Source organism: Chelmon rostratus, chromosome 4 (genome assembly GCF_017976325.1).
Source record: "Chelmon rostratus isolate fCheRos1 chromosome 4, fCheRos1.pri, whole genome shotgun sequence".
In the NCBI taxonomy this organism is placed as follows: domain Eukaryota; kingdom Metazoa; phylum Chordata; class Actinopteri; order Chaetodontiformes; family Chaetodontidae; genus Chelmon; species Chelmon rostratus.
The window spans coordinates 953670-1097848 of NC_055661.1; the positions used below are offsets into that span (position 1 = coordinate 953670).

Genomic DNA, 144179 nt, shown 5'->3' on the forward strand with positions numbered 1-144179 from the left:
TAGCATAAACCATATGTCAAAAATCCCAAACACATTTTTTTTTTGACCTGCACACCAGCACATTGACACAAGTCAGTGGATCATGGTGTGCTATTGTCTTGTCTCCCAACATAGATCTTTGTCATCTCCACTGAAAAGCAGCAACATTATCACATTAAACACTGGCTACTGTATCTCGACTAGTTCTCCTGTCTGTGCAGTGCATCCGGTGTGTCCTTCAAGTGTCAACTGGCACACATCAACTGATGATGATATTGTACATGATTATATGACGTGACACACATCATTGTAACAGTGTCAAAAACTGAGTATTTCTTTCAAAAACATATAAATCCACCTAAAGGATGATCTTCAGCCTGGGATTCAGGTGAGAGTTTTGTTGTTCTTCAGTGGCCTGAATGATGTGACCCAAACCAGAACCTATATCTTGAAAAGTAAAAGAGCTCAGTCAAAAGTAGGACTGTTATCCAGATCAATTTTGTTTTGTTTGTTCCTGATCTCGCACTTTTTGTTTTTTATTTTTTACCCATTTAAACTCAAGCATACACACTCACTGTCATGCGTGCACCTTGTGTATTCTGTCTGTCTCACACACACACTCTGTACTCTCCACTCTTGTGAAATTGTTCTGTTGGTTTTAGATCTTTAGCTTGGCTGTATCCAGATGCTTTCCTTCTAACATCTAAACATTTTTCAGGGTTTCATACAACTATGAGCTTTGAGCTTCCCTTTATATATACACAATAGGCTCATAAGGGTACATGTGTCTAACAGATAAGAAACACCTGTGGCTAGACAATCAAGTGATCCTCATAGTATGTTTGGACATGCAGCATACGCATATACACAACAAGAGGTCATGAACCAGGTCTCAGTGCACGGCTGGTGAAACATCAAGGAAGACATTCACATCTGACACTGGAGACCATCTTTCAACAAAGACAGGAGTCACTATCTCCGCCCATCAAAATCAGAATCATGTTCAGTCTCAGTTTTATTGTATGAGTGCACATACAAAGAATTATCTCTGGTTTAAACATTGCACTCAATGTAGCAAAAAAGGGACCTACAGCCAAAAAACAACAACAAAAGACTGAACAATAGGTTAAGTAGTGCAAAAATATAAATAAACAACATATACAAAGAATAATGAAACAATAATGTTCATGACTGAGAAATGGCCAGTCAGTGGACGTTTAGGTGTCAGAAGGTTAGTGACAGTTAATTTAAACACAAGATACTTGTGCTCAAAAAGAGGATTCATTCTCAGTGAAGAACCTTGGAGCTCTAATCTGCCTCTATACATGCCAAAGAGCAGTGATTCCTAACACATCTCTGGGGGTCATCAGGTGGAAACCTCCCTTCAACAGTGTTTCGCCTACTTAGTCCCACTACACCTCCAGGAGGTTAGGCAGTGAACTCCGGCGTCCCAGAGTCACCCCCCCTAGTGCCAGTTCACACTGCTCCTACACAATCCAAACAGCACCGCCACGTTCAACTGACCCAGAGATGCTCCAGGTAGTGGCCAGTACCGATGCTACCATTTAACTATTGCTAATGCTAATGCTAACCGCTAAGAAGAACAGAAGAAGACAATACAGTTCCGATGCTACCATTTAGCTAATGTTACATGCTAACCGCTACCTGCTAAGAGGAACAGAAGAAGACAATAAAGCTAGATTCACCTATACTGTTAATGTTAATTGCTAGCTACCAATACTAACTGCTAAGATACTATCATACTCTCACCGCTTTAGCTATTGTTAGCTGCTACAATGCTACCACAGGCCTAGATGCCACATGTAACTGCCGATTGCCACACTACCATCATCTACACCTGCCTCTCACCAACTGCACCAAAAAAAGCGGGGTGGGAATACAAACCCTGGTTCGGGTAGGGGGTAGAAAATAAAGAGGTAGAGTCAAAAGATGAAAGTAGGGATTGGATACAGACCCTTGTTCGGGTAGGGGGTGGAAAATTTAGAGGGTGCTGAAGGTGGAGGCCTAAACCACAGACTAGATTTAACAGCCTCTTCTAACATTTCCTTCAAGAAGCAACAAACCCTACCATTTCCCTCAAAAAGCAAACAAAGCAGGAACACAAACCCTAACATTTCCTTCAAGAAGCAAACAAAACAGGAAAACAACCAAAAAGATCAAAAAACAAGCCAACTCTGTATCTTACAACGCAAACTCACCTGAACAGGCCGCATGGCCCCAAAGAGAGACTCTAGCTGGCCACACCCCCACCTTATCTAAACTTCCTCTTCCTGGTTCTCTTCCTATTGGCAGAGCGAGAAGATGGGGCGGGGAAAGCAGAGCAGAGGAGAGGTGTCTTGTTCAGACTTTAACCTCTTCTCCCGCCGGGTTAGGCATGCATGTCCTCTGCCCCCCCCCCCCCCCCCCCGTCCCTATTTCACCCCCCAACTACTATTATTTCTCCTGATCCATATCCACTGACTAGACCTAGCAGCCTCATCTGACATCTCCCTCACTGTCTTCCTTAAATTTTGCCCATGCACTCCCAGCTCCCTCAACAGTGAAACAGCTGACCCTGCAACAAAACCTCTACACCCCACTTCAACCGGACAGACCCTGGTCTTCCATCCCCACTGCTCAGATTCTGTCTTTAAATCTGCATACTTAGTCTTCTTCCTTTCATAAGCTGCCTCCACTGAATTTTCCCAAGGGACTGTTAACTCAATAAAAAACACAGTCTTTTTACTCATGGACCATAAGACAATGTCCGACCTCAGATTACTATAAACTATTTCCTGGGGCACAACTAGCTTTCCTCCCACGTCGACCTGCATTTGCCAATCATCAGCCCCTACCAGGCAGCCACCTACCTGCCTTCTCCCTGACTTAGCAGCTCTATTTTTCTCCCCCTCTCGAACAAACTGCACATCTAACCTCTCCTTTCTAGAACTTCCAGAATTCACCTGCTTCCTTCTCTCTTCAATGCCTGCGGCTAAGCTTCTCAGCACCTGATTATGCCGCCATGTATACCGGCCTTGTGATAAGCTAATTCTACAACCTGACAAAATGTGCTTTAAACTTGCTGTACCTAAGCAGAGTGGGCACGATTGATCGCCCTGTACCCAGAGACTTAGGTTCTGCGGGGTTGGCAACACATCGTATGTCGCCCCTATCAGAAATTTAATACGGCCTTCCTCCATATTCCACAGGTCCCTCCAACTAAGTTTCCTCTTCTCAACACCTTCCCAATTCAACCATTGTCCCTGTTTGGCTTGACCAACTGCTTTTGCCCCCCTTAACAACTCCTCCTGCCTACGCACCTGTTCCACTACAAGCTTTCTTTTCTCCTTTAGACCTGCTTTATTCCACATTGGTTTGCCTGGGCCAAGCCCCAAGCCTCCCCGGCCAAATTGAACATTTCCTACTATTTCTGCATGCCTAAGAGCTGCCTCTGCCTCCTGCACTGCTGCCCTTGGGTTCCATTTCCTCCCCCCAGAAGGATTCGGAACCACATTGCTAACTAACATGTCCTTACTCCCAGATAATAAAAGTTCTGTCCTAACCTTAGTGCATTTAAACTCCTCTGTTAGACTGGATACTGGCAGCTGAAGCATTCCTTTCCCATACAAAGCTACATTGCTTAAGCACCTGGGAGCACCCAACCATTTTCTAATATAAGAGCTAACTAGCCTTTCCATTCTCTCTAGCTAATTGTTCATCAGGGTGGCTTTTGGAAAGATACGTTTTTGTGTCTGGTTGTTTTGGTGTCCAGTGATCTGTCGTAGCTACCAGAGGGAAGAAGTTGGAACAGGTTGTCTCCCAAGGTGCAGTCATTGATGTAGAAGGAAAAGAGCAGGGGGGGAGAACACACTTTCCTGGGGGGCTCCAGTGCTGGTGTTTTGGGTACTGGATGTGATTTTCCTCAGCCTCACTTGCTGCATCCTGTCTGTCAGGAAGTTTGTGATCCACTGATGGCTGGAGGTTGGTACAGTGAGCTGCGTGAGTTTTGCGCAGAGGATTTCTAGGACAATTATGTTTAATGCCAAGCTGAAGTCCACAAACAGGATCGTTGAATATGTCACTAGGTGGTCAAGGTGTTGCAGGATGTAGTCCCATGTTGACTGCATCCTCAACCAACCTGTTTGACCAGAAGGCAAATTGTAGGGGGTCCAGTAGGGGGCCTGGGATGTCTTTCAGCTGACTCACAGATGACAGAGCAACATAAAGCCTCACCAACTCAGACCTGAGTTAGGATGTAAACACCGACCAGAATAAACAAGGAGAACAACTTAGAAGTATTTACAACTTATGAATATGGTCTGTAGGTGAGCTGCAAGATTTTTGGAACACTGTGACATATGCATACCAACTCTTGTTAACATAGAAGCAGATTCCACCTCCCCTGGCTTTCCCCTAGAGCTGTGTTACACAGTCCACTCAGAAGAGGTGTAAGCCAGGCAGATATACCACAGTTTCTGCTGTGCACTCACTGAGCCAAATCTGCAAAAGTATGTGTTCGTTCTATTTAGGAGTAGCAGTTCGTCCATCTTATTTGTCAGAAAGCAGATATTGACCAGATGTAGATGGGAGCGCTGTACAGAATCCCTACTGTCTCAGTTCAGCTCAGCTCCAGCTTGTTTCCCCTGTCTATGTCTCCTGCAAATCCCATACAAAGCTGCTGTCCCTCCAATGAGAAGTTCAGAAAAAAAATCCAGCTCAATGAAAAGTGGCGACAAATTAACAAAAACAAAGCATGTAAAAGAGAATAAAGCACCGAGTCAGCCATCTTGCAATATGTGGCTCTTCACCTATATACAACCACCTGTTATCATGGGACCAAAGTTCCATACTGAGGTGATGTTATGGTACCTGACCAACTTCGCCAATGAAGACCATAAGACAGGGATGGACCTTGAGTAAAGATTGAAAATTCTTTTTGCATTTCTTTCCCTCAGTGAAGGCCCTAACCAAATAATTCCCCTCTTACTGTATATCTCTCTTGGTACCAGTTTGTACCACAATGGCATTTCTTGGTGGTTATGTTATATAACCCTACAGCTGTTACTCAGTCCACCTTAAGAAACTTAACTGGCATGGCGCAAGGTGAATTTCCAAACTGTATGTGTGTGTCTGAAATACTCACATACACATGCACATGTATGTGGTATAATTATACCATTATATGGAGCCTGACGACAAGAGTGCACAAGACTCCACTTTATGAAAATAAGTAGGTAGTGATAGTATTGAAAGATCTTTCAAAAAGTTGTGACATTTCAGTGTTCCTCAACATTGATCCACTAGACCTGCCTGGATAAATTCACAATACTCCAGGTCAATGTAACCACCATTATTTAAAAATACAACGCTGTTTTTAAAAAATCAGTTACTTTGTGATGGTGTTTGGCTCCAAGCACTACCATTTTCATAAGCTTCATCCACCACTGCCATGCAGAAGAAGCCAGTCAATGTGTAACATCTACAGGGTTTACCTCTACCTAATACTGTCATATTATGTATTAGGCTGCTGCATTTTCTATGTTGCATTTCAACACTGAGCATACCATGAAAAGAATTCACCCAACCATTCATATATCATCATATTATTTGAGATATAAGTAATTTGGCCATTTCAACTTTAATGCCCCATTGACCTAGAACCCCAAACACTCTCACATTGACACACTGAAAGCGACTGAACTTTTTACTTCAGAAGTGAGTGTGTTGTGAGATCCCTGTCAGTTCTGACAGTGGTGTGGTGTCCAAGTAGCAAGTGGTAAAGTCCAGACCCAAACCTAAAGCCACCATTCTGACAGAGATAAAAGTGGCAAGTATTTTCTGAAGTAACATGGCAAAAGCTGAGTGTCGGTCAACTGTTTTTCTGAGAAATAAGCATCCATGGCTGGCTGGCTCTCTGTCTCTCAGTCTGGGACAACCGATATTCCACTACACTGCTTTTTTAAATCAGGAGATTTCTGAAAAAAAAACAGCCATCAGCATTCTAGCCCCTCGTCACCTCCAGTCCCCGAGCTGTCCTCGTTTTCAGTGCCCAAGCTGTCCTAGCCGCCAGTGCCAGAGCCGTCGCTGTTGCCGCCGCTGCTGCCCCCGCCGCCAGAGACCAGGATCACAGTCCTCCTCGCCGCCGGCCTCTTGTCCTGCGGCCCCGTCGCCAGCTTCCAGCCTTGTTGGTCGTCGCCGGCCTCCAGAGGGGTTTCGCCCTCGCCCCTGGCCTCCAGAGGGGTTCCGCCCTCGCCACTGGCCTCCAGAGGGATTTCGCCTTCGCCGGCAGCCTCCAGAGAGTTTCTGCCTTAGTCTTTGGCCACTGGCCAGACCACCAGAGAAACTCACTCCTCCAGATCCCCCTCCACCCACCCTGCTTGATTTGGACTTTTGAACTTTTGAACTTTTCACGTTAGGGACATCTGGGATCTGTCCCTTAAGGGGGAGGTTCTGTCATGACGTTGGTTGCACGTTGGTTTTTTGTTAAGTTTCCCATTGTGTGTTGTCTTTGCCTGGTTTTTGTTACATCCTGTTTTATTTTGAAGGTTCATGTTATGTGTCTTTGTGTTGCTTTACTTCCTGTGTTTTCCCTCCAGTGTGATTGTCTGATGTGTTTCACCTGTGTGTCATTAGTGTTCCTGCCTTGTGTATTTAAGTCCCCCCAGTCTTTGTTGGGTCGTTGTCTGCGTTACGTGGTCTGTAAATTCCCTTGCCGTTAGTCACAGTCATAGTCCTAGCCATAGCCCCCATAGTAAGTGTTTGTCGTGTTTCATGTAAGTGTTTCTTGTTGCGTTACCTTTGTTCATGTCCATGTCTGTGCTACCTTGAGGTCTGTGAATCCTTGTTGTCCATGTTCCTGTGTCATAGTCATAGCCATAGCCCCCTTAGTAAGTGTTTTTCCTTGTGCTGTCTTGTTCATGTCCGTGCCATGTTTCATGTCAGTGTTTTCCATTGGTTTGTCTTTGTTCATCTCCTTACCATGTTCCCGGTGAGTGTTTCCTTGTATTGTCGCTAGTCCTGCCACGTTTTGTGTTAGAGAGAGTTTCTTGTGTCCCCAGCTCCATTGTGTCTTGTGTTCATGTGTGTTCATTCCCTGTGTTGTTTCATTGTTGTGTGACTCCTTTTCCCATAGTGTGTCTTTTCATAGTTCCCCGAGTTTTGGTTGTGTTTAATAAATTTTGCTTATTATTTTGAACCAAGCGCCCCCACGGGTCTGCATCTGGGTTCTACCCATAGATTCCTTAGATTCCCCTTAAATCCCACCTTCCTGACAAGAAGTCTATCACCATCTTCTTAGTCTTGCTGGCATTGATCTGCAGGTGGTTTAGTCCATACCAGTCGACAAAGTTAGTGATGACGTTCAATGACGGCTGTATCATTGGAGAACTTCTGTAGGTGGCAGCTGGTTGTGTTGTGTCTGAAGTCCAATGTGTAGAGGGTGAAGAGGAGAGGTGAGAGCACAGTACCCTGTGGAGCCCCAGTGCTGCAAACTGCCACATCCGACACACAGTCGTGAAGCTTCACAAACTGTGGTCTGTTGGTGAGGTTGTCGATGGTCCATGCAGCCAGGTGACAGTCTACTGTTGAAAGCTCTGGAGAAGTCCTCACTGTGTTACCAGTGCTCTCCAGGTACGAGAGAGAGAGCAATGGAGCAGGTAGATGATAGCAACTTCCACACCAATGCCTGGTCGATATGCGAACTGCAGGGGGTCCAGCATGTTGCTCATCAGGTGACAGAAGTGGTAGTATAATCCTCTCCAGTGTCTTCATCAGGTGGGAAGTTAAGGCTACAGGCCTGAAGTGGTTGGGCTCCCTGCGATGCACAGTCTTTGCCACTGGGACCACACAGGAACTTTTCCACAGGGCAGGAACTCTCTCTAGGCTGAGGCTCATATTGAAGATGTCCTGAACGACCCCACAGAGCTGATCTGCACAGTCCCTGCTCCTTCCTCGCCTGATCTGCTGTTATGGAGAGGAGGGTGACTCCTGTTAAGTGAAGAGGGGGGCTGGGTCCGTAGCCTGTGATGTGGATTGGATGGGGGTGACGTGGTGTGAGGGCAGAGCAGCTGGTGTCAGGGATGCTGGTCTGGGCTCTGGCGTTTGGGGAACGGGGTAGAATCAAACCTGTTGAAAAACAGGTTTAGCTCATTTGCCCATTCCTGGTCTGTCGCTGCTGTGGCCTGAGATGTTTTTCAGGCCCCTCCAAACCTCTCTGCTGTTGTTCCCCTGCAGACGCTCCTCCAGCTCCCTCCTGTAGCTCTCCTTGCTTCTCCTGATCTCCCTTTTCAGATTCCTCTGCCTCCACTTCAACTCAGTTCTGTCCCCAACAAACCATTTTCTTCTCATTCAGTAGGGTTTTCAGTTCAGGAGACACCCAGGGTTTGTTGTTTGGGAAACACTGCACCATCTGGTTGGCACAGTGTTGTCCACACAGAAGTTGATGTAGTCCATGATGCATGCTGTCAAACTGTCAATGCCCTCCCCATGAGGACTGCACAACACTTCCCAGTCGGTGGTGTCAAAACAGTCTCTCAGTGCCATACTGGACTCATCTGACCATGTCTTCACAGGCCTAATGGTTTGCTGTTGTTCACTCATCAGTCAAGTAGGTAGCAGATGAACCAGGTTGTGGTCAGATCGGCCCAGTGGGGGGAGGGGTGAAGAGCTCTAAGCATCCTTGCCCTGTAATGGCAAGATGGCGGCGCGTGCAGACGCACGTTTCCACTTTTACTACTTTACCCCCTAAGCTGGACTTTATTACCCCGAAGCTGCTACGGACCCCAGAGCCCACCACCATCCCCCCGCTGCTCCCAAGGAGATGGAGGAGGGGCAAGAGAGCAGCTTGCGTGCTAGGCTACATGCTAACCCTCACAGACCCGATCTCCCCAGTCTCTTCCTTACTAACGCCAGACTGTGCTGCCATACACCCCACCAACACAGTCGTGAAGTTCACGGACGACACTACAGTCGTGGGTCTCATCTCAGATAACAACGAGATCCACTACAGAGAGGAGATACGCCAGCTCACCCAGTGATGTTCAGCCAACAACCTGGTGCTGAACACAGGGAAGACCAAGGAGGTCATTGTTGACTTCGGGAGGTCAAGAAAGACGGATCACACCCCCCTCCTCATCGATGGAGAAGTGGTGGAGCGTGTGGACAACATCAAGTTCCTGGGCCTCCACATCACATCTGATCTTTCCTGGTCCATGAACACCTCCCGCCTGGTGAAGAAGGCACAACAAAGGCTCTTCCTCCTCAGAAAACTGAAACGGGCTGGACTCTCCTCTCGGTTGCTCGTCAATTTCTACAGGGCCACAACTGAAAGCATCCTCTGCCTCAGTGTGACAGTGTGGTATGGCAGCTGCACGGCACAGTAGAGGAAACAACTGGCACGGGTGGTTAAAACTGCACAGGGCATCGTGGGCTGCCCCCTTCCTGACCTAGACTCTATATATGAAGGCTGGGTCAGGAAGAGGGCGAGATCCATCGCCACGGACTCCAACCATCCGGGCCACAGACTGTTTGTACCTCTTCCATCAGGAAAGCGGTACAGGAACATCCGCACCACCACTAACAGACTGAGGGACAGCTTCTTCCCCAGAGCTGTTAGAGCTATCACCCCCAGCAGCCCCTCACTGGAGTGAGAGACTGTGAGTACTGTGAACCACTGCACACTGCACTTTTACACCTTCACCTCCACCTACACCTTCTGTGTACTTAACATTTAAGTACACACACATACACTTACCTAAATTATATACATTTTAGTATATTGGCACATTTCATTTTCATTGGTATTTCATTTGATTGGTATATTTTATTGTTTACTGTTTATATACATTTTAGTATATTTCAGCTGCTGTCAGTACATTTCACTGGTATATTTTATTCTGTTGGTACATTTCACTGTGTATATTTTATTCTGTTTGTATATTTTATTCTGTTGGCACATTTCACTGGTATATTTTATTGTTTATTGTTTAGTATATTTTCATTCTGGTATATTTTTATTGCATGTTGGTTTATTTTATTGTAGTTATCTTAATTTTATTCTTTCTAATCTTTCTCATCTTTCTTATTATCTTGTTTCTAACATGGGGGTTGCAATGCAAATTTCATTGACATGTCATGCTCAATGACAATAAAGAATCTTGAATCTTGAATCCTTTGTGTTTGCATACAGTAAATCCAGTGTTTTATTGTCTCTGGTGCAGCATTTGACATACAACATACATACAACAAATTAGTTGAGGTTGGCCGTAGTTTATCACTACATCCTAGCATCATAAAATGAAAGCATAGCTGCAGTCGTGAAATGTAGAATGGTTTTAGGTGCCACATGCTGGACATTGCTGTGCTCAAAGCAGCAGTCAGGCATTGTGCTGAAAAGTCACAGCAGCTCATTTGTAATACAGCCTGGCTTTTTCTGGGTTTTGCAGGTGAGAGGTTTAGTCAACCAGAGCATTAACACAATACATCCAGAAAACCAGATTACACACACATGCATGCACACCTACACACATAGACATACCGAACACATTCTTGCTAGTGGGTACAGCTTGTATGCATGCACAATTGAGTAGTGCAGCACGGAGGATGTGGTTTTACTCACTGTGTGCAGAGGAAAACACCTCTGATGTTTGTTATTCACCTCTGAGTGTTTGAATGAAAGCAGCAGCTATGCATTGCAGCTGGTTTCAGTGCTGTCAGGCTGGTTTGCGTCAGTCAAGGTGATAAGTCATTGGTTTGGGGAAAAAAAGGAGACAATCCAACAATTTACAACAAAATTCTGCTGCCTACTCTGACAGTCTAAGTCTGGTGCTCCAAGTGTGGGCCATAATCCAGGGTGGTTTCTGTTTAAAGAAATGTTTTGATTTTATGTCCTGAATAGAAGTTAGTTCAGTGAGTGAATTTCTAAGAGTAGCTTTTCCAAAGCTTAATTTCGTCTCCTCGATCGAGAAACAATCTATATAAATCAAGCAGTGGTACTCAAAGTGTGTGTTGAAATATATATATATATATATATATATATATATATATATATATATATATAAGATGATAATAATAAAATTTCTTTAAGCTCTACTCATCTCTGCAATCACATTGGACGTTGTCAGTTATAAAACAGCTACGAAAATGAGGAAAATCCACAACTTTGGTTATGATGCAAATTACAGCCTCCCAAAAACAAATTATATTTTCCTCTCCAAATATATAGATCAAATCCCGGTCCAACTCTTTCATGTTATGAATCAATGCTGCATCAACTCATCCTGAGACAAATCAGTGTTTCACTGATGTGCACTGGGTTGTGCTTTCAAGCTAGTTCAAGCAAGTATTAGGGGTTCAATTATCTGGAAGAAAAAACAAAGCGGCACAGTGAAACTACTAACCAAACTGTTCATTGTAAATATCCATCACAGTTTACAGACCAACGTCCTCTCACTTTGACCAATGTTACTTAGCATAGTTGTGTGCACCCACTTTCAGTTTGACCTCATTCTTCATTATAACTCATTCAGGCTTCTACAAGCCTCTGAAACTGTTTTTACAGTGTAGTATGTAAATAGGTCGAAGTAGAGGAGACAGTGAATAAATAAAGAAGTTGAAAAAAAGTTGTGTTCAGGTCAGGCCTGTGCTTCACTGCATACACTATGCTTCCTTTAGTTATTTTGTTTTGTTTTTTTTTTTGTTTTTTTCATTTTCTGTGGAGTCAGATAGTGTCACTACCGAACTAGGACTTGAACCCAAATGCACGACTTAGGAGACAAAGTTCAAAACAAACAATCTTTAATGACAAAGTAACAAAATAAAACGCTCTTTACAGAGGAAGACACAAACTATTCTAATAACTAAAGATCGCTCTCAAGGAGGAAAACAAAAATCACTCTTAAGAGGAAAATACTGTGACAGGAAAAGACAAGGCAAAGTATGAAAATAAAGCAAGGCCAGACTATGGGATTTAACTAGACAAAGTAACAAAGAAATACAAAACCTGGTAACAAGACGTGGCATTTGCGTAGGTTCAGACTGCACAAGACAAGACAAACTGGCACGGGACAAAGGGAAACGCAGACAATATATACACATGAGGTAATGGGGAACAGGTGGAAACAGTCAGTGTGGGGTAGACAATCAGACAAGCGGGAAGGACACCAGGAAGTCAAGGGCCTGAAACGAGAGGAGAGTTAGGTTTCACAATAAAACATGAAGTCACAAGACAACATGGACACAGGACAAAAACATAACTTAACATAACTTCTTGGACATGACAGATAGCTTCCTCTTTGTCTCTGCTAATAATTTTAAAGGTTTTACTTCATTTATTTAGTATGCACTTCCATAAAACTGGGGGACTCAGGAGAGACAGAAAAAATATCACATATGAAACAGAAGAGATAACAATGTTTCAGATTTTAGTCCCTAAAATGAATTTAGTACCAGGAACACTGAATCACACAATTTGCCATAATGCAACTAACCATTAGATCTTCCCGGCATGGTAAAAGCCTTTATCTTTCAAATTCCACACCAGTTTGACAGAAAATAAATAGTAGTAATGATAATAAAAATTGTGACAGTACTTTTGACACAAGGTCCACCTACTAGCTTTGTTTGGAGCTTTCAATTGTAGGGTTCATTTGGAATTTGGAACTCAGCTGTCATCATGTGGCCTGAACTATTTTCATGACTACTGAGTAAATTCCATCCACTGAGGAAGACCATATAATGTGGCTGAAAGCATCGAAGAAAAGCTAGTAAGCAGACTTTGACCTGAAAAGTTGTTGTTTTATTAAACTGCTGTTTCCATGGTCAAGACTAAACTTTCATACTCAACCAACAACAATTTGTTGATTTTTTTTCATGTGAAACTTCAAATTCAAATAGAAGTACTTAGTGTGATTAGGAGAAAACTTTGCATTCTAAGCTGCTCATAAAGTTTGTAGTGCATAGTTCACAATGTGGCAGATGAACAGACAGACAAAAACTGCCTCAAGAGTCTGAAGAATCTGTCAGCCTCGTTTCATCTCATGGCTCTTAATTAATATCGCCTAAGAGTAATAGCACATGCACTACTGTTGAGAGTATTAAAGGGAGATTCCAAGAGTTAAACCAGCAAATGCATGTGTTCAGCTTCCTATTCTACATCATTCTTACTGTCAACGAATCCCATGAACAGACCCAAACCAATGAATGTATGCTACTAACAAGGATTTGTGTGTCCAAAGCCTGATTTATGTATCTCATTCCACTGTATCATAGTTTGTTGTCCAAACTATTCAAAACACAACAACAACCCATTCTGTCACACAGGGTGACATGTTCCTTCATTGCCATGAACACACACAGGTTGTAGAAAATTATTGAGCCTGTTGCTAAAAATGCAACTATATTGTTATATCTGTATATTTATTACGTCATCAGTAGGAGCCAATGAGCTTGGGGCTGAGAGCCACAGACCAGGTAGCCACTGAAGCTAGCTAACAATGTACACTGTGTATGAGCAGAGTTAGCCCATGTTTGATCTCAGAACTCACCAAGAACTTCAAATCTTTCTATTATTTTCCTTCAGTTTCTATCTTTTGTCCTAAGTTATAAATTCTTGTGAAACTTTTTTCACTCAAGTTAGAACATTTTCAGCCTATGCAGAGACAAGCTTGGTCAAATTCCTGCTGCTTAGAAATAATTCGGCTCTGTCCTCATCCACTTATTTCTTTCCGTTGGCTTTGTATAAAGACACAAGTAAGCATGGAATGGATGAATCTGAGATAATGTGGTTTAGTAACCCACTGTTAGGTTTCCTCAATCCTCACAAAATAGCTGGCAAGTTCAAAGACTGCCTACATATCCCAACAATAGCAACCAACCAACTAGGAGTGCTGAAGGGGTTGCAGTACCCCCTAAACGTAGACATTATATAAAAATTATCAATTGATAACCCATTATTAGATTCCTTGACTCATGAAGGTCAGAGCTTTTCTATTCAAACACACTGACCTGTTTTAGAAGATTTTTTTGTGTGTCCCCCCATATAACCTCATAACCTATACGGATCATGTTCTGGTCAGATGTGGTGTAAAATGCTCATTTAGCATGACATCATTATACAGACTGACCCCCCAAGTGGTCCCTGGAAATCATATTGACCTGTGGCTTGACCCAATTTCCCCTTGAGAATCAATAAAGTATTCTGATTCTTATTTTAATCAATTTCGTAGACCAATTTCCTTTCAATAAATAGTAACATCATAGTTATGGGAGAAGTAACACTTGTCATCTTTGTTTCCAGACAGTGTGAACACCAGATAGCAGACAGCCAAAGGAAGAAACCAATAATAATGATGATGATGGTTATGGTAGGTAAATAACAGAGCCTCCTGAACATTGTTTGATGTGTGTGTAAGCTTCAAACAGAGTCGGTGATGAGTGGGTTAATATAAGGCTGAGGCTTCTTTCTTCTGTACTCACTGGCTGCTGCTGCGTGCCACCACCCCTGTAGAAAACACGGCCTAATTACAAGCACTATCAAGGCAGACTGTGTGCCCATGTGTGTATGTACATGATGGTCTGTGTGTGTGTGTGTGTGTGTGTGTGTGTGTGTGTGTCAGCACCAGAGAGTCTGTGTGTGTGAGTAATTACCCCCCACCAATAAAACAGGTCGTCTACAGCCTTCATGAAAGGAGAAGGGCAGCCTAATCGAGCGTTGTGAGGAACACCCCTCACTTTCCTCACTGCTGCTGGAGTCTGGGTAGTGTATCTGTCGTTTTGTCTGCGTGTCAGGAAAAGATACTTTAAGTAGTTTTAGTATCTAATCTGTGTCATTTTCTAATGAGTTAGTCATCATAGTTCTTCATCCATATCCACAAAGCTGAAATTGAAAAAATACCATTTCCACACCTAGGTTTTTCATCCAAACATATTTGTGTCATTTGCTAAAGCTTCTCCCTCCTCACAAGAATGGCAAATAAATTGTTAGATGTCCTCTCCACTAAAAAAATTATAAGCTTTGTTTGTGTAGCACTTTTGATACATGTAGTTCAGCTAAAAGTACTCTGCACAAAACTGCAATAAAACACATTTAAAACATATGAAAAAATTAAGTTAATCATTGCAGGTAATTCAAAATAAGCAAACTGTGAAGAAAGAAAATGTTACAAGAAGATTCAATTACATAACAAAACAAAAAAAGCAATCAGACTATTTCAAAGCAGCAGCTACTAACAGCTGTGTCCTTAGACAGCAGATTGATGAGAAAGATGTGGTTCAGTTTACAGTCACTGTCAAATGTAGAAAGTTTTTTATTAGAATGGAGACTTGAGACATGCCAGGTAATAAAGGAAAAACTGTATGTCTGATCAGTATGGAAAGACTCTAGCACAACTTCCACCACACTTCCTGACTTCACTAGCTTGTATTTTTGCCTAAGCGATTTCTTTTACAAGCTTTTTTGAAAAGCTGAGACGTGATAGTGAGGCCTTCTATCTGTAGTGTTAAGTTCTACCAGGATACAGAGTGCCTTTAAATTTGACCTGTTTTTTGAATGCAATTTTGAATGGAAAAATATATCACAGTCTATGCAGGTTTGGTCCATCACACAGTAGTTTTCCAGATATCTTGAGCCCTACAATAATCCCAGAACATTCTGAGAATAAAAACACCTTTTGCCACAAATACATGTCTCAGTATGTATACAGATGGACAGCTACATGGAGCCTCCAAGACACAGAGGCACCAAACACCATGACATTCCCTAACCTTCCTTTTCTCATTTCTCTGGAGATTATACAAACACAGACATACAACCAACTTGTGCCACAAAGACAAAATCATGTGGTGCCTCCAAGACACACAGGCATCACAACCATCCATGCTTTCCTTTTTGTCCCAACTTAGACAAACAAAGACATATCCAACTGGTATTTTCCAGCGTCTGGTGACCAACCATGCAGTAGTACCCTGCTACCCACTATTATGCCCCTCAGCCAGCCTAAATATTCCAGAGCACAAAACCAAAAAAAATACCATACTGTGTAATAGTAAGAGTGAATGTGCGTGTGCGTGTGTGGGGTGGGGGGGTGTAAGAATAAACATATCAGTGTTTATGTACATGTGTCTGCAATGTTGTAGTATATGTGTGTGTGTGTGAGAGAGAGAGAGAGAGAGAGAAAGACAGGAAGGGAGAGACAGAGACAGACAGTGAGACAGAGAGAGAGAGCCGTGGAGCCACCCAGCTGCAGTTGGTAGGTTTTTTACCAATTCTGTCTCCTGTGTTTGGATTGCAGGAGAAAAGACCACCCTGGAAAAAGCCCTGTTTAACCCCCCCACCCACCACCACCACCATCCCACCGCCCCACATCCCCCCAAACCACTATAATATTGAAGGTTTCCTAACCTGTGCCCTTGAGTTACATTTCTGAATCCACCAAACACTCAATTACACTTTAAATATGTGTTAGCGGGACGTCTGCGAGCTCTCAGTGCTATATTTCTTTCAGCATGCTGAACCGCACTGCCAGTGAATTGAGCTCAGCTGAACTTGAACTGGCCTTGGTGTGGCTTTGAGCAGAGCTGCTCCTCAGTCGCCGGAATGCTTCACCCACTGCTGAAAAAATAACAACAAGATATGCCGCAACATATTTTAAATAGTGCCATTTTGGGAAAGTTAGATGACGAGCAAAAATCAAGCCTGCACTGTAACAAACCACCAAATTCTGACAGCAACTCTGTTTCCCATTAAAATGGCGTATCCTTTGGAAAACAATGCATTCTGGGCAATATTAATGGGTAGCTTGTTTCTGATGAAATTAAGCAATAGACAGTGAATACTGTTGCATTTTAGGCGTGATGTTAGAATGAAATGCAGAGAGAAATGTTGAATGCTGCTGTATTTCTGGAGGAGACATGCTGAACAAAAATTCATGGATGGGAGGTGGAATGTCTTCTAGAAGCTCAAGCACTAAGAAGTATCATGACCTGGATAAATAAGAGTCTTCACAGTTATCTTTCAACAAGCTGCAACTGATTAGTAGCACATTTAATCAAGCTTACAGCACTCTCATGCAGTACAGCAGTAATGTTAACTATTTTGTTATTGGTTTGTAGGTGAGGCCAATTTTTGAATAGTTCAAATGAGTTGGTTTCATTTGGATGTTCGCGGCTAGAAGCATTATTGTGCTTATAGGTGTAGGAGTTTGTCCTCTTTTCCATGCATTTTCATCTGGATGGCTATCCTTAGTTCTAGCTAACGTTAGAATACCAACTTGAACTCTTTAATTGTAAGTTTAAGCAGTATGGACAGTGACACCAACATTACAAGAGACAATTTCTCCAGCAAGCGTGGTTAGTGAAGCTCCTCTGCTACTACCTCTACTGCTCTACTACCAGCTGGGTAACATTACAGCTTGTTTGGTGTCCAAGTTAAATTTGTGTTAACGTCCTGCTATCAGCCTACAGACAGAGTTGAGGTAATGACACAAGGCTGCTTGACCTGCTCAGCTCTTTCATTTCACATGTGTAGTGAATGTCCTCATCAACATTAATCAAGCACTGACATTAATGTACAATGATACATACAGCCACGGATGAGTGATGACTTTTATTCAGATTTTTGTCCTATTGTCCTACATTGCAACTGGGCCAAGAGTATTGTTGCTATAACATAACATTATCGTTAGTCAGAGCCAGTCAAGGCAGTAGGAACTGCAAGGGCATGTTTCAGTTAATGCCTGCAAAAGGACCCCCCCGCCAAAAAAAAAATGGATGGATGTACTTTTGTTCAGTACATCCATCCACACCCCAACCTTGAAAACTTTTTGCTTGGCAAAAATTATTGTTTGTTCAGTAAAGTATTTTTGTCTTCTGTGTAACTGCTGGTGAATTATACTTCTGACAACTGTGGTGGTGTGTACACCACACATCCTGCTGCAGATATGTTAATGAAACCTGCACACGGACTCGCGCACAACATGCATACACAGATTCTTTGAAATGTGTGCAGAAATTTGCACTGTAATAGCCGAAGGCGCATGTGCACACTCATAGGGCCTTCCTCTTTTCCTGCTAATGAAAATTATACCACTGAAGTGTGAATACCCACTGTGAAGCCAGCAGCTCACCAATAGTCAGAGGAAAAAACACATGTTTGAAGGTCTGAGGGGAAAAAAAGGCTTTCAAATCTTCTAATTGTCACCAGCAACTGTCATGTCACAGCTAGAAATTAATTCTGGTCAAAAACAAAAGGTTGTTTTTGCTTCTTTTAACATTGTATGCCTGAATGTGCAATGGGGGTTACCACAGAAACCCACTTGATCTTTTATTTGACTTTAACAATTTTGTCTCTGCTGCCTTTGCTATGGTGAAATCACCTGACAGTCAAATGTAGGGACATGTTTTCTCTGGAATTTACAGTTTTGTTTTGTTTTTTCTGTTGATGTAGCTGACATTTATTTCTTTTTTCAGCCATGTAGGCGTCACTGATTCTGGTTACTACCCAGTTCTTCCTACATTTATTCTAAACATCACTGCATGTGCCAGAGGACTTCCCTCAAACTAAGCAGACACCAGCTGTTTAGAACAGCAAATGTGAAAGACCTCATCATTTGGCAATATTCTGTGAAAACATTTGGCCCCATGAAATAACATTTTTGTATTCTTATCCCAAACCTCTCTTCTTATTTTCTGTGTAGCTTCCTCATATGAGTTTCCAAGTTAAATTCACCAGATTGCCTTAACTGTACAACCTTCTCATAAATAATTAATTTCAGCCTGATTAATGCCACCTCTTCATGACGAGGTTCTTGAGATCAGATCATCAGTACAGTAGAACAGTGCAACTGTCTACGATGTTTTGTCAGCGCACACCTTTACTGTTAATACTGTTACAATAATAAATGGCAGAGATAGTAGATGGGATAGTATTGTAGGCAATGGCATATGATGTTATATTGTTTTTATCTTATTTCTGCATCTTATTTCGGCATCTTAAAGTCTAAATTCATTCAGATTAAGGCATTATAATTTCAGTTCAAAAGGGTGTGGTTTCCTACCGGTGGAAGTACACATTCTGTCCATGACTCTGGACCACATGCAAATTTCATTTGCAGCCAGCAGAAAATTTTTGAATGCCACAAATTCTCTTAAATCACCCCACATGAGCATGTTATTGTACTAGTGGTTCTTGCATGAGGCCCATTATGTTTTATCAGTGATAAGCAGTAACCACTAATCAGTGTACGTAAGTGTATACAGTGGTCAAAATGTATGTTAGTGTAAACAGTTAAGTGAGTCAAAGATGACCTGATTTAAACATGTTGCAATTCTTTAACAACTCAAGCCACATTGCTTTTGTATTTTCATCTTTTGCATTTTTAAAATAACAAAAATGGAACTGAGGAAACAACTACATGAAAATGCTTTGCTATCTTCTATAGCCTTCTCCTGCTTTGTGGGAATGTACAAAACTAAAATACTGTATGCAGAATACAATACACAATAATACACTGGAGGTCAGTACTGAACTATTCACATTCAACATAAGCTGGGGGGGTGCCCCCATTTTTACTGAGAAGAGACAGCTTTGACTCATTGAGCATATGTTCAACAAAAGTGTGTGTATAAATGCATTGGTTGCTTTTAAAAGTTGTTTATATGGGAAAAAGAGCACACCTTGTGACTGTCCTGTATGTGTGTGTGGCCTTCAAAACAGTTTTAAAACAGTTTTACATAGGAAAAAAGATCACACCAATGATCCCAATAAGATAAAGGTTACAACAGTCATTCTGAATTTTCCTTTGTGGAAACTCGCCCCGCCATCACACACACACACACACACACACACACACACTCTCATCTGCTTATATACAGTCAGACTTTTTTTTGCATCCAGCAGAGCCACCCCATGCTGGTCATTAGGAAGAAGGCTGATTTAAGGCTCTGCAATGGCTTCAATTTTCAGACCTAAAAGCTCTGTCAACTATTTATACAGTCTATGGTCCGACCATTTCTGTAACCTTCAGAAACCGACTATCTGACAGTCAGACCTACTTCCCACAGTGATTGACAAGGCATGTGGAGATGAGAAAGTAAATTGGATTTTAACTTCTCTCTCCAGGTCTCTTTATTTATTTGTTATGCAACTATTTCGCCATTTTCTTATATGAACTGCATGTGGCACACAGCAGGAGATTGTCGGTGTCAGAAACATTCTCAACTACTGCAAATACTCAAGGGATGGTGCATTGGTAAGGCATGCAGCAGGTGGAGGACTCATTCATCATGATGAGTGCTTTTGCATTGATATCATTACTACATGTATTTGGACTTATCCACAATATCTATGAGAGTGGAAAAGCAATATAAAGGCAAGCCTAAAAGAGTGGAGCAACTACACTCCGTGCAGCATCATCAGCACAGCATGCCCAGTCGCTTGGCGTGAATTCTCAGACAATGACCTGCTCTAGTCACACATGGGAGCTGGGGGGGAAAGTCCAATTAATGTACTCAAGAAATACATTAACTGATAGACAGTTATTGCCTTTCACTCTCTCTTTTACTAACCCAAACAGGCACACATCCACATGCCTTCACAGGCACACACCTGGCTTAAAGGTTGCAGAAAACAGTGGTATAACTGAGTTTTACTTGCCAGCACCTGTTAATTATAAAATGACATTTTAAAAAATTGCATTTTGAGTGAGCAACCCTTTTGTGAGACTGTATCCACAGTTTGGTTATTTGTCCCTGATCTCAGGGTGGTGTCCCGTAATAATTCTTATTAATCATTATATTGATATTAATACTGTTAGTGTTATGAATAATTATCCTTAATATCTGCTAATAACCACATGCACATGCATGAGTCCAATCTTGGCCTCTAGGTGAGTTGTTCATGCAGGTCACTAGCCACGGAACAGCCAATTTTGAAAAATGGTCAATCACTGTCCAATGTGTTTGAGCGGTTTTAGTAAAAACATTTAAAAAACATATTATGATACTTATTTAACTCTTCATTTGGGACTGTAATTTTAATTCAGTAATATTGCCTTGAGTCCAGTAAAGAAAAATATGCTAAATTTCAATGTAATAAACAAGGGCATGAATGACTCTCTGAAAGGATCAGGCTGAAGAATGCTTCAGTAATTTGTGGTTGGGGAACCTTGGTATTCTGGGTCTGAAAATGCTGGAGAGCAGTAAGGGCAGTGTTAGTGCAACAGGGAGTTCAAAGTGGGAGTACAGTGGAGAACCTGTTCTGCAGCCAGGACAGACTATTTGGACAGCTGGCACAGTTTAAGGAGACATGTTAGAGTGTGACTGAGTTTGTGGTTAAGAATTGCGCATGAAAATCCTGTGGGCCTCGCAATCTCTGTCTGTATCTGAGTCTGTTTGATATATCCTTTTTCTGTCTATGATTCCACATGATCTCTTTCTATCTTTCCCTTTTCCTCTTTTCCTTCTTCTCTCTACACTGTCTTTTTTTGCCAGACAGTCAGCACTACATGTAAGCATTCACTCTGCAATTTCTGTCCCTCAGTAAAAAAGGAGACTGGGTTTCTGGCAGTCCATCCTAACAGCAATCCTGTGGCTTTGGCATCTTCAGAAAGAGAGAGGGAAAGAAAGGGTGGGAGAAAAGTAGATAGACATAGAAAGAGGGAGAGAGATTGTCTAGGATGTTGGAGTTTAACCAAATATTTCCAACTACAGTTCAGCTCCAGAAAATTTCAACTCAACCTTATAATCTCCTCTTCTCGAAGCCTCTGGACACTCTGCCCTGCTGCTCTCCAACTCCCCACATCCCCCTAGTACAATTAAAATAAGGCTTAGAAACTGTGTACATACTATATGTGTGTATTCCACCTACTAGCCAGAGAACTCTCTAGTGTTCACCAGAAGCATTATCTTATAGTTAAATTACACACAGAGAATGTATTGTAATTATGGCTTATGAACAGCACTACAACTATAACTTTAATGCATTTGTGTTGCTGGAAACTACAGAACTATATGAAAAGAAGACTCATGACTGTCAGACTCTCAAATTATAGTATAAAACTCTGACAATTCGTTTTGCTGATAATGACTTTTTCCGAGTGGTCTCCAATTAAACAGTAACTCTTTGAAGCCATTTTGACAAGGTGAACTGTATCTGCAAGGTGTTCTGTTTATCAAGAGACACTCAAGATAACACAACACGTGCATGCTGTGATGTAATATTAAACACACAAACAGACAGCCATGTTGCACTTGGAAGTACATTTCCTTGAGTTCCCTCCATAGTGTGGTCCAGCTCTGTTTTAGTTAATCCATTGCTGACAGACTGCTTCAGAAAACAAGAGAGGGTACAAGATCAAGAGTGAAGATAAGGTCCATTTTCATGAAGCCAGAAGAAAGTTGTTACCCTTCACCTTAAGTTGAAGAAAACATTCAATGGCTCTCAGCCGACTTGTGTATGTGTGTTGGGATTTCAAAGAGGGGATGGGTGTGTAATGTTACTGGTGGGGTGTTAACAGCTAATAAATTACTTTTTTTCCTCTCTGGTTTATAACTCAGCCAATAGGATCCACATGTAGTCACTTAAAATAAATGCGTGTATGTGCACACACAAATTTCCAAAGGACTTGTTTATGTATATTTGTGTGTGTGTGTACACGTGTGTGTGTGTGTGTGTGTGTGTGTGTGTGTGTATAAAGAGCTCCTTATTGTGAACATACAGTGGTACAACACACACACAGGCGCACACCAATTATCCACTAACTTAAACAAGTATTTGACGTTTTCTTTGTAAACATCAAATGGTAATGGCTAACACTGGGTTTTTCCAGTGAGGTGCAGTGTTCCATTTCCCACTTTTACACATTTGAAAACTAAGAAAGCCTCTAAGAAGCCAGTGTGGTTTAGGAATAGAACCTTATCAGTAACTTTTGATTAGCTTCTGGAAGGCCCATAAACAATTTTGATGTAAACAAATGCAACACTTCAACACTGCTATGTTCCATTGCTAGGTCCCATGTTTGGCTAAAGGGTACTTTAAAACAGGTCCACAGAGAGAATATAAACTGATGCTATTCGAGTCACAGATCAGCGTGAGATTCAGGATTTTTCGATGATTTTTGTTAAATAAGCCATTTGGTTAAACCAACAAAGCACTCAGGTTTCGACTCCCATCGCGCTGAAAGCCGTCTTGTGAATCTGTGAAACAAGCAGTAACTTTTTTTTTTTTTTGTTAAACTATTCTGCTGTATTCCACAACATCCAGAGAAAGTACAATGTTTGGCTCATCCTGAGGAACACTCCACTCAACAGTCTATAATAATCTAGAAATAAATGACTGGTGACATTCTTTTTGTTTCTCTGTTTCATTTCTGTTTTTTCAAAACAGCATTAAAGAACTTTCATCCCAACATCTAGCCCTGGAAATCTGATTTAAAAAAAAAAAAAAAAGACAGAAACACAACCAGACAAGAATGTCGATTTTGAATGATTCTGCAAAACCCCCAGAGTGACATCCATGTGAAGGATTTAAGATATTTCCTTTCCACAATATCTGTGCATGACAGTTACAGCTGGGTTAAGGTTTGGAGAGACTGAGATTGAGATTGAGTATATGGTAAATAATCTGGTTAAGGTATGGTTAGAATTCATTTGTTACAGATAGGGAAACATTTGGATTAATGAAGCTATGGAAGTTAATTGCAGGTCTGTGAGGGAAGGCAAATGTTTGTCTCTTCAGCCATGATGAAAGTCAAGCATAACAAAGTCATAGTTGTCGTTAATGTTCCACTCAACACTTTCCCAGCTAACCACTGCTCCCTTGTAGTAAATTTAGTGATGAAGAGGAGGTTGAGAAGCATGTTGGCTAGAGGACTTGGAATTAGAAGACAGAAAGGACAACAAACAACAACTTCAAAAATGTAAGCATGAGATGAATAAGACAAAGCCTAACAACAGATCACAGAGGAGTGGCTACAATTAGTTGAGGATGTAATGACAGAATTGTTAAAACCCCAGTTTGAGTTTGAATATCAACTAATGGCTCGAAAGTGTTGATCTGCACAGCATAACATGAGGAGAGACTCAATAACCAAGGGATCAAAGAAGTTGCAGACTTTGCAACAATGAGCTTCCTTATAAATGGACTACTTTTATATAGCGCTTACCTAATGTCACCAACCTCTCAAAGCACAACACAAGCCAGCATTCACACACACTGTCATACATTGCTGGCACAGGCCACCATACAAAATGTTCACTTTCATCAGGAGCAGTAACCATTCTAATGCACACTCACATGGCACAGCCATCGAGGGCAGGCATGAACATGTAGACTGCAAGGGCCAGGGATCAAACCACCGACCCTCTGATTACTAGGTGACCTCTCTGCTTCCTGAACCACAGCCACCCCACATAAGTAGCGCCCACTTGCCACTTGCCCCAACTTTGCCAGATGGAGTGGCTTCAAGGTCTATTGTTGTAAGACTAGAGCTATAGAACAAAAGAGAAGATTCTCAAAGACAGCATGGCTAAGGACAGGCTAGAGTTTGAAGATACAGCAGAGCAGAGTCATGAGGAGTGTGTGCAATAATTCACATTAAACACACCTGCATGTATATTGTGGAAAAAAGCCTGTGTGTATTCGTCATGTCTCTCTGATCAGTCCCACCAGCAATTTGCAATAGCAATAGCGAGAGATCATGTAAATGAATTTCAAATGATTACTGTGTCCTTTATGCATATAAAATGTGTCCATTGTAACATCTTACTATGTAAAGGAATGTTGTTCTCCGTTTTCCTCTCAATTATTTGTTTCCTCGATCAAACCAACCTATCCTTCTACCTCAACTGAACCACCTATAACTCCAAACCTCAAACGAGGAACTATGATTAACAGAGCTAGACAGGAGTGTGAGGAAGGAAGCACTGTCTGACAGGACTTTTCAGAGTAAAATGTTTTATTAAGCTTCTCTCCTTTCCAGCAACACAGGATGTTGAAAATAAAATCAGAAGGGGGCAGATAGTCAGGAAACCAAAACACTACCGCTAGTTAAATGCATTATGTATCAGAGAACCTGTGCAAACCGCATTTACAGAGCAAGCACCTGGCATCCGAGAGAAATGCTGGTCAGAAAATACATCGGCTGAACAAGTTGCTGACTTTTGCAACTGTGATGTTTAGTGACAAGGTCAGCTGAATGAGGTCAGATGACCATGACTAGCTTGATGAGGTGACCGTTTGATGACTGGTTTTTATGTTTCCAGCAGAAAAGAGCACTTCATAATGACACAGGTAGCTAGGAGAAACCCTTCCATAGAGGGACAAACGTGAGATACCTTCTCAACACAAAGCACATGTATTTTACAAATGACATTCCTTTGATATTATGATTATTGGCAAGTTATGGCATAAATAATCACAACAATACCTCACAAGAACCCAGTGAGAGTGACTGGTGTCTACAAAGATTTAATTTTTTAAACTGATGCCTGTTTAGGTTTCTAACTAGCCTGTTGTGTACTCTCCAGATTCCCTTTAAGCTCCAGCTCTCCACTGTATGAGAAGTGCAGCTCAGTCCATCTCGGCCCACAGCTATGCATGGAATCCTCCCCCTCCCTTTCCTACCAAAGTTCCTGTGATTTCTGTTTTCTCCTCCATTCCCATTGCAACTGCAGAGTTCGTGCTCACACATCACTTGACATTTTACTGAATAATGTGTTAGAGCTATCCTCCCTAATGAGTGCACTGTCACCTTCATAAATGTACCATGTTGTAATAGGTGAAAATATGTCAAATGCTCCTGACAGCAATGCCATTGCACATCAGTACCAAAGTTATAGGTCACTATAAAACATGTCATAACACATTGTGTTATTCAGGCCCTCTGCTGACATTATTCAATAATTATGATGTAATGGGATGTAATAGTGAACATACTGTACATAAATAATGACATGGCTGTCTTGCACTATGATAGATTCTGGGTGCACTTGTAATTTTGCCACAAAGGAAATAGTTAGGCAGGCTGTGCAACTGAAGGGTTGGGGTGGGGGGGTTGGGGGTGGGGGTGGCGGTGGGGGGGGTTGATGGTTTACCAGATGCGAAACTGGGGGAGTGGTAATGACTAAAGGCAACTGCTGTCATGCTGCACTTGAGCAAGACACTAACCTCAACTACAGCAGCAGAGGTATCAGTGACCTGCACAGCTGAATTTGGCAGCTTCTCGGTGGATTATGGGCTTGTATGTATATTTAAACAAAAACAGGCAACTCAGTCAACCATTTGATTGGCTACCTGTAACTTAGCTACACTAAAAGAAATGCACCTGAAGCAACTTTTACATTTACTGATTTCTACTCACACAAGGCTAAATGAAGCCAAATAAAGCAAAACGGCCAAGTAACTAAGAAACCTCCAAGTTATCATGACCAATCAACCAGTATCGGTGAGTCCAAACCACAGAGTGCTACTGTACCCGAAGTGTTGGTATTTTGACACTACAGTGGTGTCAGTACTTTATGCCTTTAGTTGAAGTTGAACACCAAGTAGAGTATGCTTTTCTTAAAACTAGTGTGCTGTATTACAATGTTTACAAGTTTTCTTTTACATTTTGTGGATAACATCTTATGAAATATGTGTGATGAACTTGGGACTAAATGAGATTCCTGTTTAACTTAAAGGATAAGACTGGCTTTATTCGATGTTGTTTTTATTTGTTTATGGTAGCGAAGGAACACATCACCCAGTGCAACAGTGTGGCTCATTGCTTTTACTAGTTTGTGGGAAACAATGAAGCATGACACACAGAGATAGGACATGGTCTTTTCATGGAATCTGTTAACAATGAGGAAAAATATAGAATATTATCAGCCTCATGTTAACTTTCTCTTAATATACTGTGATGTTTAAGTTTTAAAAAAGCTGTGACAACATTTAAAATACTGATGTCAGCAAGTTGGTCCAAAATCTGTAAATGTAAAAGGAACAAGTTATTATTTCATCTACAGCACTGCTTCAAATGTCATTCATCATCTCTCAGACCTGACATGTGTCTCCTTGGGTCGATTGCGCTCTCTCTCCCTCTCTTTTGCTTTCTCTTGTTCTCTCTCTCTGTCTCTCTCTGTCTCTCTCTCTCTGTCTCTCTCTCTGTCTCGCTCTCTTTCTGTGTGTCTCTCTCTCTCTCTCTCTGTCTCTCTCTGTCTCTCTCTCGCTCCTTCTATCGTTCTCTCTGAGGTATTCTGGAGGGATACTTTAACAAGGGCTGGAAGAGGCCCAGGCGTTCGCATGTCAGACTCTGAACAAGTGCCAGCTTTCCCCCTCCCCCTTTGTTTCCCTCTCTCCCTGCCTCTCCCTTTCTATGTCTCTCTCCCCCAGTGCCTGACCCTCTCAACGCTATCGCTCTCTTGGTTCCCTCCGAGTCAGCACGCCGTGCCAGCAAGAGACTCGGCCAAGTGGGCTTCCTGAGCGAGCAGGAGAGGAAGTGCAGTAATAGGGAACAAGGAAGGGGGTGTGGGTTTAAAAATAACCCGCCTATATAAGCTGAGACAAGAGCCCACTCTCTGTCTCAAGCTCTCACTCTGCTCCAGCACTACTCTGCCTGAGCCAGAAGCTTGCCTCCATACTCTCTCTCTCTTACAAACACACACACACACACACACACACACACACATACACACACACACACACACACTGAACATCACAGCTTTCCTGCCGTGCAGAGGAAAGTGGAGAAGTCAAAGCAGGTGTTTCCAAGAAGTTGAACAAAGACATATCCTATGTGCGTCGAGGAGAGCCACTTTATCCCCAAACAGACTGCAATAACTTAGGCAGAGGAAAAAAGCCCCGTCTGCTTCCAATAAGAAATGAACCTTCACAGCAGAAACAAATCACTCTGATAAGCTCGGGACAACAGATACTTTTCCTCAGCATACTGTAAGCCATGCTGAAATCATTGCACGCTGATATTACATTGCTATAGTGTTATGTAAAGATGTTTTAGCTAAGCTTCAAGACTCTAGTGTTTTAACAGGGCATCTTGTAACCCTCGCACAAGAGTGGTTCTGCATTCGATGGAGGAACATTTTATTCCAGAATCTACACTACACTTTTGTGAGTTACTTTATGTGTAACACTGCTCAGAAGCCATCTTTAAAGGAGGGTCCAAAACCAAAACAAAGATATTGAATGTGCAACGATGTGCTACAGAAAAGCGGCAAATATTCACATTTGACTAGCTGGAACCACAGAATGGCTGGAATGTTTGCTTAAAAATTAATTACAGTATTAATCGACAGTGGAAATTATTGCTGATGAAAACACTTTTTACAAAGGACTCAGACAGGTCAAGAAACATGAGCAGTGACATCATCAGACAAAGACGAACATCGCAGGGTAGTCCGAGTTTTTTGGAAGAGAAAATATGTTCAAACCCCCTGACACCTACACAAATTTGGAAAGTTGTCCGAGGCAGCCCCCGATCCTGTGGACCAGATGAAAGGGGGTTTCAGATTCTGTAAGATTATCTGACAAACATTTTGTTTGGAGCACACTGAGACTTTTACTTTGATGAGCACAGTATTTCCTTCACTGATCGGAGTGATGGACAAAACTATGAAATTAGACCCAAGTTAGAGTAAACTGAAGCAGACTCATCAGGGTTCAATTTCAGCATCAGTGCCTCCAGCTTTTCACCTTTTCAGAGAATATGACATCATGCCAGCAAATATTAATACAAGCTTCATACTGTTGTCCTGTTGTATCAATCATGATGTTGTGTAATTTGATCACAAACCTGTCAAAGCACAGATCCTGCCAGGGTAGAAGCAGTAAGCTGATCTGTCACTCTTTGCACCTGTTAGCATTACAAAGTCGTTTGTTCTATCATCACCATTAAAAGACAAAACTATGGCCTGCACCTCTGTCTTCCTTTGAACATATAAGATGTTGAAAATTCCCTGAAAACATTCAGCAATGACACCCTTCTGATAAATCATTTGTTGTTCATTTAAACTTTTAATTTAAATGTCTATTAGAACATTGAAGAGTAAAAGCAAGAGTAAAATAATGAAACAAATAATTTGAAGAAATTACTCATGCTTTTCAACAAAATATGGAAAGTAAAACAATCAGTTTCAACTTTTGATTCTATAGAGGCATTTCCAGGCTGTTAAGCCTCAACATAACACAGAATCATTGTTTTTATGCCCCCATTTGGGAAGTGCTTTCTTGGAAAGACAGACATTTCAGGTCACATTGCCAGAACAGGGCAGAGTATTTAACATCATACAGCATAAACTATTATTCTCACAAAATATTTTCATGATAAACACATTGCAAACCTGTAAACTATCAAGGTTTACTTCAGGATCAGTGACATTTTCACTGCAAGCAGTCATGAATTAAAAGGTTTATATACAGTTGATCCCAGAGTGTGGACATCAAGTCACAATTTTTCAGCCAATCTTCCAATCAACGTCTCCCAGTGAACATGAGACGGTCTTAACTCCAGCCTTTGTCTGTATCTGTACGTGCCCATTTTTGAATTAAATGTTTTCATTTGGGAATAAGCTTCAAAATGTTAGTCTAGCAATCTTGTATAATCAAGTGTAACTACATTTACTCCATTTAAAATATTGAAGTAGCTTTGTGCAGTGGCAGTCTCGTAGCCTATGAGGTTTATCAGAGGCGCGATTATTGCCAGTTAAAAAAAAGAAAGAAATATTAAGGTGAAAATTACCTTTTTAGAAAGCTACTTGAGTAAAAGTTAAAAATACATAATAAATCACTCAAAGTACAAGTTGTGTGATCCACTGTTAAATAATGAAAAAACACTGCATGTTGAGAAAACTTCATGAAACTTGAAAAAGTTTCTAAAGTAACGTTAACATTGAAGTTGGCATTCCGTTCGGTTTACTGCTTCTAAAGTACACCAGGTTGATGTAATTATCAGAACATCAAAGATTAACATTTCACATTTACACACACAAACATTAACGTAGCTAACGGTAGGTTAGAAGAGGAGTTTTTAAAAGTGGAGTGGAGGAGTGTTTTTTGGGAGATACAGAGAGCACTTCGTCATGTAACTGCTGTCTTTTTTTTTATTTTGGGATTAAACATGTTGCCAGATGTGGCCATGGATTGTCCTTAGAAGTTGCCTCTTGTTCTGGGTTTTGCTCCATCATCATCAGAACGTGGTCAAAACACAGACGGTTCTTCTTTTTCTCCCAGTCAGCTAGCAACTTGGCACCTGCTGTAGAGGTCAATCACCACATTTAGTGCAGATTAGTTGTAATGAAGGTAGAAATGGCAAATGTAGCAGAGTAAAAAATAAATAACTGGCTCAAAAATAGTAGAGGAACAGTTGAATAAAATATATTTACTTTTTTATTCATGCGCATTACCCCTGGTTGGTGCTTAGGGAGTACGGTTTGGTCTCCTCTAAAGGTCATGTGTATGCAGCCAAGCCCCTCAGCCTTGTTGTGCCATGATGTAAATCTCAGTCTAAACAATGACATGGAGCCAGATGAGCACATATGAGAACCTTTGAGGCTCGCAGAGAAACACCCAGCCAGCCGGCCAGGACTCACTTCCATATGGAAGCCATACACCGCTCCATCAGGGTGTAACAACAGGCCAAACCTACACACTCTCAAACACTAACGTGTGCATACATTTCCATGCAAACTCTAATGCTTTCAGAATGTTGAGTACAGCTTTCACAGCTGGCTGCGAGAGCACGAACAACAAACAATGCAGATTTAGTGTTCGCTGTTCATGTTTCAATTAAAGGATCAGATCACCATGCAGTGTCCAAAAGTAACTGGGGATGGCAGAACAAGTGTGAACAGTGTGATCCTGCTGTGTGGGGAGAACATGTGTTCAGTATGTCTTCAGTTATAGCTACAGCAGGATCAGCATCGACACAGGTGACTCTCAGCACATATGGACAGTTACTGAGCCATGAATCAGTGTGTGTGGAGGAGCAGAAGACAGGAGAGACAAGATGGAGATGAAAGTGGATGAGTCATTGGAGACGTGAGAGGAGTGGGGTGGAGGGAAGAGAGGAAGAAGAGCAACATTCAGCGGACAGCCAGAGCTGGGGGGAGCTGCTGCTTTTCATCTGGTGAACAACTGTTGAAGCATGTAGAAGCATTTTGTCATTCTCACAGTGACAGGCGATGCAGAGCGCTGGCTGTGGCTGTGACTTGTAGATGATAGGAACTGCCATGTTCTGTCAGTGAAAACTGTGAAATACAGATGAGGACTTTCACAAACAGGCAGCATGACAGACACTACTGCTGGGAAGAAAAGAAATACAAAATGGGAAGTCTAATTATGAATTCTCTGCATTTATGGTTACAGATATAAATGTTGAAGATGAGGTCTTGCCTTCTTTGTTTTAAATTGAAAATACAACATCAAGCTCTAGACATGAGACACACTGCTCTGGAGAATGAACTGATGAGTGAACTGAATAGATTGAGGGATGTAAAATGTAGTAAATTTCAGTACTGAAGTTATTGTACAAACCTGCAACATTTCAAGCCACGTTGCTATAGGAACAGTCACATGACAATGAGACAGACAATGAGAGGACTGATATCAAGCATCAAGTTCAGAGACTAGTCTGGGAGAGAATGTGAAATACAGGGCATTAATTTCTGCTATTTTTCAACCAGGGTTTTATCCTCACTGTGGCCATTTTTACTGTGAGTCATGCAAACACCACCTCCAGTGTAGATATTTGGGAAACATGAACTAGCAAACTAGTGATGTAGGAGCAAGCAGCGCGAGCCTCCTCAAGCTCTCTGAATAAACTTCAGTTTTACATAAACTCTGAGTACAACTGACAGTAAATTTGCCTGGAAAGTAGATCTCCTTGCAGTTAGTGACAGTACAACAGCAAATCCTGGGGGCTACTTTCTGTGTTCACCATAGGTAGGAATCTCTATTAAGGAACTGAGTGAAAAGGTAGTGTGACAAATGGCTAGAACGGCTGCAGTTATCAGAATAATATCGAGGTTGAGAAATACCAAAATTTTCCTTTTTTCCATTTTAACATCAAAGAATTGAATTTTAGGAGGTCTACACAGTGTAAACTGTAAATACATTTTTGCATGTTGAACTTTTGAAGGTGAGGAGCAGCACAGTGACTGTGACAGACAGTGGACAGACTGCTAATGCAGATCTTGCTGGTGCCACAGCTGCTGGCATGGATATTGGTGCAGTAATAATTCCATAAATAAAGATTTTGAAAAAATGCAAAGTCTCACTTAAATCTTTAAAGCCCAACAAATATAAACCAACATCAAAACAATTCAAGTCTGACCCATCAAATGATAAAATAAAAAGTCCTTTACAAACAGCCCAAAACAAAGGTAAATAAAAGAAATCGTACACAACCGAACTTAATTACTGACATAGGCCTGTTTCGAGGGTTAAACGCGTGGCACAAGACCCCACGGCTATCCTTCAGACTCGTCCAGGATATATTAAGTCTTGCACAGAGACTGGGAGCACAGAAAGGGTCAGCCTTGATCAATAGTGATACACATGCCCATATGTCTGCACTAGATGTCTCTAGGAACTGTGCAATTCTTCCTACACATCCATTACAAAAGAGTGAGCTGTAAAGGTCATTAGGTTCATTACATTCAAAAGCCACTAGGATATGATCATCATCCATTGTTTCCTATATTCATGGATACACATGATTCTTAGTAAGACAGACCATGAATTTTCCAAAGTGTTGGAGGATTATGAGAACATATAACAGCGGTTTCTCCAGTCTGATAAGAGCAGATCACCACAGGGACGTCAGCCCTCTGCTGTTGTTGCTGAAATGTTTGACTGTACAGCTGCTTGTGACAGTAAGGCAGGCTGAATATATCACTGGGTCAAAAAGTGATGTCTGAATCATCCTGTGCAGCGCCGTCAAGACAATACTGGCAATGCATGCTGGGATCACCCAGAGGCCTCAGCTGTCAGTCTCACTGTGGGTACAACCTCACGAATCAGTGCGCACTCTATTGGCTCTGTGCCCATATAGTAAATGATGGCATACAGCATGGTCAAAGACATTTGGTGCTACATGTCACCTGAATTTGGAAGTAAGAATCTCAGAACAAGGAGCTCACACATCCAGCAGGACAATCAGTCATACTGATTACCACACATCAGAAGTATTCACTCACACAAACAAACAGTATCATCGTGGAAAACAGCACTGCTAATTGCCTCACTGAGCATAAGGAGGTCGGGTCACCAGATTCAGTGTTTTCATTACATCCATGTTTTTAAAGTCTACATAACAGCTAGCAGGTAGCCAGTTTTGGCCAAGCTTCATATTCTAGCCCTAGTGTTATCTGTTCATGAAGATAGTTTTGGGATTGTTTGTTCAGAGTTGGAGAGTTATTTATAATTTATTTCATTTATTCATTTATCAGGAAAACACACATAAATCCGCCCGTTTTAGCCTGCTCACTAGCTTTCAACTGCAGTTGTTTGGCAAGATATTTTGAAGCCAATGTGGTGATGATACTTAAAATTTACAGACAGAAGACAATACAATGCCACAACATGCTCCACAGCCACAGCAGAAAAATAAGCTTTGTGAAGACAATGCAGAAGCCATGCAGAGCAACAGGAAGCAGCAAAACTTTAACACAGGGATACAGCAACAGTGTCAACTACTCAGTGAGTCTGTCTCTAAGGGTCCTTCTTCTATCCCCAAACTCTCAATCAAACACATGTCATGTCTATAGACTTAACATGAAATACCTGAAAGTCAAGTGTGTCAAACGCTTCAGGAGTTTTGAAATCAGGTTGCATCATGCACATGTGAAGAATTATCACAGATGTTCTTCTCTCTAATGTCAAACATTCACACACTACAAAAAAAGTCTAATACAGAAAGAATAAGCGTTTGTCATAACAAAGTTGATTGGTTGGTTGAAGCTGATGGCCGCCCACCCAGAGCCTGGTTCTGCTCAAGGTTTCTGCCTGCTAAAGGGAAGTTTTTCCTCACCACTGTCACCAAGTGCTTGCTCATGAGGGAATTGTTGGGTCTCTGTAGAAAAAGAGTCTGGTCTGTAGCTGCTCTATATGTAAAGTGTCCTGAGACAACTTCAGTTGTGTTTTGGCGCTATATAAATAAAATTGAATTGAATTGAATTGCATGCTGCACATCTTCACGTGCTGCACTCACTTTTACTAACTACAGTGGAATGCCGTCAAATATTCAATGGCTGCCGGGCCTCCATAATGAATTGGACAACCCAGCCTTTAATTAGCATTGCAAATCTGTGTTCACCAGAGGGCAAAATGAAATGAAATACAGTACGTTATACAACACACTTCTGTCCTTTCTCAGTGTCTGCCAACTAGCTGTGCATCTGCCACTATTATTGAAGGAGAAGCTCCAACACAGGCAAACAGCTGGTGCAGAATGCTGTTAGAAATGTTGTGTTTTCTTCATGGGTCATTAAAGGAATTAGGTTAACTTTATGTTAGGTTAGGATTCAGATCTGTAGGTCAGATGAGGTGTTTCCATGGTATGTGAACTGGAACGATGATTGTTGAGTCAGTAACACCCCCTATCAGAAATGTGTGTATGTGATACAACACAGAGATGTGATTTGCATGGCAGTAGTGATCCTCCCTTTGCACAACCTGCAGCAGAGGAGCAGGCAGAGCAGGCTTACCAACTGAGCAAAGTGGACAACCCCAGATCTTCAGGGGTGCCCTAATCCGTTTGGGATTATCTATCATTAAAGCACATTATCACATGAACTAGCACGTTTTAAGGTTTGTCCTGAAGTATTACAACACAGTAGTGTAAGCAAAAAGGCAAAAAACAATATAAAGGAAAAAGACACCCACACACTGAATAGATGCTCCCAAAAAGATCTGAGTAGCTACAAGGTTTCCACGTTATGTCTTCCTCCGGTAATATTCAGCATTGGACCAAGAAGGTCCATTAACATACAGTAGGTGGGAATCGAACGTCAAGGCGTACCATCACTTACGCAAATCTGTAACGCTTGAAATGATGATGATTACAATATTTACAACACAAAACTCAACATTTCAACATATAAAGCAAGAAAACTTAGAGATCCTCTGCATATTGGAATAAATGAATGTAATAATACATCTATTCCACAAAGAGGATTTGGATATAAAATTGTATGTTACAATAGTGTTAACCTGTTTACACAAAGAAAGAAATCAGTCTAAATTCAACAATCACTCAGTCTCAAACAATATTTGTTTCTGAAACTTCAAGTATTTTTTCTTGCTTATGGAACATTTTCAGTGTAGCTGTTGTACTTGTAATGCAGTATCTTTACTTTGTGGTTTTATAACTTTTCTTGCAAATACTTAGTCCATCACTGGGAAGACACACAAAGCACACACAGTTTGATATCTTGGTCTCCGGATGAGGCTTCGTGTGACGCTGAGAGAGAAAAGCCGTGATTTAGATGGCCCTGACAGCCGAGGAGGAACGATGAGTGAGGAGTTTCAGTGAAGAAACGGTCCGCTCCGAGTCATTCATGTTAGGAAGCACGTACAGGAGCTGTTTCATATGCAGAGCGACAAGAAATGAAAACTAATAAATGAATGAAACAAACATTTCAGAAGGCTTTCATTATCGGGAAAATGCGAAATACATCGAGCCCAAAGACGCAACAGGGGCCACCTGCAGCATCTCTTCCTCTGTGCGCAGACCTGTGCGCCGTTAGTATCGCTTTGATGCTGCTGTTTCAGCGGGGTAACTGCTTATTATGTCTGTTAGTAGCGCTGATCTGGAGACGGTCTCTCTCTCTCTCTCTCTCTCTCTCTCTGCCCCCCTCTCTCTCTCTCTCCCCCTCTCTCCCCCTCTTTCTCTCTCCCTCCCCCCCTCTCTCTCTGCCCCCCCTCTCTCCGTCTCTCTCTCTCTCTCTCTCCCCCTCTCTCTCTGCCCCCCTCCCTCTCTCTCTCTCTCTCTCTCTCTCTCTCTCTGCCCCCCCTCTCTCTCTCCCTCCCTCTCTCCCCCTCTCTTTCTCTCTCCCTCTCTCTCTCTCTCTGCCCCCCCCCTCTCTCTCTCTCTCTCTGCCCCCCCTCTCTCTCTCCCCCTCTCTCTCTCTCTCTCTGCCCCCCCCCCTGTCTCGTATTGGACGGATGGGCGGGTTCTTCCCTGAGCAGGTTAAGTAGCTCCCCGCAGCGGAGTGAGGACAGCATTCCGCAGCGGTCCGTACGTGACTCTCTCGCCCCCTCTCTGTCTCTGCCTCGCAGGAGAACTCGTACTTTTATACCGGGGCTAAATTTAGGGGGCTGGCCGGCGCGCAGCGTCCTCATCCTGGACGCGCTTCCTGATTTGCGCTGCGAATCAATATTTAGAAGAAAAGCAGCTCTTCCAGACTCACAGCTGCACATGAGAGGAGAGGCAGAACAAGCGACACACACCGGACTGTGCTGACTGCCCTGAACACAAAGAAAGTGTCTTCTGTCAGTATTTAAGGAAGTATTTTTCTATTTTTAAAGAACGCGTGAAATGGCCTTGAGTGGGACCATTTTACCATCAATCTCTACGTTTGCCAACCAAAAGGAGAAATGTTGGGGAGATGTAAGTGGCGCTGCTTTCTACATTTGTTCTGAGCGCAGAGCTTCACTGAATCACAGAACTTCATTCAGTGGTTCTGCTGCTGTTGATCTGTCACACACACACACACACACACACACACACACACACACACACACACACACACACTCACACATACGCACACAGACACACACTGTGTTTGCTGGTCACTGAAAAGTTTTTCAAACTTTGGCTCTGCGATTGTAAAACTGTGTTTGAACACAGAAGTCATCTCTGTCTGCTGTTGTGTCGAAGTTATCTGAAATGTCGTGAAAAATATCCGGTTGTACATTCTGGAACAAACTAATTGTGCTCTCTCATCGTCGCTCCAGAGGTGGAAGGGTGACACAAGCGGTGTTGCTCCCAACACTGACAGCAGCTGCCTGGGCAGAAAAGACGAAGAGGACCTGGATAAGTTCTTGGATCTTGAGTTTATTCTCGCTAACACCGCCGTGTCCGACAGTGCGCCAGCCGCTGGAGCAGAATCCTACCGGCTCCAGGAGTCCGTGTTCCCCCAGCAGCAGCAACATCACACCGGGATGCCCCAGCAGCCGGTCGATTACACCTCTGTCCCGGACATGAGCAGCCCACCGCCGCCCTACAACAGCCTGATGGCGGAGCTCCTTCGCTCCGACGTGGACACCAGCTTCCTCCCTGGAAACAACCCCAGCATCCAGGGCAGATTCCTGGTCAGCTCCGCGCCTTTCCAGACCACTGAGGATTTATTCCCCGAGCTTCCGAGCATTAAAGTGGAGCCAGCCTCCATGGACACGTACGGACCCGTCATGGGTCTGGTGCCTCAGAGCTGCACCAAAATCAAGCACGAGGGGAACGTCGCTTGCATGATGGCATACGAGCAACAGCCTCGGCTGGCAAACTCCCCGCAGGCCGCGGTGGGCAGTATGACGCCGCCACTCAGCCCGGACGACCTCCGGAGCTCCGAGTGCCACCAGCCCCCGATGGCGTTCCCGCAGAGCTTCCACCGACACCGCTGCCCGCCCGGGGGGTTCCCTCACCCGCACGCCGGGATGCAGCTCTCCTTCCCTGGCGCGCACCACCATCACCAGTTCCCCGGCATGTTCGGGGAGGACGCCGCCATGGGCCTGCCGCTGCAGCCGGCGGCCGGCCAGCGGGTCCTGCTCACCCCGCCGTCCTCCCCGCTGGAAATGATGGACACCAAGCCGAAGAGGGGCCGTCGGTCCTGGCCGAGGAAGCGGACTGCAACGCACACCTGCACTTTCACCGGCTGTGGGAAGACCTACACCAAGAGCTCCCACTTGAAGGCGCATCTCAGGACACACACAGGTGAGATCCGCGTGTTGGATGTGGTGACGCTTTATTTAGCTTCATTACCTGCCCTCAAACTGTGACGTCACTCACGGCTGTTGTTTCTGTGTTACAGGAGAGAAACCTTACCACTGCAGCTGGGAGGGCTGCGGTTGGAAGTTCGCTCGTTCCGATGAGCTCACACGTCACTTCCGGAAGCACACCGGACACCGGCCGTTCCAGTGTCACCTGTGTGAGCGGGCCTTCTCCAGGTCCGACCACCTCGCCCTGCACATGAAGAGGCACATGTGAAGACAGTCTGATCGACCAAAATGAAGCTGGCGAGGACTACTATGCACCCTAAAACTGAAAAAATCCTATGATCAGCTATACTATGCAAATATATAGACACGAGTGGCTATAGGAATATTAACTGTAGTGGTACCATGACAGCATAACTGCCATACAGTATGATGAGGCCACTGTTGACTACACTGTAATACCTATAGGTATATTATAGGACTATTATAGTGACTTTTCATTCTGGCAAAGGGAGCATCCAGGTGAGATGCCCTCAGATTATATTTTCTATCTATTTAAATGTTATTTTTGAAAGAAACAAACCACGAAACAAGTAGGAAATACAGTCAGATACAACAGAAACAGATGACTTCTGTTTGGACTAAAGTTTTCTTTTTGTTTTTCACTCGATGTAGCTGGTACTACTTCTTTGTATGGAATGTTGTTTATATAGACAGCAAATTAAAGGAGCATTCCACTCAACATGTCAGGCACATGCCACTGAAGCAACTGGAAGCAGACAATCCTTTGAAGAGCAATGATTTTTTTTTTTTTTTTTTTTTTTGTATTTGCACCATTAGTGCCTTGTTTAACACATTATACATTATGCCATACTCTCCACTGGCTAAAACACAATCAAAGTTTTATTCTCTGTGTTATTTTATAAGTGTTAACAGCACGTGAAATAAGCTTTGAGACAATGTTTTGTTCTAAAACTGCCTTTCATTCCGTCCTCCTTGAAGGCTTGAATAGAATGTGTCTGTGAGTCTGTCTGTTATCTACTAGTGTTTGAAGTCAGGGTCTTACAGAAGTCTCACAGAAGTGCATGCCATCTCAGCACCACCTGAATGACAAAGGGCTACACAGTCTTTGGCATAAAGCCTTGTTCGTTTGTGTCTTGAAGAAATGTACTGCCTTGTAAATAGAATCTTTTTTATATAATGTAAATAGTTTATTTTAATGTACATATTAAACTAAATGAACAACATTATTTCTGAGTTCTGAGTGTGGTTGTCAAACATTTGGATAGAGGGTTAACAATTCCATGAAACCTGGTTTGATGTGAATGTACACATACACACACAAGTTCACCGTTTAAAAACACTAGAAAAAGGTCTAAAAAAAAAGCAGCAAAAAAATGTTTTTTTTTCCCCACTTTTCTAGCCTGGTTCTGAGGTTTAGGGATTTTAAATCAGTTAAATCTTTGGGCAATGTGTGTAAATGATGCATATGACATGTAGAATATTTCAGTGTTAATCCTGATGGTGATGGTTTGGAGGTTTAGCGTCAGGTGAGCTTTCTTTACAAACTGGTTCGATCCAGGCCAGATTCCATAGTGGCCTGCCTGGAGCATCGGACAGATGCTTCCCAGCTGGGACAGAGCGGCTGCCAGAGTGCTGTGGCAGCGGCCTATAAATACAAACATTACATTGACATAATTATAGAGGCTCAATATAGATGGAGGCTGCATCGGGGTATAGGGGCAAACCACAATGAGTGGTGGGGGGGTGGAGGGGTGAAAAGAAAGAGAAACCCTCTCTCAAATAAACTGAGGAGCCACAGGGATGCATGAAAGTTCAACAAAAATCAAGAGAAAACTCAGCTTGAAATGTGTTTTTGGGTTGAATGTAGGGATGAATGGGGCGGGGTGGCTGTGGATCAGGAAGTAGAGCGGTCACCCACCCATCAGAAGGTCAGCGGATCGATCCCTGGCAGTCTACATGTCGAAGTATCCTTGGCCAAGTTTGGTGTGCGAGTGTGTTTGAATGGTTAATGTTCCGCTCAAAGCGCTCTGAGTGGTCGCCAGACTAGAAAACACTATGCAAATACAGTCTGTTGGGAAAAAGACGTTTTTGTCTGTTAGGAGGATTTTGTATCCTGTTTTTTTTTTGTTTTGTTTTGTTTTTTTTGAACAGTCACAGTCAATATTTCACATGCAATCTTTTTACTCGAAAGAAAATACATATAACATACTGATAATGGGAGATTCTACTTAAAAGCAGGTGTTTAGTTGACCAACATAACATCGGGACTGTGGGTCCTCACCATGCTTCAGATGAAGTGTTTGTTTGGATCATCTATCAACATCTGAAACTCCCTTTTCAAAGGTGTCTGATGATTTTTGTAGCTTCCTGAAACTTTCGGACAGCAATGCCTGCTTTACAAAATTGGTCAGATGTGTGCAGGTGGGAAAGTCAGCAGGGTTTCAACTTTTCGCTCAAGCTCTTTTTTCATTCTTCTTCTGTCACTATTAATGTGAACAACAGAGTGAAAACTATGAATGCTTTCAAGGAGAGACTGTTATTCTCATTTGTACAATTATTTACAGATTCGTGACAGCAGGCGTTTCACCTCACCTTGAAGTGAAGCTGTACAGGTAGAAATTCTTTTGCCTTTGGACATGTGTAAGTGACACGTTATATGTCTTGGTTCATTTCATCAGTCAGGTTGGAAACAAGCGGAAGAGAAACCGAAGAACAGTAAAATTGTTATATTGCAAACATCAGTCACATGACCCATCTGTCATAACTGCTGTAAATGATGGTCAAAATCAGGATAATAAGAGATATCATAAACTCAAATTACCCTTTAACTGTAAATATACTGTATAAGTAGATATATAAAAATATATCCTTTTCCAAGTAGCATGCAAATATACCAAGCTTATTTGTGCTGACTAACAAAGACTGAGATGATAGCTGCTTATGAAACTCTTCACCACCTCTCCATTTCACACTTACACTGGTGCAGCAGTGAGAAGGCCTGTGTCTATTTTTGGGTGTGAAAGGCCACACATCTCAGTGTCATCCCCAGGATGGCCCCATGCCAGCCCTGAGAAAAGAGGAACCCCCGCCGCTATCATTAGTACATTTACTCAAGTGAAAAATCAAACATTTTCATTTCACTTTTTCAGGAGGGTGGCTGCCACTTCACAGCGTGGGAAGCTTCACCCTGAGGGGGTCGTATCGTTTACATTGTTGGTTTCTGTCTTCTCTCAGATATGCAGCCGTGTGTGTATGAAACACCTCTGTATGAAAGACTCCTGTGCACTCTGATGGAATGGCCTCCTGTCATCTGCCCAACATTTGTTTTAAATTCTAGCGGTGACCCCAAACTTTCTGACCATACCAGTTTCTACATGTCAGGCTGAATTTGTATGGAAAGTGTATGAAAAAATACACATCACATCTAGAACATTTCCATTTGCTGGAAATGTGCAGCTTGTGGTCAGTGGAGTATTTAAACAAACATATGTGATACTGTCATATTATTAATACATCTTCTGACTTTAAAGGAACATTTCATCTAAACTACAAAAAAAACACAGTATTTTCTCATTTACCTCTAATAGTATTATATAGAGTATATAGAGTTATAGAGAGTTGACAGGTTTTCACATATCTGTCTCTGATATTTCACTCCAATACAATGGAACTGGCTAGAATTTATTTTCTGGTGCTGACAGGCCAGGCCCATAGCCAGGATTTAATATAGAGATCATCAGTCCTAATTTCCTCCATCACAACCTCACCCACCTGACAAAACAAAATTCTGTCCGTCTATAGTACAATGCTGTGTCAAACCCTTCTTTGCACAGAGAGGTGATTTCCACTGAAAGATACTTAAACATTCGTATTGGAATTGAATGAATTATTTGTTTACTTTATGTCTTACTTGTGTAATGTGTGAGCAAGTGGAGAATGTAAACTTTTCTTTATTTCATTACACCCTCACTTTCCCAGAGATATTATCAAATGTAACCTCGGTGTCCTCAATAATAGCTCTGGCCCTGCTTGCAGCACTGAATAGTTCCATTTTCTGTGTCAGGGACTATTTCTTTGGCACAAATAGTTCAAATGAAAAGAGTTGACAGTGAGGTCTATGCTAAAATAAACAGTCACAGCTGTTTCTGGAGGGAGACATTGCTGAATTTTGTAAATGTCATTTGTTCGGTGTTGGTGAGTTGGTGAGCTTTGTATTCTTGATGACACTGCACACATGACATAAAGCTCCACACTGAAGCTGTCATCACTTCACCACAGTGAGTGAAGCTGAACGCAGTTAAAAGAAATCCTCCAACCTCACCTCTGTCTCAATCAGACCATCTACCATAGTCTTTGTCACTGTTTGTTGCTGCTTTACATTTGCAGAACATTCATGCAGCAGATGGCTCCTCTCTCTCTCTAGTCCACTCCCTACTGTTTAACATCTCAGTTCACTTGATTGAGACACAAAAACAGGTACAGGGGCTTTTATTTGGTTCTCAGATCGCACATGAACCATTTCACATACAGTTCCAGTGAGGCCTGCAACACTGCTCAGCTCAGCAACCCCCCTGCCTCCTGTCTATAAACCTGAGGAATACAGTTCAAACCTGGCATTCCAGCAGTGAAGCATTTTTCCCTATTCCAATGCAAGAAGTGACTTTTTCACTGATTCTCCCACCTATCTTGCTATCCAAGACTAATATTTTCAGTTAACAAGAGGCTGTAAACACGCTCACAAGCTCTTGTGCAACAGCTTGTCTCAGAGGAATTCCCCTCTAGAGTGTTTAACAGCATATTCTTCTCCAACACTAACATAACACACTCATAAAACCATATGTGTGTGTGTGGCGAAAACTGATACCAGAGGTGGGGATTAGCAGTGTTTTTCCTAAGAGTGTCCCTGTCAGTGGGGTCAAAAGGCCATTGAGGATTAGTACTCCAAAATTTGCATATGAAATCAACACTGAAACTTAAGGCTCTGTCTGATGAAGCAATGAACTTAATCAGCTGTTTGGGAAAAATAAGACAATACAAGCATTACTGAAACACAACCCTTAACCAGAAAACTCCAATCTGACTGGATTTACAGAGTCACACGTACATAGCACAGTGTGGGGAAAAGAGGGAGCTCTATCCATGGGAAGAGGATGCCATCTACTGGGACAGGACAACCAGTGTGAACAGCAGGAAACACCTGTTGGAATCCTGTGCCTGACTGTCCCATCACACTTCTACTGACACAGCAGGGAGTCGAGTTGGGAGGGAATTAGTGTGAGGAAGGGGTGAAAGGAGGAGGAGGGAACACAGGGAAGGGAGATGATGAAGGAGGGGAGATATGGCTTCTTTCCCAGCTAAACAAGTTAATTATCCTCCCAGTGACACACTGGAACATGGAAGAGATTTTTCTCATTAATGAATAGCATACTGTAAACATTAGTAAATATTTTGGAATCCAAAAACATCTGTAAAGAAACTTGATTGCCAAACATTTGTTCACTTGCTGTGAGACCATATCAGAACATATATTTTACACACATTTCTACATTTTCTACATCTATCGACAATCCATCCATCCTCCTCTGACTCTATGTGATCCCTCCCTACAGATCCCGACAGTTCCAGTCAGGAAAGATTTCTTCCCTCTGCGTGTGTGTGTGCGTGTGTGCATGTCCATAGATTTAGGTGAATACATAGCATCCAGTCTGGTTTAGGCTCAGGAACCAAACTGGTTTTTGTCAGCAAATTGCTAACAGACTTGTTGCTTCTAGCTAGTTCTGTTTTTTCTTGACACTATGGGTTGTAACACACACACACAAATACACACATAGGCACGCAATTGCCATGAAAATGAGCCACAGTAAAAGTGTATTTCAACTTGTGTGTGTGTATGTATGTATGAAACCAAGTTTTAGGTGAGTTTAAACCGTCATCAGCAGATTAAACACAGACTGCCTGCCTGTGTGAGAGGTCGGATTTACACTCTCACACACACAAACAGTGCGACTCACTGCCAGTGTGTGACTCTGATCTGCTCATTTCATTTCTGTTTAAACAGATAAAAAATCTGTTTAAATCAGATTTGCATATCTCAGACAGATCTGGTATTTGGGCAGGTGATTTCTGTTTGGACAGCCAGATCAGATTTTGCAGAGGAAAGCAGGACTGAGGTTACAAAGACCAAGAGTCTACAGCCATGCTAGCAGCTCTGTGAGGCCATACTAAGACTAAATGCTAATGCCAGAATGTGAACATGCATAATTCCTAGAAGGTGTAATGAGAGAATGAGTGAAAAGTCAGCAGCCTCTTCATGTGAACTATACAACCACATTAAATGAGTCATCCCATTCTAAAAACTCAACACTCAACATGGCCTCATTGCTCTACTTTTATTGTCTGTAATGTGATTTACATTTTCTTCTAAATCTCTAAATAAACAACATTTAGTCCTGGGAGTGTTACAGGAATTCTAGCCAGGATTTTAGATATTACTGAGGTCATGAGTCAAAGTCTTAAAATATATTTTATTTTACGTAGCTTCTATTTTCAAGGAGATTTTTCTGAAAATTAAGCCTAAAATGCCTAAAAGTAGTTGATTTAAATACACTGTGTGTAAATACTGGTGCACTGGATCTGCCTAAAAACACTCACCATCTATAAATGTTTACTTGCAGAGTATACTCGCCTCAAGCAGGGTTTTAGAAATACCCCTTTTTGGCAAGCCACCAATAAGTCCAGGAAATGGAATTAAATTGTGGTAAAAGAGTATGAAACCCCTTCACTTTATGTTTTTGTTCTAAATTAGTCCTTAGTTCCATTATTAATTTTCTTACAGGATCAGGCAAAACCAGGTGTGTCAATACAGAAAGTAAACTCATCCTCGGCCTGTTAAGACCCCTAAATTCCCTCATTCTGAGGACATGACCTCAAGATCCATAGTTTGTAATATCATAGCTGCAACAAATGATTGATTTCATTTTCAATTCAAGTTTGATTATTTTTTCAGTAAATTGTTTACTTCATATTCCTAGATTTTTCTCATGCAGTCCAAACCCAAAGCGATTTGACACAAGAAAATCAACTGCACGTTGTAGCACAAAGAAATGGTTTAGAGTGTGCTTTAGATTAAACTAGTCTTCAGTTTGCTTTAGAACCCCAGAGACTCCTTTAAGCATCAGACTCTTTGACACCCAGCAATGCTGCACCACAGCTCATGCTTCGCTCGGAGCCTTTTTGGAAGGAGTTCACTGAATAGAAGGAGAAGTCACACTAATGCTGGTAGCCGATACTGACAGACATGTTGCTCTGCAGCTGGCATTATTTGAAACCATGTGTGTGTACATTTGTGGTCCTCTGGCTCTAAGGGATATCACTAACCCCCCCCCCCCTAACTAAAAGTATGTGTGTTTTCAGGTTGAAATGGTGATGGTGGAGCAGTAAAGTGTAGCAGTGCTGATGAGGCTGAAAGCACTTGCAGAGGATAGAATGAGCAGAAAGATATTCTAACTATTGTGAGGACAAAAAAACATGTATTCTCCATGTCTCTCTCTGACCCACATTCCCAGTTAAAAGCCAATAGGCTTTTCATTTCCTCCTCTCCATTACCATAGGGTACTCACAAACCTAGCAAGGAATTTCCTGTTATTCCATACGGAGACAGTTAGCATTCGCTAACATAGCAGATTGCTTGGGTTTCAGCTAATATGTCCAGAAATGGCTGCTGTGTTTGCACAGCATTCATTACAGACGCAGCTGTATCGCTGAAATACGGCTGAGTGTAATTCACTGCACACCGTGGACGTCTGGGAGCGATGGGTTGTTACAGCAGCTTGTGTTTAAGCTCTCTGCAAGGTCTTGTCTGCTTCAGAGTCTGTAAGAGAACTACGTCTGTGCAGTTTGTCTTATTACATGTAAAAGGAAGACAAAGTGGGTGTTACTCGTTTTGTTTTTTTTTCAAGTCATGTCTATTGGCTATGAAAACACTGTAATCATCTCAGTAATTGCAAAGAACTGTGAACACAGTGACACTGCCACAGCTAAGCCTGTGGCCATCAATGAGGACATCTAGATCCTGTCCTCACTATTTTTTTTTTTTTTTTTTTTTTTTGGGGGGGGGGGGTACATTCCTAGAAATGATGACCAAAACTATGAAAAACAGACCCAAGTTGTTACAAACTGGAATGATCCTTTAAATGTGTGGTGAACAGTAGTTTTAGTGTAGTTTCATCAGTGCCGTGACCAAGGTCACATTGAGATGAGGATGACTGCCTACATGCTGGTCTATGGTTTCATGCAGGGCAGGAAAAACAAAAAAAAAAAACACCACTGGATTCTATTGAGACTGTTACAAAGACTGTAATAGGAGAAACTCGCTGAAGCAGAGACAAGCCCACCATTACGAGGAAAACGTCTCCACACTGAACTCTAGACCGGGCTCAGACTCAATTATTACAGCCTTGGTTTTCACAACTAAACACAATCTTCAGTAAACTGTTTGAACTTTTTACAATGTGTACTATTTGGGAAGGTAGGAAACCAGCTGGGTAGCTTTGTGGAGCAAAACCACAAGAAGAAACTGGTCAGAGCAAAAAGAACAAATGTTTTCAGAGTGTCTTAGATTTGAGAGGGACAGGATGGACCACAGCAGAACAGGTAACTGTGGGACACACTAACTACTTACAGGAACCAGCCTCGGATACTGACCAACACCTCGCTCTAACAAACACTGCTATGTTTGGCTTCTGTGTATTTGAGGTGAAGTTGTGTTGTTGCAGCGATGTAAATACTTTGTCGGACACTTGCCGCTAAATGGAATTCAGCCCTCATCATCACTAGTTACTAGTTGTGCTTTTCCTACTGTGACACAGAAGTACTGTTACAGTTTGAGAGGCCCATTGGGCTGTTTAACGGGGAACTCCACCAATTTCACACATAATGTTAATGTCACTTTACTGGTCACTGTCCAACGACTGTATGGACGTGCAATATCAAATTAGTGCAACTGTCTTTCCTGTCTCTTTCCAGTTGAGCTCTACTGATGTGATTGTCTTGTCTTAAAGCTGTCAGTGGTAACAAATCAAGCAGCAGTCCATTCTCATTTAAACTGAAATGTTTATTTTAGTAAACAGTACAGACCATGTCGAGAGGAACACTGTTCAAAATAAACCAGCGTCTGCTCTCTCCTCAGCTATTAGTGTAACTGTAAGCCATCCTCCAAATGGTCCCTAATCAAGTTTACTTTTTCTTCTTTGTCTTCATTTTTTATAGGACAAATATAACAGACATGATACTGTACAGACTGTATACACATTGTATGCATCTTAATAAAGACAGCTCAGATTATTTCGCCAACATGGCTTCTTACAATTAAGCATCAGTATGTCAGTACAGTAACTGAAATATCCATCATTTTGAGAGAGAAATAAAATGAATATTAAAACTCAGACAATCTTGATATTTTCCAGCTGTCACCCTATAAAGATTTAATTTCCAATTGCTAACATTTCTGATTATTACAAATTTGGAGTAATGAACATTGTCTTACCATTTTCTTTCCCTGAAATAGATCAAAAGCATTTTGGAGAGAAAGTTTAGTAGATTGTGCAGCTGGTGAAATGAAATCAAAGAATGAACTTCCTCTACAAAGTCAGGACAGAGGAGTGGGTGGTTGCAGGTGCATAAATAATCATATTAAAAACATACGCTACACATCAAAAACATTACACTAGTTTCACAGGATACGCAAAACAACAATAAAAATAAACATTATCTATTGCACAATGGAGATATCAGATGACAAATACAGTATGAATGATGGTACTGGTCTGGAGCTCACAAAGCAATACACAACAAATGGGCTGGGAATCAAGAGGGAGGTGGACAGAAACACATGAAGGACAGACAGAGGGTCACAGTTCACAGGAGGCTGGGCATCCAGTGTCAAGACTTCTTCATACTGACTGAAACGTGTCCGTAGCAGCACTTAGCATCACATATCTGGTCAGGTTTGTAATATTGTAACTTGCTCTTTAAAGTAACACAGGGTACCCAAAATCTCCTCCCAGAGCAGACGACCCCACTGCATCCTGTGACACTCAGACCTGTTCTACATGACACATCTGTTCCCGCGTTTGGCTGTGATTAAAACACAGACACCCTGAGACCAAACTGAAAGGGACACTTGGACACTTGAATAGTTGTTTCCTTTTTGTTGTGCAGGATGCCACATTATTCTGAACAAGTTGGTGGAACTTTACTTAACTGGAAATTACTTTGTTAGCAATGGCATTCCATATTAAACTAATGGTTACTAGCCGGCAACAAACTAGCTTGTTAGCTGGCAGTTAGCAGCATGTTACGTAATGTAATGTCAACATTAGCATTACCATAACACTAAAACTACAGTGCCTAGGTGTTTTAGGATACAACAAATTACTATTAAAAATACATTATAATTCCAACGTATTTTTGTGACTTTTCTTTGAAAGATTCACATGTTCAATAGGAACAAAACCAGAATAGAACAGGGGAGTTGGAAAGTGAGAGGCTAACATGGTGGTGTTGGTATTTTCAGGGGATTTGTTGAAAATGGAACACATAGAATAACAGCAGTCTTATACTTCAGGTGGCACTAACATAACTTAAAATACCTTGTTAGCAAAGTGTTTCGTGTTGGCATTCCTTATTAAAACGAGCAGGTAACAGCTGACAACAAGCTAGCTTGTTAGCAGCTAACAACACCCTTCGGTTTCAATGAGGAATGAAAACAGACGAACAGATGAAGTACCTCACAAGTTAATATTTTCACTACCATGTGACAGGAGCATGGCAAAGGTTCAACGTGGTTTTAATGGCTCAGAGGTAGATGGAAGCACTTCAGGAGGTGTTATGTTATGTACAGCTTAGAGAAGCTCATCCCAGGGACACTGCTCCCCTGCAGGTACACAGTTTGTGACAGCTACAGCAAAGTAAATATTCACGATATGTAAACAAGACAAAAATGGCAGGGAGAGGCAGTTCATATCTCTATGTGGTAGAATCAGTGGCTGCACATCAACTTTAACTCCAGCATTTCTGTCCAATTTGGATGATTTCACATTACACAGAATTTTTTTTTAAGCATTTTTAGCCCCAAAAAGCCAGTTCCACACACACATATAATACTTGGTGGGGAAAAGTTGTTCGACATTTCAGTCATGCTACTGACCCTCTCATTACCATCACCTTGTTCAATGTGGTGACTGGAGAAGCAACCAAACTAATTAACATGAGGTCATCTTGTTGTACCAGTCAGTGCAATGCCTTCATCAGAGGCTGCTGTGACCAAACACCAAGACCACCTTAGTAGATACAAAGTATTTTTCATCACAATGTGTCTGTGCAATTATATTATTAAAAAGTATTTTGTTTGTTCTGGACTTTCATCCCAGATGCATCTTGTTGGCACCTTACAAAGACCTAGCCCTGATCCAGAACCATTATATTATGTATTACACTTGTGGATGGATATCTGATGGCTCCTCAACATTTCAGTAAAATAAGCATTCAGAATATTTGGTATGGGAAGAAAGTTGAAAATATAAACTCAACAATTTAGCAACATTTAAGGCCAGATACAACGAATGAGCAGGTGTAAAATAATTAAAATGTTTGTCAATGCAAACAATCAGCAACAAAATCAAATCTATCCATAACACACCATTTCACTCGTGAAATCCTGCACCTTCAATGGTTTTACAAAATCACCTTTTTGTTCTTATGTACCTGCCTTTCTGCCTTACAGGTTGGGAAGAGGAGCTTTTTTTTTTTCAAAATGGTTCCTGTAACAAATTTAATGAACAGAGTCAGAGTGAATGAAAGGTTTGAGTTCTATCAGAAGACATCCAGCACTGTAATACACCATAAAACGGTCCAGAGACCAAAGTACTCTTAGTGGTTACAACTGGTCTCATTAAGGAACGCTAACAATGTAATCAAGCTTTGCTTCAACTAAGCCAATTGTAAGATTTCTTTTTCACCATGATTACCAAGTTACAGTCATGAGAAAAAAGTTCAGCAGAACAAAGTGTATGTGCTCTGAGCAGAATCCTACTGCAGAGCATGCATGTGGCAAAACACTGAAGTATATGACTGGTCATGGACATGCACAGAATTCAAACTCACATATAAAAGACACAACATGATATTTGAAAAGACAACAGAGGGGTCTGAGTGTAACAGAAAGCCTTCAGAAAAAGAGTTCAGCAGAATCTGTTCTGCCTTTAAGTCCAGGTGAGATCAAACTCGAGTTGATTTCAGTCTGTTTCACTCAAACATCAGTCACCACTTCAAGTAAAAGGGACAACTCATATAAAACAAGGTCAGTGGTTAAACCCATGTTGGGACAGCACACTATGACACAACAGACAGCACGATTTCTAGCCTAATGACACCTGATTTCAGCCAGTTCCAAACCTTTCCAAACACTCCGCAGCCTGTGCTTACTGGTCTGTAGCACACTGGAGTGACTGAACTCAATCACAAAACAACTACATCCATTTGGTTGTTCTTTTAAAACAAAACATGACAAAATAAAAATAAAAATAACCAGCGCATGAAATCAAGACTGTTAAAACTATTGCTCTCTAAAAATAAAACAAGTCAAATGTAGAAAAATGAATTCCCTCATCTTGCCTTTCATTTGATGGATGTGGTGTGGCATCACAGCATTAGGATCAGAGCACAGCTGTCGAGAGGAGGCAAAGTTAGCTCTGTCTATCTATATACACTGGACACTGGGAGAGAGAGTACCGCAGGTCATCATAACTAACTCTCCACAGTACGACCTCACACTCATGACAAAGAAAATATATCTGTACAATTTGTTACTGTCACTCCACAGGATATGTTCACATGTGAAACTATCATTTTCATTTGTCAGGTACTTGTCACATTAGAAGGAACCAGGGTAATGGATCTTCATCAGTGTATCTTATAATGCAGCTGAAGAGCAGTTGCTTTTCCCCTCCTTCAATAATGTGACGAGTGAAATGCGAACATATCCTAATAATGTTGGTTCTAAGTTTTCTTTTTCACGAGGAGCCACTGACCCAGAGAACAGGAGTGTCTAATCTAGGGGTCCTCAGGGCAAAAAGCAGGCCCCTACTGACTCCCCCTTTCTCCCACTCTGTGTACATTATGTATATTAATTAGTACTTAGTATTAGTTTGTGATAATTTCATTAAGCACACATTTATTTAGGAATACGCACCACACAAATACAATATAACCAAATAATAAAGTTATAATATAAATAAAGTTATATATAAAGATCAGTTTACACATCAGCACTACTAAGCCTGTAAACAGGAGCTGGGAAGTTGGATGATCTTCTGTGGCTCTGGAAGAGACAGAAGTCTGAGAAAATCACCCGATGATGTCACAGCGACATTACTGGTGTTGGGCTTGGAAAGAATAAATTTACATCAGAAAGGTCATGTCACAAAGTGGGGGGGTTAAGTTTTAAGGACACAGGACTTGATGAATAGGTTATAATGCAAGCAGTGCCTTGAGACCCTCATCATTTCAGTTTATATTGTGCTTCAGTGGTATAGCATATTCCTAAAGAAATTAGCAATGAAAAATATGACCACAAACTAAGGGCCACACTGTGAACCAGGAGCCTTGGGGCCACCTGTGGATCTCTGAGTTGCCTGGTTGATAATCCAGCCCTGTCTGGACTGCAGCTGAAAGTCTCTGATTTAACGGTAGATGCGCTATAAAATGAAAAGGAAAACTGATATTTGTGGAAACATGCTTCAACTCACCCAGAATCAGATGAGAAGATCAATATTAATTACATTTCTGTACAGCCAGCTTTGCACAAAGCAGAGGAAAAAAGTCTCCAGTACGAGTGAAAAAACTCAACTAATATTGACCTCCCCACTTCTTATCTGAGTCTAGGTCTGTGACAGTATTTCCTTAAAGAAAATAATAAATTCAATCCAGTCTTCTCTATAAACAAATACTTATTTAACACTCACTCTGTAGCATTTTCTTATCAGCAGAACATCTCAACACTAAATACTGACACAGTCTATACGATCAGTAGCGCAATGATATATCATGTCATCCCTATATATGAGGAAAACATCCCTTTAAAGAAATACCTTAGCAGTTTGAATTGTACTGTTATTTTTCTTCAATGCTGCTTGTTAGAACTGAGAAATGTTACCAAGTCAGCATTGCTCACTTCCCCTCACTATGAGCAGGGGCATGTCCAGGTGGGTAGTCTGTGGTGGCACTGACCACCGCTGAAATCTGACAGGCCTCCCAAAGTGCCATGCTATAATTCTCAAGTATGACTGGCTGTCACCCAGTGGAAGGTGGGACCTTAGTTCAAACCAACTGTTTGACCAGTACTTTCAAACGTATGTTGTTTTTTTTGTTAACTTAAAAGGTAAAGGTCTTCTTGATCTTAAAGGATAAAATAATGAAGCCTTATAGTATATTTGTATGGTGCAACTCCCCTGCGTTGTGACTGATGACAGTGTATATCTTTTAAATACAAATTTTAAACACAGGAATGTAAGAAACTGTGAGATACTGTAATGCTAGTTATAAAAGTACACATGAGAAATGGTAAATTAATGCCGTTTCAACGTGTGTGTGTGTGTGTGCATGCAAGTACTTCCTGCTAACCCTGCACAAGTCAGTGCCCCACTTGGATGACCCGAGTCAAAAAATCTGAACATGCCACTGACTGTGAGTGAAGCTGGAAAAGAAAAACAGGACACTGCAATTCAAAATGCTGCGGTGTTCCATCAGCAATGGTCAGCTTGTCTGCTATGTCCAGTGAATGGATCCAGCTTGTTACTGTCCAGCCACTATAGTGCATGTGCACAGTGCATCCGTTTGTTTCCATCAAGCCCCTCTTGCCTCCTCCTTCTCCACTCCTTCTTCATCCTTCAGTTCTCTGTCAGTGAGTTTTGCAGTGATGAGTTCTCGGCCCTCAGAATTGTTGTCTTGTTTTTTAAAGCAGAATCAGTGTCCAGACAGAGTTACTGAGTGTAGGGGAATGTAAATAGTGGTGGTGTAGGTCCTACGTGTGTGTGTCTGTGTGAGGACAGAGTTTATGCCAACACTTGAGAGTTAGTTCAGTGATGTGCTTTGTATCTGAATAATTAGATGTCAGTCATGTTTGCCTGCATGTTAGCTTGTCTACCTGCTGTGTGTGTATCTGTATGTGGTGGGGGTTCCAGGTCATGCGTTGGACATCTCAGCCTTGCTGAGGGCAATGGCCAGCTCCAGGTCTTCCTGCTCCTGCTGTCTAAGCCTCTTCAGTCGCTCACGCTCTGCTCGCTCACTCTCTCTCTTAGCCCACTCCAACTGCTGAGCCTCATTCCCAAACTACAGAGAGAGAGAGTCAGACAGAGAGAGAGAGAGAGAGAGAGAGAGAGAGACAGACAGAGAGAGAGACAGACAGACAGAGAGAGAGAGAGAGAGACAGACAGAGAGAGAGAGAGACAGACAAAGAGAGAGAGACAGAGACAGAGAGACAGACAGACAGAGAGAGACAGACAGAGACAAAGAGACAGAGACAGAGACAGAGAGAAACTGTCTTTTAAAGACCTACAATATGTAGCATTGCTGGCTTTATCTATCAAACCTGATGTCTTATCAGATTTTTAAATGCGGGTCTCTGTTACATAAATGTCTGTTATGGCTTTATTCAAATAAAATGTCACCTAACCTCTTACCATAATGATGAGAACTGCAGTGAATTGGAAAACAATGATATCAACCGCTGGATTTTAAATCTTCATTTGTTGTTGAATGACTGTACTAGAGCTTGATCAAAATGACAGCGAATGTTGGCCAATAAGTATACAGAAATAAATAAAAATCAAGGGGTTCTTATTTAAACTGGATGTTTACATTACATGTTTCTTTCAAAATGTTCATCATTTTTTTTTAACAGTCAAATATTGCAGCACTGGCCTTATAAAATCCAGTATGGGTTGGGCTGTACTCGTAACTATCTTACTTCACATTGGTCACACATGCTGTATGTAAGCATTTCATAGTGTACTTGCGTAGTTGGCATGGATAAAGTTGAAAATCTGTTAGAGTGGAAAAATTGAAGAAATCCCATTCTGAAGACTGATCTAAGGAATTGTTTTTAAGGTCCTCCTTCTTGTATACAAAGCCCTTAATGGAAAAGGACAAGGCTACATTGCTAACTCTGTTGTTTATTATGTGCCTTCAAGGACACTGTGATCATCTGCTGCTGGTTTGTTGGAGGTTTCCAGTCAGGGATGCAGTCTTGGTCCATTACAGCCCAAAGCTCTGGAACAGACTGCCTACAGATATCAGAGAAGCAGCTCACCAAATATTTGAAAAGAAAGCTAAAACTTATGGCTTCACTTTTTTTTTTTTTTAACTAGCTATGACTTCCTGATACAGGTCTGAAAGTTTTGTGCTTTGCTTCACACTTCTGCACTAATTTATATTCCTGTTTTTACGTCCAGTCTGTCTTTTCTATGTGAAGCTCTCACTTGCTACATGTGATTCTTTTTTGTTGTAATAAATAAGTTTACTGTTATTATTATCATTATTATTAAAATAATTATCTGAACAACTTTGGACCAGACTGCTGCCATGGCTTTTACAGTTCAGTGACTTGGGAGCTTATTCATGAGATCAACATGTAAAATTGCCAGAACATTCATGTAACAAGCTGGAAGTCTGGAAGGGCTAGACACGCAGCATGGTCAGGACGGACAGGCATGGATTTCACATATCTATTCAGCTTCAGAATTGCATTTTAGACTTGACATATTGCTAATACTTGTTTTTGTGTCACTTCTTTACAGTCTTCCTCTTTGGTTTTTTTACTGTTACGTGGGAATAAACAGTAGGATTTGAAGGAAATGAATAGATATTTTTTCGTAGACTTTAAATTAAATAAACAGTTAGATATTCATAGATTCTAATAGATTGAAAATCTTATGGTCAGTTTAACAAAGTAGTGGTAAAAAACAATACTTGTCACTGCAATTTCCACTTGGAAAAGCAGGGAAGAGAGAAATAATTATTTGATAGAAATGCAACATGCATCCTCCACTGATGTTAGAATTTGAGCCTACAGTTACTGATAATCTTATTTGTGTTGTCCAAGGCAGATGAAGGATGAATCAAGAGCAACTGGACTTGGTTGTAGAAACTTGAAAATGTTTTGCCTCTCATCTAAGGGGCTCCTTCGTTCTAAATGATGGGAAATCTTTGGTATTTAACTTCTGTGGGGTCCCCACAGAGATGATGAGAGGTGAAACATTTTCAAGTTTCTACAGTCAGTTCCACTTGCCCTTGATTCAACCCTCCTTGGATAATCATTGCCTGGATGACTGAGAATCTTCACAGAAAACTCAAATAGTCATAAATTTTACATTTCATAATGCACACCTTAAACATAATTTTCTTTTTCAGCAACACATGATACTTCGACATACATCTAAAATACACTGCTGTGATGGTCATTAACATAATTTTGCTATCATTGCCAAATTGCCATTTTATCTGAATTTCAAAGTGTTCAATCTCTTACCTTGACTTTTTCAGGTCCTGTCAGAGAGGTGGATTACAGAACAGAGAAGTTATAAACCAGAAATCCCTGAACTCAGATCTAGACTAGTTGATAGGACATCACCGTACAGCACACAGACACAGTAAAGGGATACCTGTAGAGTTTCTGTCCCACCCTCTTTGAAACACTGTCTTAACCGTTTGTCTTTAACAACTTGTTAGTATTTCTTATCGAGCCCAAGTGATTCTACTAGCTTCAAACTACAGGCTCATTATTGTTAATCGAAGCAAATTGTGAATTCTTACAACGTTAACAAACTAGTGAAGTTGAAGCAGACACTTCTTGCCAATAAGCGCCACAGGAGAGACAAATGGACTGTGGTGAAACAGAACTGTCAGTGAATCCCTTCAAGTAGAAACAAACACTGAACACACTGAGAACTAAAGGACAGAGCAGCTGCAGCATGCAGAGAGTGAGAGGTAAAAAAGAAGAGCAAATCCATTGTGTCTGAGTAATGAAATCATCAAACTGCAGCATGAATCAAGAGCTTTCAAATGATCAATCCTAGTAAATCTGTGCATTCAACAATAAGTCCCCCTTTAACCAGGCAGGGCCTTGTTAAACTACTGCATCATGACAATCGATGGTGCTCAGACCACATGACTGAAACCTAGATTAAATTATGGTTTTATCCCTGAAGAGTCTATTTCCTGTTACTCCTAGAAGGTTGGACAGTTCAAAAAAACTGAGAAAAAGATGAAGTCTAAATATGATGTGCCATATAAGATACAAGCCATGTTATTTTGTCTAATTTTAGCAAGTTAAATGAAAGAATTTTGAAGGATAAGTTCACATTTTTTGTCCCACATCACTTCCATTGGAAGCACATTAGGAAGAAATTTGGCTGTTAAAGGCCATGAGTTAGTAAGCAAGTCCAGCTAATTCATCTTTCTAAATAATGATTTCATTTATACCCAGGCAAACAGATGGTGAAACAGTCTCCTAAGCTCTTGCCACGTTGCAGAATAAAAACAAGTGGAAGGATGCTTGAGAATGATGAGAAAAGGCAAAACTACAGTAACATAATAAGACAAAAACATGCAAAACAAGAAAAAGAGAGCAAATATAAGGCTAATCAACAGCCAGGCAGATGGTGAACATAGTAGGAAATGAACACAGCAAAGTCATACAGGGTAGACAGACTCAAGAGCTGAGAGCTGAGTAGTGATACTGCTATATATCATGCTAGATGAATTAATCTGGCTAGAAGTTGAACTGAGTGGGACCAGCCAGAAGCATAATTCCCTAGTTCAGAAAACAGTAATCTACCTAAAATGTGATTATCTGTCTGACTGACATGCAAAATGGACAGTATTTTATGATTATCTGAGGGTTTAGCGTGAGGTCCTGTAGTTATTTGCTCATGGGTTACAGCAGGTTTGTGTTTCCATTTGTGCACTCTCAGAGGTCTACGAGTTCAGACTGTCATGATCATGTGAACACACTGCTAGCATTAGCCCTCAGGCTCTGTGAAAGTCCGGGGACACAAACTGATGCTATGCTTCCTGCCAAAACAATCAAACCACATACAGTAAACGGCTGACACCTTTTCCTGTACTTTAAGTCACATTGCAGCACCACTCTGCAACCTACAAAACGAACAAACTGTAATCGTTAAAGTGGGGTCAAATGTTGTGTCATAGTTTAGTCTAGTTTCCCTCTCATTACCAATCACATTATTTTGTCTGTAGCACTTAAAGTGAGCTCTTCTGATACTTGGATACAGTTATAAACTATAAAAAATACAGTACATATATAGTTGTCGTGCGTTAAGCACAAAGCCGGAGTCAGGACATGGTCAAACTAGCTTTCCAAAAAGACTTGAAGGAGAGTGAACTGCTAACATGATCGATCCTGTTCGATTCATACACACACAGACATGTAAAGGTGAACATTTTAGTGGGGGTGAAACCATATCTTCTTTTTCTTAATGAACAACACTTTATCTATCTGCCTGGTACATTTGTAAAGCATCTCTGGCTGTAGCGCAGGTCATCAGATTTGGTCGATTAGCACTGAAACAAGACAGCTCCAGGAAAACCTGCACGAGGTTGTTGTTAGTTTAGAAGCAGTTCCAGATAACTTCCCCTAAAACCACAAATGATCACCTTTGCATATGAATTCAACAAACGAGATACAGCATGTTAATAAGTGAGCTTCAGAGAGCAGATGGTTGGTGTGCCTAGGTGTGCCAGTAGATGTGTTTTTGAACTTTGGACAGAGTCAGGCTAGCGGTTTCCCCCAGCTTCCAGGATTGACTCCAGCTTTGTATTTAACACACAGGCATGAGACTGACATCAGTCTTAACATCTCACACTTGCAAAGAAAGTGATTGAGCATATTTTTTAAAACGTTGACCTACTCCTTTAATACTACAATTGCAATTACAAGTATTCCCTGAATAAGTACTGTGATGGGTATTTTAGAATGTGAAACAGCAGAATGTTATTAAGAGAGAAGCTATTAACAAAGGTTAGACTGGACTGCAACAAAAAATCTAAAGCATAGAGTGAAGAGGCTTTAGTTGTGTGCTGTCCTGCCTCGTTAACTGACTAATCATTCCACACATACTGTAGATCAGTGCACTCCAGTCTGGAAGCTTACTGTATTCTATCATACTACTTTAAACTTTAACAGTGACAGATGACATTAATTTCTGGTGTTGTGTTATGAATACGGAATTGGACAATGCTTACTGCATTGGACACGGGGCTGGATGGTGTGGCTAAAATCAATATCGCAGTATTAATGCTATTACAATAATTTGCAAGATTTTGTAATATTGCTGTACATCACAAAAGTAAGGAAATTTGTGTTTGGTACATTATTTCTTTGTAACAATGCTACTTGGCAATAAATCACGTGTGTAAGGAACATGCGTTTGTGGGATGAGCAGCAGAGCTGAGTTTGTGGGTTGCGCCCATGAAAAATCTCAAATCTCTGCCAATGCTGAGAAAGCTTCAATCTAGCCACTACTGGTATCTATGCAGAGTTGTGTGGCCTGGTCTAGACACTGACAGTTAAACAGTATCACCATCTCAACTTACAGAACTGAAGTCTGCAAAACCCAAGGTAGAGACTTTAGGGGTTTTACTTGATGCTGAAGATGGTGCGAAAGGGTCTTTGCCGCTGAAGGGGTCTCCTGGGCCCTTTTTACTCTGAAAAGGGTCGATGGCATCACTGCCGAATGGCTGGAAGGGGTCACATGGTTTGGAAGGGTCAACTGTTCCAGACATGCTCACTGGTGTACTCTTACCTGAAGACATAAAAGAAAGAGGTAAACATCACATCACAGAGAAGAGAGTTCTTTTTTCGGGACGATTTTCACATCATTGGGAAGTTTATATATTTTTCTATCATTCCAATAAAATGCTTGCTTACTAAAAAATAGTATCTCATGTCCAGAACAGGGTTTTTCCTCCTTTGTTCTCAAAAATAAATAAATATAGTCCAAGTGCTGTCAAGACCACATCAAGATTAATGGTCTTTTCCAATAATAACCCTAAAGCCACGCTGGCCAATCAGAAGCCTGAAAAAAAAAAAACATTCATTCTCATAGTTCTGCCCACGCCCTGCTTCACCTCCGGTGTCACCTCAAAGACAGCTACTAGCTTTTGAAAGCCACAACAGTTTCATCCCCACCCGCGACACAAAAACAATTCATATTGAGTCCCAACACAAATCTTTCTCTAACTTCTCACATGCAGTGCCCCATCCTTCTGACAAAGGGGATATATAAAAACAGCTGGTATAGGACAGAACAGTAACAGAAAACAGCCCAAATCAAAAGTGATAACCCTTAACCGAAGAGCCATTCTCAACAGTCCCCTGGGAAATCATTTGGTCGGGTTTCTGCCCACATTACCAACTGTCGGTTCACCAATTTACCAACAAGACAAAGAGACAGAGGTTACTCATGTTCATAGACCACACACATTCATGTTCACATAGATTCATCAAAGCTATATTGTATAGAAAACAACTTCACAGCAGCAAAGCAACTTGTAATAAGTAAAACTAGAGAAACTAGCTCGAGTGAGGAAGTTCATGCTTGACCTTGAAGAATAGTGGTGACTCAGGGTGACATTACCAGTTCATTTACAAGGTGCTTCAGTAAATGTTAAATAGCCTTTTATTTTTTAACAGAATCTATTTAACACACATAAGTTGTCAAAATCAGGATGTATGCATGTAAAACTAGGGCTGCAATTAATGATTCATTTAATCATCTGTTGATTTTTTTTTTTTTACATTTTGGTCTCCTTTTCTATCTTTTTGCTTGAAAAATGATTTGACTTTAACAATTAACTGATGATCAAATGAATAATATGCTTACATATATGTTAAAAATAACAAAACATTTTGAATGTTTATTCTTGAGCTTGGTATCTGTATGTGTGCAAATGACCTCAACTAAAAGTCAACTACCTGGCTTTTTTCTTCACTTGAATTTAATTTGTTACATTTTGAGATCTTTTACACTGCATTTAAGACTCCCCTACGTCATTTCAAAATCCTTGTTTATCAGGCTCATGAACATGAGTAACATCTGTCAAGTGGATCTGTACGTAAGCAAAAAATGTAACTAAACAGTAATCATAGTAACGTTTCTGTTACTAACAGGACTTGAAGCAGGGCCTGGCAGAGGATCGTGGGAACGTTAAGACTACACCATGTTGCTTGTATAGGTGTTAAACCACAGGACCAGTCAAACCGTCGTCATACAACATACACATACGCATTTAGTCCTATTACCCAGATAACTCGGCTGATTGGGGTGAGCAGTTCATTTCACACTCCTCGCTGAGCAAAACTGCATGCCTGGCAATCAGTTTTTTCCTCTTTCAGTAAACTGTACACACACACCCACACACACACACGCACTCACACTTGAGAAACCACAATCAGGAGCTCCACCCTGCTCTAAAATAATCTACTACATTAGTGCCATCTAATTTTGATGTCTTCCACAGGATTGTACATTGAGTGTATTTAACCGACTGAAAAACAGCAATGTGCCCTCAACTATAGCAGTGTATTCGCAGTAATGTCATTGAAGACCTGCCTCATTAACACCAAGGTGATAGAAGATGCATGCAAGGATGAATGTGTGTGTGTGTGTGTGTGTGTGTGTGTGTGTGTTTGTGTGTGCCTACAAAGAAGAGTAAGATAGAAAAGAGAAAGACACTAAATTAACAACACTAAATTTAATAAATGAAGAGGAAGACGACTGCAACAATGGTAACAATGCTGGCATTCACCCACTACAAACAGACTGCAGCCTGACCTTCTCTGAACCACTCACACACACACATTAAGGGAAGAGAGAGGAAGCACGTTAGGGTGTGTCTGCAAACAACAGGGCAAGCAAACCACATCCTGCTCTTACAACATCACCTTCATGTGTACCTACACACAAGCATCTGAGCAGCGGTTTGTAAACAATCACAATATAAAATCTACAAAAAACATTGAGAATATTAATGTGAAGTTTAGCCATTTGTCGTTTGCAGAGTGAATGATGGGAATGAGCCTGACTGACAAATGGAAAGCTGTAACACACTTGTCTCTAGTTCCCTTCTACAACCACTGAGTCAGCAAGTGTGTGGGATAGTGTAATAGCTGCAAATTTGGCCACAGTTTAGACTGAAACAGAGAAGGGCATTCTGGGTAACTGTGGTTCACACTGTGAGGACCAACTCCCAAGGGACAGTGTTGTGCTGTCCCCTAAAGACCTTTTGCCAAACACATCATTACTGATCGTAACATCCATAACATGACATTCATAAAGCACTATGGAAAGGAACACATTTTTGAACATCAAATCCAAAATTAATCTTATCTATGAATCACTTATGTGGGCCAGCAGTTGGAGCCAAACAAAGACACTAAAGCTCATGTGTCAGGGGCACTAAAGTGGGAAGTGAGACAATGTTTCTTGAGCTGTGTCCAAATTCTATACCACTACTAATCTAATTTTAGGCTGGATTTCACTGTGTTCACACTTGATTTTTCGGTTTACCCTTGATGTACCACTGTCCCACAATGCAATACACTAAAGGAATGGAGGTGCTGCTCACAGCTGTAAAACGTGTAAATATACAGACAATGGAAGTCAAACAGCTCCAGGAAGATGACAGCAAACAAGTAAACAGTACAGTACAAACAAGTGCAGCACAATTCAAATACATGACAGCACTTGGATGTTCTAGACTGGAAAGACAGAGTGAGCCCTCAGCAGTATTGAACTACACCAACATGGAGTTCAATAAAAACATGTTGCTGCATGACATTTGAGAAATATGTTTCTAGTTTAGTCACTGGAGTACTGAGAAAAACAAACATCTAAAAAACTGACACACTCACTACTGTCAACATGAACGTATGTGAAATGTAATACGACATGTGTCATGTGCACACGACTAGTTGCCACTGCAGAGTAAGTGTTTGAACTGAGAAACTAAACGGTGTGTGAGAGCAGTGGCTTGGCAAAATACGAAAACCTTTTATTTTCTCTGCACCCACAAAGACAATCTTTCCTGTTGACAGATCAGAGCAAAGTTTAAGACTGTGCTTTCTACGTTGGAGAAAAAAGCTTATCTCTGGTTACAGAAAAACAGCTTCTGCATTTCAGCACTGCCTACAACTTACTTATATACTACATACAAGTCACCATTCAAAAAGGTCAAGGTCACTGTTTTCTCTCCACCCTATTTTTTCTCATTATAGTCATTATTTCACTTTTTCTGATCTGGTCCGTGACCACATACACAGATCTCCTTCTTCTCCATTCTTCATCATGCCTGTGATACTCGGAGGGATGGTGATTATGGGCATGATGGTGATGCGGTAATCGCACTAACCACCTATCGTGTATCTTGGTTTTCAATAAAGCCAAAGTCCCACTTCCTTTTTAAGCTCACCACTGTTCTACTAACTTTGGCGAGATAATGTGTGTTCTCACATACACTTTTTCATCATTCATCTTTCTGAAAAGATCAGAATATGATAATGGGGTTGTCTGTGCACTTTCCAAGCTAATTGGGTACCATTATTTTACTGGACAGTCCAATACAATGAGACAGTCAAAGTGGAACTCCTCATTAGTTTATACACGATGCATAAATCATTAGCCATAGACTACATGGGTACCGCTAAAAATCTGTTGCACAGTGTTGGTTTGCCCTCCTCTTATTCTCCTCCCACCCCCAAAAAGCCTATGTAGTGACACACTTACCACTAGGCGGTTTGGGTCTTGGGGGAACACTTTTCTTCGGTGGCAGAGCTGGCATGTCATTCTTCCTGCTGAATGGGTCATCCACAAATACTGACTGGAAAGAAAGAGTGAGCCCTCAGCAGTCATTTCGATATATCTGACTGAGAGTGATTTAAACTTATTTAATAAAAATAAATGTAAATGTGACAAAGGATGGCACCAGGAAACAGTTCAATATATCAGTTTGTATCAAACACACACAAAAAAATAATGATAAATTACTCACATGTATATTCTTAAACCAGTTTCTCCATGGTTAAAAAGTAAGACTTTCATTAACTGTGCTACATTGGACCAATTTAATATACAATAAGTGTTATTATGTATGAATAATGAAGTATTACACAAATATTATAAAACGTTTGCGTAATATGTCCATCAGGTTAAGAGTTTTGACTTCTGGTACCTTCTGGTAGTCTGGTAACCAGCTGGCCCTGCCTTCAAATGGGTCTCTGGGCTTCGACATGTGGCTGAAGTCTGCAAATCCCGCAGAGCTGTTGTTACTGCTGCTGAATGAACTGCTGCCAAATGGATCCAAGGTGCCAAACAGGTCTGAAAAAACAGTTACAGTATTTTTAGAATAACAAGCACATTTATAATAAGTTACAATAATTACCAGTTGACTTAAAATGTGCAGTATTGTTGAGACCACTCTACTTGTTGTGGGTTGACTTAGATACATGGAACATTGAGGCCATACCTGATGAACATACATGGAGGAGCACACATATCAGATAACTTACAATTCCATGCAATTGAATGCAAGCCCACCACTAACTACAGTACTACAAGCATTGAGTGGAATCATTTGCTGTCAGACAGTGTCTGCCACTATTTACACAAAATTTTAATTTGAGCTTGTGTTTTTTTAAAGATCTCTTTGATTTGTCAGCCTGTTTTCCATTTCCAGGGCATTAAGGCAGAGGAGAGTTGTTTTCTTGTATAAAAATGAGAGAAAGAGCAGGGTGGCAATTACAATCCTCTGAGGACAAAAAATTTTCATCTTGGTGGTTTATTTAAATTAACAGCATATTCTTTGTACAAACCATACTGGGTTTAGAAAATTTTATTCTACAGAGACACCATTTGTTTACCTGACTAATTCAGGTTCAATATGGTGAATAGGTTGTGCTGTACCCTAACGGTAAATCATTTAATTTTTGTGATAAAATGGAGCCTATTGGGTGTGATAAACTACTAGTGAACTCATTTAAATCATTACTCAGTTATTTAGTATTCAGTATGGTGAGGTTAATGAAACGTCATCATAACGAGGTGTGACCAGTAGGACCAGTCCTCGGATGATTGTGAATATGCTGATGCTAGGATGTAAGTAAGCTTTCGCTACATTCTGGTAAAACCAAATCTATTTTATTTGCTTCAAGTATTTAACGTTTTTATGTCGCCTGCAGTGCAGTTATAATAAAAGCCTATACCTTAGGACAGTAGTAGAACTTACTGTAGGTTGGTTACTTCATCAACAATTATATGGTCACTCCATGGTAAGTAAAAAATAGGATTACCACCTTGCGATGCATTTACTAAATTCCTTTCCAGTACAGCATGTGGCAGTATGTAGGATATCTACTGATGAGGAGTCATCCACACAAGTGCCACACACCAATAAAAAAAGAACGAGGAGGAGAAAAAGAAGAAGAACAAGAAGAGGAACAAGAAAAAGAACAAGAAATGTGAGAGGGATGGAGTACCTATCTCACCAAATGGGAGGAGGCTAACCCGTACTTATAAAGAGCAACATGCTATTTGTAAAATATGCCAGAAAAATACTGTAAAATACCTACAAAACTAATGGCATGACCATCATCTTCAGCCGTGGTTTGTGTTTCGTGGCAATTAGCAAATGTCAGCATGGTAACACACTGAATTAAGATGAGTATTGTAAACACTAAATCTGCTAAACCTCAGCATGTTAACATTGTGACGTTGAACATTTAGCTCTTGCTTTAGTATATAAAAAGGTTTCTCATTATTAGTTGCAAGAAAATGGATGGCCATGAAAGAATCAATAACTAAAAATGCATCCATTTGTTACAATGGTCACAGCAGCAACAGGCCTGCTTACAGATTGTACAAAATAAGATAATCATTCTAATTTCAATTAAAGAGCCCCCAAGTATGGGACATTTTCATTTTCAAATGCCACAAATGCCAGGCCTTACCAGAGTCAGTGTGAAAGTTATGAACCTGTATTTGAAGTAGAAGCACCACACATGTGAGCAAATGATGGCTTAGCACTAAGTAAGCAAATGTGACACCTTTGCTGTCCTGCCATGGTTTTGAAAGGCAAACCAACATGGTAACTTTAGTCTGAGCAAACAGTAGTCCCCTATCATGACAGGATTTAGCTCCTCCAATCACTGAGGCATTCAAGCTGACCCACAGTGTGCATGTGTTTGTATGGACTACATTAATATCCTGGAGAAAATGAAAGTTTTTTTTTGGGTGGCAGAGAACAAACAGCTCACTGAAAGAGGTCCAGTGCAATGACTGACAGCAGACATGAATTCATTGAAGAGTTATGCCACCACAAACACAACTAAATCATCACTGCCAGAGGCAGACTGAAAGACAATGAAAAACTGACACTAATTTCACATCAAAACTGGGTTTGGAAATTTGTCGATTTGAGATGTAGTACCAAGGTATACCAAAGTCACCATCGTTCAATATCTGTGGTTATACAAGGCCATTGTTGGCAACATTGTTCATCAATGAGCAAGACTGTTTTATGACAAAAATGGATATTGGAGAACAAAGACTGATAGATTTCTTTCATTTTTGAATAAAAAAAGTACACAATGTTCACAGACACTGTCGATGTGGGGGAATAAAGTATTGACAGACCTGATCCTTTGGGTTTTGGGTTGCTTGAAGAGAATGGGTCACTGCTTGTGAAGTGACTGGTTTGCTGCAAGAAGCATTAGAAGAAATACCCTGTTAATGGTAAATTCACTCATGTCACAGCCTGAATTTACCCACATTGTTATTTCCTTGTTTTTAATGTTTCAGTGAGCTGCAGAATAGGTGCTACCACATACAGTCTCAAGAGATGGCAAGAGTTGAGAATTAAGACCATATACAGTATGACGGACCAAAACACAAGGCACCGCCACTCATCCACAGGCTATACAGTACGCAGTACAGTGTGAAAGCCAAATATTAAGCAATCATTTTAAAGTCTGCACCACCTCTTCAACAAGTACCTTGGAGGGTAATGTGGCACTTTTACTGAAGGGATCTGGTGTGGAGAAGGGATCCAACTTTGTGGTCTTCTTGAAGAAGTCTTCTGATGAAGCCTTGAATGGATCTGTCTCTTTGAAAGGGTCTCCTCCAAAAGGATCTGCAGTAGGAATTATGGACAGCTTCATCTTTTTTGTTATTGAGAAATATGGCCCATCAATTAGGGGACAAAGACTGTGGAGAGCTGAAGAATGCCATTCATGAAAGAACTCCAGAATTAACTCTCAAGGAAAACTTAATCTTTTCTAGCATCAGAAAGGACACGAATCACTGAGCCACTGAGTACTGGAGGGAGCGCTAGTAGACTACCAATGAAGGAGAAGATAGCGTCTAGCCAGTAAAGAAGTAAAAGATTAAATATTCAATTGATTAGAGAACTATCAGTTATAGTCTTCTAGAAACCCAAATATGGCGATATGGGGGGGCATTTATATATAGAAGATATGGGTTAGATTCCAGAGTGAAGCATGGCATTTGTCACAGCAGTCAGTGATATTAGAAAACATTTGTGACAACTGAGCTTTTGGAATATGGTATTTTGGATACCACATCAAAAATGTGGAGTCTGTAAACGAGGGTTGAAATAAATGATTCCTCAGTAAAGGAGCAAGAGTTGATGCTGAAGTAAATCTAAACTACCTTCTGAATTTGTACCAGATTTTAAGAGTGGAGACTTAGAGTAAATGGTCGTAGCATCTGTGTGCAAATTGCCAGAAGAATCTTCCATCTGTGGGATGATGCGTGAGGTAGCCTAGAAACGCAATCTGCATCCGAGGCTGCGATCACGTCGAATTTGGTCTGCAAATCTATACGATGTTTTAACAAACTGGGAGAGGGACAGCAAGAGGGGCAAGCTTTTGATCTAATTTAAAGATGTTGAATGAACAGAGAGCGCCTCCAGTTTGGCTTTACAGGATATATTTAAATGTGAAGAGTAGGTTGAGTTAAGTTTAAGATTGAATTTAAAACAAATTTATTGATCTGAAGAAAGAGGGCACGATCAGAAATAAAAACAGGATGATATTTAATGGAGGACACTTTGGAAATTAGCTTCGCATCAGTGAGAAAACTGATCTGAGAGAAAAACCGATGCTTCTGTGAAAAGAAAGAAGACATGAAATCAGAAACTTATAAGGTTCCCGGATTCCAGTTTATGTCTCCTCCATATACAAGAACATTTTTATTTACAGAGGGAAGTCATTCCAATAGCTTATTCATAAAGTGTGGCTTATGAAAATTGGGGGCATAAATATTAACTAATAAATGAACATGAGACAGTGTCGCTGAAATAATCAAATATCTGGCATCTTTATCAGGTATAACGTTGGAGGATGAGAACTGAATTGACTTAAAAATTAAAATGGAAACCCCTCTGGCTTTAGAGTTGACATTTGACCTGAACTGATCCTTGGTTGGCATGTGGGTTTCCTGTTGGAATATAAGGTCAGCTTTAGTCATTTCAAAGGAACTAACACTTTCAATATTTTGATAGGCCTCCCAATACCTTTAATATTCCAAGCTCACAAACCTCACAGAAGAGCCAATATGTGGGAACCCAGAAGTGTTAGTAATTGTAGCCATGTATCAAGCACTTTATAGAAGAATGAAGACGAAGCCCCCTCCCAGCCCTCCAACAAAAGAAAGAAAAAAAACACACACATGTGACAATGATCGACAACCAACGGAACATCCCAAAATACCACACAAATGTTACTAAATTGTTTGGTAACACTTTCCCCAAAAAAATCAGAACAGTGTGCCTAGACTGGGGTTTTTTGAGATTATTGCAGGAGCCCCCCAAAAAATGACCTACTCCATTGATCACTAACCAGAAGTCTCCACTGTACTGTTTCTTAAACGCTTCATTTCATTCATCAACCAGGCAACAGATTGCTCAGCAATTTCTAATGACAGACTCAGTTTGACAAACATGAGTTCAAATAGCTTCTGCTAATCAGCAGCAGTGACAGTCATTGTTTTCCTAAGGAGAGAGTTAAGATGTCAATCCTTGCAGGGGCTCGACATAGGCCGTTGGAAACGGCTTGATCTGTACATCTCAACTTTGTCTATGATATTTCAATGTGCAACCAGTGAGATAACAGCTGCTGTGATATAACCTAAAATGGAAATTCTGAACACTAAAATTTGTTTCACTGCTGCACCACAGAAGTCAGTTACAAAACTTAGTATGATGTAAGCTAATTCTAGATCATTCTAAGCTGGAGAAGGTTCACCCCTGTGTCAAAAGGATGATTTCCATCACTGATCCCCATTTACTAAGCAGAGAAGTGAAACTCTATAATATTACTGAAGAGGGAAGTGTGATAAAAGGCACAGTTGCACACAGCACTCACATATGTCAACAAAAGACAAGGCTGCCACCACAGGTACAGGCCATGCTTGTGACATATGTATGACTGTTATTTGAGGGTTAAGAGACCATTCACCAGGAAATTGTACTGTTGAGGGTTTTTCAGCACACTAATGGGGCAGCTGTAGCACCTAACAGAAGGTCGGCAGTTTGATCCCTGGCCTAGGCAGTTCACATGTAAAAGTGTCCTCCGGCAAGATACTGAACCCCAATTTGCTCCTGATGCTGTTAACCATTCACACATACTCACCATCAACGTGAGTGTGTATGAATGGTTAACGCTCGTAATGAGGAGGTGGCTTAGCCACCATCATGGCCAAATTTCCCCAGCTGGGGCTTAATAAAGTTGATCTTATCGGATCAATGTGTGTGTGAATGGGTGAATGCAGACTTGTTGCAAAAAGCACTTTGAGCAGTTGTCAGACTAGAAAAGGTGCTTCATAAATACAGTCCATTTACCGTAAAATGGGGTAGTTTTCCTAGGTTAATAAATTGATTTAACTTAAGCATTACTAGCATTATCATATCATGGGTGGTTATACGGTATCTGGAAGTATTTGAAAAGAGCAACAGTTTCCATTTCATTACTGTCTTGAAAAATGTGCGCATGAATACAATAAACAATATATTTGTGACAATGCAATTCCAGTCAAGGTCAACTTCCTACTTTAACTTTGCCCCCCCAAGTGAATAGGATGATACCAGCAACTGAATTGAAACACTGATTTTTTTTCTGTATTTTGCTATTTCAAATGCTGGTGTGACTGGGTCATAAGGCAATAAAACCATGCTCCTTTTCCTAAAGTAAATACCTGTGGATGCTGATGGCTGCTTTGTAAAAGGGTCATTTTGGAAAGGGTCACCTACACGAGAGCAATCCAGCAGAGAGGGAAGAGCAAGAAGAAAAACAAAGAGGAAGAGAGAAGGAAGACATAGCAGACAGTCAGAGAGCAACTCAAGCTTAAAACTATATCAGCTGTCTAGAAGAAAGAAAACTAACACAACTAAACAGAACAGTAAATACAGTCAGTGAAGAGAAAGGAGAGGAGAGGATGACAGAAGAGAGTCAAGAAAGAGAGAACAACAATTATCCAGAGGCAAAGAGAAAGAGGAACACTGAAAAATACAGGGGGACAGTGAAAGTAAACGTGGATAATAACCTTTGAATGGGTCTGTTTTGAAGGGGTCTTCAGAGTGGAAGGGGTCAGTGGGAAGCTCCTGCGGCTGACTGTTGAACACAGATGGCTTCACTTTGAATGGATCCTCCTGTGGTAAGGAGAAAGATGAGGAACATAATTCTAATCAAAGTCTTAAAACGTAGTCTGAAACTTCAAACAGTACTATGAAGTAGTAGTGAGGACCAGCCTAAGTGTTGTCACTTAAAAAATGTCCTCACTCTGTATGTCAAAAACTTGTTCCGGTTCTCATTATGTATGCAAGTACAAGCGTGTGCACACACACCTACGCATTTCCTTTCCTATGGTTCTGCTCAAGGTTTCTGCCTGTTAAAAGGAGGTTTTTCCTTTCCACTGTTGCCAAGTGCTTGCTCATGGGATAATTGTTGGGCCTCTGTACATTAAAGAGCATGGTCCTGACCTGCTCTATATGTGAAGTGTCCTGAGAAAACTCCTGTTGGGATTTGACGCTATATAAATCAAACTGAACCGAATTGTACACCTACCACATCAAGAGTGGGTGTATTACAGCTTGGGTGTGACTTTGGTAGCTTTAGTTCTGTCAATAATGATAACATTGCAAACATACACAGGCAGAATCACATTATGATGCCTTCAGCTTAAAACACGTGTTGAATAACTGCCGCACCAGGGGCTGCAGTTTGCATGTTGATTTAGCGACAATTTTTCTCCTTATTGCAAATAAATAAAAGGGAGAATCATACAAATAATAGAAAAACAAAAGATAGTTTGATGCGTATTTTGCTGAATTTACTACAATCAAGGGTTTTAGATAGAGATGGTTCAAATGACAGCTAAAGATTTGGCCAGTCCAGTCTCTGGTATACAAATAAGAGGCTGACTGATCAGTTATTCTGCACCCATAGGATTTTATAAAAACTACTGTTATTGGTGGAAATTGCTTTGGCACTCCAGTGTGCTCCAGCCAAAAATGCATGACAGACTATATATCACATTTTTCCACTACATCCCAGATCATTTTCAGAAGGCAAATCACCACTCTATGAAAGGGCATTATTCTGGCAATAGGGTCACAAAATGTGGGCTAAATTTTTGCAGTCCTGGGGAACAGCTGATTTTACAGCAAGGCTGACAAGTGTCATTCGTTTCATATCTGACCTGTTTTCTTTTTATTACTCCCAACAAAAGTTTAGCTCGCTGTCCACAATACAAGACAGGCAGACAGGGAGGAAAAGAAATCACTGTTAGTTTGCTTAACAATTTGAAGTTCTCTCTTCTAAATAATTCAGCTATGTAACTATCCCTTCATGAAGCTGTATCACAAACTTCAGGATGCTCCTCACCCGGGGAATATGCTCAAACATTTATAGTTTGTAAAAGTGGCATTTAACCATGTAGTGGTACGCACAACAGAAGAAATTTGCAGAAATAAGCAAGTTGCAGAAGCAACAGAAGGAAAAACAGCTTCAAGTAGCATCATCATTACTACCATCTGACACAAGAGAAGCACTTCCAGCCATCGCATTATTGGCAAGTGTGATAATATGTGTTTGATCATTCATTCATTCTTGACACAACTATTTTGTTCACTTTTCACATGTTCAGTTGAGTACAACACTGTAAATGCCTTCCAGGAGAGACTATTTAAACAGGTGTGCCGTGATCCCCACACTGAAATAGCACTGCATCTCCCCCTCTATGTGAGGCCTTTCATGTCATACGAACCATTTCTTTTATAACCAGTCCCTCAAGCCTTTCAGATGTTTTATTTTAAGATTTTATGTCATCTAGAAAATGCTTATTTACTTAATCAGCATCTTACTCTGATAGATGGTGGTAAGAGCCCTGTGTGGACATCTCAGCAGCTTAAAGTGAGCAGGGCTTTATTTAAAAAAAAAAAAGTACTTCATGTACTTCATGTACGTCATGTTCTTCCATTCACAAATCAGGATTTAGCAACATTTAAGTCAGAATCTGATGAGAGTGGTTTGTTTGATCAAAAAACTACCGCACAGTCCTGATGGAGCAGGTTCCAGAGCTGGGGTCTTTACAGTCTAGAAACTTACCGTATTTTCTGGACTATAAGCCGCTACTTTTTTCATAGGTTTTGAACCATGCGGCTCATACAAAGGTACGGCTATTCTGTGGATTTTTCTTCCACCGCTAGGGGCGCTCTAACTGGAATTAGAATCAAAACTAGGACAAAATAAATGCAAAGAAGAATACGCTACTTCCAACTACCAACGCGTTCAGAAAGGCTGGACTGCTACGCGAAGAGAGCGGCGCACCTTCAGAGCCAACCTCACCGGAGGATGACAGTGACACGGAGAGCGAGACTGATGGAGACAGATGTGACGAAGCGCTGCTGAGTTTGTTCAACTCCGACACTGAAGAAGACGACTTCGTGGGTTTCAGCGAAGATGGTTAAAGTGACGTGATTTCAAACACAGGGGAAATGAAGATAAATAAATACCGGTTATTTTCTCTTGGTTCTCTCCCGTTTTAATCAGCAAAGTTGCTGCCATGTTAAAAGACACTGTTAGGAAAGTATCTATTTAGGTACATACATGTACATTTACAGTTCAAAATCGTTCTGTACATGTAGTAAATATCTAATCTAACAACATAAATATCTGCGGCTTGCATATCTTTTTTTTTAAGTAGAGCGGATGAGGCTTGTATGCAGAAGCGGCTTGTATATCATTTTTTTTATTATTTTTTAAAAATAGAGCGGATGCGGCTTATATGCAGGTGCTGTTTATAGTCGAGAAAATACGGTATATTTAAACTGTAAGAAAATCCACACAGTCGATCGTAAAAAGAAACATTTGATTGTGGAAAAAAGCAGCACTTCTGTGGTGGATGCACTGAATGCACTGCATGACAGACAGGAGTCACAAGGAGGAGTTTGTGTTGTCCAGTAGTTACTTTTTTTAGCAGGAAAATCTGTTTAAGTACTTAACAGGGAGGTAAAAGCAGAGTTCTAAATAAGATCCTGACCTGTGCTGTTCTCACCATGGCTGGGAATCCTCCGTTCTCTCTGTCACTGAAGCCTTCGCTCATGTCGGCCAGGTTGGTCATACTGCCTCCGTGGGTTCCATTCAAGGTGCTATTGTACTGCTCAATGTTTTTAGACACTTCCTGCTGGCTGTCCTGAATCTGGGACAACTTGCTACGAGCCTGCAGGATAGACACACACACACACACACACACACACACACTAAAGTAATAGTACAAAGTATGGATACCAAGCTGCATGGTCTTCCTGAAGTGTTTACAGCAACTACACTGTAAACCCCAATTCAGCTGGGAGATTCAAGTAGTGGTATCTAGCCACGCAGATACGCTTTGAGATATTTTTCTGTCAGATTTCTCCCTTCAACTAAATATAATGGAGCTGAGTGGGATTTTGCTTGTCCTCACAGAGAATATGTACACCTGTATGGAGGTGAATACTGAATACTATGTTAGTGCCTTGCCATTTTTGGAAAGATTTCCCCTGGAGCCTTCATTTTAAACACCTTTGAGGTGGAGGCAAAAAACTCTGAAACAGATATTTCAAAACCTGGACAAATAAAACCAAAAACTTCTTTAGTTCTTTAACTTGAGTCAATGGCTTCAATTCCAAAAATGTAAGCACATTTCTTTCCGCACATGACATTCAAAACATGCACAACTGATTCTGAACTTCAGGGAGGCTGATGATCACTTTGCCTTAATATGGCAGTTTGGAAGATGCTGAGTGGACAGTTTGACTCCAAGTCAATCACACGTCTGTGAAATCAAACTGTCCACTTAGGAAGCAACACTGATTGACAATCAGTTTCACATGCTGTTGTGCAAATGGAACAGACAACAGGTAGAAATTATAGGCAATTAGCAAGATACCCCCAATAAAGGAGTGGTTCTGCAGGTGGTGACCACAGACCACTTCTCAGTTCCCATACTTTCTGGCTGATGTTTTGGTCACTTTTGAATGCTGGCGGTGCTTTCACTCTAGTGGTAGCATGAGACGGGGTCTACAACCCACACAAGTGGCTCAGGTAGTGCAGCTCATCCAGGATGGCACAGCAATGCGAGCTGTGGCCAGAAGGTTTGCTGTGTCTGTCAGCGTAGTGTCCAGAGCATAGAGGCGCTACCAGGAGACAGGCCATTACATCAGGAGACGTGGGGGAGGCCGTAGGAGGGCAACAACCCAGCAGCAGGACCGCTACCTCCGCCTTTGTGCAAGGAGGAACAGGAGGAGCACTGCCAGAGCCCTGCAAAATGACCTCCAGCAGGCCACAAGTGTGCATGTGTCTGCTCAAACGGTCAGAAACAGACTCCATGAGGGCGGTATGAGGGCCCGACGTCCACAGGTGGGGGTTGTGCTTACAGCCCAACACTGTGCAGGACGTTTGGCATTTGCCAGAGAACACCAAGATTGCCAAATTTCGCCATTGGCGCCCTGTGCTCTTCACAGATGAAAGCAGGTTCACACTGAGCACATGTGACAGGCCTGACAGAGTCTGGAGACTCCGTGGAGAACGTTCTGCTGCCTGCAACATCCTCCAGCATGACCGGTTTGACAGCGGGTCAGTAATGGTGTGGGGTGGCATTTCTTTGGGGGGCCGCACAGCCCTCCATGTTCTTGCCAGAGGTAGCCTGACTGCCATTAGGTACCGAGATGAGATCCTCAGACCCCTTGTGAGACCATATGCTGGTGCGGTTGGCCCTGGGTTCCTCCTGATGCAAGACAATGCTAGACCTCATGTGGCTGGAGTGTGTCAGCAGTTCCTGCAAGACGAAGGCATTGATGCACTGCACCCCCGCCCCCCAGCCCTGAATCCAATTGAGCACATCTGGGACATCATGTCTCGCTCCATCCACCAACACCACGTTGCACCACAGACTGTCCAGGAGTTGATGCTTTAGTCCAGGTCTGGGAGGAGATCCCTCAGGAGATCATCCGCCACCTCATCAGGAGCATGCCCAGGCGTTGTAGGGAGGTCATACAGGCCGGTGGAGGCCACACACACTACTGAGCCTCATTTTGACTTGTTTGAAGGACATAACATCAGAGTTGGATCAGCCTGTAGTGTGCTTTTACAATTTTGAGTGTGACTCCAAATCCAGAACTCCATGGATTAATAAATTTAATTTCCTTTGATAATTTTTGTGTTTACGTAGTTGAACGTGCTGACCACATTGGTCAGCACGTTCAACTACGTAAAGAAGTATTTAATAAGAATATGTCATATATTCAGATCTAGGATGTGTTATTTTAGTGTTCCCTTTATTTTATGTCATTTATGTATAGTAAAAAGGTCCAGGGGGTCATGAAAATCAACATGACTTTTCTTGGAAGCCACAACACTGGATAATATTACCGGTGAGCATAAGGAAATGATCAACAGCAGAAACTCTTCAACTCTCCATAGGACCTTATGACTGGAGGAGGGGGCAGAGTATAGAACAGTCGTGTGGTCATTACCTTCAGGAGAATATAATCATATCAGGGCATATCTAATGGATGTTGTGGAGAGAGAATGGAGACTACACCATGCATCAATCACACGCTGCATGCATCTTATGTAAGTTGTAGGTGGTTAAGTGGTGTGTGTGAGATGAGTGGCTGGTAGGAAACAGATGACACAAAACAGCAGCTGGGGCTAAATGAAACCAACAAACACATGCTCGCGCACACCACAAGCACACAGACAGACAGAGCTAAATGCTGTGTTTCAGTTCCTCTAGTGGTACATGAGGACCAAATACTGTCTTCAGTGGCAATAATTAGTAGATTATACAGTGCAATGGTGCCCCCTGTTGACATTTTTCAGACACAGACAAGAACACACACGCACACACACACACACACACACACGCACACGCACACGCACACAAACACACACACACGCACACACGCACACAAACACACACACACACGTCCCATTTCTACCTGGTTGATCTCATCCTGTGTGGCCTTTAGAGACTTGATGATGGTCTCCAGTTGGATCTTGCCAGCAGCAAGGCTCTGCTCCAGCTGGTTCTCCTCCTGCTGCAGCCGGCCCAGGTCAGCCTTTGCCCGGCTAAGCTCTTCCTCCTGGCTCTGCAAGTCCGACTCCTGGGAGTGAATCTGACTCTGGAGGTTCGAGATCTGGAGACAGAAAAAGATCGTGAATCATGAGGATGGGGTTGATTAACACCTGCAAAAGGACAATGGACCCTTGAAATTCATTTTGCACTAGCTGGTAATGGATTGAAGAGACATCCACCACATGACTGACACTTTGCGCTCTTCCCTTTGACACCATCTCAGTTGCCTCTTGGCAATTCTGGCATTTAGTTGAAGAGTAAAACAACTCCCAATTCCAAAATCACCAACATTCACAATAACACATTTTACATACATTTAATGAAGGCCTTTTCATTATCTATGATTCTGCGACAAAACAATTACAATATGTCACAGAGGTAGAAACTTCTACCTTGTCTTCAGTTTCCCCCACATGCCCCAGTTCACTTCCTCTCTCTCACCATCTGGGACTCTTCCTGGCACTTCATCCGGACTTCGTTCAGCATGTCCTCTAATTTATGTTTCTGCTGGTCCATCTCCTCCAGACGGTCCTGGGCGTCTTGTTTCTGAGCCTCCAGCTCCTGCAGACTGGCTGTCTCTCTGTCCAGGTCATTCTGCATCTCCTATCAAGGCCCGAAAAGAGAAGTGGCAAGATAAAGCCAAGCTGTTTAGTGCATTACATACACACTGCACACAAGAGATAAGAGATAAAATAAAAACTTTATTTAACCCAAGCCGGGGAAATTTGGGCATTACAGCAGCATGTGTAGCAGTGGGAAGAAAAATAGCAGCAGAGATAGAGAACATTTAAAAAAAAAAAACACAAAAAAGTAGACTATATATATATGTACATATTATACAAGCAAAATGAAATTTGACCATATAAAAGAAAAATAAGGTATGTAGAAAAAAAAAGTATAAAAAATATGTAAAAACTATTTATTGCCCCAATAGCTGTGGAAAACGAACAATGTAAGCTGCCTTCAGATTAAAAATAATAATTAATAGTGTTACTACTTTTGCACAGAAAATAAAAATATGCAAAACAGTAATATATGTATTTGTATATGTAATATTGCACAAAATGTAAACAGAAAATGTAATATTGCACAAATAGTATGGATATGAGCGTAACTGTCAAACAACATCAACTCAGTCTTATGTTAAGTGATGCTGGAGTTGAATAACCTGACAGCTGTTGGAATGATGGACCTGCAGTAGCGTTCCTTCTTACAGGGTGGATACAGTAGTCTGTTACTAAAGGAGCTGCTAAGGGCCCCCACTGTGTGGGTGGAGGGGTTGTCCATGATTGATGTCAGCTTGGCTAACATCCTCCTCTCACCTACATCCTCAGTGGTGTCCAGAGGGTAGTCCAGGACATAACCAGTCTCTGTCTGTCCCTCCCAACATATTCCAAAGGACCTCAGTCTTCTCAGGAGATGGAGACGACTTTGGCTCTTTCTATACAGGGCATCAGTGTTCGTGGACCAGTCCAGTTTATTGTTTGGGTGAACACCCAGGTATTTATACTCCTCCACGATCTCAATGTCAGATCCCTGGATACGCACTGGTGTAGTCTGTGGTGCTTTCCTGCGCAAGTCTATCACCATCTCCTTGGTCTTGCCGGCATTGATGCGCAGGTGGTTTAGTCCACACCAGTCGACAAAGTTAGTGATGACTTCCCTGTATTCCAAATCTTCCCCTGTGATACACATCCAACAATGGCTGTATCGTCGGAGAACTTCTGGAGGTGGCAGCTGGATGTGTTGTGTCTGAAGTCCAATGTGTGGAGGGTGAAGAGGAAAGGAGAGAGCACAGTACCCTGTGGAGCCCCGGTGCTGCAAACTGCCACATCCGACCCACAGTCGCAAAGCCTCACATACTGCGGTCTGTTGGTGAGGTGGTCGATGGTCCATGCAGCCAGGTGACAGTCTACTCCGGTACTTTCCAGCTTCCCCCTCAGCAGTGATGGCTGGATTGTGTTGAAAGCACTAGAGAGGTCAAAAAACATGACCCTCACAGTGCTCCCAGTGCTCTCCAGGTAGGAAAGAGAGCAATGGAGCAGGTAGATGATAGCGTCTTCCACACCAATGCCTGGTATGCGAACTGTAGGGGGTCCAGCTTGCTGCCCACCAGGTGACGAAGATGGTTGAGTATAATCCTCTCCAGTGTCTTCATCAGGTGGGAAGTTAAGGCTACAGGCCTGAAGTGGTTGGGATCCCTGGGATGCACAGCCTTGGGCACTGGAACCACACAGGAAGTTTTCCACAGGGCAGGAACTCTCTCCAGACTGAGGCTCACATTGAAGATGTCCTGAACGACCCCACAGAGCTGACCTGCACAGTCCCTGAGCAGCCTGGAACTGATGCCATCAGGGCCAGTAGGCTTCCCCATCTTCGTACTCTTGAGCTCCTTCCTCACCCGATCGGTTGTTATGTAGAGGCTGGGTGGGGGACAGGGGGGTGACTTCTGTCAGGTGAGGAGGGGGGCTGGTCCTGAAGTCTGTGATGTGGATTGGAGGGGGGTGAACTGGTGTGAAGACGGAGCTGCTGGTGTCAGGGATGCACTATGGGGAAGGGAGGGGATGCTGAGAGGTAACGCCACCTGGTCTGGGCTCTGGTGGATGGGGGAGGGAACAGGGGTAGAATGAAACCTGTTAAAAAACAGGTTCAGCTCATTTGCCCGTTCCCGGTCTCCAGATTCTGGGCCCCTGCCATTGTCACTGCTGTGACCTGAGATGGTTTTCAGGCCCCTCCAAACTTCTCTGGCGTTGTTCCCCTGCAGGCGCTCCTCTATAGCTCTCCTTACCTTTCCTGTTCTCTCTTTTCAGCTCCCTCTGCACCCTCTTCAACTCAGTTCTGTCCCCAGACTTAAAAACCCTTTTCTTCTCATTCAATAGGGTTTTCAGTTCAGAGGACACCCACGGTTTGTTATTTGGGAAACACTGCACCTTCCTGGTAGGCACAGTGTTGTCCACACAAAAGTTAATGTAGTTCGAGATGCATGTTGTCAAACTGTCAATGTCCTCCCCGTGAGGACTGCACAACACTTCCCAGTCGGTGGTGTCAAAACAGTCCCTCAGTGCCATACTGAACTCCTCTGACCATGTCTTCACACACCTGACGGTTGGCCGTTGTTTACTCACCAAAGGTATGTAAGTAGGTTGTAGATGAACCAGGTTGTGGTCAGATCTGCCCAGTGGGGTGAGGGGTGAAGAGCTATAAGCATCCTTGGTGTTTGCATAGAGTAAGTCCAGTGTTTTATTGTCTCTGGTGTGGCATTTGACACACTGAGTGAAGGTGGGGAGAGTTGAGGACAGGGAAGCGTGGTTGAAATCTCCAGAGATGAGGAGGAAGGCCTGGGGGTGAGATGTCTGCAGCTGTGAGACCCCGTTGTGTAGGAGCTTGCATGTTGCTCCTGCGTCAGCCGAGGGGGGGGGGTGTACACAGTTATCGCGATGACATGCGAGAACTCCCTCGGCAGGTAATACGGCCGGATGCTAACAGCTAGCTGCTCACTGTCTCTTGTACAGCGTTGCCCCTTTACACTGATATGTGCTGGATTACACCATCTCTTGTTCACAAACATGGCTGTGCCTCCACCCTTCCTCTTACCGCACTCTGTCGCTTGCCTGTCCGCTGTCAGCAGATGAAAATAATCCAAAGCGACAGGTGTGTCCGGCTTGAGTTTGTGCAGCCATGTCTCTGTGAAGCACATGAAACTACACTCCCGATACTCCCGCTGCAGTCTGGTAAGCACTGTTAACTTTTCCATCTTATTCGGGAGAGATCATGTTCCCCATAATAAGAGACGTTTTGATGGTTTATACTGTCTTTGCTTGTCCCGGCACTTAACTCCAGCTCTGCATCCCCTTCTCCGTCTCTGTAACTCTGCGGGGATCTCCGGAGACGGAGAAGGGAATGCAGAGCTGGAGTTAAGTGCCGGGACAAGGCATGTTGGTATATGCACGGCAAGGAGTAATCATTATAATAACATAGGTGATTGAAGTGTAATAAATTAATTTAAATTAAGGCAGTCCACATTAAAAGAAGCTATGTGTTTACACTGCAGCTTAGTGACCAGTGATATAACAGTCCTCACCTGCACCTCTACACTCTTATGTCTGATGGCCTCCTCTGTCTCCTTGATGTCCTGTTCAAGAGTGTATTTCTCCCTGACACACACACAGACACACAAAAAAACATATGCACACAAGGGTGCACACCAACACACACAAGCATAAATATGATAACAGAAAAAGAATCAAATACCAAACTAGCAAATCCCTGCTGTGTACACGCAACAACATTTTAGAGTAACAAGACACTGGACTGGGATTCTATCAAATCCACATTGTAACAAATAACAAAAAATCACTGTGCGCTCTAGTGGAGCTGCTAGTGAACCTGATAAAAAAATGGGTGAACCTTTCTGAATTACTTTTGATTAATTATTCTAGCTAATAAACAATTACTTATTTAACAAAATAATTAATCATCAGTGTAATCATCAGTGTAAGCTGCTTCTTATAAAAGTGCACATATTTCTAGAAACGCGTTTTCACTTCCCTTTTTAGAACTGTGCATAGATCAGTAGGAAAAGCTTAATTGGTGGAAAAAAACTTTATATCTGCCCACTCTGTGAGTTCCATAAAGTCACAAAATAAAGGTCTTTTTTGTATGGGAACAACATATTATGTTGCGTGAACAGGTTGAGTGAACAGCATGAATCCACACCCTTGTGTATCTCTCTCACTATGGCTGTATTTAAAGCAGAGCATTTGAATCGAACAGGGTAATTTTCGACCAAACAGTGTGAGTGTGACTGCTTGAATAATACTTTTAAAATTTCCATCTTAAAATAATAGTCAAGTGGCCTATATGAATATTGAAACATGTCTCCTTTTCATACCGGCCATTTAAAGACCCCTTGCTAATGCACTTTCAGTGTAAACGATAGGGGACAAAATCCAATCCTGTGTAAAAATACATTCCACAGTTTATCTCAAGTTAATATGAGAGTCCAGCAGTCTGTGTTGGACAAGGAAAGCGGATATTTTCCAAAGTCACAGTCGTTCTGGTACAAATATCCCCCTTTGTTCCCCCCAAACAGTCTTTCCTTGCTTGCAACAGTTGAGGGACAGTAAGACAAAGAGAATTTTTGAAACAAAATGACCAAAAACGTTCTACTTGATTTGTCTGACACAGATTGCTGAACCTTCATAAGAGCTTCAGATACTTCCAAATAACTTTGGAATGTATTTTTACACAGACTGAGGACTGTAAAGTGTGTCCTCTATCACTTACATTGAAATAGACTTGGGAACTGATCTCTTAAGGTCCAGTATGACAAGGAGAAAATATTGCAGAGAATTACCAAGCAAAATCTGTTTCAATGTTCATATTGGCAACTGAAAGCTTTGTTTTAAGACAGACTTGAAAAAGTGTGCGAATATCATTTAACAAACTCTTAATCTTGACCGCAGGCAACAAGGTGGCAACAATAAGCAAATCTGAACGTATGAAGCCTACTGACAACTATTATGCAAGAAAAGTGGTAGGCATAACATTGATCATCTGTGTGTGTCACAGTAGATTTTACAGAATGCTAGTCCATAGATATTCAGTAGCTGGTGTTTTTACCTGAGAGCATTCCACTGGGTAAAGGCAAGAGTGCTGACGCAGCATGGAGAATAAGTGGTGAACAAACAAAACTTTGATAAAATACACACATCAAAGGAAGAATGGATGGTTGGCTGGATGGATGGATGGAATAAGGAAGAAAGATGGTGGACGAGACAAAGCCAAGATGAATAGTGAAGCTCATTGATATCTGAGGCATGTTTCCTTTTCAAGTGTGCATTTTATCTAAAGAAAACGGTCTCTAGAGCACATACAGAGCTGACTGTATTGGGGTTAGGGTGAGGGTTGTATATAGGGTTAGCTGTCGTCTGGGACACCGAGGGCCTGAATCAACACCCAAAGTCAACTGCCAACTTGACACTTTGGGACATGCTTGGTTCATGAAGAGATCAGATGGCTTGTCCTAATACGTGGCTCAGTCGAGCTTGAATGCTTGCTTGGTTTGTATTTACTTAAAACGGTGGTAGGATTGGAGGCTATTTGAGTTTTAATGTTAGTGTTTTGATAACCGTGTGCGATGGTTAACTTAATGTTAAGCTAACGTTAGCTGGGGCATTCACTCAACCCTGCACGTTTGTATTACGGATAGATTTCTTTTCAAATGTCCTTGGACTGAAGAGGTGCTGTGGGCACGTTGGACAACTTTTCAACAACAACAAGTGGATTGTGCTCTTTTGAAAACATCAGTGGTGAGTTTGAATATATTTTTAATAATAGGGCTGATCTGGAAACTGTGCTGACTTTGTTGCAATCAGTGCTGTTTTAGGACAACTTAATTAAAGTGCTGTGTTTCTTTGGGTGTTCTGCCTGGCCCACCCTGGTCATAATGTTATATTGGTCTCACTGCCTATTGTATCTGCTGTATTTTCCAGCCACCTGTTGTGCTCTGTTAACTAACTCTCTCTCTGGCCTCATACAATGTGTCGTAGTAATGACTGTGCATGTCTGCTTCATGGAAAAAAAGAGCCAGTGCAATCATCTAACTCATAATGGCTTAATGCGTGGTATTTTGAGGTGCTGTGATTCAATTTTTACGCAACCAGTGAACTCTCTTGAACTCATACACATAATTCAGGAAGATACAAACTACAAACATAACATGAAAAAAGTCAAGGAAATGCCTGTCTGTGCTCATCTCAGTATTAAGATAAACCTGTTTTTAATTGAGTTTGTATTGGCAGTTACATACTGTACACTGTGAGATGATGAATTAGGAGGCAGATGTACTTAATGGTTAGGGTGGATTGTGGTGTTTCCCTCTCCTACTGACTGTGTCCTGCCAGAGCAGCTCCCATGAAAACAATAGTGAAGACCACTCTATTACATTTTGAGCAAATCACTTTTAATGCAGAAACATATAAGTTCATCTTTTTTTAGCTCTTAAGTTTGGCTTGATGTTTTTCTCTGTACTTTTGTATGGACGGGCAAAGAAGATTTAGGATCATACTAGTCAAGACATGATGTGGTCCGGGTCACTATCACGATAGAAAATGTTAAAAGCCTGGATGCAGGTGATGGCAATTTATTAGTGAGGGGGTTAATGATATAAGGTTAAATGTGGACAGTGACAGGTTTGTCAAAACTCAAAGAGCTTTGACACAGAACATCACCAAGTACATTCATCATAGAGTGAATGTTAACAAACAGTGAAACTAAAATTAAATAAAGCTCATCTTGTAAATGTTGAGGCAATTATTACTTTGCAAAACATCTACAAATGGCTACATTGTTGTTACTACATTATGTTTTGGCTAAATGAGATGTCCTGCAAATTAAAGCTCCACTGGAAGCAATACCGCTACCAATGTGATACTCTGACTCAATTCAGTTTTATTTATATAGCACCTAATCACAACAGAAGTTGTCTCAGGACACTTTCCATATAGAGCAGGTACAGACCAAACTCTTTATCTACAGAGACCCCACAATTCCCTCATGAGCAAGCACTTGGCAGCATTGGCTGATGCTTAAAATCAAATAATTTTGATGTAATCTTCCAATTACTTTCAGTGCTGTCTAGTTATCTAAATGCCGCCAGTAATATTGATTGTTACCTCTGCAACTGGGCTATCTCCTGGCTGATGTCATCCAACTCTTTGATGCCAGTGAATTCCCCTGAACCCACTGAACTTGAGCTGTCCTGTAGAGAGAGACAGGCAGACAGAGAGAGAAAAGGGGGGAGACAAAAAAGATAACAGGTTGGCAAAGTAAACGTATTTGTTGAAGAAAGTGGTATGAAGATGATGAAATGGTACCAACTGAGTCATGGCAGACCAGGCCAAAGGAAGGAGCAGTAGGAAAAGAGAGGATAGGAGAGAAACCAGAGCTCAATAAGAGGAGTAACACAGAGGTGTAATCAGTAGGTGGGGGCTGGGTCAATCACCAACAAGTGGGGAAGTGTCACCACCACTGACAAACTGCCAAGAGAGGAAAGATTCAGGATTTTGCTACTTAATTAGAGAACAAAAGTTGGTGGTTGTTGGTGGTGGTGGTTGTTGGCGACACTTATCCAAGAATGTGGAGACATTTCCTGACAGAAACAAATAAATAAAAATCTCAAAACGAGCTGTTCCTTTATTAAATAGGGGTACTGGTTGCACTTATCAAAAGTACACAGGGCGCTCTTGATTTGATTTAAATGATTTATACCAGAGCAACAAACAACCACTATCATAATATTGCAGTCACTTTGACAAAAATAGCAATTTTAAAAGAAGCTAAAAGTGATCTTGAATCGTCCCTTGTTCACCAGACAGTTGACAGGGTGAAATAATGTCACTGCACTATACTGGAATGGAGAGAACAATCTTGCAAATGCTTTCCAGTAATCAGCCGAACAGTCAGCAACTGCAAGCATTTATAGGTTTATACACTGTCGGTCCATGTTACCTACCCACAACTTGAACATTCTAGCCTGAGAGAGGAGGAAGAGGGGAAAGGTAGAAACATCAGTAGTAAAATACAACCAAGATGAAGAGAGAGCAGTGGGCAGTAAATATCTTTGATTTAATTAACTTACCTGTCCTCAATTTGGCCTTTTTCATGTCTATTTTAAAGCCCTCTCGCACCAAATAAGCAGATTTGGCATATTGGGAAATCGGTACAGCTCAAGAACACAATGTATGGCAGAGCACAGGAGAGAAAAAGAATTACTGACTCACCCGTCTCATCTCAGATAGAGCAGCCATCTCTGATCCCACTGGGGTCATGTATCCTGACATACTCTGCAGCCATGGAGACATTACATGGTTAATGACAATGATAATCAAAAAGTGAAACAGTCACACTATTCCCTTTCAAAAGAGCAACTTTCTAAACATTTTGGAAAAGTTATTAGCAGTTCCTTGTTCTTTTTCTGTGTTATCTAATATGCCTTAAAGTCAAGATTAAAAAGTTCACAATGTAAGTTAATGGTCATATGATCATACTGACGATGTGGAAAAAGTTTAACCAACATTTGTTTGGAGCCCTGCATGATAAGAGACTAACTGAAGAAAATTTGAATCTTGCTATCTTTATGCAGCTTTTACACTTTGATACACATACACTTTTATGAAATAACACTAACCCTCTGGGAAGAAGTGCAGAGGTGGTATTTCATACAGAAAATGACATGTAACGAATCAGTGTGGCTACTGCTTTACCCATCATTATAAGTAATCATGAAGGGATAGTAATATTTACAAAGATCTAATAATAAGGTATTATATTAAGCAGATATGCTGATATTAATGACATGAGGGTATCCTGGGGGTGACTGTTGGTACTGTGGGAAGGACAACATCTGAACAAGACTGGGGGTACTGTTGAGCAATAGAAAGACTGCTTTGAGGAAGACCAGAACCCAACCAACATGTCTTCTATAGAGGAGTCAGAGTTTGAAAACTCAGGGGAAGCCTCAACCACATCCCTAGCAGAGCTCTCTGGGGAAGTCAAGAAGCTCCTTGGTGGCAAGATGTCAGGTGTGGATGAGATCCGCCCCGAGATGCTGAAGGCTCTGGACATTGTTGGCAGACACAACACTGAACAGTGTGTGTGAAATGGCAGACAGGAGTGGTGGTTCCAATTTTGAAAAGCATAGACCGGTATCTGCTCCAAATATCAGGGTATCACACTGCTCGGCTTCCCCAGGAAACTTTGGGATTGCAGAGCCTCAAATGCAGGAGGAGCAATGCAAATTTCCTCAAGGCCAAAAATGATGTTCAAATATTCCTTCTAACACACAGGTTTGAACCATTCAAATATCCATTTTTGCATATTATGTCCATAAGAGGGCGAACAATGCAATGAGGGACATACCACTTGTTCATTATTTCAACATAGACATGTCTTTTAAAAGATCTACATTCCTACACATCACAACATAAACAAATAAAATAATGTCCTACACTGTGTTGTTGAATTATTTTCTTGCATCAGCTTGACACACGTCATTTTCAATCAATGAAAGTGACGTCCTGATCATTAGTAGTGTAGATATGATAACTAAACAGACAGATGCATTTATTGTTCATGTCACTCCACATGACTAGATGCTATGATGATATGTTTCCTGTAATTTATCATATCATTGTAGTTTTACTATAACCATTCTATAGTCATATCGGGAAGCCAGTAAATGCCTGCATTTATATAGCACTTTATCCAAACAGCTGTTCAACTTGCCTCTCAATCACACACACATACATAAACACACACATTCAAACACGCATGCATACACATACATGCACACACACATTTACACACACACGCAAACACAAGCACTCATGCACACACACACGCGCAGACACCCACACACACACCAATGGCAGTGAACATGAGGTGCTGCGAATTGAACCACCCACGCTGTGATCAGTGGATGACCCACTCTACTTCCTGACTCCATGAGATACACATGCATCACTCAACTCTAGTAAGCATGCACTGTTTGTGTGTGGGGGACCTACTGGTACAGGAGTGCCTCTCTCAGAGGGGGGGATCATGTCAGCAGTCAGAGCCTGTGGAGGGTCAATGCCCTTGCAGACTTTCTGCTGGATGAGGTGCATTGCAAGGGCAAACTGCTCCCTGGTCAGCTTACCTATCTGCCTTGTGTCTGCCAAAGCCCTGGAGAGAAGAGCAGACAGACAACAGAGACACAACTATACTGAGCAGACTGCCCACACCACCGAGCAGAACAGGACTGACAAAAACCAAAAGGAGAATAAACTCCTGAATAAGGAAAGGATTGCACTGTCAAGAGATCAAGACAAAAACATTCACAGTGTTTCTTACTTTACTATCTACTATTTAAAGAGATTTTTTCAATTTATCAGATAAGACATTAACATTACAGAGTCAGATCAGTCTCGATATGAATGAATGCACACAGAGACATTCACAAATTCACTTTGGGATTTATATATAAATGACTCTCTCCACATCTCAACAATAAGTATGTATAATGTATATGTATAATGGCCAGAAAAGTGTTTTTGCAGAATATTATTATGTCACTGTGATGATGACCTTTGACCTTCTTCATATTATCCAAAAAAACATTTCTGTAAGGGTTATGGCCAAAAACGTGTTTTGTGAGGGCACATTGATCTTAATATATCATCAGTTCATTCTTGTGCCAAATTTGAAGATATTCCTACAAGACATTGCTGAGATATGGCTTTCATGAGAATAGGACAGACAGCTGATGGAATGTATGTATGTAGGGACAGAAGGACAAGCTGAAAACACAATGCCTCTGGTCATGGCTGTCACTGGTGGAAGCATAATAAAACAGTATATGTTAACTGTCCAGCATGAGACACGACCGGAAGGCTAGCTGAGTCCCTACCATATATGAGCAAGGACATTCTGAGAAAGTCCAGACTGCATGAAGATCTCCTTTACTTCGTGTCCACTGACAAAACCGTCCAGATCAGCATCAGTCTTCAGGAAGATGTCGTCATAGCGACCACGGTCTGAAACTGGGACCACCCAGGTCACCGAATGCTGAGACAGAGAGAGATGCATATGTTGTAACTTTCTGTATTTCTGAATCAGAACCAGTCTTGATAAAGCCTTTTCATGCTAGTGTTCTACAAAGGAGCATATTTTACTTTTTGCACTTGTACAGAGATCTATTCTCAGTCAATATGGTTCTTATTCTTGTCAGGATATCATTTGCCAGGATGACAGACAACAGTCACAACCCAGAGTAATGAACCTCAATGAAAAAGAACTGTAAAACATTTTTTTTAATTTGGAAGTTACAAAGACCTAAGGAGTGCTATGGTAAACTGTGTCTTAGTATTGCAGGAAGCAATTAACTGAATGAAAACCAATTTAAAAAAAACCTTATCAATAATTACTAATCAAGTATCAAGGAATAGGTAGATGACAGTTTGTATTAGTTTGGTTACCTGCCCACTGTGTGTACAGTGTTATGTTACCAACCCAGGCTTGAGTCTGTATGTGCGTGTGTGTGTGTGTGTGTGTGTATTAGTGTCTATAGTGTGTGTTACCTGTCCAGACTTGAGTGTGTGTTTTGGAGACAGGCTGCCAGTGCTGTTGAGTGAGTTCATGCTGCCATGGGAGGGTGTGGAGCGCAGTGAGTCTTTTGGTGGTGGAGGGCTTGCAGGCAGTCCAGGAACAGAGCTGGCAACTGAGCCCAGACTCTTCTTTCTCTTAGACGGAGGGACGAGGGCAGCAGGGAGGAGTGCAGGGACAGGCTCCTTCTCCAGGGCTCGGTATACCAGGTGCATGGCCTGAGGGGCCACATCTTGATATCAATACATACTTACTGGCTGCATATATAGCTTTTATAAAACAAATTATGTCCCAAACCCGTTATCTGCAGTCAGTACAGACACAAGTCCTAATACCATTTATCTGCCAGTTCTGAGGCAGATCAAATTTATTATATTTGGATTTTTGTCAAAATAGTACACCTGCACAGTGCATCTTTAGCCCACAGCAAGCCTAGATCAAAGTTATGCAATTTAAATACATTTGAGAGCTGAATAGCTCTTCATTAGTAAAACAGAACCCGCAATCACAGTTTCTCTTTGGTGGTTTCCAATAACAGTCTGTCTGCTATTAACTTTCTGGCGTTATGCTTCACTCCATCAGTATGCTGTGTGTGAGGGTATTTAGATAGACGGCATGTAAAAATAGAGCAAACAAAAGATCAAAACACAAAACAAACGCTGAACAATAACAAGTTATTAAAACATGTTACGATGTTTTGTATGTATGTAGTATGTATGACCGTAACCAATGCCACATCCAACATTACTGCTGCTATAATTCTGGAGTCACTCCTCTATGCTGAAAACCAGCCATGAAGAAGAGTATTGACAGGAGGCAGGTGAGGATCTCAATGGCCAAGTGAGGAACAAAGTCCTCACACATCAAGTCCATTGCGTTGGTGGAAGGCTAACAAGAACAGAAATCCTACGTTGGCCTCTTCTCAACAGAATAGCAACAAAACTTCCAAGAGCCAAGAGCCGAGAGCCTGAGCCTGGAGAATGTGGACGTGCTAACATTTTTTCATTGCAATGCAAAGTTCCTTGTGAGCGAGTGTGAACCATTCTTCCACAGTCCAGTTCTACCTCCATGGCCTGCTGTTAAAGCAAAGCCTGTTTCTTCTGTTTCTTGTTTTAGATTCTTCTTTATCATAGTTTAAAAGGTTCAGCTCCTTCAAACGGAACTGAAGACTTCAACAGGTGTTTGTTTATGAGAAAAGTATAGTGCTGTGTACTTGGTGTAAAACTATATTTTTGTACTCTTGATATAGTATACATTTGCTAGTTTTTTGAAAGAAAATTGTACATGAAGACCAAGAATAAGTTTTGTTTTTTTTTTTATAAAATGCTGGAAACAATAAAATACATATTTTTCCTTTTAACTGATTAATAATAAGTTAATCAAAGTAATAATCAACAGATTAATTGATTATCAAAATAGTTGCAGCCCTAGACTGTTGTGGGTTTCCTGATTAAGCCGTAAAAAGTGTACAAAAACATGACTTGAGCAACTAGTAATCAATCAGTTATTGAATTCAGTTGTATTAATGCTTTTACAGCATAATGGTACAATGTGTGACTGGGCCACTTGTGAGTTATATATCATCTTCACTGAGGACAATTCACTCAGCGGCTACATCATTACATACACCTGTTTGTTAATGCAAATAATCAGACACTAATGTTGCAGAAAGCACAAACATAAAAGGATGCAGACCAGGGCTGTGACGGCATTTTTTCTTACTGGGGTGAAAGTTGTGACTTTAATGAGCTCAACCCCATTGTAGGCATCCGTCAATGCAGACGTCGTTCAGATCAAACATTATAGAGGGCAAGAAATTTGGTCTAAGTGACTTAGACGGTGCATGATTGTTGGTGTCAGGATGGTTTATGAATCTCATAAAGTGCCGATCTCCTGGATTTTCAGATCTCTCTCTGACTTTTCTAAGGAATGGAGCAAAAAATAAAAAAAATCACGAAGCAAGGGCAAGTTCTGTGTACAAATACACCTTGTTCATGAGGGAGGCCAATGAGGTCAGTGTACTCCAATGGCCTCCACAGTCCCCAGACCTCAATCCAATAGAGCACCTTTAGGATGTGGTCAAACGGCAGATTGCATGAATGTTGTATCGCATTAAGTGGCAACTGAGTGTATATTTCTGAAAAGTGGCCACAGTTCTGTCAGGCTAGAGAGAAACAAAACTACATACATTCACAATGAGGATTACACTCACCACTGCAAACTCATCTCTGTCCAGATGACCATCTTTATCTATGTCACTCAAGTCCCAAACCTAACAGCAGGAAAAAAAAACACAATGAGGCAATTTAACATAATTCAAGGAGTAACTATTACAACTGTTACAGTTTCTATTTCATAAATCCACTTAGGAAAGAAGCATGTGCTTTGACAATTCATTGCTCAACGTCTAACCAGTGAACAATAGTTCACATTAAAACACATTAAAAAAAGGGCAGAGTCTCTTTAAATGTAGACATTGTGGGTCATAAATGACAATTGAGATGGATTATTTTTGCTTTTTTTTTTTAAGAAAATCCTACTCCTACATAATGTCTTGAAGTTCTGACTTGAGTAATTTTCAATCATGAAACCAACATTTAAAGTCAATACCTTCCCAAGGACATCCAGAGGTAGCTTAGAGTTGATTAGGACTGGTTTGACCTTCTCTCCTGACAGCAGGCCATTAACTGGGGCCAAACTTTCAAAAATCCCATCAAATTTACTCTTCTCCTCGGGCTACAAAGGAAAACACACAGTAGTTATGTAAAAAGCCTCATCTGTAATGGTTATGCCAGGATCAGACTACACAAAACTTCTGTCTTTGACAATGGTCACCGTGTCAGATCTAACCATCACAGTGCCATAAACTCTTGCCTAGAAGAGAGTACATGTATGACTCAGCCCAATCACAGCACGTCTTATTTCACAATCACGCACAACTTCAGATGTCATCGGGGAGGCGGGTGAAGCAACTGTCAATCATGGTGACAGAGGCGTTGTGTGTGATGCTGACAGAAAGAACAGCTGTCGATGTACTACAACATTAAAAGCAAATGCAAGGGGCGGTGTATACTTGGGCCTATTCAGTCATTATTTTATGTCTACTGGGTAGCATCCGGATAACAATTACGACAGGTACGAGTTTCACATACAATAATTTTATTTCCATAGTTACTTATTCTACAAGGAGCAGGCTTGGCTGTGTTGGCCGCTTCAAACAGGCTACTTTAACGTTAGATCTGGAATTAGTAATGATAAACATACTCCCGCAGTTAGGACCGGGGATAATGTTATGGTAGCGTAGCCAGCCACTCGCCTGGCTGATGAAGTGCTTCCATTATTTCTCGCTAACATTGGTCTTGGTTCTCGGGGAAATGTCAAATAGGCAGGGGTACTGTTGCTACAGTCCTGCTACAGTCCTGGTGAGAGCACCTGATTGGTCGCTTACGACCATATCATGGGAGTTGTCACATTAGGCGTGTCAAGACAAAAGAAATTTAACATGCCAGTCTTTTCATCAGGGTGTCGCATGTCCCAAACACTGCACGACAGGTCGATTAGCATGTGCAAATGGTCAAAATAAATCAAAATAAAAAAAACTTGAGAAATTGAATGTATTCTTCTTTTTCTTTCTGGGTCAGTGAGAAACAATCCTTTAATGATAGCATCATGCTACTGTGTGTGTGTGTGTGTGTGTGTGTGTGTGTGTGTGTGTGCGCATGTGTTAAAACACACCCTGACAGCCCAGTGTAATTCACCGGAGGCAGAAGCTGTGCTGCTTAGAGACGGACTGCTGGTGTCCTTCTGAAATCAGACAAACAAAGATGGTTGTCATAGCAACACCACATGATCCATTCAGTGGATTAAAGTCACATCTTCTCTTATAGTGAGCTTTTGAAATAAGATTTAATAACAATAACATGAACATGAACTGTTTAGGTTTGTTTTTATACAAAGATTATGAGGATTTAAGCTTTAATGTTGAAGGCATACTCACAAACTTGGGGGGAGGTACTGTGAGGTTGAGGCTGGACAGACTGACTTCCTGACCGCTCTGAGCACAGGCCACCAGCCGCAGAGCTACGTAAAACCCCTGAGAGAGAGAACACACAGTGTTCTCCATCAAATCTTTCTCAATCTCTAATCCTCTACCTGAGACAATTAACACTGAGGTAGCCCCTAAAGGGCACACAGCTCTAATATATTATTACTATGATTATCAAATTCTAAAAAGAAAAGACATAGAACCATATCTATATTAAAGAAAAATAACCATGGGCCATCTTGTTAGATCAACTTACAAAATTTTAATGAAATAATTGTGCATCCACTGTGATTTGCACTTTTCTAAGCGAAATACATTCAGCACATCATTAAAGCACTAGATGAGAAGTGATCTTTTCCCAACCTGTTTGTCCAGATAGCCTTTGCCATCAGGATCAGCCAAATCCCAGATCTGAAACACAAGACACAAATACCCAGCATTAAAGACACAGTGAAACAAAACCATGCATTTCACCAAGTTCTGATCTTGTCCGCAGGTTGATTGCTCATTTATCTCTTATGCCATGCTAAATACATGTTAACATGTTTGGATTTTTATATCAAAATGTTCTGTCTTTTCTCTTCCTGTAAAACAAATGTTTCTGCTGTCTCATCTTGAACTTGGGGGCACTTTCATTAATCTACTCAATCAAATGTGATTTGAGGTGACAGGTGATGGGCTAACTCCACCCATCACATAAAACCCCACAAACCCACTTGATCATTACCATCATAGCAGGTGTGTGTTGGGAATTCTGCTGGCAAACAAAGAATGCAGTCTAGGTCTCATTTGCCCATTAAACCTTGATACTCCTCCTCCTAGTCTAACAACGTACGAGAGGGAATATGGAAAAAAAACTACTGCGATCAATTAGACACATATTGTGATTGTGATATGATACAGCATTTTAGTGAGAAGAGTTCATTTTTGCATTTCACTTTCATTGACAAAAATGTAAAAATGATGTATTCAGCCCTAGTGTGGAGGGGAACTCTGTAGCTCCCGAGCCTCCTTACAAAAAGACATAAAGACACTTCTGTATCACCATGACTTAGCCCAGCAGGCTAGCCTAGTAAGCATGACCTCTAAGCTCCCTGTATAGGTGGGTGACAGAAAGACCAATTCTCTACAACCACATGAAGACCAGGGTACGTATGAAATTTCATCATTAAACTCATGTCTTCCAACCTCGTAAAAAGCCTAAAAGTGACAGAAGACACTGAAACAAGCAAGTGATTGGCAAAGGACACTAATGTTGCCTACAGAGCACCATCCAAACCTTAACAAGAAATATTTTCAGACAAACATTGTCTTTATTTGCCCAGAATGGGACATAAATTTAAATCTATATCATTATACATGAAGCATCATTCATATTTAAATCTTACTGACTAGGGATGTAACGATACTTAAACTCATGGTACGACAATACCATGATATTACGGCCACAATACAATATTTATTGTGGCATTTAAAAAAGAAAGAAGAACTTGTTGAAAAAATGCTCTTTATTGATAAATTGGTGTGTACAGCATTTTCTATTCATGTAAAATTTGTTTTTAACTTGATCTGCTTCTGCTGTCCTTCTTTAATGAAATAAGATAAAAGTAGTCAGCCATGAACTAAGCATGTGCAAATAATTGACATGAATTGTCTTTGGCAGTGAGTGCATGTTCAATTTCAACACAAAAACAATGCAGCAGTCAGTAGTAGTCCTTGTTAATAAACAATTAAAGAGCTGTTCCATCAGGTCACCACATCCGTGATCATTTCATGTACTGGTGCAGGTTTAACAGCCTCAGCTTTGTTTGAACTAGCCTTATTTTGAACTGACCTGTGTTAGGTATATCAGGAAGGTGCTGAAAATGATGTTTATCAGTTATCATCCATCTTTTTATGCATTTATATGAGATTAGAGTTAAATTTGTATTGTTCATCTCTCTTAAACATGCAGTCCTAAGTCATTTATGTTAATTGTTTTTTAATGATTAATTTCACTTAATAATTGAACAGAATGTTATCAAAATGTTTAACTATTACACTGCAACCCTGCACAGACCTGCTGGGACACTGGATATATGTAGTTTTTGGACATAACGTGTGACTTCAAAAGGAAATATGAGTATTAAATATGAGTATTTCAGTACAAATATAATTAAAAACACAATCGTGAAACCTGCCAGAAATGTACTTAATCTATTGATTTAAGTGGTTGTTACAATGATGTCATTATTCTGTTCTTCTATTCTTCATTTATTCATCATTTATTTCCAAAATTATGAACAAAATTACATCATAGAAGCCAGTTTACATGCAGTAAGAAAAAATAATATACCTAGAAACTAATTACACAGCCTAAGTTCTTAAATATAATAAATGTAATCATACATCATACGTCTGGCATTTGAAACAAACAAAACTGCTTGAAAATTGGCAGAAAATTCAATTCCTTTCTACTTATGGAGAGAGCTCCTGCTTTGTATGGACTCTACACAGCTGGGGACATGATTTGTAAGCACATGATAGACTACAACTGCCAAAAAGAATCGCAATTTGCCATCAATTCATCTCACACACAAACCCTCACCTCACACCAACAAGTGGCCAAAAACACATAAAGGCAGCTTAACTAGTGATGTGATCAACAAAGAATAAAGGAAAATCAAGTAAGTAAAACACAACAACACTAGAAATAAGTGTCCCCAAAGAAAATCATAACACCAGGATTGGTGTGCGTGTGTGTGCGTGTGTGTGTGTGTCTGTGTGTGTGCACGTGTGTGTGCGTGCATGCTAGTCTGTGAGATAGTAAGATTCTGATGGTTTGGCTAATGTAGCTACTTAGTTTACTATTGCCTTTACGTCAGCATTTAGTATTTTAAGGGTTCTTTTTACTCACTTGGTGACGTACTCATGTCGGACTCCAAGTTTCCAAGATTTAGCAATTTTTTTTTTTTTATTTACAGATTTGGCAGAAAATCCAATGGCAGTATGCAATGTAATGTTTTCCCTGACAAACATTTACATTTGCTCCAAAAAGCAGATGAATCCAAAAGTAAATCAACAGGAAAAAATAACAAACATCAGTGTAAATGAAAGTGACTGCACGATGTCTTTTCTCTGAAAGGTACCATGTTTAGTTTTTGACAAGTACTGGATGATTTGCTTTTTACTCTTTTGCGGATTTTTTAAAAACAAATTGGGTTATCCATTCAGAAACGGCTCCATTGTTTACACTCGGGATCAGCTGTTAGTGCTGTGCAACACCAGCGTACTCCCAGTGGAAAGACCGGAGATCCCCATGGAGATATGGAGACGGAGAAGGGGATGCAGAGCTGGACTTATGTGCCGGGACAGGCGAAGGCGGTATAAACCATCCTTACCGTCTCTTATTATGGGAAATGTGAGATCTCTCCCTAATAACAGCGCTAACCAGATTGCAGCGGGGGTACCGGGAGTGTAGCGTCATGTGTTTCATGGATTTGGCTGAAGGAACTTACGCCAGACACGCATGTCGCTTTGGATTATTTTCATCTGCTGACAGCGGACAGGTGAGCGACGGAGAGGAGGAAGGAGGAAGGGTGGAGGCACAGCGATGTTTGTGAACAAGAGATGGTGTAATCCAGCACATATCAGTGTAAAGGAGCAACGCTGTACAAGAGACAGTGAGCAGCTAGCTGTAAGCATTCAGCTGAATTACCTGCCGAGGGAGTTCTCGCATGTTATCGCGATAACTGTGTACACCCCCCCCCTCGGCTGATGCGGGAGCAGCATGCAAGCTGAGAGCCTCAGTCTGGAGAGAGTTCCTGCCCTGTGGAAAACTTCCTGTGTGGTTCCAGTGCCAAAGGCTGTGCATCCCAGGGAGCCTAACCTCTTCAGGCCTGTAGCCTTAACTTCCCACCTGATGAAGACTCTGGAGAGGATTATACTCAACCATCTTCGTCACCTGGAGAGCAGCGAGCTGGACCCCCTACAGTTCGCATATTGACCAGGCATTGGTGTGGAAGACGCTATCATCTACCTGCTCCATAGCTCTCTTTCCCACCTGGAGAGCACTGGGAGCACTGTGAGGGTCATTTTTTTACTTCTCCAGTGCTTTCAACACAACGCAACCATTTCTGCTGAGGGGGAAGCTGGAAGGAGCCGGAGTAGACTGTCACCTGGCTGCATGGACCATCGACCACCTCACCAACAGACCACAGTATGTGAGGCTTCATGACAGATGTGGTGTGTGTTGGATGTGGTAGTTTGCAGCACTGGGGTTCTGCAGGGTACTGTGCTCTCTCCTCTCCTCTTTACACTCTACACATTTGACATCAGACACAACACAACCAGCTCACCTCCAGAAGTTCTCCGATGATACAGCCATCGTTGGATGTGTATCACAGGGGAACAAATTTTAATACAGGGAAGTCATCACTAACTTTGTCGACTGGTGTGGACTGAACATCAGCACATCAACGCCAGCAAGACTATGGAGATGGTCACAGACCTCTACAGGAAAGTACCACAGACTACACCGGTGAACATCCAAGTTTTGGACATTGAGATAGTGGGGGAGTACAAATAACTGGATGTCCATCTCAACAATAAACTGGACTGGTCCAGCACCACCGATGCCCTGTACCAAAGTCGTCTTCAGCTGCTGAGAAGACTAAGGTCCTTTGGAGTGTGTAGGACACTGTTATAAAGTTTTGGTGACTCTGGTTGCATCTGCAATCTTTTACACAGTAGTCTGCTGGGGCTGTGGAAGGTCTGAGAAGGACAGAAAGAGACTAAACTGGTCAGGAGAGCTGGCTCTGTCCTGAACTGCCCTCTGGAAAACATTGAGGACGTAGGCGAGAGGAGGACGTTAGTCAAGCTGACATCTATCTTGCCAACCCCTACCACCCCTTGCATGACACCATGGGGCCCCTCAGCAGCTCCTTCAGCAACAGACTGCTGCATCCACTCTGTAAGAAGGAACGCTACCCCAGGTCCTTCACACCAGCAGCTGTGAGAGAGTTCAACTCCAGCATTGTTTGCACATACCTTGAGCAATATTACATTTTCATTTTCTTTAAGTACTCAAGCTATGCTAGCATGTGTGTGTATATATATAACAGCAACACCGTCTTTGTTTAGTTTTTTCAAAGCATTTCTGTTCAGTCTCTTTCTGCAATATATTTTTATAGTTCTTTTGTATAAAATGTACATATATATGGTAAATGGACTGTATATAGCGCTTTTTCTAGTCTTCTGACCACTCAAAGCACTTTACAACACGCCTGGATTCACTCATTAACACATTCACATGCTGATGCACAGCACACAGCACCTTGGGGTTCAGTATCTTGCTCAAGGATACTTTGACATGTAGACTAGACTAGCCAGGGATCAAACCACCAACCTTCTGGTACGTGGATGACCGCTCGACCTCCTGAGCCACAGTCGCCCACATAGTCATATATTGTCACACACATATATAGTCAACTTTATATTTTGTGTTCTTTACATTCTCTTATTATTCCTCCTACTATTGCCTGCTGCCTGTAACACCTGAGAAGTCATTTGGTACATCGCTACCCAGAAAAGCTCAAATCACAACAACAACAACAAAGCTTCAGCCAGGCCAAAGGAGCCTGAAAGAAGCATTTGAAGCTTCCACATAACAGTCCCAGAGCTGAAGAAACAGGATCAATCAGTGAATATATAGCCAAAGACTTAAGACTGTTTTCTGTGGTAGACAATGAAAGATTTCAATTCCACCAAGTGATAGCAGCACAGTGAGAGCAGCTCAAATAAAAAGCTCTCGCCGAAGCAGAGTGTATGTTATATTACGTTATTTCATTTTTACAAATGAAAAGTTTCTTCCAACAGACACAGCTTCTTTTTGAATCGCCCACTGGACTCAACATAGCCATGGTTTTGAAATCTGTTGTTTTGGAGTGGGCTCTCAACATCATCACAGTATTGCTGTCGTTAGATGAGATAAACAATGCACAGACAATGCACACAATATGGATGTGGCAGTGAGAGAGGCCAGACTGTCCCCACACATGAAGTGTTTTGCATACACTTTAAACCACACTTCACAATTCATTAATTCATTGAATGAGGAGAGTAGCAAGAGAGAGGGAGGACATCAGAGTAGCAGCAGGGGAAACAGCATTTGAGGCCAGAATATTTTTCACTTTGTGTCATGTTTGTGTTCATCAGATATATGTAAGTCCTATATTTACCTTAATTTTAGCTTTGGTTTGGTGTCAGCCAACTCCTGAGAAAAACATCTGGCTCTTTAACTCCTAAAATTTCTCCATTGTAAGATTACTAAAGTCTTCTTTTCTTTTTTTTCTTCCTACTGCTTTCAATGCTGCTGTAATGCCCAAATTTCCCCGACTGGGGATAAATAAAGTTTTATCTTATCTTATCTAAATCTATGTGGGTTTGTGACTTCAAGCAACACCTTTCAGTTAACACAATCTATTTGAGCTATTGTTCGTTTAAAAATACTGATACAACCTTAAAATCTTGCTTGTGATTAGAAATTGCTCAGTCTCCCAATTATTATTAGTCTTGTGCATATGAGATCTGCAAAGACATGAGGGCTGAATTCTGTGAAATAGGTATTAATAGTGTGCAGATAACTGGCTCTAATCAGTATTATCACTTTTTATTCTTATGAGCGCTGCAAACTTGACTCTTTTGGATAGTTTTCAACAGTGCTGACAGCAGGCACCAACTGACATAACCATAGACCTGAGACTGGCCTTCAGTCCATTGATAATCCATGACTGTGCGAAAAATAATTAGTCCACAAGCAGCTGCCAACTGCTGTATGAAACAAACACACCTCTGTGCAAAGTGACACAGACGCCATCAGCAACACCATCATTACAGAAAACAAACTGTCATTATTGCCACTGCTTACCTTTCCCAGTGTAATGTCAGGCAGTCCAGACTTTTTTAAGAACAATGCAGCTTCTGTTGGTCCTACTCTCCCTGCATTCCCAGGATCCACCTTGGAGCAAAAACACACGTCAGTCTTACTGAATTGTGGCATATTAACCTCTTCGGTTTTCTGTTTCATAATGAACTCTCTCTCTCAAACATGTCTTTCATAGGTGTTTTACATACAATTAGGGTTAGACTCCAGATGCTATATACTTTGATTCATCACCTTACCTGTCTGTACAGGCTTTCATACACAGGGTTCCCACTGGACAGCTGTGACAGAGAGAGAACAGAATAGCACTTTAAAACGACCCCATGCACTTCTCCTTACAGGCGAGGTTCACTCAGCTGCAAGTGCTGACATCATGTGAGCAGTGGAGTACTTTAAAATTACCAGCCGTTAATTCAGCGATCTGAAATAAGCTCTGTGTGAGCTGTAACGTTACTGAAATATCGAGCTAGAATAGTGGCCATACATACGAATAGCGCTCATTGAGGGTAATTTCGGTTTTGAAAGAGCACGTAAGCCTTGCTGTTCACAATCAATAACAAAGATCTCATTAACCATCGGCATTGTCATTATATGTCTGTTGCGCAAATGCAGCAGGACTATCGCTGCGTGGGTGATGATCAGCCTCAACATTAACATGGTCACCGGTGAACGTTGAGACTTATGAGTCAACTCACATCAGCATCATTAATCAAAGCCTAGACTAGTTTAGCTGAGGTTAGCCTACTGTACAGCGTGCCTTCTGACGAGCATGTTATCCCCATTCTCACACTATTTGGCGTCAAGGCTAGGCTAGCTAAGGTTTGCTAGCTTGACGACTGAACGCTATTATAGTTTCTGATGCTTTGATACACATGCGTGCGAAGGCTAGCTTGTCCCTAACTTGGTATACAGTATGCATGGTGCTTATCATCTTTAAATCTGAAATGTAATTAGTAAGTTAACAGAATGCTATATCGTAGGTAAATGGCTACACTGCTAGCTAATACCAGCTGAGGCTAACAAGCCCGCTATCTAACGGTACCGCAATAGGCCTTATTCGACCAGCTGACTGCCTTATTTCCACCTGCATTTCAAAGCGAGCCTAATGTTTTGTTTAGAGTACGGATAAAACACAATGTCGTGCATGAGACGTACTGTGTGCTAATTATTATCTTATCTCAGTGCAGAGCTGTGAATTCCTGCATCTTTACCTGGGTGAGAGATGTGAGGGCTGCCATCTTCCCTGTTGCTGCGGGAACGCACCCACCCTCCCTCTCCACGGCAACACTCCCCTTAGCGGACAAACCGACGCCTCACAGTCCGGGAACACAACGCTGGGAAAAAATAATGAATTTCTTCAAAGAATTTCTGCATTTTTGATTCTTCTTCTTCTACCTGTTTTTTATAAGCACATGCTTCTTCTCATCTTAAACTGGTTTATATTTCATTCATCATGTGCTGGATGTCCATTGCAGTTCATGTGTATGTGGGAGCTGCACAAACTCCTTGCCCTGAAGAAGAAGCGCAGCAAGAGTTGACAATAAAGGAATATTTTGATGTGTAGAATTAACTTAAAAACTGTTAATTCGTCACTTTGTGCTTGCATGACTTAGCTGCTATGAAGCCATCTAATGTTTGTACATTCCTTCAGTAAATAGTGCTGTTTCACTGCTTGTCTACATCATCAGTTGAAGATAGCTTAATAAGTGTACCTCACTCACATACTTGCACTTTTTTCATTTATAATAAAACATCACCTCATCTCACCCACTTTATAAAAGCCATTTATTTTACACAATGCTGAGACAAAAGTTTTTTCACAACTCTTCAGCAAAACCCCAACTGTGTATTTAAGGTTGTAAGTATTTTTTATAAACCCAAAAAGAAAACAAAAAAATGACAAAATGGGTAAAACAACAGACAAACGGAGATCAGAGCAACACCACACTGGTGGTTTCATCATTCCTAACCCACTGCCATGCTATAAATAACAGTTTCATGCAACCAACACCCCCTCACAGCTAAACAGCAGCATTTGACATAGTAAAGTGCCTTTTCCCCTAAAGTTTGTATACCCCATATACAATATAATACAAAACTTCCTATCATTTCCAGTTCAAACACAATAAGAAGTAAAGAAAACAGCAAAGCACATGCTGAAAGCTGAAACGATTTTTTTGTTTTTGTTTTGGCTTCTAGCACTTATTCAAATTCCCTTTAAACCACTTTTGAAACAATAACTGATTATCAATAATCAAAACTCTAATGATGATCATCATCTGAAATATGCAAAACACTATATCGTACTATACCACCATTTGTAAAATGAAACATGTTCAAGTCTTTAACAACCCATAAGGCATGAAGGAGCAATGGCTCAAACTCTTACAGCTTTAAGATGCATAGAATATGTGATATGAGACAAACTGAATAGAAACAGATTGTCTGAAAATAGGAAGTGGACTATGTTTGATCATTCAAGCTAAGGAAATACTGAGAAAGAACACACATTTTCTTTAAAATAAAAAGTCAGATACCTAGCTCACACAGCATGCTATGTGGCACCTCGTAACCAACCTTCAAATTCCTTCATCTGCAGAATAAGAAAACAAACCCTCCACAGTGAAAGACCAGAACGACAATTCAAGCTGAGTGCTGAATCTGGGTGTATGCTTTTCTCCCACAAAATACAATATCAAAGCACACATAATCTTGATCACAAGCAGTGATAATATACCATGAATGCACATGTAATTCACTGTATGTTCCAAATGGAGTGCAACATGTTGTGACCTCTGGACATGGAGTTAATCAATCTGCTTACAACACACAGATTTGACCAACTTCGAATGTCTACAGTCCATTTCCGTTTGGAATAATCAAAATCAAAACACTCATGGGGAGTCAAATTAATAAAATAAAAGTCCCAATTTCAACTCAGTCAAATTATTTTTTACTAAGTAGAAATGATTAAATAGCAAGTCAAAACTGTGAACTCTTTTTAAGTTTGAGATTTTGAGTCGAAATGATTAGTTCACATTTTGACTTACAAAGCATTCATTTATGACATATTCACATACTGTTTTGTATTTGACTTCATCTAAAATAGTTTTAATTTTGAGGCATTTTCTTAACATATTGACTCTGAGTGTTGTATGTCTTTGTCGTTCCAAACATTTCATCGAATTCTTTTTTTTCTGCGGGAATTGGCAGCAAATTTTTAAATACTCATGCAGCAATTTCAGTCACCTTGCAGATTTCACAAAAGCCAAAACTGCACCAATAGAATACATTTGTGCTATTTGGACTGATTCAATCAGAGATATTTTCGAGATAGTGTTTGGGATGTTTTTCCTAGGATAAAAGAAGCAGAATAAATGAAATGATCAGACCTGAAATACAAAGCAATGTTAGTGCTCAAACGGTGAAGTCAACGGTTTGCATCACATTTTCAGGTAAATCCAACTTGTTGAAAAAGTGTTTTTGTTATGCATATATTCACTACAGATACTGTTTCCTCTGAGGTGAATATTCTGTACGTGTACGTGTACAGTAATCAACGTTTAACATATGTTCTACAGGCAGCCTGTGGGAAATGGCCTGCGAAGGTGATGCAGACTGTTGGCATATTTTCTGGCATGACTTTTCTCGGCACATCACTCGGCACAAGCGGCAGCAGTAATGATGTAGCAGCAGTGAGGCACAGCTCTGTGTGAGCTCCTACGATGATCATCACAGCAGAATGTAAAGTAGGCAGCACAGCTAACTTTGAACAGCATGTCTTCATCATCATCACCATCATCACGCCACAAAACAAATGTCCTCTCCCTCGTTGGCCCGTGCTCCTCCCTGGTGGATGTTGTGTAGTAGTGTCATCCACTCTGCAGCCCTCTGCTGAACGGTGATGTGTCAGGTGATGTTTGGTTACTCATCGTCCCATGTTTGCTGTAGCAAGAAGTTAGCAGCCAGATTCTCATTCTTCTCGCAGGCAAAGTAAGCCTGGATGACTAAGCCCTCAGGGAAGCCCAGTGCTTTTAACTGGAACACAACACACATGTTAGCGTTACACACAGAATGCAGCTGTGTCTGAGAGTCACTGGCAAGGGCACACACTAACACATACATGTCAACACATCACAGGATATGTGGATTTATTCATTTGTTACCAGATTAACCAAGTGGTCAACTTGGTAAAGTTGCTTGTGTTGCATCACTGTCTGTACATTGCTCTGTGGACTTCTTGACTGAATCATTCCACACCATATAGTGGCAGAATTAAAAATACACAAATACTCACCTTCAGTTCACAAAACAATACCCCAAAACTGAGTTACCAAGAATGTTGCCTTATCTAGCCCTTTAAATCTCTATTTTTGATATTTTCTGTTATGCATTATTTTAAGTAATTATGTATAAGTAGGAAAACATCAGTCATGATTCTGATGAGCCGACAGTGAATGCTTCCTCATTCTGCAGCAGCTTGTGAGAACACCATAGATCGATTGAACATTTAAATGTTAAAAATGTGTGCTCAGACTGGTTTGGTGAACCCAACATTTTGCTGAAAAAGAAAATAAATATTCTATGATGAATTGTGTACTTTGGCTATTTGACTATTAATGAGGCAATTTTTACCAGAAGTTGAGCAATTATACAGACAACAAGACAATTTAGAGGGACTTAATACAGACACTGCTAACTGACCCTCTCAATGGCCTCCTTCTCCTGCGGGGTGACCTGGATGTAATTGGTGTGTGGAGACCCTTGGGCCTCAGCGCCCTCCCCTCCTGTGTCTCCACCTCGTGGCTCATTCAGCATTTGCACAAAACGTTCCTGGTGCTGCGTGATTTGCTGTAAGTAATACATACAAACAATATACTACCATACAGCTAATATACAGGTTCCCAGTTCCTAGCAAAAATGACACAGAAGAAATGATTCCGATTATAGATCGACTACACATTCAAAAGCTATACAGTACACACAGTAAACACGGTTGTGTCAAATGTATTTGGTCAGACTTTTGTAGCAGAACTACATCATTCACTATCTAAAAACATAATTTCAATGAATACGTATTTGCTATGTATCTGCACTAAATGGATATATTCTGTAGAACATCACTTTCTTATTGAGTATTGATGCTTTCATCACAGCATTTTCCAGCAGACTCCAATTTCTGGCACTTTCACAGTGAAGGATTACATCCAAATACAGTACATTTCAAATGCTCTACCTTTTTGAACCAATTAAAAAAGTTTTAAAATGTTTGCACATGAGTTACATACCCTATATTTACTCAATATTCAATGTTGAGACAGTCTTTGAAAAAAGTTTCTCTTTCCTGGCCTCACAGACTTCTGCTCTGACAGCTCCGTTTTTTAAATATCTTACAAACAGAAAAACAGACAAACTTTATTTCCAGACATAACCCCACTGTAGTGCAGTGAGCATGGCTTTAGCTGGTGTGGTACCTGCAGCAGCTGTGGGTTGTCTCTGCCCAGTTGCTGCAGCAGAGCTGGTAGGAGAGCTGGGTTCTGCTGGATTATCTGCCTCATCTGCTGGAACTGAGGCTGGTTCCTCAGGAACTCCAGAGGGTTCCCTGTAGAGACAGAGCCTCCACCAGCAGAGGGAGGCTGGCTGCTAGACACCGGCCCTGCTGGGGAGGGGACAGGCTGATTACTGCTGCTGTTGTTGTTTAGTGTGATAAAAGTACATTTTCAGGGAGACAGCTGATTGACAAAATAACCAGACAGGAAGTCTGTAGTTCAGTGAAATTAATACCTGAAAAAATCAAGGTACTTAACCAGTTTGAAGCTAGAATCAAATAAAAATCCACTACTGCCAGGAAGCGATCCTGCAAATTCACCCACTGGGGTACTGCAGTCGCTCATCGGGACCCCGGGAATCTGGGAGCCGATGGGCAGAGCCTACATTCCCCACAAGGAACGCGCTTCAATTCCTTTAGCAGTTTTTTTTCCCACAAAGAAACTTCAACAAAAAAAGGTTTAAAAAGAAACAGCCGGCAGCCAGTCCCAAAATCTAGCTAAATATTGTTAGTCGACACAAATCAGATGAAAATGTAAATCTTTACTGTGTTGTCTGTCATTTTTTCTTCCTCCTCTTCAAAAATGTTTAAAAGATGTTTTACATTCACTAACTTTGTCAGCAGCACCGTAACAGTAGTAATAACCTTTAATGGCCTGTTATCTAACCAACTATTGAGTAATATTTGCTAAGACGTCTGTGTGGCTTTCCTACCCATAGTTGGTTATTCAAAATAAAGCCTAAATCTTTCCATACTCTTACCTTTTCACCCTAAATGAAATCATCCTAAATCAAAAGGAGTATAATGTCCATTTTTGACGAAAGAGGATAGGAGTCACAGGTGTGTCCACTGCATCTGAAGAGCCAACACACAGTTGTGTTCTTTGCTGTTCAGTTGTTACCTGATGACAACTGAATAAAGCTCTAGACAACCCCAATTCCACAAAGGTTGGGACGCTGTGTAAAACATAAATAAAACAGAAAGTGGTAATTTGTTAATCCCTTTTAACATATACTGAACTGAAAACAATACAAAAACACTATATTTAATGTTTTACCTCATCAACGTCATTGATTTTGGTAAAAAAAATGCTTATCCTAATAGTATCGTGATTGGGTATGAAAGGGGCATCCTTGAAAGGGTCAGTCGTTCAAGCAAAGATGAAGGGAGTTCACCACTTTGTGAAACATGTGATTGTATAAAGGATATTACTTCATGAGCTCAGGAACACTAAAACCGTTCTCAGTAAACACAGATCATTTACAAATGATCATATTCTGTTTTTATTTACATTTCACAGTGTCCCAGCTTTTGTCCCAGGGATGAGGGATGTGCTAGCTGCAGCAGCCTGAGGCCTATGTTTGACCAGTGAGCCACATTCAGCACTGCACCCCACCCTGAAAGCTCCTGGGCCGTGTACAAGTACTTCCCCCAAAGCGAGGAATTTTTGGGTTCCACTGTGGCTGAGGAATTCAGTGTAGAACCATAGTTCCTCTGGTGGAACTGGCGGTTTTCCAGTTCGTAAGAAACTTTCCTGCGGTGGAAACGAGCGATAAAACAACCTCACAATCAGCCTAAGTAGGTGTCAGACCTCACAAAATAGTATAAAAAGAAGTAATAAACATGTGCTCTTACTGTTTGAGGCTGCTGGCGGCTGCCGTGGTTGTTGTTCAGTAGGGGGGGAGGGGTTGGATGGAGCAGTGTGTCTGACTGGCTCCTGAGGTGGAGGATCACTGGCCTCTGCTGGAATGCCCTGCAGTACATACATATTTACTACACGCTAGAATACAGTGGCAGACAGGGCTCGAAATGAAGCACGCAGGCTGGTTAAATCCTCACCATGAGCAGATACTCCACTGCTCGGTCTGGGTTGTTGTAACTGGCTCTGAGTGCAGCGACTACCTGCTCCCGCTCATAACCCATGGACATAATCTCTGACACCAGGTTCTCGTAAGCTGGACCTGTCACTGTGGAAACAATAGAAGAGAGAGGAGGTTGATGTCTTAGACACGCTAAATATTATTATTTTCAGAATAACTTAACTAATCAGAGCGGCCATCAATTGGTATGCAGGTGGTATGACACATGATTTAATACAATAAATATATGTATGATTACATGAAAGCACCCCAGACTACTGGGACCCAAGTTCAATTGAGTGTAATAAGATGAATTTCATCGACGGGAGATTGTGTGAATGTGCTCTGTTATCCCCATTTGGACAATTCATCGCGTTGAATTGAGACTAAGAAGACACAGAAAGGACAGGGTTGTTGGAGAGAGATCTGAGAGGCAGTGTGGTGCAGGGAGGAGGAGTCTGTGACAGTCTTCTCATCCAGTGTGGCCATACTTTATCTTCAGATGTGGTTAAATGACATATCATACAAACTACTTAATTTGAAGCATATTGAGGCCTTTATGTTCAAAGAAAGCTTAAATTACTTGTATGAGTAAGTTGTGCTGATTCTAGCAGTGCGTGTAGAATTTCTGTGTGTTTTGGTGTGGCTGTTATCACACTGAGAAAAAGGGGTGCAGGGGTTTGATCTCTATTTATCAGGCTCTGAAGATTAAAACAAAAGGGAAAAAGCAAAGTGTAATGACCAGGACAGTGGTATTTTTTCATTTATGAAAGGGAGGAAAAATCACAGATGTATCACCCAGTATTGACGCTGCTTCTTCAAGGAGACCCAGTTCATCAACGAGGCTTGAGAGAAGTCAAAAAAGAAAAAAGACTGAGTGAATCGACATTGTAAGTCCAAAGCAATTAGAGTAAGCATCTGTTTTACCAAACTCAAGACAAGAAGTCTATTGAGTTCTGTCAAGCTGTATAACTATTGCTGATTTGAGATATATACCAATGTCAAAATGCCAACATGCTCATAGCAACAATGCTAACTTGCTAATGTTTAGCATTAACAATGTTAGCCATGTTCACCATCTTTATTTAGCATTTTAGCAATACTAGAAATAAACAGAAAGTGCAGCTGAGTCTGATGGGAATGTCATTAGCTTTGCAGGTCATAAAACAAAGTATTGGACAAATTAAAATGTTGACCTGATGGCGGAGGGGTCAACAAAGTTATTACAATTAATTATCAGTGGAATGCAGCATTAATATAACTGTAATTCTTCAAATACATTTTAGTCTGGACCAAAGCGGTGGACCAGCTGACAGACAGAGCAACAGTGTCATAACACTGTCATGTTATGACATTTTAATCAGGGTTCTTGGACAACCAGAGTTAAACTCTCAGTGTACATAGGTGTTCACCAACCTGGAAGCAGAGGAGTGGACTGGTACAGCTGCAGATGGTTGATTCTCTGGGTCTTCCCTTGGCTTCTCTTCTGGCTGGGCAGTAGAAGGGGGGCAGTGTGCAGGGGCTGAGGTCAGGGCTGTCCGAACAGCTTCAGCAGCAGGAACTGGAGCAGAGGCTAACGCAGCGGCTTCAGCTGAGGCTGGAGCTGGGTCTGGGCCTGTGTTTGAGTCCAGAGCTGCTGTTGCTTTAACAGAAGCCACTGGGGTGTTTTCTGGGACTGGGGGCGGGGATTCAGAGGGAGGCACTGACTGTGGGGCAGGTGTGAGTGCAGATTCTGTATGCGTAGGTGTGAAGGGCACTTGTGTTGGGCCAGAGGCCGGTGCTGGGCCTGAGTCTGAGGGTGGTTCTGGAGTTGCAGCTGGTTGGAGGGTTGGCTTAGGTGCTGCTTGTGGAGGAGGGGCTGGTTTAGGCTAAAAAGGCATGTGAAAATTGATCATTAGTAGTGTGGAAGTGATGACAAAACAAGTAGCAGCACTTTAATTTTCATTTCACTCACCTAGACCCAGCTGTTTAGTTGCCTAGAGTAAGCTCCAGTTATGTTTCTATATCAGTAGCATCGTAACTCAACTAAAAGCTGGTATTCAAATTATGGCTGAACAAATTCAAGCTAATTGCTTATAACCGGCCAGGTGAAAAACACTGAAGAGGTTAGAATTACCTGCACTATGATGCCTCACATGGTCTATTCAGTACAATGTACATCTCCATGTCTTACTGTCACAGGCTGTCATCTGTCATTTTGCCGGGATACAGACCCATGAGAGCGGGGTCCTGCAGATAATAATGTGACTCTTTTGCTGAGCCTGTGATGGACAATGAGTATTATATCTCATCCTTGAAGCATTTGGGTTAAACTTCTGTCTGTAAGTATTTGTTAACTTAAATGAAGTAAAGAAAGGGATGCCAGACCCAGCTCCATGTTATTTCTCCGTGATCAGAGACATTTAATTTAGAAATGTTAGGAATGTTTTCAGCTTCCTGCTCCTTCGACTCATTCTCTCAGCTGTATTTCTACCTCTGTTTCTGCTGAAGAATTCACTGACGATGTAAATTATTTTATTATTATATTATAATTTTGCTATAGGGTTCATGAAGCACTGTCTAGTCGATGTTAAGTGTATTAATTGTAATGGCTGTAATGAGAAAAGACTTCTTTCAGTAATTAGCATGTTTGGAAATTAGGCTTTTTAAGTGTTAAGCTAATTGGCTAGCCTGGTTAGCTTGCCTTGCATTACTGTACAGATATGCATGTATTTGTTTCTTTGTGCTAGGTGATTTGAAGTTGGATGCCACCTATGTATGTGTCTTCCTTATTAACGTGTCATCCCCCACCTCTGCATCCCATAGCAGTCAGAGAGCGAGCAGGGGCAGAGGGGTTGTTTAGTTGAATATGTTTATGTCTAGTCTAATGGACTCGTTGATCCTGTATCAGACTGAGGTTTGTGCAAGTTAGAATCTATGGCCCCGACAGTGACTCTGAAATATCAGTAACCTGACTGTGCTGTGTATTTATAAATCCATGGCATTGTGCGCGGTTCTGAAGTAGCAGGTGGATTGGGAACCACACCCTTTTCCCTCAGTCTTGTCTTTCTGTCAGCTTAATCTTGGATCTCTAATGTTCTTTAAACTATATACTGTAAATACTCAATTGTAGGGTATTTCTAATGTGGAACCCCTGATACAGCTCTGACCACATACCAAAACAAAGACTGGTATCTACATTTAAGAAGATCAAAGCTCTCCTGGAGGAGACAGAAGACAGGGCTAATTTAACAAGTTACAGCAAATGGCCCTGTTTGAGGTTACACAGGACATCCCTGGATGAATTCATGTGGTGCCGCTTAATAATTCTGATTAATGCCCCAAAAAGGAGCAATTTTCATACACAATTCTGCATTATATTGTAGCCTATATACTGTATAGAGGTTGCTACACACCTTCGTGGATCAAAGTGACTAGTATGTGTAGTCATGGAAGAGCGACAATGGGTTCTTCCATTGGGCCATCGCCCCTGTCACAAATGAACAAACTGGACTATGCTGACTGACCATGCTGTACCATTTGTACTATTTCTAAACTGCAAAATGTCAATTTTCCAACAAAGCAGTTTCAACAAAGTAGTTTCAGAGATGAAAGATGGAGCAATACAATAATATACAAGTTATTTAATGAATTTAAAGCCAATTTAATTAAAAAAGCAAAATATTCATGTTTGATGAAAACAACAGCATTTTAAATAATTTCCCACATCTTAAATTCATTATTCATCATTCACAACATAAAATTGGCATTTATCATTTAAGGAAGCTGGTTTTCAAGGGCGGCGTTACAAAAACTGATTGAAGAAAAAGCCGTGTGGGATAAGTATGACACAGCTCTGTCTAAAAAAAAATGTCTGAAGTGATACTGACCTTGGTAACCATGACCACCACAAAGTTTTTCTCATCAATTTTGTATTCTTTCAGCGGAGTGTCATCATTTAAGATTTTGCCTGTACATTCAAGCAGAAACAGCAAAGGAGAATGAGATTTATGATACAATTTTGGAATAAAATGCTTGGATAGTCCACAATATGGGAACCGAATCAAACATAACAGCAGTCACTTGTCGGCTTATCAGAGGAACACAGTGGATTACAAATTATTATCCTACTTGGCAACTTCTAGTACTTTACTTTTTACACACTTTTTTTTGTTTGGCCTCTGAACATGTTCTAGTATATGGACTTTTATTTATACAGATATACCTTGAATATAAAATGGAGTCCATCCTTTCCTACATGTGGACACTAAGGAGTCCCTTTTGTTTCTTGGCCACTTATCAAAGAATAAAAAGCTGCAAAACCATTTAAATAAACATCAATTTCCTAATTGTGTTTGTTGCCATTTTAACCCATGGTTAGGTTTGCTAAGCACTGTTGCTATGGTTGCAATTAAATATACCTTGAGCAATGAAAAGTGAGTACACAGCTGACAGGAACAGGCAATTTAAGAAACCAAGCATATTCTGGGGTCTTGTTATGACTGAATAAGATAGTTCAGTGTGATTTCTTTCTCTGTAACTGTGTCAGAGTCAGCCTCTGGCTCACCTGCATAGATGAGTTTTTGTCCTGCAGCAGGAAATGCATCTTTTCCTCTGTCCTCCTCTATTTTCTCCTTCAGGGCTTCCACCTGACAAACATAAACAGATGCAACATTGATATTACTGGGAGAGTTAATGAAGCTGAAACAACTTTAAATGTTACAGAGCAACAAAAAATTCCAGAGGATAAGCGTAAGGACTCACAGTTGTTGGGGGAAATGTCATACATGTTAGAGTCATATGTTGTGGGGATGTGTTTCTGCTCAAAGGCTGATGTTGAAGGTATGTATCAAACCAGATGTGCAGTTTGTATGTCAGGGTTTCTGTCTCAAATGTCTAATCAACAAAATCAAAAGAAGCTGCCTATGCCTGTCTGCAAAATGTTGTATGAATGAATGAATTAGTTCATAGATTTCTTCATAGCACTGTTAGAATAGTGCTCTCTGGGTAATTACAGTTAAAATGTCATATGCACTCTTCTTAATATCTGTGTTCATTTAGACTAAGACTTTTATCACTTTGTGTGCATTTTGTAATCTCTTTGCATTGTTTCATTTGTTGTTTGTAATTAAATGTGAATGGCAGAAAACACAGAATATTTTAAGGAAATTCATTGAGTTCACTTGTGTTTTAGATGAGGTTAGATCAGGTGAGATTCAACTTTATTGTGACTTCATGGAGTAAGGACCAGTACAACAAAATACAGTTTACAACATAGTAACCAGATAGTGTAAGCAAAATAAAAAAACAGACCAAAGGAGCAGAGACAGAAAGCAGGGATGTGTGTGTGGTACTGTGTATATATGGATGTTGACCAGGAGTTTTTGGTCCTGACTCTAGAGCTGCCAGTGAAATAATATTTTCAAATTTAATTGAATAAAAATGTATCCCTAATTACTTACAACAGTTCAATGCTAAAGTACTTTCTATGGTGTATACTGCCAATGACTCACGTGATAACACTTTACAGGAAACATGAGTTCAGTACACCAAACATAAACTACTGCATGTTAAATTTGCTCACTACATGCGCAGAAAACTCGAAAAGACTTTGTACTTTTCTCAAACAAATATTCTCTCATTATCTTTAATCAGTCTTCCCGTCACTACATGGACAGATACCAGGTTTAAAATATTGCACCGTCATTCATGGTGAGACACTGAAGCGGGACAAACACTATGAAGTTAAAAGAAAGTACTGACAACATTTCCGGTTGCTGTTTTCAATATAAACCTTCCAATTCGCTCCGACGGCGTTTATCGTCCAGACGAATACCAAGAAGCAAAGTCAAAACAGCCAGTGGAATAAAGCCCATATATAGTTACTGTATTATTTGCCAAACTGAAATATCGCTTTAGTTACAAAGATATTCTGACAGGTGGTGTTTGAGAAGCTTGTAATCGAATTTAAAGTGTCAGGCTTTTATCTTGAAGGGAAACATGCCCAATTCCGGTCTTAGACGAGCTAACTGTAGCTGCATTACCTCACATGAACTCAGTTACTGTACGATACTGCAGAATTGCTAACTTGTCTGGCCGCATATTTGTCGTATTAACGTGATGTTACTTTTTCGATAAGGTAACCAACCTTTCTCGTTTATGTCTGACATTAGCTCAGATTCTCATACGCTACAGTCTATATACTAGCCCTCCCGGCCTGACCGTGTTTACTTTAGCCCCGTTAACTTCTACTCACCGTCAATTCTGGGTCTATTGCTATTTTGAACGTTTGCTGTTGGAGGGTCTTCAGTGTTATCGTCAGCATCTTTCGACGCGGTGTCAGAGGCGGTGTGGTCGAAAATCAGTGTATTGACAGCAATTTCTTGACCGAAGCCGCTCTTTTTCTCACAGTATCTACTTATGTGGGTCTGGATGTATGTGTGACTCAGCTGTCTCAGTGCCGCGGAGCAGGCTGGGCAGGGACGCCATCTACTGGTGGTGGACAGGCACGACATGCCGCTGCCTTCAAGTGCAGGCGGAAATAACCCAACCACCCTACCATACATTAGCGAATTAAACGGTGTAATCATCTCTTCATCTGGTCAACCTAGTTGATGTGATGGCCCAAACAATGTATTCATAATAGCCTACATTAGGGTCAGTCTTGAGAAAAGCTAAAAATGACAGATCAAAGGGTCAATGGTATTTTAAGGGATCACAAGCGCTTGTCTATTAAAGGGGTATTCCAGCAGAGAAGTATTGGACTTGTATTGATAAATTTTTGAAAAAGGTCAAAATTAAAGGAGAATAGGCATCAGTAGTCAAGGATATCCTGTCTTTTAGTCCCTTGTATGGGTCAAGTTCCAAACACACAGGATTCATTTTTTAATGATTCGTAATTTTAATCATTTTACAATATGAGCAAATATACAGATCATCTTAATCAGCAAACCATATGACATATTTGAAACAAACAAAAAACACAGCTTTCTACATTTTTCATCATGCAACCAATAGCTTCCTTTCAACAGGTGGCTTCACTGTGACATTGTCGGTATCATTTTTCTCAGACTTGGCAAAGCTTCTCTTGAGCCAGGGGATATTATGCACATATTTTTAGCAGCAGATTCACTAAATAGTGGTGGACGTGCTCATAACCAAACTTCTCCTGAGTTACTGATGTTCTGAATTTGTCACCAGTCTTAAGGTATTGTAGATTTCTGACAGTACTGGCTCATGTTGGCTCTGGCAGGTGTCCGCTGTAGCAGATAATTAGGTTGAAACCTAAACTTGCCCTTTTAATGACTGTGCTCTTTGTATTGTGGCATCCTCATATACATGCTCTAAGTGGTAGAGCCAAGCGTACAAGAGGCACTGCAGGAAAGCACAGCACACAAGCTTCTTCTTTCTAGATCGTTCTGCATCATGAATTTATGAAGTCTAACAAAGGACAACAAACTCAAACAACCAGGACAACAAATACAGGCTTGATTGTTAACTTTGGTCACACTCCACAGACTTGTGGCTTTACTGTATGTTGTGCCACAAACTTAGGAAAAGCTTCTAAAATTTTTTAACCTCAAGACTTTTTGAATGCTGGCCAAAATGTGGTAAAAGTATCAAGTATCGAAAAGTTTTCAATTAACAACTATGCTAAAGTTTCTGATTTCAATCTGTCTTTAGCTCCACTGAACCATGCTCTTCTTGTATCTCAGGTGCATTGTGCCTTTTGGCTTAGTTTGTTAAATCAAAACAAGGCGATTAAGTCACTGGATGGCCAGAGAAAGATCAAGGAGGACATTCACATCCAATGCCAGAGACCATCTTTCTACAGAGATAGTTGCCAGAGGGTTACAATCTTCCCCCATACGAATCTATTAGCATGTAAGTTAGGTCCCATACTTAGATCAAGTGATGACAGCTGAGCCAACTTGAATTTGCTGATGAAGGCTATGGGATGTGGTTGCAAACTTGGAAAAAGCTGGCAATGAACCATGAGTTGAAATTATCTTGTCAGTTTTCTGGGGTTTGAGCTTGTTTACAGTATATTCCTGAAAGTGAGGTATTGAAAAAACATTGTTCTGGTTATCTGCACTGAAACTCAGATATCATATTGGTACAGATACTGAACATTTTAAAATGCCCCACCCCAGTAGAAATATAGGTAGACAGCATATGTTTGTTAAGACCCCCATTCAATCACACAATAAATACCTCCTTCCCTCCACACTGAAATAAGGCTAACGTTCACTCATCCACAACTACCACTGCCATTGAAAACAGGTGTCAGCTTGTTGAGAGAAGCTTTAATTTATTCACTAAAACTCAAAAACAGTGTTCACCCACGGGACAGTCACTCATTCAGAACAATGACAAAATGAGGATTGTAAAAATCACAGTTTGTTTTTGTCTCTCACTCTTAAACACACAGAGTTGGAGGAAGGGTGCATGTCCAAAATCAGAGCTTTGGGAACTGACGTTTCCATGGAATGAAAGTAATGACTTAATAAATTAGGAAGGGGATCAATTAAAATTTAACAGTACTACATCACACAGGAGAAATAAAAGTGCATGAACCAGAGACCACAGACCCTCAATTTATGGACATCCTGACAAAGGCAATAAAAAAAAATAAAAATGAAGTGGCTCTGTGACTAACTGCAGGATGCACACACACCACGGGGCAGACCACATTCAGTAAATCACATTAAATTAGTAAATTCTCAACCAAAGCAGACACACAAACAGAAAGAAAAACAGAAACGACATGTAAACCCTTCTCTCATTTCTAATTTGAAAGAAAAAAGTGAGGGAATCGATAAAAAAATAAATCTGACCTGACCCCACCTTCCACCCTTCCCCCGCCTCTACACCTGAATAAAAGGCTGCTGTTAGAAAGGCCAGAGTCCATCAGGCTTTCAGTGATGTTTGTCATGAGTCTGAACCTGTAGAGACGCACACAGCAGTCAGCTGGGTCTTTCCTCTACAACTCATCCTTCGGGTTGGCGTCCTCTTCTTCTGTCCCAACCTCCTTGTCAGTGTCCTCGTCATGCTCGCCTTCTTCCTCTGCATCCTCATTCTCACCATCTTCCTCCTCCTCCTCCTCCTCCTCCTCCTCCTCCTCCTCTTCCTCACCTTCAGTGCCTTTCTTGCTCTTCTCCTCCTCCTCCTTCAGTTTCCTCTCCATGTCGTCCTGCTCCTCCTTCATCTTCTTCTCTGGTTCCTGGTGCACAAAGTAAAACAAGTTGTGGTGTTGGTGAAGTTATGCAGCAATGACTCAACTTACACTTCACACTGAAGATGACAATTCCAACTTTTTTATCTAAAAAAGGCCATCACTTCTCTGAAATCAGAGCAATTAGCCAAATCAACATATGAGTTGAAAAGGGGTTAAAAATGAGAAGTGTTGTGGGTCTGCCGGTCCTCTGCATCACTGTTGTTTAAAATGCACGCAGTGGAAACCTTTCTACCCCAAGTTGAGACAAAGTAGAGCAGAAACAATGAAACGATTCCAAGCTGGCTTCCCAGTTCCCATGTTCACTGAAATGCAACTGTACAAGGCCGAGCACAAAGTCGTGCTACTGGGAATCAAACCCTGTGTCTTTGCAACGGGAGGCAAGAACTATGGTTACTTCTCTTCACTTTGGATGATCAGTGTCATTTCATTCATTCATTTCATTTAAAAACCTAAACACAGCTGATTCCTAAAACAAAAATCAATGGATTCATTGGTCATGACAATAATATGTATTATTATTCCCGTCCTACCTTAGTAGCCCCCCAGGTTTTCATCCCAAACTCCTCAGCTTCTTTGACATCATCAGTGATCAGGAAGTTGTCAAAGATGGTGCCAGATTTAACCTGAACAAAGACACCAAACACATTAATATTATTTACTCAAGGAATCCAGAAAAAATATTGTCCTTCTTATCTAGTTTCAGCTCAACTGTATCATCATTTTTTACCACACAGCATGAAACAACTCTGTAGCCCAGTAATTCTTGTTATCAGAGCTCTCAGTGGGTGAGTAGTAATCGTTACCTGCCACAGATCCAGGCCCAGCACGCCAACCTTATCAAACTTGTACATCGTGGGGTCATGAGTGTACTCTGGGTTGTCGATCTCAGGGTGGACCCAAGATCCCTTGTAGTCAGGGTTGTCAATCTGCTTGGGTTTCCACTCACCCTGCAAACACAACACGAGAGGGGTTGGGACTACTGATTAGTCCAATTCCACAATCCAGCACATTACCCACCTACCATGACCCAAGCCTTAAAAAGTACATTCATTTCTTCTCACAAACACAAGTACAAGGATTTCAAATGGTGATCAGTCGTCTTGTCTAGAGAAGCTCCAGCACACGTCCTCTGCTAGAAAAGCCTTACCTTATACTCTGGGTTGGTGATCATAGGAGGTTCCCACTCTCCGTCCATGTCCTCGTCCCAGTCGTCAGGCTTCTTGGCATCAGGGTCAGGGATGGTCTCTGGCTTGTCCCAGTCCTAGAAGACACCAGAATTGGAGTCACAAAATAAGTTCTGTTATAACTTAGCCTTGGCCACAGATAAATAAACTAGCTTGATCTGACTGCTGATTATTTGACACAAGCCTGGATTTTTCAGTTCTACAAACCTGGTTAAAAGCTTATTTACAACTGTTGTCATAGCAACATTTTCTTAAGCTGAAAGCATCTTAAGTGCATCTTACTCACAGGTGGCTAGGTCATGACTAAGACTTTTCAAGTTGAACCCCAAACATGAAGTCAATTTTAGATAATGACTCCTTTTTTATTTGTTCAATAGAGTAATTTAGGTTCAATTCTGAAGCTACTATTTAATTCTCACAGTAAAGAGTAAATCATCTGTACATGATAAAGTAGGATCCATAATAAAATGAAAATCATACACTTACAATCAGGACCAATTCAAATTTAGTTTGGGATATTATGAGCAGCTCATTTGTCCCACCTAGGTGCTCATTTTTGATAAACAGGTTGGGCGATATGTCCCTAAAAAAATAGCAAGATAGTTGCCATAAATATCCTTGACGATATGACAAAAAGCAGAGCAAAGCTTGCTTCAGACTTGGCGATGCTATGCTGAGCCAATGCAGTTTGTTAGCTTGGTTTAGAACTCAGTCGCTGTTGAGTTGAGCTCCTTGTGAGACTACTCGAACTCAACCAGGTGCTTCAGCTTCAGGTGGTACAATAAGTTTGTTGTACTGCCTCCTTGTGTTGTTAAAGTCTTCTTTCTTTTTCTGATCTTTTGTAACCAAACAACTCCCTTACTGCTGAAGTCACGTCCCTTTTTGGAACCAGCTCCAGAGGCAATGTTACTTCTGCTACAGCCATGCTTGTTGTTGCAGTGTGTTCGACATCATTACATCAACAAGGCTGAATACTTCCATTATCACAATAACAATGGTCTAGCGTACTGTACATAGCATGTGGTTGCTGTATGTGGACTTGGTGAAGTTTTTCCACAAATATGACATCTGTCCCTTCAAGGACACTCGACCCAATGAAACTGAATGCAGACTATCTTCATAAATTACCATTAATGCAGACGTTATGGTCGGATGACCTGTCCAGCACGAAACATTATACCTCAACTCAGTTGGACAAGTGTTCTTGTCCAACTGAGTTGGGTGAGGCTATTAGCATCTATAATGTGACCTTTCTAGCACAACACTGTTCATGCTGTCTAACAAAGAGCTGTCTGCTCAGAAACATCTGCCTTCACATACTGAAAAGCCTTTTGACCAATGCTTAATATGCAGACTTTTGTAATAAACTGTATTTTCTGTCCAGCATTTGGTTTATATGTTAATTACCCTTCGCAATGTGCCGATAACAGAATGTTAGCTGGGTCTGAAGAAACCCAGGGGACTCTTCTCAGAATCTGGCTTTCTGAGTTACCTGGGCCCCATTCTTCACAGGTGTATAACAAAGTTATCATGACTAGAGTGTTGGTGATTTTACATGAGTGTGGTTTAAAATTCATCTGGAACTGTTGTCAGAGCAACAAATCCCTAAACCTGAACCTGACAGTTAGCTGGATCATGGTCAAGACGTTTTAGGATGAGCCTGACACAACTTTTAGATACAAATGGCTTGCCTCCTTAGGGTTTATGATGGCAGCATGGAACTTATTGAGAAATCCCTGTGAATTGTTAGTGTAATTATCCCAATTTCATTTTGATAAGAGGTACCTATACTTACAATACACTGTAAAATATACTACAAAAAAAGCATGTACACCAAAATCAAACAAAACAAAAAGTCGTTTTGAGATGCTGTTAGCAAAAAGACATGATCTCAACTAATAGATTGTGACCGTTTGGAGACCAATGGAGCCAGAGCATTTGGCATTCACCAACAGAACATCACTCTAAGTTTGACCACATTCTCTGGTAATATCTTGTGTTTAAAAGTGATCAAAACATAGGGACACTGGAAATATTGTGGAGCACAATGTAGAACAAAACCACAAAAAAAAAAATCACATTTGAAGAACAGGATTTGAGGTAGTTTCTTGTTTTTTCTCAGCTAAGCTACCCAAGCAGCTTGGTAAACCTACTTCTTGGAACTTCAGAGTTCAGAGTGTATTGTAGCATACATTCAGTCAGCTGACATTATCTCAGTAATGTTGACACTAAAGGTGTAATGGAGACCATTGAGGAAACGCCCTGTTTTTGCAAGAAATGTCTGAGAATATTGGTGGGGCAGAAAGAATGTTTCAAATGTTTCAAGAGTTTCATACATTATATATTGCAAAGAAAATTAAGATTAAAAGCCAAGCCTGATGTGTGAAGTGAAACCGATCTCCTACCTCAGGCTTGGTGTCATTGGGATCGTCGATCTTGGCTCTGTCGTCCCAGTCACTGGGTTTCTTGGCCTCTGGGTCCTTGATCTTCTTTGGGGGCAGCATATCCCAGTCATCCTCCAGGGAACCAGACTCCACCTTCTCATTGTTGATCTTCACCTCATATGTCTGGTCTGGACTCAGAATCAGTGTGTACAAGTTGGACAGCTCATCATCCTGGAGAGAGGGGATAGAGGCAATTTAGAGTGAGCAAGGATCTCTAATTCATCCTTTAAAAAGACAAATCCAAATTATTGAACAGGCGTCATGCAGTAGCTACCTTGCATTTGATATCTTTCTTGATGAGGTGGTTCTGGCCCTTGTAGTTAAAGATCACATGAACCTTCTTTGTGCTGTATCCACAGATGTCAGGCCCTGGAGACACATGTCAGATTAAGTTATTTATGTAATTTCCTTGATCTAACATTACAGAGGAACCACAGAAATCACTACATTTGAAACAGCTGAATGTAAAAATGACTTGTCAGGAAAATGTATCGAGCATCCTTCCAAGTCGTCTCTCCTCAGACATTTGTGTTCTGTGGTCGGGCCTCAAAGCCTCTGCGAGACCAACATGACTCACCAAACATGATGTAATACTGTGAGTCTCCGTGCATGTTGCTTTGGTCAAGGTTGGAGGGGAAGATCTTGACGTAGCCGCCTCCGCAGTCAATCTTCTGCTCGTGCTTGACAGTGAACTGGATGACCAGGGGTTTTCCCTCATTGCTAAAAGGCTCAAAGCTGGCTGACAGGGCGTAAAAGCGGGCGTCCTGGCTGGTCTGGATACCTGGTATATGTGCATATGAGAAGGAAATGTGGAATCTTGAGATTGTGTCCTTAAGATGGGCCTAATGTCACAATTCAGTTTCAGTTTAATGTTAAATAGTCTTAAATTAATTTGTGTTTATTCAAGCTACCACAGAGTAAAATGAATGAATGAATAATCTGCAGCAGCGCTACAATAGGAAGAACAAGAACAATAGAGGTGCAAATAAAGGAGTCTAAATAGGAGTCTAGAGAAAATTTTTTGCCCAAGGGCTCCCTGGCAGGTTATTCCAGTCCTGGATATAATCTGAGCACATACTGTAGAGGCCAGTTTGTTGTCTTTGTAGTGGCTGGACTGTAAGCAGATCATACACACAGACCTCTTTTACATACACTATATTTGCATAGGACACCACCCGCAAGTATTTGAGACATGCAAATACACCAATTTCAGACAAATCCATTTGCATCAATTGTCCCTGTGAGAGAACATATAAGAAATACCTTTATCAGCCTCAGCATCTCCATAGAACTTCCCAGCGCTCAGTTTCCACTGGCCATAGTCTGACTTGTGCTTCGACTCGACCCACCGGCTCTTCCATCCATCTGAAACACAGCAATCCAACTCAACTGGTTACTGACTACCTGCCTTTCCTGTTACATGATATAATATTGCCAACACACATTATACACTTATTACACTGTTCCCTCCACACACAAGTTTCAAATGGCTGCAATGCATTTACAGACTAATGCCGCCATAGGAGGACTTCATAATAAGGGCAGTAACTGTTAAATAGTTTTTAGTTGACAATGTAATAGTTTGTATTACTCATATTAAAACTCAAGAGTTAACAGTTGGAGGTTGTGCTTTTCTTCTAACTGGCACATAGAGGACAGGTGGTACAGTAAGTTTGTTGTAGCTGGATTTCACCTGAAAGCCCTCAGTGCAGATCAGCCCAATATCAAAAGTGAAAGAATATTTGGACTCACACACAGGATATACACTAATGACCTGGTAGATCGGTGTTCCTAATGCTTGGCAAAATTAAGACAACTCGATTAAAAAAATAATATTACCATTGAACATTTAAGATACTTAACTGATATATCACACTAGGCTTCATTAGCTGTTTGTAGCTAATATTATCTTTCACTTGACTAATACACATAATATGTCCTAGCCTATTATACTGGGTTAACTGGAAGCAGTAAGGTTATTTTAAAAGATATATTTTCTTTAAAAGGCCAGATATTGAAGAGAAACTACCAAACGATACTTTTGAAGGCAGTTAAGGCAGTTTAGACACTACACAAGCATTCATACACAGAACACAGAAAGACATGGAATTGGCTGTAATGTTACTGCACCTCCATCCAGAAACTGTTCCTTGAAGTAGACGGTGCTGTCGACAGTGACAGCTATTGATGCAAAAACTGCGAGAATCGCCACTGGAAGCTTCATGCTGGCAGCTTCTGTCCGGTGCCAGAGAAGTGACAAGAACATTGCTAAGTTGAAATCGGCTAATAAAGGCTGGAGGAAACGTAAGCTGTGAATTTTAACAACGACGAGCACTGCACAGATGGCCGCAGCTCATTGGACGAGCGTCTCGCCAATGAAATGAGACCACGAGTTACTTTTCGGAAACGCTCGGGTGGCGGTTGCATCGGACGAAGATCGGGGAAACAGGCCCTGAAAGCATGGTACTTCACCCAGGTGGGCGTGGTTTTGCGGGATGTACCGCTCCTGGGTGAAATACCAAGCTTTTAGGGAGTACTACGCTCTCCTGTTGTATTCAGGGACTGTGGGAAAAGGGAACGTTTTGTGCTGACGTGTTTCACCCACCCGCCGAACGGGTTTCAGGGTAAAAGCCTTGTGCCTTGTCCTGGTAGGCCCTCCACATTACAGAACGGAGGTGATATGGGGGACCTTTATATTACCCAAATGCAGTAGTGGCTTGTTGCGAAGCATATTAACTGAACTGAACTTAAGTACAAGTTTGAGGTAGACCTACTTTGCTTGATTCCATAGGGGAATGGTGAGGCTGAGGATGGGGATGGCTAATATTTGACCGACCACTAAGGACAATATTATAACTGACCGCAAACAATTTCGCACAGCCGTTGCCGCAACACAGTACCAGCGGGCCAACTACTGAGGTTATGTCCCATACACAAGCCTTGATTACATCGGACAATGCCTCTACTGTTTTTCATTATGTTTCTATTGCAAATGTAACTGTAATTATTTTTGACATTAGGCTACAAGTCTTATGTATCGTAGACTATAGTGCAAATTAAGTGTCTATATCAAAACACGGCTGCCAACACAAAAATTAAAAACATTTCTGAAAGTCTCAATTACAAAATGTCATTTATACATTTATGAGGCTGGTGAGGAGGATGAAATGATGAAGATGAAGATCTGCGAAGACTGGGCTGTGATGGGGAGGTGGGAGAGAGAGAATCATATTTAAAAATACAGCAGCGAGCAGCTCACAATGTAGGCAATGTGTGGCTGTGCTACTGGATTGATGTGACCAGCTAATGAGAACAGCTGATATCTTAACTGACAGTCCCAGACAATGACAGCAAAGAAATTATGAATGAGCGTATGTGATAAGAGTGAATGCACGATGGTATGAAAAATAAAGTACAGGGCTAAGCATGCAGAAGAAAGGTCTTCCTGATTGAACTTTTGCTCGAGAGTCATTTTTGACAGAGTCAGGAAAAATCTCATCCAGTGATATGTTGTATGTGGTTATTTATCAACTGTAGGCCCCTGATTGCCTCTGTACTACATGTGAATACAAGCCTGATTCAAGCATTGGGCCAGAGTGGCATATCAGATGGACTGTGAATAAACTGGGCAAAAATCATCATCCAAAAACATCTTTGCTTACACAACAGCTGTTACTTCGTGTTGTTTGTTCAACTGGTAGTACCAAAAGTGGCCCCAGAGAGGCCCCAGAGTCTGTATTACAGGTCAGAGTGACCTCATGACAATTTAAATCATCACTGATGCCTGCATAGAAATGGAAACTCCCCATGGATAACTAATTAGTTAATGCTCACAATTTAGAATTTGTTTTGTGAAATAATAAAGATCATTTTGATCTTGATTTTCTGGGTAAACTGGGTTTGTGAAATGACAGAAACATTATGACTTCTGCTGCTGGTTACTGGTCTGCTGCACCGTACACTGTGCACTGTATCAATGTACACTGTAGTATTACAGTGCCATACCAACATACTGCACGTGGATTATATATAGTGTGTCAATGTATGTCAATAAGATTGTCCATCTATCAATACATCTAAAATTACTGATCTGCGGTATGATCACTTGATAATATTGGCATAAAATATTAATTGAATTGTTAAGCAAGATTTTTTAACCTTCATTTAACATCCAGATTTATAATGATGAAATTGGCAGCCTTCAGCTCACAAGCTTAAATGAAGGGCGTAGGAGCAGACAGGTGCAATCAAAAATATTGGCTGACGTGCATTCACTGTTTGTACTAAATTGAGCATTATCAATATTTCATATGTGCAATAGTGTGAACCACTGTCAACCATTGCCTTGTTTTACTTATTATATCATTTATGTATGCATCATCTCTTGCTTTTTCACTGTAAATTTCTCCATTGTGGGATTTATAAAGGATTATTTTATTTTATCTTATCTCATCAGCCTCCAGTGGAAGGGACTTGTTGCATCTAAGACACGTTCCCTGTTGCCTCTATCATCTTCCAGATCCCACCAAAATCAGCTGCCTCTGAGTGTAACCGGGCTGACCAAGAGACCATGAGTTGAAAAGCTGCTGCCTATTCAGTCAAACTTGAGGCTCTTTGAGCCTGACCTAGAACCATGAGGCATCAGTGTCTGACATCGAGAAAGTCCATGGCGATGACATGAAGACCTGAGAAGGAAAAGGGTTTTTTTTGTTTTTTGTTGTTGTTTTTGTTCAGTGAAAGTTCAATACAATGTTAAATGAGGCAACTCTTTTAATTCAAGATCAACTCAACTAAAGCATTGATTTTTTTCATTTCTGTTTGAAGGATTTTTATAACTGTCCACTTATGATATGGCTTGTTTCAATCGACCTTAACAAATAATCCCTATATTACCGTTTTATTCCTGTTATTTCCCATGAATTTCCCATGGAAAGTTTCCATCTTGAATATTCCCGGATTTTGCACCTGTACCTGTGATCCACAAGGGCTTCCCCATTTCCTGATCTCAACACATGTTACTTCTGTGTGCCTGTCCCTCACTCCTGGTGTTCCTGTTGGTCTTCTGTTTGTCTTCTCTCTGTCTTTGTGCTTGTGTTTGTTTTGGTGTGGGGCTTCCTTTTCCCACCCTCTGCCAGTCAACCTGCACACCTGCAACCATCCACTCATCAATCTCCTGCAGTATGTACCCAGGCACTACATGCCAATCTTCAGATCATTCAGCTAGCCTGCATCTAGTATAATCATGTGGTGCCCGGTGCCTCAGGTTCCCTCTGTGGTCTCTGTCTGCCTGCTTTCTGCCTGCCGATCTCCTTCCAGCCAACAGCTCATCTCTCTCTGCCTGCTCCACTCTGCTCAGCTCTCCAGACCTCCATTGCAACATATCAATAAATCTGCATCTAAACTGCTGCAGGTCTGCTTATGGGTCCAACATTAGTTCAACATTGCAGCTTCACTGCTGCTTGTTTGGTTCTGCCTGATTGTACAAGCTACTGATTTGCTCATTCTTACTTAGCAACAGGATTTGTGAATGGTGTCCAACAATATTGCCCTTCTGGTCATGCATTCTCTCTGAGAGTTGGGGCCAAAGGTACATGTATGTCAGGTGCAGGTACGGTAGTTGAGGCTGATGAAGAGTTCTGCTTGTGAAAGTAGAGGCAACAGTTTAATGCTGCAGTGTGCAAGTGTCCTGTCACTACACTAAACTGTTGCCTCTATTTAACTGTTCATCTCAGTGTGTTGCTGCAGTGCTCCAAGAAGTTCAAAGGCAGAAAATGTTTAGCCGGGCATGATGCTGAAGGCTCCGTGTGTCTGTCACTGCCTTCATGATAAGAACCTTGAGGCCTGTCAGCTTTCAGTCCTACACTGGCATATTGAGCACTGAAACAAGGAGGCAGGAGGCAGCTGAGACTGAGGAACATATCAGATAGCAAAAGGAATCCTGGTTAGATATCACTTTAGTGATACAATGTGAGGGTGACACAAAAACAAAAAAGACAACAGTATGTGGATGTATGATTAATTAACCCTGACCTGATAGCATATTGAGATAGACCAGCCATGAGCGAGGTTGTGTAAACCGAAATATCAAGGTGTCAAATACCAACACTCTACATGTATGTAACACACACACCAGACGTTCTGGCTGCAGCCTGTTGATGGCAAACACAGCTAAAAGTGCAGAAGTAGAATTCCAAGAGACAATGTCACTGTGTGACACGCTTTCCCTGCACCCTGCAAGAGGATTCGGAGGATCTCTCATCAGGGAAATGTCAGACTGTACTGCTCTGTCACAAGTTTAGAAATAAAGGAATGATTAGAGGAATGTAGAAAACACTGTGGTGCCCACAAATGGAAAGATACAACACGCTGTGTGAATGAGAGCTTTGAAACTGTGTGGTGATGATTCACATACTTGACTTGATAATGCTGCCTCTGATACTTGGTTTGGTTTCATCACCCACACCTCACACACCGGCCCAGTGTTACACCAAAGACCCGCCAACCCACAAGAGGATAGCCTGTCAGTGTGACGGTTTGCCTTGACCAGGTGTGAAAACTGTCAAATGGGAGAAAGTCAATATGATCTGAAAGGATTCTGCAGGTTTAAGAAACAAACAGTCAGGACTAATGTAGAGATCCTTATACTTCTGTGGAAGGAGTGGTAGTGAAGCTGAAAATGTGTCCCACCAACACAGGCTTGCATTAAAATCAACTTCTTCATCCATTCTATTCGTATGATTGAAGAACGAGAGGCTGCAGTGTGCTCAGTGCACCCCTGGTCACACACCTTCTACTTCTCTCAATTTGAACAGCTTTTCCCAGTGACCAGCTCATATCGAGCATGAATTTGGCATTAAGAGAACATAGCAGTAGAATGTGCAACCAGTACCAGTGGCCTGGTTATCCTACCAGGAAGAACCATATGCATCCTTCACAAGCCTGCAATCTGACAGCTGCAGCTTGGCTCTTCCATTAAAATCCAACATTGCTCTGGCTGTACAGCGGTCTTTAAAAACAGCACAAGACTGAAGTTGAACCTGTCTGTTAATCACCTGAGATATTTTACACCAGAGTCTTGGACCTGGCACACCCTTACTTTTGTGTGTTGTTTTTCTGTGTACAACTTTAAAACTTTAGTTTAAATCATGTTTTTTTTATACTGTGTACTTCCAAAATTTTCCAAAATCTAGACAATAAGGTTCCCAACTAACTAACCATAACAGACCATATATTTCATTTGGAAAAAAAATAAAATGTGATAATGATGTGCATGTTCAAATCAAAAACAACTAGCTCCTGGATCATGGTTTGGTATGAGCTGAAAGCCAGATGAGCTCAGCTGCACCTGGGGTGTGATGCTATCAGAGAGAAGACATTTGTTTCATCTAACTGATTAGGTTTAAAAGAGAGGTACGCTGATAATCACGCTGGTCAGTGGTTCTGTCCCAGCACTTTAAGGTCACAGAATGACTTGATGGTGAAAAGTTTTAATTTTCCTGTGTTTTTACAAATGAAATGGAAATAAAATTTCCTGTAGGCTAGAATTTGTATATACTTGCAGATGATGTCAGAGTTCATACACGGACTTGAATCCTGGTCTGTTGTGAGTACATGCTTTCCCTGTGTTCTCATGAGTTTCATGCTACAGTCTCATGGGTTGATCTCTCCAAATACTATCTCAGGTAGACTATGGGAGTTGTCTTGTAATGCGTTCGAGACTTGCCCAGGGTGCCCCAGAGCATGCTAGGACTGGCTGCCATCCCCTTAATCCTGACAAACTAATAAAAATGTACCACCTGAAATCTCTGGTGAGCAGTACATTACTGACAAGCATCCCATGCAGACAGTCCTTTTCATAAATTGTGAATGCATCACCACTTGAAACATGTAACGCTCGTTCCCATGTGCGTCAAAACAACAAAAATTAGCAAGACCAATACCGGAAGTTATTGAACATATATTAGAAAATAAAATAGTAGACGTGAACATTTAAGGTTCGGCTGAAATTCTCTAAAGCAAAAGATTGCCAATTACTAGCAGCACCAATGGTGTGAAATGGCCATTTTTAAGACTAACGCATTTCTGATGGATTGTTGCTTGTCTATTACAAAATAATACAACACCAGCTTGTACAAATGTAATGTTTGTGCCTTATTTGTCTACTCCTTTATTGCTATTGCTATGCTCAATCCAGATGTCACAAACATGTGTCAAGCTGCCAAATGTGTGCTTGGATTGTTGAACATTAAATTCCACAGGTATACATCTATGTAGTGTGAGTAAGAAGCAACACTCGGTGTGGCCACCATGGTATAGCAGCTTTTGAGACTGACAATGTGAAATGATTTCATTGAACAGATGAGAATCGACACATTATTTATTGAGTTTTGTGAACAAACACTCAGAGAAAATGCTTTCCATTGCATTTACAACATGTTTGTTTATCACTGTGTCCCGTACCGTGATGTCTGGTTGCGTTTTACCTCGACAAAAACACAGTAAAATTAGGTTGTTATCTGTTATTTTATATAAGATTTACAAACACCTCTGTCATAATTTCTTTTTGTATTAGTCCTGCATATATGGGGGTGTGCTTTCATGTCTACGTACGTTACTTATATCTTCAAAACATGTGCCACGTTTATTGAGGGGCTTTTATTATGAAGGCTGCGATCGGACGCAGTGTTGGTTATTTTTAACCTGGTCTAACTTAACACTGGTCTGAAAGGAGTGACTCGGTGACTGCGGCGATCGCAATTTGGGCAAAATGGGAGACGTTGTAGGATTTATTCTAAACGGATTTTAAGAACTGTGGGGAAAATGGCAGAGAGGTGAGTGCAGCAACACACGCGGTTTGTTGGTTGGTTTGTTGTTTTTCTCTGCTCGCTGTTTTATTCGATGCTCCATCTCAGAGCAGAGGGAGGCAGCCAGCCCAGCAGCCAGGCTAACAGCGCTCCGCTCGGCTTTGCTGGTGTTAGCTAGCTCGCCACTTTTTCGCTCACACGATTGAACAATTTTCATACAGAAAAGCGTATGTGTGAATTCCGGCTTGTTTCCTGTCCGCTCACTGGCTGGGTTTTTGTTGGCTTGGATATTTCCTCTGGATATTTGTCAAGGTGGAAGGAGCGGTAGAAGCAGGCTGTGCACGGCTGGATGATGATGCTGTTGCACCTGTCGGTCTGAATTGCCGTCTCTTTGCTGGAATGCAGCTAACCTGTGCTGCTAGCTGGATGCTAGCAGGAAATGCACCTATGGACCCGTTATCAGTGTGGGTTGGGTTATCGAAATCCTTCCTCGCAGCATCCCACATCCTCATGATGGATGGAGGCACCTCCATCCCTCTTCCTCATGATGGATGGAGGCACCTCCCATGAGAGGAGGCACTGGAAATGGAGAGGTGTGGCACCGTCCTGTTACCTTTCTAACACCATCTTATTTAACTCAAGATGCAGAAATTCCATCTGTGCCTTAATGAGAGAAAACGCAACACCACATTCCCATACTGACCTCATCATTTCATATGAACTTGCTTGCCGGCAAATTCACATGTTTCATTACACACAACAGACATTTGTGAATCAGTAGTTTCCTGTGAGAAATTCGGCATTCATATAATCTATTAATGGACGAAATTAGTGTAGTAAAATGTCAGTTTTCAGAAGTGCTCCTCACTGTTCACTATAACCTGGAGAGAGGTGGTGAATCAACGACAGAAGCCCAGCTCATAATGGATGAAGAATGACTTTATGTATCGGGTTATGTTTGTATTCAAGAGCAGGTTGATGCAGAACGATTTTCCATGTTGTACACTAGCATATAAGCTCACCACTGCTCAAGAAACAATATTAAAAATTGAACTGGGTTTGGCGTTACAGCAGAAGGACCATCAGTCATGGAGCTGAATCTAGCCTGCCCGACCCTGTGTTCATTAAGTTAGGTGCACAAAGCATAAAAGTGAAAAATGTAAATTTTTTATGAAGTTTATTACCTTTAAAGTGAGGGTGTGGGCCGCATCTTGAATATAGACAATGGCAGTTTCTCTCCTAGCAGCAAGCCAGCTCATAAGCCTGAGTTAATAATTGATGGCTGTTAAATTTGTGTTGCAGGGGTCATTTGGCCTCATGTAAATCACTCTGGCTGCTCTGCCCTGTGGGTTTTGGAGCATTATGCAAATCCCAGCATGTTTGTTAGAGTCCTATCACATGTATGAGAGGCTTAGTTCACTCATGACTAATGAGTGGCCTGTCTGTGATTTAGATGACACATTTTGGACTATTTGTGTATTTTGCACAATGAGGAAAGCAGCACACCAGAACCTGCTTCTGGCCACTCTGTATCTGGATCTTTTTACCATCAAGTGTATATTGTTCACACGCAGACTCGAGAGGAAAGAAGATTCACTGCAGCATGTGCTGCTTTTCTCTATTAACTGAATCTCTTCGGGGTTTGGACCGTAGGTCAGACTAAACAAGACATTTTAAGATGTGATCTTTGCCTCTCTGAACCTCTGTTGGGAATTTTTCACTAGGTTTGATTGAAACAATGATTGATTGATGTATCTTGAAAATTATGAATGATGATCAATATTTGCACAATATTGCTGCAACAAAATGAAAAGCACTTGATGGCTATTTAGGAAGGAAACTCAATACTTTTTTGGTATACCAAGAAAACCATGTCCATAGTACTGAGTACTGAAAACTGTCAAGTTCAGGAAGCTGCTGGCATGTCATTTTTGGTTAGATTAGAAATTTGAACTTGCTGAGAAAATGCTCAGAATGAGTTTTTTGGTGACAGCACTTTTACTCAAACTGTCGTGTTTTTTCTGGTTCTCAGTAATGCAGTTTTCCAGGTCTTTCCACAACTGTCAGTGAATTTGATGTTTGCACTCAAGTTGGACATATATGCGTACAGTATAAATAGATCGTGTAGGTTAATGTATGTCTGATAGCAGCTGGTGTACAAACTCAGACCTCAGCATGTGTTGTGGTTGCATAGCATTCCAGTCTGTTGAGCTACTGTGAGTGGAGAGATGATGTGCACTTCCTCTGTGATTTTCTCCCAACGTAATTGTTGACCAAGGCCACTAATTAATAGTTCCTGAAATTTTGCTTAAACTCTTTGTGGTTGGAGTGGAAATATTTTGGCCATTTATTCACAAGAATGAAAGAAATACTGAAGTGAGTGAAGAACTTCAGAACAAAATGCGTGTTTGCATCAGCAGCTCATGTTTTTTTTTAATGATTTTAGTATTTCTAATTCCTTGCTGCTCAATGCTGAACTTGAGGCCATCCTGAAAAATGCTGTTGACATACAAGCTCTATCAGCCCACACATGGCGGCTCCACGCTGCACACGTCTACATGTCTGGCAGCCAGCTTGACATTTGATCCCAGCAGTAGGGTGGGGCACTGAGCTTATGTGTTGTGCCAGCCGCACGTGGTTGAAATATTCATATGGCCATGCTCGAGCTGCCACGCTACTGCCATATCAGTCACATGTACTTGTGTCTTCAGCTTGGGGACATGAAGAGGCCAGGTACACAACATGACTGTGAGCTGTGTGCTGATGGTGGGGCTGGCTGAATAGAAATCTAGTTTCCTTCAGTAATTTGGCCCAGCACTGCAGTTTGTTACGAGTTGCCGGACCTGACCTCACTGCCTGGCTCAACCTGCACACGTCATGCACACACACACTCACACTAAGAAGCTGTTTACAGAGCAGTAATGACGGAGTAGAAAATGAAGCCTGTTGAATTATTTACAAGACATGCATGTCTTACAGAGATTCTACATTACTATTATTACTTAAAAACATTGTGTCACAAAGTAAAGTCACATTATGACTCCAGATATTCACATGCAATCTGTGCCTGGATAGTCTAGATGATGACGTCTTATCACAGACCTTTGCATTTACAACTAGTATTAAAAGAGGCTTGTTTGTCAGAGAAAATAACCCTGATGACATCATGCTTCAAGGAGTCTCCTATTTCTAGTATGACAGATGTGGGTCTTTACCAGACTGAGGGGTCAAACAAAGACACAGTTGCTTTTAAGCTTGATGTACACAAGGGACTAAAATCAGGATGTTTTGGCCCTTACTGTATCACTGTTGATCATTCTTTATACAGGGTTTAATGTAGAAATCATTACATTTTTTTGACATTTAATATTAAGCTTATTAAGCTTCAGGGAAAACAAGCGATGGAGCTACATCACACAGCAAAGGTCACATAAGAAGTGAGGCAATTGTTACTAGTCCCAGCTAACTACACTAAGTCTGGGTCTATCCAGCTGAGTAACAAGTTCGATGTGCGGGGGAAGCTGGAGCGCCAACCGTCCACAGTTGGTCTGAGCTTTACACAGCATGTCAATGGACCAACTCATAGCTGTGGTTATACCTTAGACCTTGTCATTACACGGGGACTTTCTGCTTACATTTCATGGATGTGGTTCTGTCTGATCACTACTTCACTGAATTTGCTGTCTCTCTTCATATGCTGAATTGTAATTCTAGACACATTGTGAAACACTGATATCTTACATCTGAATTGGCAGATTTTTTTTTTTGCACATAAATAATAGACCCGAGTCTTTGCCAACTCAACAACAGTTGACAACAACAACAACATAAACCAACTCAAAAGAAACAGCCCCAAGGTGAGTGGAGATGGAGAAAGACAAAACTTCAGGTTCACTGTGATGTCTTGTGATGAAGAACTCCTAGCAGACACCAAAACAGCAGTCAGAAATGCCAGACGATCTTATTTCTCTGAACTTATAAATAAAAATTCTAACAATCCTAGAATTATTTTTTCAGCTATTGATAGTCTCATGAACCCTGCCCCTAAATACTACCCAGATCACCTGAGCACTACAAAATTCAATGAATTTCCTGCCTGTTTCAGAGATAAGATTGCGGCCATCAGAGCAAACAATACTCATAAAAGGATGGACAATGAACCAAACAGCATTACCCCAAAATCGAAATGCACCATGCACCACTTTACAGCAGTGAACTTGTTTTTGAAAATATATCTAATTAAACCGGTGTGGCGGCAGCAGTAATGCGGTCGTTGTACTGGTCCATCGTGGTGAAGAAGGAGCTGAGCCGAAAGGCAAAGCTCTCGATTTACCGGTCAATCTACGTTCCCACCCTCACCTATGGTCATGAACTTTGGGTAATGACCGAAAGAACGAGATCTCGGATACAAGCGGCTGAAATGAGTTTCCTCCCCAGGGTGGCGGGGCGCTCCCTTAGAGATAGGGTGAGGAGCTCTGTCACTCGGGAGGAGCTCAGAGTAGAGCCGCTGCTCCTCCACGTCAAGAGGAGCCAGCTGAGGTGGCTCAGGCATCTATATCGGATGTCTCCTGAACGCCTTCCTGGGAGGGTGTTAAGGGCATGCCCCACTGGGAAGAGGCCGCGGGGAAGATCCAGGACATGCTGGAGGGACTATGTCGCTCGGCTGGCCTGGAACGCCTTGGGGTCCCCCCAGAAGAACTGGAGGAAGTGTCTGGGGAGAGGGAGGTCTGGGCATCCCTGCTTAGACTGCTCCCCCCACGACCCGGCCCCGGATAAGTGGAAGAAGATGGATAGATGGATGGATGGATGGATCTAATTAAACCACTGCTGAAAAAGACTATTTAGATTAGTCTGTAGTTACAGATGACAGACCAATCTCCAGCCTACCCTTTTTGAGTAAGATTTTGGAAAAAAAAAAGTTTTTAAACAGCTGAATGATTTCCTCTGGGACAACAGTGTGTTTGAAAAAGATACTGTAGATCATAATATTCTGGACAGACTTGAGCACTGGGTTGGTCTCTCTGAAACAGTTCTTAAATGGTTCAGGTCTTATCTAAGTGGCCGACGGTTCTATGTGGAAGGTGGATGATCACTAAATGATCAATAAAACAGACCTGCCATGTGGTATCCCGCAGGGCTCTATCTTAGGTCCAGTTCTTTTCAGTTTCTATTTGTTACCACTTGGCAATATTACTAGAAATCGTAACATCAGTTTCCATAATTATGCAGACGATACCCAGCTACATATGTCTGTAAGCTCAACAGTTATCAGAACGTCTTACAGTTAAATCAAGACAAAACTTGTTATTGGAGCTGAGAGAGAGAAACTGTCTGAACACCTAAATCTACCTGCACTAAACACCTAAAGTGTCCTTCTATCATTGAAGGAATATTTCCAGAGGCAGACCTTTTCTATCCCACGACTGTAACGCTCTTCTGTCCAGACAGAGATCCAGACAATCTTAAAATCTTTACATTGGTCACCTGTCTGTCCCAGAATTAATTTTTAAATTATTTTAATGGATTGAAATCACAGAATGGCTTTGCCCTGTCCTATCTGTCCGACATGGTTAAGACATATGTGCTTGCTAGGTCTCTTGGATCCTCTGACTCAAACCGATGTTTGTTCCAGAGGCCAGAACTAAAAGGCACAGAGAGGCAGCCTTTATTAACTATGCCCTGAAACTGTGGAACAACCTCCCTGAAGGTCTGAGGGGTTCTAAATCTGTTGATGTCTTTAAAGGACACATCTTTTTAATGCCGCTTTCCTCTGAAGTGTCTTTTCTTTTTACGCTGTTTTACTTTGTCTTTTTTTTGTATTTTACTCTACTTTACTTTATTTCTTTTAATTCATGTATTTGTTTTTCTTGTTTTATTACACACATTATTGTTATTTGTTATTTGTTTTATGCATGAATTGTGCTATATAATTAAAGTTTATTATTATGATTACACTGATAACAAGATATTAGAATCTGTCTGATTCAGCTCAGCAGTTGATTGATTGATTGATCTATCATCTGATCTATTTAGTTATGATACTGTTGGTGTGTTTTGCAGTAATTCATCAGAGCAGCATGTATCAGTCTTGGGGAAAAAATAAAACCTTCTGAGTTACAGACTTAGACCAACTTTTGGCTAGTCTCCCAACCTAGCCTGGACTGGTACCTACAGTAACTGGTCACTGTAACTACTAAGGATGCTCTCTCTCTGTCTCTCTCTCTTCCTCTGTCTCCCTCTCTCTCGTCTCTGTCTCTGTCTCTCTCTGTCGGTCTATGCCCCCCCCTGTCTGTCTGTCTCTCTGTCTCTGTCTCTCTCTCTCTCTCTCTCTCTGAGAATTAAGTATTGGTTCAGCCTAATTTGCTATATATCTGAAAATTTGTCGGATTGTTTGCTGTGGCCAATTAGTAATGGAGTGGGTTAAGGTGAGGTTATTGTAGTGTTTCATGGATGCCACATACAGGCTCTCAGTGTTACCTGTGGCCCCCCACAGATCCACGTGTGAAATCAGTGCAACACAATGACCTTTGCTAAATTGCTAAATAACTCCAGTATCACTGTTCATCAGTCATTTTAGATGACTCAGTTATTTCTCTCCAGTTTATTTCCTGTACATCTGTGTGTGTGTGTGTGTGTGTTTATAGTGGCAGGGAGCCTTATGTGTGTGCTGTAGAAAAAGCATTTAGTGAGCAGTAGCACACGAGGCTGTTCATGTTGCTTAATGTTGACATGCACCTCAGGGTTGTTGTGTTTTACTCTCCTGGGCTCCATCTTTGTCCCACTCCCTGCTCCCTTATTACCCGTGTGAAAAAATCAGCAAACTGCTCAGCTCGAGCTGATGTGACATGGAAGCACTGTACTTTTAGGATCCTATGAAATCTGTTTTAATTTTCTCCAGATTCCACTTTATTTTTTCCCGAATTCTGTGTTTTCCGTTTTAATTATTCTGAATTTAGTTGTTTACAAATAAAAGCACATTTTGTCAGCAGAGTGTGCAGTCATGTGGTGGGTGAGTGAAATTGCAACAATTCTGTAAGACAATATTCAACTTTTAAAGGATATCAATGAATTTGATGTAACACAATATTGCACTATTTATATGTTAATTTAACGGATCGTCTGTAGGACATCCTGAACACAGCGGGTGAGTGGGTCTAACAGAGGGTCCTCTCATGTTCAGGCAGTGATCCTTCTTATTAACAATGCTATGCTAATATCCAACAAAATTGCGTCTCGTATCTGCTGATGTGAGTTCTCTGTTCACTGAGTATGTGTGTAGCCCTCTACCTGCAGGTCATCACAGCCACAATGAAGCACATTAGATTTAATATGCTAAAACATTTATCACAGTGGTGATTGTATTACAAAACCCATGTCATGGCAGAGCTGGTACAGCTGGTACAGCAATGTCAGATGCGTGTTTCATTTTCATTTCATATCTCCTGCTGCACAGCTCATTTTCGTTGCAGCTACAGGTTAATATCAATTATTATCATTAATTAGGCTGCAACTGAAAACTGTCTCTGCCTTCTGAATCTTTGAGCTTTAGTTATTCATAACGTAAGATTCTTGAAAAATGCAGTTTTTAAAGCTAAACCTACATAATTAGATTTGATGAGAGATTTTAGATTATTTGGTTTTGATAAAATACGACCAAAGCCCTCCAGGAATTGTGTCTTTGGGTTCTTTCTACAATGAACTGTAAAAATGGGCATAATGGTGCACACAATTTATGCTTGACAGTTTGCATTTTGTTACACTCACTTTCCATGAAAGGTGACTTGAGAGAGAAGTTCAAAATCTTGTTCCGTAAAGTGGGCGTGAAAATCAGATTGTTTGTTTCGTAAAGTTACAAATACACCCCCCAATTGTGCAAGCAGAAAGGAGATTTCAGACACTGTTAGACGATCCTGAAGCCACGTCACTTGAAGCATATTGAATCCTTTACACTAGCACATGGGAACAATTGGGAAACAAGTCTCACAATGCAATACAGTCATTTTTAGGTAGCAATATCCCTTTTTAAACTAATCGCAGAGCCAGTGCACATGTGGATTCATGGGCTCAAATCAAATCAAAAACAATTTTAAACAATTATGTTGAATCATTCAAATATTTTAGGCTTTTTAAAAGTTAAAGCTTCTAGTTGTGCTAAAGTCATTTGGATCCTCACTAATAATGCCTCTATCTGTTCATCATACACAGGTGGGTACTTTTCCCAATCTTGTGCTCGTAGACTTAAAAATGACCCATAGAACTGTAATATTATATTGACTCAAAAGCTTAGGAAGCAACCTGGAGAAAAGGTTGAGGCTGAGCCAACTTTCATGTTGGTAAGTCAAAAATTAAATAAATTCTGAATCAAAAAAAGTCTGGAGGGGCAAGAAAACAGTGAGAGGTCGGTTTGAAAATAAGCCCCAGGTTGGAATAAACTCAAATTATCCTGATGTCCACTTGATTTATTTGTTATTGTATCAGCAGAGGTGTGCTGGCATCAGACCAGCTTCTAAGACTTGAGCAGTCATGTTCAGTCAAGTGTCATTTGCCTTGCAGTCTTTCATCAGTAAGAGTCAATGCAGAGGCGTGAGGGCCATCTGTGAGCTGAATTATTGACCTGCTTTAAGAGAGCAATAAGAAGCCTCGTCATGTGATTTCACATGTAGTAGGCTGTAGTAGGGAATGTGTATCACAGACTGTTTTTTGGCAATGCTAAAGTATAATCCAGAACAACGAGTGCAGTACGTTTAGAGGACACCTCTCATTAACTTTCCTAACTTTCATTGGTGGTTAAAGGAAAGATTCACGATTTTCAAATCAGCCTTAATTTCCTGAAGAGATCACTTCCTCAAGTGATTTCAGTTTAGGTCATGAAGGACAGAATCCACAGTCCTGGCTCTGTGTGAAGAGTGTCAAAGGTTCAGCTGAAGTAACATGTTAAGATGTTATCATTTTGCCCATGAAGATCAGTCGATGCTGCATCCGGCTTGTGAGCTGTGTCTTGCAGAGGTGTTCTGACCCGTTCATATCGAAGAAAATGCCAGACCTTTGTACAGCTTCTGTTCTAATGAAAGAAAAGCTTCAAAGTTATTGTTAGTTATATTACAATAAGATCCTGATACTAAGTTAGGCCAATGTAGGCCTGGTGGGGAATTGAAGTTACTTATTAAAGTTATATACGGGTAAGCTTGTGAACATGATTTTATCAAACATCATTCATCTTTTTATTCATTTGTATGAGATTAGAGCTGAATTTCTATTGTTCTTCTGCTGTATAAACATGCACCCAGAAATCATTTGGTTCTTTTATTTTCTGTTGTACAAAACTGTAAGATTAGTTTATCAGACTGTGTAACTGTTATTGTTGATGGTGCAGCTGTGCCTGTAGGCTGTCTTTGGATTCTCTGTCTATCTGTCCGCCGGTGTCTGTCCCGTTCTTGCAAACGTGATATCTCACGAATGCCTTGAGGTGATTTCTTCAAATTTGGCACAAATGTCCATTTGAAATCAAAAATGAACTGATTTGATTTTGGAAGTCACAGGTGAAGGTCACTGTGACCTCACATGTGTGAATTCATACTCTATGACAAAATGTGACACAAATGTCTCATAGGATATTTTATATCCAAAAAGGTCAAAGGTCAGTATTCTTTATGATGCAACGCAATATGAGTACAACAGCGGTGCTGTACTGAGCCAGTGTAGCTTGTAAACTCACACTAGCTGCTGAGCTCTCCTCGTGGGACTTTGGCTCTCCTCATAGTCAGCCGGGTACTTGAGCTTCAGAGGTCGTGAAATCAGTTTGTTGTACTGCCCCTTTCTTCCTGCAGGGGGCAACTTCTAAACGACTGAAGTCGCTGCCTTTTGACACTAACTACTCTACAAGCCATGCTTGTATGTAACAGCATGATGTCATTATGTCTATTAAGTCTTAATATTGCCATCATCACAATCTGATTTTTTATACACACAAATATACTTTATACAAACCATACATAGAGTTTATAACTGGTTTTTAGATTTGACGTGCCACTGTTCTGTATTTGACATTAAATAGTATTCAGTTACAGTTATGTTGATAGGTATGCGTCCTGCACTGAAATCCACAAGGATGCGGTAAACTCGCTATCAACACGCTCAGGGGAGCGTGTGTTTGTATTGATTACTGACAGTGGTTGATCAGGCTCATTGTACTTGGACTACTAGTTTCTAGTGGCAGTATGCAGTAAATGGTTGGCCTTTGTGCACGTGTTTCTAAAGTACCTTCCTAAACATAATGTGCTTGCTGGAGTTATTAATGACTCCTGATCAAATCTGACCTTTTTTATACCTTCCGTTGTATAAGTAACATTAACATTTATTCACCCAGAAAGGCTCATATTTTCTGCTCTTCCTGTCAGCTGCTGTGTGTCTACAGGGTATCTAGTGACAAGAGGAGACTCGTAGTCTCACCTTGAAAAGTTTCAGTGTGTTTAATGTTTAACGTGTGAAAAAGTGTTTTCAGTCATTTTTGGGAAGCTCTTATGATCTCAGACTCAAATGCTAAGAATTGCATGGGTGTTTGAATTTGTTCAGATTAATCTTTATCACCCTTAGCCCATTTAAAGACCGGATCATTGAAATATAACTAACATTTAATATAATGAGTTCACATTTGAAAAAAATCAGTCAGACAGTATTTTGTGGAAAAGTCAAACTTTCAGGTTGCAGTTTTAAAGAACACAGAACTGTTTTTCAACACACTGACTCCTAATTGTTGATGGTCTTTTTAATCTGTAATTGTCACTTACTGTTATTGCAACATTGGTTCGGCCTCGGTGCCCTACATTTTGAGTGTGAGTACATTTTTCCAGGGTGGCCTTGCACTAAAAATGACTTACTTCTAGGCCTGTGGATGACCTTGACTGTCCAATGCCCTTAATTCATTAAAATGTACAGATTTAGATAAATATTTATTTTCCCTGTACAGTAAAGCCCTTGCACTTGCACTTGCAGATACTTCAAATATGTTAATTGCATGTCATATTTCATCTGTGTCATGTGTTGAATGATTTGTTGAAGCCGTGAAGCACCAGTCTTTAGCTTGTCTGTGTGCTGGCAGCGGGCCAAGAGGAGGGGGTGGGGCGGACAGAGGATGGAAAGGATAGATGGAGGAAAAAAGAGACAAATCCATGAGGGGATATTGACAGACTGTACAGTGGAAAAGCAGCAGCAGTGCTGAGTGAACAGCAGCGCAGTGAGAACAGCATGTCGCCTCCATCACTTTGTGCCCCAAAATGAATGTGACACAGCGTTGAGCTATCGAGCTCTCTGCTGCTATTGTTGGACACTGATTGCTCGTGGCTGCAGAAAAGCCTGTTTAAATTCTAATAGGAAAGTGAGCAGAGATAGCAGCATATTGACTGGCATTGACAGTGGATGGAGGGGGAGAGGGAGGGGCGGGCGAGATAGAGGGAGTATTGATGAATGAAGAGAGTGAGAGAGAGAGAGCACCTAATAGGATTATTGTGTAAATGTGTTTGTCTGAAGGGCTGCCCAGAGGCTGTCTGTGTGTGTGTGTTTGCCTGTGCGTGTGTGTGTTTAAGGCCCGGTCGTAAGCAGTATTGGGTGCATAAAATGGAGAACGACATGGACGTTCGACTGGCACTACAGATCCACTTTAGTGCTCTGGTCCGCATGTGGGAGCCATAAAGGCACTTTGGATCCAGCTGTTCACCGAGACCACCCTCAGACATAGTCTACTAGAGTAATAGGCACAACATTTGGTACAGTCATAGTTCCCAGACAATTTGTTTAAAGGACTTTGGTGATTTGACTTCATCTCTTTTGTCTTTTGCCACCAGCAGGTTGATGTTTTTGGTTTAGTTGAAATGGTTCAGGGATTGAACCATTTGTACAGGATGAGGTCAGTACACAGCACAAAGAAAAGGAGCCAGAGGTAGTCTCCACACTGAGTGTTGCTGTCAACACAGGTGCTGTGTTGAATTCCTCTTTCAAACCACCAAGTGACACAGTTTTCAGGGTATATATCCCAAATGCTTTATGTAGGTTTTCTCACCAGACCTCTGAACTCTCTCACTCACTGTAGGCCTCAATCAGCTGATGGTGTGGCCTGAGCTACCGTAGGGCTGCTGTGGGGTTAAAGCAGTGTCAAGTATTCATGAACAAATGTCAAGTTATAGAACTCATAAAACAAATCACGCAATTAAATGCAGAGTGACTTGTATCTGTAACCCATCACTTGAGTAAATGTTAACAGATGTGAAAATATACCTCAACATTCCTAAATAAATGGCTCTAATTTACAACTTGTACATCATCATTTGTACATATACATTGTAATATTTTCACTCAAACATCCTCATTTGCATGGTTTAATATTTATATTTATATTTTCCACTTGTTCTTTAGTGGAAATGTACTAGTGAATCTCAGCAGACTCGGGTGGATTGTTTTATAACTTCAATGTGCATCACACAAAATTGACAATTGCAGGGAAGACCAAGTGCTTTCCAGTAGATGGTAGTAATGCAACATTTACAGATGCCTGGTAAACTAAACAGAAGAAGAAGAAGAAGAAGAAGTCATTACCATCCATGACTGATCCATATTAACCTGCTCACAGGCAGGAACCCTCCAGTAGGTTTACAGGTTAACACATTATCATTTTGTCAATGAAATGTGTATTTTCAGCATCATTGTTGCAGTGTTTTTGTGATTTATTTACTGTTATTATTGCAGTTTGTTACTTTTTAAAGGATGTTAAAGCTTGAACTCTGTGACATTAGTTGTTTAAGTAATGTGAACCTAGTGAGAAATATAAAGGAAACTGGGCTTTTGTATGGATTTGGCAGTCTGAAATGTTACTTACATGCTGGTCAGGATGTGAGGTCTTCAGGCTTGAAGATTTAGTAGGATGAAAATCCCATTTTCAAAGGGACAGTACTTTAAAATGTCTTTTCCCACTACACCCATCCGTGAGATCAGTGTAAATCTCATCTGCGCTGTTTATTTCTGGTTGTTGTATAGTGAAAGCTTTGAATGGCAGCCAATACGGATGTTGATCAAACTGAACGTTTTACATGTTACATGCAGCAGTTTTACAATAAATAAAGTAAACAAACCAGGCCTCTTCACCTCACCCCTAATCGTCATCACATCAACATCACTAAAGCTGGCAGCAAAACACACTGCAAAGGTTACTTCCATGGACTTCATGTCAGCAGTGTCCACAAGCCTGCTTAATCACAGCTTTTTGCAGGTTAAAAATTTCTCACATATGTCCTCTAAATGTTTTAGCACCTCTTCCATAAACCAATTCAAAGATAACAACATTCACCACAGTATTCAGTTACTTAAAACCAAAACAATTCGCAACACTGGTCTCAGAGGTGAAGAATTTTTCCAGCAAAACTGACGGTCACATGACCTTAGTAAGTTCAGCAGAATACACAATCAACCAACAGCTGTTAACAATGTGTTAACTGTTAACTCCCACTGAATCTGTATCACGTGAGGAGAGGGATGCACCAAACACATGCATGACGCCAGCCTGCTGCTTCTGTTTGATAAATACAGCATGTTTGAGTCACACCTCTGCCTGAAAGAAGCGCAGAAGTCTGAGCAGATGTGGCCCTCACTATTGTTTTGTAGTTGTACTTCAATTTGGATATTCATATCACATCCAGTAGTCCAATGGATGCTGCAAGCTACTGCATTTTTAATGTCTGTTTTTTAAATTGTTGATGCACCTAAAACATTAGGCAGAGCTCTAGTCATCATGAGTCCGGTTATGTTTAATAGGCCCGTGTTGCAGTAGATATGACAGTTCATTAGGTAGCCTCCTGTTTCCATGTAATAGTGATGTTTTTTCTTATATATTGTATTATTATAACTAGAAAATTCCCTCTGGGAAATTTTGAAAGGGACACGGGGGGCTACTGCCGGGGGAAACCATCTCTGTCAATATACAAATGATCATCTTTCACTGAGCAATGATTGAGGAGCTGTAATCACATTAAGTCTTCTGTGTGTGTGTGTGTATCTCTGTAATCAACTTACCTGTATGTGCTTGCATGTGTGTGTGTGCATGTGTGTGTGTGTGTGTTTAAGCCGACAAAATTAACAATTGAAAAAGGCTGAAATTTGAGGAAACAGCAGATAATTACCTCTCTACCTCTCCCACTTTTTTCCCCCATTTTCAACCCTCTCAGTGCCAGTGTGTCTGTGACTTTCTCCTTGTCTGTCTCTGTTGATCACCTCAGCTGTCTGTGTCTGCTTCTCTTCTCTGCTTCATGTCTCTGTTAACATGAATTAATGAACTGAATCAATAAACATGAATGGAGCTAATGCTAACGGAGCTAACAGAGCTAACACTAACGGAGCTAACAGCGCTAATACAGCTAACGGTGCTAACAGCGCTAACGGTGCTAACAGGGCTAACGGTGCTAACAGAGCTAATAGCGCTAATAGAGCTAATGGTGTTAACAAGGGGGCGGGGCAGCCCACCCAGCTCCTACATGGAGATGTGTCTGGTATATGTGTGTCTGAATGTGTGTGTGTGTGTGTACGTGTGTAACTTCTGCCCCACCTGCTAATAATTACCTCTCTACCTCTCCCACTTTTTACCTGTTCCTGTTCAGTTTTGACGTGCTTGTTTTTAATCACTTTTTAGCTGTTGGTTAGCCCTTTTTGTGTGTGCGTTTGTGTGACTACTGTCTCAACCTTTTTGGCAAAGCGAAGCTGAGTTTAACTGCTTGTTGGACGGAGATTGTTTTCAAACAATGCCCTTGTTTTGACTGAGCTCGTTAAGATAATCATTCTCAGGCTGGTTGTCCTGCAGATGTGTGTGCGTGGGTTATTGACCGGTATGTGTGTAAATGACAGTTGCACCTGTTAAACTCTTCCCTTGAAAAGCAGCTTTTTCGCTGTCGGTTTCTTCCGAACAACTTGCGATTGTGACAAAACCGTAGCTGCTATCAAAAAAACGATTACACTGTGAGATGCGGACAAGTCTGGGCCAGATGTACGTGTGTTTTATGTCCAGATATTCTTTAGAAAAATGACTAAATGGTCGATTTAAAAAGACACTGTCCGGCAGGCTGTGACTCAGCGAACAGGAGTTTGTATTGTATGCAGTGAGATTTGGGTTCGGCGAACCTCCTGAACTAAATCCTCTCGTGAGAGAACCGTACCTCCTATCAGAGTGTACTATAGATCATCGGACTCCCGAAACCTTCCTGAGTCCGACTATCTCTTCATTTTATTCCTGAGACAACAACTTTTCTTTTTTGGCGATCTAAAGACAGGAGGCATTTCTGCTTTTCTCCCTAAACAGCTCTAAATTTTATCATTGGAGTCAATGGAGAGCAGGAGGGAGCTGGCTGCACAAAAAGTCTCACTATTTAAATTCAGTAAGTCTCTCTGCTTTTTTGAGGACATCACATGAAAGAGGACAAGTTAGTCTACAAAAAGATCCAAAAATTATGTGTCTCCTATTCACCGTTTGTATTTTACAGCAATTTTGATCTTAATGGATTTAATCATTCTCAGGCTGGTTGTCCTGCAGATGTGTGTGCGTGGGTTATTGACTGGTATGTGTGTGTAAAATGACAGTTGCACCTGTTCAACTCTTCCCTTGAAAAGCTGCTTCTTCGCTGTCGGTTTCTTCTGAACAACTTGTGATTGTGACAAAACTGTAGCTGCTATCAAAAAACCGATTACACTGTGAGATGCGGACAAGTCTGGCCCAGATGTACGTGTGTTTTATGTCCAGATATTCTTTAGAAAAATGACTAAATGGTCGATTTAAAAAGACACTGTCCGGCAGGCTGCGACTCAGAGAACAGGAGTTTGTATTGTATGCAGTGAGATTTGGGTTCGGCGAACCTCCTGAACTAAATCCTCTCCTGAGAGAACCGTACCTCCTATCAGAGTGTACTATAGAGCATCAGCTCCCGAGAACTTCCTGAGTCCGACTATCTCCTCATTTTATTAATGAGACATCAACTTTTCTTTTTATGGCGATCTAACGACAGGAGGTATTTCTGCTTTTCTCACAAAACAGCTCTGAATTTTTACATTGGAGTCAATGGAGAGCTGGAGGGAGCTGGCTGCACAAAAAGTCTCACTATTTAAATTCAGTAAGTCTCTCTGCTTTTTTGGGGACATCACATGAAAGAGGACAAGTTTGTCTACAAAAAGATCCAAAAATTATGTGTCTCCTATTCACGGTTTGGATTTTACGGCAATTTTAGAAACACATTTCAGGCGATTTCTCACTGCCTCTGTCACTCTAACTTATGACATCACCCACTCTAGGGGGAGAA

General features: G+C 41.2%; 4 protein-coding genes and 1 pseudogene across 6 annotated transcripts; 2 read left to right on the forward strand and 3 right to left on the reverse strand.

Annotated features, from left to right (window-relative positions):
• The first annotated feature begins 29608 nt into the window (after positions 1–29608).
• LOC121606038 lies at positions 29609–29729 on the forward strand (annotated as a pseudogene).
• A 6473-nt stretch (positions 29730–36202) lies between these two features.
• Positions 36203–39141, forward strand: LOC121605335 (Krueppel-like factor 2). The gene is made up of 3 exons (XM_041935209.1): positions 36203–36575; positions 36923–37895; positions 37993–39141. Exons 1-3 carry the CDS (start codon positions 36504–36506, stop codon positions 38166–38168), a joined length of 1221 nt encoding a protein of 406 aa, XP_041791143.1. The 5' UTR covers positions 36203–36503; the 3' UTR covers positions 38169–39141.
• Positions 39142–47032: 7891 nt separating this feature from the next.
• LOC121605050 (epidermal growth factor receptor substrate 15-like 1) lies at positions 47033–100051 on the reverse strand. Of its 2 annotated transcripts, none has more exons than XM_041934786.1 (25): positions 100010–100051; positions 99038–99079; positions 98784–98873; positions 92240–92287; positions 91829–91924; positions 91567–91635; positions 90442–90567; positions 90044–90103; positions 87807–88049; positions 87137–87294; positions 86256–86412; positions 84471–84533; positions 83364–83449; positions 79769–79841; positions 76129–76290; positions 75551–75748; positions 72610–72789; positions 69613–69718; positions 66045–66181; positions 65686–65749; positions 63227–63372; positions 62782–62875; positions 58639–58800; positions 55506–55522; positions 47033–53308 (listed from the first exon to the last, which is right to left on the reverse strand). In XM_041934786.1, exons 1-25 carry the CDS (start codon positions 100034–100036, stop codon positions 53162–53164), a joined length of 2751 nt encoding a protein of 916 aa, XP_041790720.1. In that variant the 5' UTR covers positions 100037–100051; the 3' UTR covers positions 47033–53161. The 2 variants fall into 2 exon arrangements, with proteins under 2 accessions (XP_041790720.1, XP_041790719.1); XM_041934785.1 differs by having other exon boundaries at positions 72625–72789; positions 100010–100036.
• A 517-nt stretch (positions 100052–100568) lies between these two features.
• rad23ab (RAD23 homolog A, nucleotide excision repair protein b) lies at positions 100569–112618 on the reverse strand. 2 transcript variants are annotated; one of them, XM_041936015.1, is made up of 10 exons: positions 112441–112618; positions 110752–110833; positions 110075–110154; positions 107622–108073; positions 107004–107050; positions 106186–106313; positions 105982–106099; positions 104273–104454; positions 103503–103649; positions 100569–102836 (listed from the first exon to the last, which is right to left on the reverse strand). In XM_041936015.1, exons 1-10 carry the CDS (start codon positions 112507–112509, stop codon positions 102723–102725), a joined length of 1419 nt encoding a protein of 472 aa, XP_041791949.1. In that variant the 5' UTR covers positions 112510–112618; the 3' UTR covers positions 100569–102722. The 2 variants fall into 2 exon arrangements, with proteins under 2 accessions (XP_041791949.1, XP_041791948.1); XM_041936014.1 differs by having other exon boundaries at positions 104273–104457.
• Positions 112619–113071: 453 nt separating this feature from the next.
• calr3a (calreticulin 3a) lies at positions 113072–121390 on the reverse strand. Its single transcript, XM_041934766.1, has 9 exons — positions 121181–121390; positions 120314–120415; positions 119628–119831; positions 119325–119419; positions 119012–119221; positions 116570–116683; positions 116226–116369; positions 115953–116045; positions 113072–115407 (listed from the first exon to the last, which is right to left on the reverse strand). The coding sequence occupies exons 1-9, from the start codon at positions 121314–121316 to the stop codon at positions 115168–115170; spliced, it is 1338 nt and encodes a 445-aa protein (XP_041790700.1). The 5' UTR covers positions 121317–121390; the 3' UTR covers positions 113072–115167.
• Positions 121391–144179: the final 22789 nt, after the last annotated feature.

What these genes read in the sequence shown, in the direction of transcription:
- LOC121605335 (XM_041935209.1), top strand. Translation starts at nt 36,504, where the DNA reads ATGGCCTTGAGTGGGACCATTTTACCATCAATCTCTACGTTTGCCAAC. An exon ending in AGGAGAAATGTTGGGGAGAT is followed by an intron (nt 36,576 to 36,922) that starts GTAAGTGGCGCT and finishes TCGTCGCTCCAG; the next exon opens with AGGTGGAAGGGTGACACAAG. An exon ending in GCATCTCAGGACACACACAG is followed by an intron (nt 37,896 to 37,992) that starts GTGAGATCCGCG and finishes TCTGTGTTACAG; the next exon opens with GAGAGAAACCTTACCACTGC.
- rad23ab (XM_041936014.1), bottom strand. Translation starts at nt 112,509, where the DNA reads ATGCTGACGATAACACTGAAGACCCTCCAACAGCAAACGTTCAAAATA. An exon ending in ACAACCCACAGCTGCTGCAG is followed by an intron (nt 103,650 to 104,272) that starts GTACCACACCAG and finishes TATTACTTACAG; the next exon opens with CAAATCACGCAGCACCAGGA. An exon ending in AGAAGGAGGCCATTGAGAGG is followed by an intron (nt 102,837 to 103,502) that starts GTCAGTTAGCAG and finishes GTTGTGTTCCAG; the next exon opens with TTAAAAGCACTGGGCTTCCC.
- calr3a (XM_041934766.1), bottom strand. Translation starts at nt 121,316, where the DNA reads ATGTTCTTGTCACTTCTCTGGCACCGGACAGAAGCTGCCAGCATGAAG. An exon ending in CCAATGACACCAAGCCTGAG is followed by an intron (nt 116,684 to 119,011) that starts GTAGGAGATCGG and finishes GGTGTCTTCTAG; the next exon opens with GACTGGGACAAGCCAGAGAC. An exon ending in TCACCAACCCAGAGTATAAG is followed by an intron (nt 116,370 to 116,569) that starts GTAAGGCTTTTC and finishes TTGTGTTTGCAG; the next exon opens with GGTGAGTGGAAACCCAAGCA.
- LOC121605050 (XM_041934786.1), bottom strand. Translation starts at nt 100,036, where the DNA reads ATGGCAGCCCTCACATCTCTCACCCAG. An exon ending in GAGATAGCCCAGTTGCAGAG is followed by an intron (nt 79,842 to 83,363) that starts GTAACAATCAAT and finishes TGTGTGTGTCAG; the next exon opens with GGAGAAATACACTCTTGAAC. An exon ending in GGTTACCAGACTACCAGAAG is followed by an intron (nt 62,876 to 63,226) that starts GTACCAGAAGTC and finishes CTTTCTTTCCAG; the next exon opens with TCAGTATTTGTGGATGACCC.